The sequence below is a fragment of the Eumetopias jubatus genome, unplaced genomic scaffold (assembly GCF_037043125.1).
Source record: "Eumetopias jubatus isolate StellerSeaLion01/CBP00866 unplaced genomic scaffold, mEumJub1_p1.0 scaffold_14, whole genome shotgun sequence".
Taxonomy (NCBI): Eukaryota; Metazoa; Chordata; class Mammalia; order Carnivora; family Otariidae; genus Eumetopias; species Eumetopias jubatus.
Window position 1 is genome coordinate 94,424,435 of NW_028274820.1, and position 144,179 is coordinate 94,568,613.

Sequence of the window (144,179 nt, forward strand, 5' to 3'; positions counted from 1 at the left end):
AAAACATTACTACAAAACTAGTAAATACCATAGCCAACAACTGTCCCCTTTTCAAATTTCACAGATTTAGAACCCCTAAAACCAATACTACCCCCACATCGCCACCCTCTACACCCCCACCCCCCCAAAAAAAAAAAACCTGCTGAAGCACTGGCAAAGTTAGACATTTCACAGTAAATGTGAAAATTCATATTATATAATCTCTTAAAATGAACCTTTTCACCCTCTTTCCACAGCATGAAACTGTTATGGCTTAATTTATATTAAAAGTAGAAAAGTCTTTTCGGAAGGAAATACAGTCTGCAAAGATGCATATGTGTTTCCTGATCAGTGCTATTTCATACCTAACAACTGCATGACTTGCTTTTGCAGTCAGAAGCTGTTTTTTGAAAAAACTGAGGTTATAGCTTTTGATTCAGTCTAACCATAAATGTAAGGCCCTTAGTTTGGTTTAGGTTTCTTTTGCAAGATAAAATAACCTTGGGGTTCACTTAGCAAGTTACACCTCAGGTCCCTGACTATAATGTGGAAGTTTATATGTATGCTTTGTAAAAATAAAAGGTTACTTATGAATCTCAGAAGGAAGAAATGATTCTATGCAAGGAATCAACTCCTCATTATATAACACTCTTCATGCTGGTAACTGTTACCAACCAAAATCCACCAAAGAAATGTAAGAGTATGTCTGGATTACTTTATTCCTGCAAAATATTATATTTTCCAGCACTTATGATCATTGTTTTGGTGAAAGATCTTGGGGAAAAAGAGCTGACATTTAGAAAAGGAAATGGCCAAAATAAAACTGGGTGGAGGCAAGGTTTATCTTTATGATTAAGTTCCCTTTAGGACTGCTTTCTGAAATAAAGAAAAGTGAATTCAGAATGTCACAGGTCTTGCATAGGTAAACTACTTGGAGGTCAAGGGCTACGTGGTAGCCAGGGTTTATTAGTGAAATAGTGCAGAGCAGATAAACTTGGAAGAATCACTGAATACAGTTTCAAAAACGTTTTAACAAAAAATTTAATTTTGCACTTATTAAGACAAAGCTTTAGGACACCAGAAAGGGCACCAAGGGTGAGTGGGAGAGTCTAAGGGGTAGAATGCACGCAAGTGAGTATTATTTTCCCTACCCATCATAAAGGGAAAAAATACTATAAAAGAATAAAACCACAGTCATGATAAGCTAATTGCTTTGGAAATAGGCATTTGCTTAACGACCTTACTTTAAAATTTTTATGTAAGGGTATCAAATATTTGACTTACGGCATGACGTTCAGTGAAAGACAAAGGGTTTTTAGTAAGGCTACAGTATTAAAATTAAATTACGTTCATCAGCAATGTAGTAAGTATATTATTTGTCCCCCCTTCTTTCCACCTGACTTGTAGTAAGCGTGTGATCATCATCCACCACTGGATGAGCAGAGGATGCACAGTGTCACACAACAGAGGCTGAGGAAGCAAGGTACCTGAGGTCTAAGGGTTCACTGTGACCCCAGGTGAGTCACTGCCCTCCTGGCTTTGTCTCCTTTATTTACTGGCAACACTCTTTTCCTAAGCTCACGATCTGAAGCTCAACCTTCTCAAGACTGCTTTAGATAAAGGCCCAGGACATCTGAAAATGACTGATGATTTTTAGCTTCTCTTTTCAGAGGGAGCAATTAGCTTAATGGTTAATGGGGGAAAATGAGCTTTTGAAAAATTTTCAGATTTACATTATTCATTTCTTAATATGTAATTGCAAAATGCTTACATGCTGCAATAGTTACTTCAGGCAGTAGTCAAGTGGGCCGTACAATTACTCATCCCCTCTTTGGGGACTAGCCCCATGACTACAGAGAGCATCTCTTGAAAAGGGCAGAAAGAATCTTCTCCTTTGAAGATGTCCAGTCAGGTCTCCTTCCCAGCACTACAGTGCTTTCTCCCTCTACCCAACAAGCTGCTGCTAGCCAACCCTGAGCGGTCTTTGTTGGTTCTGAACACCTTTTATTTTTTTCCCTAGCTCCTTGGGTAGTTGCTACATCATCTTAATTCCATGACTTATTTGAGCAGAGACCCCAACTTTTATCGAGTGCCTGAAGAGTAGGCAGAATCTGTGGAGCAGTACTGTGCTAATTCCTCTTTGAGCAAAACCTAAAACCATTTTTGAATTCCTTTAAATCATCCTTATGATTACTTGGGGATAAATGTTCTCACTCTTATCCATAAACTATCTCACTTCTTTTTCTTTCACTTCAAAGCATGGATTCTGATTTTAATTCAACACCTTGTTAGCGATTCTTCAGAGGTTTTAGGTAGCATGCTCTGGGCACATATACACTTGATATGAAACAAATTTTATAAGTAATAGTTTTCACTTAAAAAAGCATATAAATGTGCATTGTCAGTTGTAACTTAAATAATGATAAATTATCTGCAAGTATAAAAAGTGTTAATAATTAAGGAATGCTTTTCTATGTTTTTCTTAACCACATTTTTATCCAAACTTACAAATGAGAAAACCAAGACTCAGAAAGAGTAAGTGACTTATTTACGGTCACACAGTTGATACATAAATGACAGAACTTGGACAAAAACCCAGGTTCGTGCTCCCTTCCATGCTATATACCACACCTCTCTATTACCAACATTAAACTATTAACTTTTGAAATGTTTCTTAAATTTTAAAAACTAAAAAAAAAAATTACTTCCACTTCTACAGTTGTACATTTCAGTTGAAACTAATGAAGTTATGCTATTTTTCTTAATACATGGGCCCTCTTTTGCTTAAAGTTTGCTGAGAAATGAAAATAATACTGCTTATTTCTTGGAGAAGATACCTTCAAGAGCAGAGATCCCAACTTCAGCTTTATATTCCCCCACAGTGCTAAGTCGTGTTGGGCACACAGACGTTGGATAAATACCTGCTGCCATCATACAGGTCAATACAGTAGAGTTCATTTAAAAGGCAATGATTAGGATTATTAAAAAACAGATCGGTATTCAAGCTAAGCATTTAAGTCGTGATAACGATGGTCTTGTTTTCTCTGAGTTTCTATGATGTCAGTCAGAATTTTTAATTCTGTATGCTTATGAAATTCAGTGTATTTCTAGGATGCTGCACTACTATAAACTGCCAGTCTTGTATTGTTGACTTCCTTAATCAGTCCTGGAAAGCATATTATGTGACATCATGAGTTACAGGACCAGGGATCCCAGGTTAACAGAAGTCACTTACTTGAATCAATACAGAAAAATCATTATCTACTACTGCCATTAAAATCGCATACATTAAGTCCAACTGTTTTATCTATTTATTTGCACCTAACTAGCTAAATGCCACCACTGTTGTCTCCTTGTCTAAGCTGCAGTGTCTGTGTGGTAGAAGGGTTTATAAACAAGACTGAGGAAAACATGAAAGGTTGTCTATCACAGCCGAATCCAGACCCTGGCTGCAGTCACCTCAAAGTCCAGCCACTTCCAAGAGATAAAGGGATGCATCAGAGCTAGTAAGTTTAGAACAAGTTTGACCAGGCAACTCACTGGGCCAGTAGGCTGAATTTTCACCAATTTGGAAAAAGATACATGAATTCTGTCTCAGTGCTTAGATTATCTTACGGCAAGTTTTTTTTAACTTAGCCAGTTCAAGGGCTAAACCCGCCAAAAATGAATCCACAGTACCTTCACTTAATACTTACACATACTGGCTACTTAAAATTAGATTTACTGGCCTAAGTACACAGAGCAGATATTGGTCACCATTTTAATTTATAAAAATAAATTGATTTTAATTTTTATAGCTAAAGAAAAGAAGTCAGGTAATTAGAAATACTTAGAGCTATGAAAAATGTAAAGAAAACAAAAGAACCCAAGATCATGACGTAGCTGGAAGAACGAATTATAATTCTGATTTCTTAAACCAAAACAAAATCATGTGAACTCTAACACTAAAACGGTGTCTACAGAAAACCAAAACATCACAATAATATATTGGGAGGTAGGAAAATCAGTCAAACCCCAACTTTTGACATCTTGAGATCACATGACCAAACAAATGACTGATTATATCCATCTCTTAACCAGTTTTGGCATAGTGTAGACAGAGTTTAAGTAGGCCCTTTACAGACACTTAGTGTTTCCATAAAAATTCCTTTTCCTGACACCCAGATAAGTCCCAGAATTTGGTCCAGTCACTTGGACCAAAAAGGTTAATCCATAAGCTATTTTGTATTTATTCCATGAGATACTGAAATGGAGACATAATAAGAAATATTTCTCTTTGAAAATACACATTTGAATGCAACCATGAAAGATGACAGCATCGATTTTTTTCTTAGAGCTTCAAGTGATACTTAATACAGAAGGGAAAGTCCTGCTACCTTGCTGAGTAAAAAAGAGACAAATCCATAATATGGCCATATTACTTCTCCATAAAAATAAATTTTATCCTATCTGCCTCTATTTTCTTTGTAGAAATTTGTAAAATGTTCTTTTGTCAGAATTGGGAATATCTTCACCCCAGCCCCAGAAATCACTTCTTTTTATGCCATGGGGAGGAAAAGGGAAAATATAAGCTATTGCAAGCAACTGAAAACTGGCATTTAGTAAGAACTGTGCATAAAGGAGAGAAATGATTCCTTAAAGCTCAACCAGATACTTAATCTCAATATGCACTGGTTAAGTTAGGACAGATGGAAGGAACTGCAAGAAGCACCCATTTTACTCCAAGTCTGTATCTTAAATAATTCTTTAGAAGGTTAAGAAATAAGAAACTAAACACACATACACCCAAAAGATCTACTCCAACATGCTTGCTTCTATACAACTTAATATAGTATAGTCCTATTATATTACGGATTATGCAGATTTGAATATACTAAGTCAAACCATATCTCATTATTTTCCAACAAGTTAGGTACACAGAATAAAAGCGTCATAAAATATAGCCTCTGGGGCAGGTGCTCGTTCTGCCCTCCAACACCAGCAGTATGAAGAAGGCCCTCTGTAGTTACAAATGTTTTTGAAAAACTATAAACATGACAATTTAACCAAACTTATAACCCTTTTCCCACAAGTAGGAAAACGATATTAAAGCTGTTCTCTTTGGGACCCAGATATCATCAGCAAAAATGAAAATGCAAGAAGCCTATTATTATAGAATTAGAAGAAAACTGCAATGTCAAACAAAAGAGAAATGTGGGATCTTTTATGTAATTTCTTACACGTTGGCTATGAAAGTGTTTCCCTGCAAAGAGAAGAGTCTTGTTGCGTCGTCACAAAATGATGGGGAGTGCAGAGGGAAGGTGGGATATAAGGTAATCGACCTGGATAACAGTATGCACCTTGGATGTTAGCAAAAGCGAAGCTAATAGCTTATAAAAAACACATGAAATATATAAAATAAAATGATTTTCATATACATCTTAATTTAAAATAATTAATGCATCAAATCCCTGTTTAAGACTTTAACCTGAATATCAAATTTAAGAGTCCAGACTAGTTACTGTTACCGTGGCTCTTCCCCACATGTAACATACACACTATCAAAAATAATTTAAAAACTTTCACATTCTTAAATCTAAATTAGTGAGATAGTTCTCCAGAAATCTTCCAAATAAATAGCTTTAAAAAAGAAAGAATTTAAAAGCTGTTAACTTTAAAAAAAAATCTGTTAAATAAATTATTGATAATTCTTTACCCTACCACTGAAAATAAATCAAGACACTACCAACAACAAAATGAAATTCAAGCCCTGACAAGAGACCTTTTCCAGTTCAAGGTCTCTTTTTAAGGTTCTACCCTCCTTCTTCCTCTCCCCCACCAGGTCCGAAACGGTTATTGCTGAGTGGGTGTGGCACAGTGAAAATGCAGCATCGGTTCATTTTGTTCTTCAGGCAGTGTTCTCTACTGTACATGCAAACTGCTTCAGGCGGGGGCATGGCGGGAGCGCCAGGCTCGCGCGCGCCTCCGAAACCAGTTTGTCTCCAAAGGGAAGAGTGGCCACAACAGCAGCTCGTCACACAAAGAAACGGGCATGGCCATTTCTGTTCAACTTAAGGATCTTCCCAAGACGTTGTTTGGCTGTTGCCATTCCTTTTTTTGGACGTTTACCTAGAAGACAGCAACAATAGCGTGGGTAATAGTGAAAATCATGCTTGACAGACAGAACCCGGGAGACTTCAAGGGAGAGCTATGCGGCGAGCAAGCCTTTTCGGTGTTCTGAAGGGGCAAAGTCACACTCCTGGAATTCTACTGTTTCGAACCTCCCATCTCATTACTTGAGAGATAAAGGACAACCTCCTTCACATGACTTACCAGGCCGACCCACAGTCTAATCCCTGCCTCTCTTGAGCAGGAGCCCTGACCGTATCTTGCCTCAAATTGTGCTTCAGCCACAAAATTGACTGCAGTTTCATACTGTTTCTCGTACTGTTTCTCACCTTGGTACCGGGGCCATACTATCTCCTTGACCTTCACTGCGGTCTACTCTGGCACTTCCCCAACCCAGCAGAGCTAACCCTTTACCATCCTTATCAGGATCTACCTCCTCCTCCAGGAAGCCACTCCCAATCCTCAGGACCAACCTAGGGAGCCTTCTTCTCTGTTCCCACAGTAACCTGTGCACGCCGCCCTCACTGCGCCATCCAGAGTGCATCAGGCTGGAAGCGGCTTGAGGGCAGGGACCACTACACATCTATCTGAACTGCCACTGTCACTGTCATACACGGTCAAAAATACACTCAGCCCATAGACGTGTCAAAGTTACCTTTTGTTGCCTGGTTGCTGATAGGTGGTGGATTTGATGCAGGTCTCTTGGTGGGGTGAAGGGGCACTGAATAGGAAGTTTCACCAACTGGCCTTTCTGGGCTTATGCTGCCATTATTTATCTGGCACACCCCCGAAATCAAGCTTGAATTCTGTGTATACTTCCCATTTGGAGGGCTTGAGCCACTGCTGTCCACAGAATTCCTACTTTGTACCTTCTGACTGATTTCTGATGAACCTTCCTTTTTGATGCATTTCTGGCCTCTACTTAAATCCTAAAAAAGGAAGGAAGTAAGGCTGGATTTTTAGAGTTCCTTTACGATAAGTGAGGTATTTAACCTCTCTATGCAATAGCAAGTCAAGGGAGAGAAGATATCGACTACTGAACTTTGGTTTTCTTAACATGTAGCAGCCACAGACGACCACCCCTTCAGGATGGTCATGTCATTCCAAAACCTCACAGCACGAAATGACTCAAGTATGGAAGTTTTACATCATAACTTAACTCCAGAAGAAAACATTTTTATTTATATATTATATATATATAAACTTTATACATATATATTTAAATGCGCATATTTATATATAAAATATAGAATATGTAACGTCTATTATTTATTATAATATGGCATTCTGCATGTGCCATGACATGCCACAGAAGGAATGTGTGGCAGGGACATGCGGGCCTACCAATTCCTCAGCACGTCACAGATCCCATCTCTCTCACGATGTAGTGCGCTATCTTTTTTAGAATCTAACTTCTGTTAAGGTTCATCTCCACGGTATTTAAATTGTTTCCTAAAAAAAGCACCTAGGTGCTGAGCCCCAAGCCTGGTTTTCCTCTAACAATTCTTCCCCCAGTCCCTTTAAGAGATCACTGAGTGAGCCATCAGGAAAAAACCAACAATGCTACTGACGGGTAGGTCTTAAAACCAATGGAAAGGGTCATGACCAGAATATAAAAAAGAAAGGAAAATATAAACGTGAAAAGAGCATACTTGCAGATGTGATGTTTCATGAAACTAGCTGTTTGTGTGTGTGTGATGTAAAATAAATTCCTAATTCTGTAATGGTCAAGTAAGTTTTAAAAACAGCATTACAGGCAAAAGAAATCTGATTTTCTCTAAGGTGATCTTGCTAATCATCTGTCCTCTCCTTCTTTATTTTCAAAGACAATTATAAAAACAACAGCTAGATTTAAATAATACCTTACTTTTTTAAAAAACTATTTTATTTTTAAGTAATCTCTACACCCAAGGTGGGGCTCAAACTTACACCCCTGCGATCAAGAGTTGCATGCTCTACCGACTGAGCCAGCCAGGCGCCCCAATAATGGCTTATTTTCAATACTGAATCCTATAATGCTAATAAGTTATAAATGTAATGACCAGTGAGACACTATAAATCATACACTGAATTAAATGAATTACTAATAGTTAGGGGATTCCTTCCTTGACCTTTGATTCTGGAGCACATTCTTCTATTTAAAGAACTTGTACTTACAAAACGTTGCCTTAAAAAATAACTTGGCTCTTTTTCTCATTGTAAAATGTTTAAGTATTTAGAAAATGTAGATAAGCTACATGAAGAAAATAAAAACCACCCTTGAGGGGCGCCTGAGTGGCTCAGTTGGTTAAGCGTCTGTCTCTTGATCATGGCTTGATCTCAGGGTCCTGAGTTTAAGCCCCGCATTGGAGCCTACATCCCAGCATGGAGCCCACTTAAACAAACACCTAAGATTCCACTACTCAGTGTATGATTGGGGTTGGAGAAGGTAGAGGACTCTACTCTGCAGCATGAGAATTTTGATTCTTTGGCTGTCATTTTCCAAAGTTTGTAGCAAAAGGTCATATTGCCTTTCTTGTTTGGTGCTACTGGTAAAGCTGTGGCTTTTCAAAAAGCTATTTGAGGTTCATTTTGTTTGGTATAAGCATTAATGTGCTGGCATCCCAAGACATCAAGTGTCCTCTCTTAGAGCAAGGGCTCTTAATCTGGAGTTAATGGATGGTCTGAGTTGGTAAGGGTGGGGCACAAACCATGAGAAAATGCTATGCAAAAATCAGTATTTATGATGAACACTTTCCTGATAAGAGAGTCAGTAACTGTCATCAAATTCTCAAAGAAATTTACCGTCTAAAAATGTTCAAGAAACAATGTCAGAGATTAAAAAGAGATCCTCAGGGTACTTTTTTTCCCCCTTTCCTTCTAGCCAGACATAACTTAGAAGTGTTGGCTGTCAGGAGTTTTTAACTTTCCTTGAATCAACTATTCTTTTCCCAATCGCAGTCTATCCGTGAGCCTTGCATTAGTTGTTACATCAGAGTTCCTAAAAACGGATAGCTGTTCAAATGCGCATTTAATCGTAAATTATTTTTTAGCTTTCCATATCTAATGGTTAATTACTGGTTGCAGTAAAAAAAATAGAAAGCAAAAACAGAGTTAATGACAATCCTAAATTTCCTTTTGATGTTTCAAGCCTTGCATATACCTGAAGATGAAATCTGGAAGTTGTATCAAATTGTTTCATCCAGGAAGAGCTCCTTAAGTCTTGTTCTTCGGTCTTGACATGGTACCCTAAACAGAAGTTTTAACTAAATTATCTCCACACAAACTTGATCATAACAAGCAAAATTAACCTAATGTTATAACAAAGTACATTTAGGTTGACGTTTTATTAAAAAATGAATATGTTAACTCTATTTACTCATACACTTTCCACCACACTGCTTTGCCTCTCAAAAAAACAAGAGAGTCACCAGCTCACAATCCAGCATGTTAATTCTTTAAATTCTCTCAAAGACTGCCTCTATATGACAGGTTTTGTGCCAGATGCTGGAAGCTCCAGAGTCAAATTCTATGGCCATCTGTTGTAGATGGAAAAGCCAAATGCAATATACTCTCTAAAACCGGTATATTTTTCCATACAGAATGAAGGCATATGCTTGCCTGAACTCTGCAGTACTTTCATAGAAGCCTTCTTTTCAAGTGAGGACCAAAGAAATGACAGGGAGACAGAATGGTGTGGACAGACAAGCCCAGACCTGAATTTGAGTTTTTCCTTTACCGATGCATCTTTAGGCAAGTTACCTAACCTCTCTAAACCTCAGTTTCCTCTTACACAATAAGCCGAGATTTTGAGATCAGACAGTCCTGGGTTCCAATTCCAACACCACTGGATAATAATAGCTATGTAAGTATGGGCAAGTTCAATTAACTTCACTAAGTCTTCTTGCCTCTACCTGTAAAAGGATTACATACACCAAAATGTGGTTTCAAGAATTAAGTGAAATGGATGTCAGGTTGCTGGTATACAATTCACACAACTAGGCGGGAATGAACACAATTTCTGCAACAGGCATTTGGTTTTTGTGTGGTACCATCTTCTCCCCCTTCCTCCTCAGACTTTCGGGCACAAAATTTCCCCCAAAGGCACAGAGAACAAAACACTACATGGCCATCACTGGTACTGTCACTGAGTCTTCTCTTTCCCAATACTTCTTTTTCAAGTAGGAGAATGTCCTCAACTAGAAACAGATCAAAACTTGTTTTCCCCCCCACATAAGGAAAGAGGATTGATGGTTCAAGCCTAGCAGACCATGTAAGACGTCTCAACACTCTTTCTACTCGGAACAGCTTATGAAAGGAAACAAGTACTAAGTGTCTCACAATAGCAGTGGTAGGATTATGCTGGTGAACATAATTCTCCAGCCATTAATTTACATTCTGAGTTCTTATAACTTGCATCTTATGTTTGTCAATATTATGTATTTTTTGGCCAATATGCTTAACATCATTTCCAACTATAGATGTGCAATTCTTATTCATAATGTCTAACCTCAACTAGGATTACAGAGCTATGAAGTTGGGGGGTCCTATGTTACTTTTCAGAGACCAATCATTTATGTTTCTTACCATATTCCACTGGTTTATCACAGCGATACACCTGTCTAGCCTCATGGTTACTGCTGTGGCAGCCGCCGGGATCCTGGAGAGAGTCTCTTTTGCCACTGCAGTCTGTGCTTTGAATCTGCCTCTGTAAACATGTGGAGTAGTGCAACCCTGCCATAGACAACATGCCCTGAATAGCTTCTTCCTCTGTGCTCGTCGAGGTAGGACATTCCCTAAAGAGAAGTTAAGCAAAAGGACAAGAGCTTATTTCTTCGTTTGGCATCTTCAGTAACATTTAGAATTAAAAAATGTTTTCATATACGCAGAGTTTCATGTAGTTTACATCACAATGTAATAAGACTACTAACCATCAGAAAGCCTACCTTTTAATTGGAATTTCACTTCTAGATGGCTTCTGGCCCTTCTGAAGGAAGTTCCTCATCACAATAGAGTCCTCCTTGAAGTTTGATGTTATTTCTTGTTTCTTTTCATCACCTGAACTTTCAGACTCTTCAGTGGTAAAATTTTTCTGAGATAATAAAAATAGTTAAATGGAAGCAAATCTATGTAAGAAATCTGATTAAGTCTCTACTAACTAAAAACACTGTATCAGTCTAGGCAAAGTTAGAATCTTAATTATCATGGAATTATTTCTGTATTTCCTATGACAGGGTTAAAATCTCTAGTAATTACAGTATAGAATTCCTTAGTAAAAACATACAGTACAGGTTTTCTTTAAAGTGAAATGAAATATAATCTATGAGAAATATGAGAAATATAAGAACAGTATCTCCATCCACCCTTTCTAAAACCAGACAAAAGCTATGTTTATCAAATGTAAACAGTCACATGACAGGGTGCGTGCGTGCGTGCGTGCGTGCGTGCGTGTGTGTGATTACCATTACAGGGAAGACCTTGTGCCACAAAGGTCATAGAGACAGGCTTTGGGAAAAGCTGTCATTTATTTTCCCCCACAGGTGAAGGAAAGGAGGTGTCATCTTTCCATCAAACAATGCACAAGTCACAGGGGTTTGGGCATACCAGTGCATTGCAATCGGGTCCAGAGTCTTCTGAATCAGAAATATCAGAATATTCTGATGATCGATTCCTGAGTTCTGATTTCACACTTGTAAAAAACCCTGAGAAGAGAAAGGAAGAGAGAAAAAGAGAAAGTCAGTGGAAGCTTACGAACAGGGTGGTACCTGAAGTCAGACCAGCTTCCACGTAGGTCCTGACTGCCCTGGTTCCATCCATTTCCACTGCTTTCATCTTCTTCATTCCTTTCTTCCCCCAAAGACTTTTCTCCCGAACTGACCAAGATACAGACTGCATTGTACTCTTAAAACGTTTGTGGCATTTACTGAACATGATGATACATTCCTCATTTGCGTGGAAATTTTCTATTTCTTTCCAGAAAAAAACCTCCGATGCTAAAATTGCCTACAAGATGCTTTTCACTTTCCCTCTTGCATTTTTTCTCTCAACAGAAAACAAAAAGATAACTCTCCTAAACCTCAAAAGCACTCAAGTAGACAGTGAATTCAACAAGCTTAAAAAGCAGGCTTTACCACTGCTCTTCTCTCCCACTGCTCTTCTCTCCCACGAGGCACTGCCAACTAACAACTGTTTGATAACTCCATTGATTAGCTGCCTTTCCCCTGGCATGTGACACATTCAGAGTCACCAACTACAGCAATACCAAATTTACTTAGAATTAGCTGGAACTGAGATATTCAACACAGATGAAATGTTAATTTTTCTTGTCAAGTTATCAAAGTATTTAATCACTTTTTAAAATAGAAGGAGGGTATAAGGAGGCCCTGAAAAATGCTAAGAAATTAAGACTTCACTCAAAGAAGAACGATCTCAAGAAGGAGGAGGCGTTACTATTTGTCACACTGATGATAACCAATTAGTAACCAAGTAGAGGTCTTCCTGTCAACAGGCCATCAAAGAGAACAATACATGGATTACTAATAGCTTCAGAGAGCTAATTATATATGTCTCCTAATTCTGAAAACCATATACATGTTAGCTAAAATTCTATATGACACTGTATTAAAAAATAAAAAATAAAGAAACTGTATTAAACTTCTGACTATTTTATTATTTCGAGTAGAGGCCCATAAGATGCAAAAGCTTTCATGTCACTCTTGTAAAAAATGTCACCTGACAAGGGTGTCACTGACCAGCACATACCCTCGTCACTAAAAACACCTTCCCTGGGCACGATACCTTGCTTGGCAGTCACATTCACATTTCCCTCATGGATACACCACTCAGAGACACTTCAGGTTTCTACGAAGAGTATTAGGGGCACGACAATTTTCAATACTACTACAAACTTAAGACCTTTAAGATTAGCACATGACTTTACATATTAGCACTAGGTAATAAGCAGACCTTCAAAAGGCCATGAAAAAAAACATACTGTTACGTGGTTTTTGAGACTCGTCATTCTCCACCCCTTCTATCCCTGGACTCTCTTCCATCTTCATTTTTGCCTTTTTTGTCCTTCTCTTGTCCTCCTCATTTTCACTATCTGCTGTATAGAGACTTGGATCTGCGAAGGGTTGTCTCTCATCCCTGCACACAGAGGGGAAAATAATCAAGTCACAAAACGGTGCGACACTGCAGCCAAATAGTATGCCCTCCCCCTTAATCTCCAGCTGGAGAGGAGAACTGAGACACGTTCCCTGTACGGGAGTCGGACGTGCACTGGTGGGGACCAGCGGTTAAACAGAGGGAATCCACGGCAAACTCATCTGTATGACATTTTGCTCTACTTTACGTACTTAATTATCCTTCCATTTGTCAGCAGTAACCGTAGATCATTATCTTTTGCCCTCCATTCAGGTACCGTGGAAGATGGCTGGAGATGCTTGTTAAATTTTCCATTCAGTTTAGAGCTCAAGATGTCCTTAAAGTATAAAAACAGAACTTAACTTACCATCTGCCCTCAGACGTGCCTGCCTGCCTAAAGGAACCCAGGACGGCACCGCCTCCCACCACGGCCCTGCAGCCCAAACTGTGCACGGTGCACCGCCCTGACGCTCAGTGGCTCCTGAAACCAAAGCAGGACTATGGTTCCCCTTTCTGTCCAGCCACTAACAATAAAACACATTTTATAAAGCAGAATGTAAAATTTACATCAAGTAAATTCAAAGACATTTCACTCTTGCAGAAAGCTGAAGAGCTAGAGAAGCAGCGCCTTAATGTGTTTGAATTCTCTTTCCCTCACTCCTTCCTGCTGAAGCACCAGCTGCTGGCTCCTTTCCGGTCCTCCTACCCTTGAACTAATAATCCCTCCTTCCCACGAGGCACTGTCAGCAACTCCTGGATCACCACCCTGCTACCACTGGGGACAAAGGCCACCGTGTGACATAAAAGCACAATAGCAGCTCGTTTTTAAAAAAGAGTATTTCCTTTTTGTGGACACTTCTTTCTTTAATAACAAATAGAACCTTTCATAATAAGCTAAGTCTTCTCCCAGAGGGCTAAGGGTTAGAGAGGTTCAGAACAACAAAGTTTAAAACAATATCAATACAATTATTTAAATGCAAAATCTTTAAGTTATAATTTCTATAGAATTTCTTCAAATATTTTAATTCAGAAATACTTCTATCTTACTCATTTTAAACTATTCCTGTCCTTTAAGATGTGCAATGATGGATATGTCTCATCACAAACTCACTACCATGTTTTACAAAGGCCCCGCCCCTCTCCCCTTTGTCCATTAAGCCAGCATTTCCCAAATTTAAATGGGTTTATTCTAATAGTCTCCCATTCCGATAGCTGCCCGTGCTGGTACTGCTGGGGGAGGAATAGGCTTTCTGCACTTGCTCTTCCCTTTGTTTCCGCAAAGCTTTGTATCCACTTGACTTCTTCCAATATTCATCAGCTCAAACGCCACCACCTGACAGGCTCTCTGACGGCCCCAGCTAACGTAGCCAGCTACAGCCCAGCCCCTTTACTCTCTCTCCCTCTACTGTTTCGGCTTCCTTCAGAGTACTTATTATCTGAAATTATATTATTTTAGTATATGTCTCATCTCCTATTCTTCCAACTTGAGCTGGAATGGAAGCTACACAATGGCAGAGACTTAAGTTTCACTCTGGTAACTTCCCCAGAGCCTAGAAGAGCATAGGTTATTTGGTAAACACTCAGTAAACATGTCCGCAAAGAAAATGAGATCTACTCAGCCTACTAGAAAGCTGAAGCATATTCCCGGTCATGGACATCAGTACTGTTGGCCCCTACAATGCTAAGCAAAGATTAGAAAACAAACATGGCCAGACTATTCTTTTTATTATCCCTTTAAAGAACTTTCAGGAACAACCAAATTTCTTTCTATAACCATGAAACATAATACTTGCCTCTTCCCATGGACACATCTCTAACCTTCTGAGGACCTCCCTTGTATGGAGCTCTAGGATGTCTAGGTTAGAAGGAGTTCGGACATTATGATCTCGAAGTTTCCTCATCTTTCGTCGGGAATGGTATGGGGAAGTTGCTTCATTTGAGGATCGTGAAACTGGACACACAGTAGGAATTCCCTGAGATTTAACTGGTTTGCCATTTTCCTCCTTTAAGAATTAAATTCAGAGTGTTTTTATGACAAGGACACATACATACCTGACTCAATAATCAGCCATAAAAATATTTTAAAAAACAAAAACCATTCATATAAATAGCAAAGACCAAATCGTAACACTCATAAGATTCAACATCAGCTTTGCTGAGATCTTTATTCTCTTCTCTCCCCCACATAATATACTATGAACATAATTCTTTGATTTTAAGTATCATTTTAAAAGCTGGGTAGTATTCCACCATATAATTTATTGATGTAATACTTACTGGTAGTTATTATAGGCTGCTTCCAGTTCTTTCCTATGATGAACACTCTTTCATATATATATACTTGCATTAAATCAGTAACTGCTTTTTAAACCAAGGTCACCAATCTCTGTAGTTTTAAAAATTAACTCTATAAATATATCATGAAAAGCAATGGTATACTCTTCCCCATCCCTGATTCCCATTCTCCAGAGGCAACCACTTGCAAGTCTCCTTTTATTGTAGTGACATATACATAATTTTGTAGCACATACGAGGTAATATATACATAACTTACCATTTTACCATTTTTAAGTGGACAGTTCAGTAGCCTTAAGGACATTTCACACTGTTATGCAACCACACATCACCATCCACCTCCAGAACTTTTTAATCTTCCCAAACTTACTCTGTGCCCCTTACACAGTAACTCCCATTCCTCCTTACCACCAGCCTCTGGCAACCTTCTACTTTCTCTATGAATTTGACGCTTCTAGGAACTTCATATAAGTGGAATCACACAATAGCTGTACCTTTGTGACTGGCTTATTTCGCTTAATGTAGTATCTTTTTTTTTTTTTAAGATTTTATTTGTTTATTTGACAGACAGAGAGAAAGCGAGAGCAAGAACACAAGCAGACTCCCCGCAGAGCAGGGAACCCAATGCAGGCCTCGATCCCAGGACCCTGGGATCATGACCTGAACCAAAGGCAGATGCTTAACAACTGAGCCACCCAGGTGCCACTCACTTAATGTAATATCTTAAAGGTCCATCCATGCTGTAGCATGGGTCAGAATTTCCTTCTTTTTGCAGGCTGAATAATATTCCATGGTGTGTATATTATGTATATGCCACTTTTTGTCCACTCATTCGTCCATCATGGACAATTAGGCTGCTTCCACCTTTGGGCTGCTGTAAATGCTGCCCCCCCCCGGAACACGTATGAAAGTCCTGCTTTCAACCCTTTGGGGTATATACCCAGCACCTGCAACTCTTACAGCTGTTTTTTGTTGGTCGTAGTGTTACTTGTTCAGTTATTTGCCTCCAAATTTCTAATATGTTTAAACTGTTATTTCTTGGTTTTTCAGCTTTATTATTTTTTTTAAGATTTCATCTTTAAGTAATCTCTATACCCATCGTGGGGCTCAAAACCACAACCCTGAGGTCAGGAGTCACACGCTCTACTGACTGAGCCAGACAGGTGCCCCTTTTAACTGGAGATGTTACTGAAATCCTACTAATCAAGATGAAGTCTCATCTCAATCCTTGCACACTTCTCCTAAATGTACACATACTCCCTGTTCCTTCAGTAAACTGGACTTGGTAAAAAATATCTGCAACCCAGTGCCACATAATATATTATTACATTTCTTTTTTTTTTTAACATCTTTGACTTTCCCTTGAGTTTATAATTGTCTCACTCTATAGCTGCTTTGTTTTCTATGTATTTATCACTAGTTGATCCCAAATTCTTCACTGGAAGAATGCAAACATTCAAACACATTAGGTAATCTATAAATTTTGTATTTTTCTTCGGAGACATCCCTCCTGGACAGGAATGCCAGCTAAAGTACAAGATGCCCAACTAAATTTGAATTTCAGATAAACAACAAATATGGAGCCCTTCATCCTCCTGATCCAACCCAGACTGGCTGCTCTCCCCGCCTACACAGGTCATCAAAAATCCCTCCTGCCCCGCTTGCACTCCACCACTTAAAACTGCAACCCCCACCACCATATCTGGCTGTCACTCCCTATCTTTTCCCCCTTCTATATTTTTCTTCATAGCATTTGTCAATTTCTGATACATTAAAATATTTATGGCTAGCCTCTTCCTACTCAGCTCCATGAAGGCAGAGCCTCTGTTTTCTTCCCGGCTCTCTGCCCATCTGGGTATTCCATATTTGTTGGAAGAATTCCAGAGCTCCTTTTTTGGCTTAGTTCCTCTCTTTTGGAACAGCACCCCCTCTAAGAGTTTCCTGAGAAGGGGTCCATGGGAGGTAAATTTTTTGAGATCTTGCCTCTTTGACATCTTTTAGATTTCATTTACTTATTTGAGAGAAAGCAAGAGAGCACAAGCGGGGGGGGGGGGGGGGGAGGCAGCAGGCAGAGGGAGAAGCAGGCTCCCTGCTGAGCAAGGAGCCTGATGTGCTGTGCAGCTTGATCCCTGATCCCAGGATATACTGTTACATGCATTCTAAAATGTAACCACTATGTGCCCTGGCATAGGTCTTTTTCTCACTCACTGTACTCGGGCATTCTGTAGGGAAGACGTGTCCCTGAATTCTTTTTTTTTTTTTTTTTTTAAGATTTTATTTATTTGACACAGAGAGGAAGAGAGTACAGACAGGGGAAGCAGCAGAGGGAGAGGGAGAAGCAGGCTCCCCAGTGAGCAGGGAGCCCAACTCGGAGCTTGATCCCGGGACTCCAGGATCATGACCTGAGCTGAAGGCAGATGCTTAACCAAATGAGCCACCCAGGCGCCCCTCCCTGAATTCTAAACATCATCTTTGACTATTCCTCTAATTATCTTCTCCTTGTTTTCTATATTCTATCTGAACTTACTATTATTTTGATGGTGACTATGTAAAATGACCTAATTTTTCTGTCCTATTTTAGTCTTTTTTTTTAACTTTGAGAGATTTTCCCAACTTTATCTTCCAATGATTTTACTAAATTTTAAGACAGAAAGGAGTTTTTTGGGTTTTTTTTTTAATTAAGATTTTATTTATTTATTTGTCAGAGAGAGAGAGAGCACAAGCTGGGGGGGATAGGAGCAGAGGTAGAGGGAGAGCAGGCTCCCCACTGAACAAGGGGCCAGATGTGGACTCGATCCCAGGACCCCGGGATCATGACCTGAGCCGAAGGCAGATGCTTAACTGACTGAACCACCCAGGCTTCCCTATATTTTGTTTCTATTATGTTTCTAATTTCCAAGAACCCCTTTTCTTTCTTTGAATGTTCCTTTGTTACAGCCACCTGTTCTTTTTTCATGGAAGCAATATTTATGTACTCTTTTCTCTCAAGGATATAAATTATTAATATTTGGGTTTTGGGCTAAAGAACTTATTTATTTCCTTCAAATACTTTCTTCTTTTTCTCCTTTATTTTTGGTCGTTGTCTTCAAAACTCTTCTTTGCACTCCATGCATATTAAAAGAGAAAGCAATGAAAGCTAATTGATTTCAAGAAATGGTGGTAAGAGAACTAGATAAACATACGGGAGGAAAATAATGCCTTAAATTTACCTTATGCTACACACAAAAATTCACGATTAGCTATTTACCCAATTGTAAAGGCTTCCAGGGGAAAAAAAAAAAGTATCTTCAACCCTTGGGGTGGGCAAAGATTTCTTAGAGAGGACACTAAAAAATACTAACTATAAATAAGAAAACGAATTTATAAATTGGTCTTCAAAAGTAAAAATTTCTGGGCGCCTGGGTGGCTCAGTCAGTTAAGCGACTGCCTTTGGCTCAGGTCATGATCCTGGAGTTCCAGGATCAAGTCCCACATTCGGCTCCATGCTCGGCAGGGAGTCTGTTTCTCCCTCTGACCCTCTTCCCTCTCGTGCTATCTCTCAATCTCTCTTTCTCAAATAAATAAATAAAATCTTTAAAAAAAATTAAAAATTTCTGCTTGGAAAAAGACACCATTAAGATAACGAAAAAAGGGACGCCTGGGTGGCTCAGTCGATTAAGCGTCTGCCTTCGGCTCAGGTCATGATCCCAGTGTCCTGGGATCGAGTCCTGCATCAGGCTCCTTGCTCAGCAGGGAGCCTGCTTCTCCCTCTGCCTGCAGCTCCCCCTGCTTGTACCCCTGCTCACTCTCTCTCTCGCCCACGCTCTCTCTAACAAATAAATAAAATCTTTAAGATAATGAAAAGATAAGCCACAGGCTGTGGGTAAATATTCACTGTATTCATCATCCATGAACGCATGCACGCCAAATGACAAAGAACTTGTGTCTAAAATATATAATGAACTCCTACAAATCAATAAAAACAACATAATTTCTTAAATGGTCAAAAACTTCAAAGTGGTACCTCATAAGAAAAGATATCAAAAACTAATGATGTAATGTATGGTGATTAACATAATAAAAAAAAAGATCCACAAATGACCAATGCACAAGATCAACATCATTAGTCTTTAGGAAAATGCAAATTAACACCACAATGAAAGACTATTTCAAACTCTCTAGAAAAGCAAAAATTAAAAGACAGAAAACACCAAACACTAGCAAGAATATAGAATGACAACTCCTACACATTGGTGGTGACAGTGGCACAACCATTTTGGAAAACTGTTTGGCAGATTCTTATAAAGTGGAAATTCACTTATGACTTGGTAACTCTACTCCCAGGTACTTACTTCCCGAAACATGAAAACATGTATTTGCCACAAAAAGACATACAAGGTTGTTTATAAGTTTTATTCATACTGGCCCCATCTGTATATGACCCAAATATCCATCAACAGAAGAAGGGAAAACAAATCACGGTTTATTCATTCAATGGAATACCACTCAGCAACAAAAAAAAAGTACTACCGGCAGATGCAACAACATGGATGAATCTCAAAAGCATTATGCTGAAAGAAGCCAGACACAAAAATAAGATATACTGTATGACTGCCTTTATTTGAAATTAAAAAACAGGCAAACTAATTTGCGATGAGAGCCACACAGGTTTGAATGATGGTAGCTTATGGTAGTCAGACTGACTAGAAGAGGGAGAAAAGACTTTCTGGGGTGACAAAAATGATTTATAGGTCTCAATGGCACTTTTCATTACACAAGTGTCTACTGAGTTTTCATCAAAACTCAAACTGTACTTTTATGATCTGTGCATTTCACTGCATGCAAAAAGAAAAAAGCTAACTGGGAGCCCTGTGTGAGTAGGGCTTTGTCAACTGGTGGGTTTCATTGTAGGAAGCTGCCTGGGTTGTTCCATCGGAAGGTTTCAAATCACTATCAGTGGATCTTCTTGGTCTGGGAGGTATAGGCCAGGGTGCTAGTGTTTGGAGAGTCAAGTGGAAAAAGAACCATTCACTATGTAGACTGTCACTTAATCCTCTTGTTTTCAGTATGGTACCCATGTCCCTCAGCTGGGTTCAGTGTCCCAAAGTCCAGTCTCAAGTTCAATCTCTCAAACAATTAAACCTCTAGAGTTTTCAGCATGTGTTAAGATAGGGATTTGAAGATCAATTCATTTCTTAAACGGACCTATAATCAATCCTGTTCTCAATCCCACCTCCACTCATATTCAGAGAGTCCTAGTATCCCTAATTCCTGGCTTTTTGTAGGTTCTCCTGTACAAGTAAGACTTGCCTCTGGGCTTTTCCCTCTGCCCACACAATTTTGGCTCTCTCTAGCCAGCTAAACCAGTGATCACTTGTATATTTGCTTTCCAGCTTCCAAATCTGTGCTGGAGTTCATCTCTATTATTCTCTTTGTCTTCAGGAATACCTTTTTTTTTTTAAGATTTTATTTATTTATTTGATACAGAGGGAGTGAGCAAGCACAAGCAGGGGGGTGGCGGGCAGAGGGAGAGAGGGAAGCAGACACCCCACTGAGCAGGGAGCCTGATGTGGGGCTCGATCCCAGGACCCTGGGACCATGACCTGAGCCGAAGGCAGACACTTAACAACTGAGCCACCCAGGTGCCCCAAGGAATATCTTTTTCATTCTTTTACTATCATTTTAGTTCAGGTATGGTTAATCTACCAAGTTTAATTAGAATCCTCTTATTTTATTAAAGGGAAAAGGCTCAATTAAGGGATATGCCATTTAGAAAGCACAAACTAATTTATCCTTCCTAACCAGCAGGACAAGAATATAGAATTTTATCTCTGCCCATTAGACCAATGATCATATGAAATCACAAATTATTTGGCATAATGTGGCTGAATGCTTTTTCACATACTGAGAACATTTTTCATATTTTTATTGGATTGGCATTTCTATTTCTTCTTTAGTGAAATACCTGTTTATTTTCTTTGCACATTTTTCTACAGCCATTTTGTTGCCTTCTGTACTCTCAACCCTCCAATTTTTAAGAAAAAGAAACACGTTGTTGGCTACTTTTGCCCAATTATTCTTGCAGGCATAACTCAGCATTTTAAATTTGTAATGTTAACTTAGTACTGACGTATTTTAGAAATGACATTTATTCAACTATCATTTCACTTCTCTTAGTAAAGATTTATAGTTTTCATATAGACCCACACCTTTCTTACTGAGTTTATCCTTAGTGTTGGTTATCATATATGAGATTTATATATTTATACATCTACATGTATATATTTAAGATTATATATGTGACTTTTGATTAAAAAATCTATTTATATGCAATTACTACCACTCTTTAAAAATAGAAAATATTTTTCTGCCATATCTGAACACCCTGAGAATTATATGAAATTTTCTATCCAAGGATATTAAATGCAGCACTTCATTATTTCTTAGATGTATACCTCTTCCATTCCCCAAACACAGCCCTAATCTAAGCTGTTAAATTACCAGGTAGCCTGCATTCCTCCACTTAATTTCCTTTCAGTTCAAGCTAGACACTAACAGAACCAGCTTCCTGAAGAGTTACTTTAATTAAAATCTCCTTTAATATCCAGAATAGTTCTTAATTAATAAGTTAAAACACGTAATCTCAGATTTTATGGACTTTTATCAAGAGGCATTTACATAACCAAGTTGTTCTAATACTTCAGTCAAGGGGGTCTCCTTGCCTCACACCACCAACAGCAGCCCAGTTTCCAAACCAGCTCACTTGGCTCTACTCACCCCACCTTACATTTTCTCTCTTCCTCTAATTACTTACCACGTATTCATCTCTGTAGAGCAGAAATGAATGGGATCTGAAATTTTGGGTATGCTGTATTTCTTATTCTTGGAGCATGCTGAAGAAACTAAAGTAACTGGTAACTGCTTCCTTCTTACCTCATTAGGATACAATACTCTAAATTTCTCTGTAGGACTTTGGAAGCCTGAAAACCTGAGAGTCCTTCCAAGATGCAGCTCATTCTATTTCATCTAAGAGTATAAGGGCTTTTGAAGTTTGTAATGTGATGGCAGATCCATTTGCTTCTCAAAGCAGACAGTAACCAAGCATTCAGATGACAGTTTCTACTCTTACCTCTATTGCTCGAATTACTTTTGAAAGTTCTTTAATAAGATGTCCAGGTCTGACATTGTCTGGGATCTCAAAGGCATGTTCAGATACAAGCTGTATTTGGATTAACAAAGATAAGACAACAAAAATTATTTACACTATAATAGACAAAAACTATTTACTAAACAAATTTTGGATTCTCTAGATTTTATAGACATAGCAAAATACTAGTAAGTCAGGTCTCAGAGTTCATGTAGTTGGTACAATAGTCTTTAAGGAGATCCTTATGAACTTACAAAATCCTCTTCGCTTGAGTTAAAGATGGACTGTCTCACAGTGAATTGAACCACAGTGAAATCCCTCAAAGCCGACTGTGATTCTAACTACTACTATAATTAGTAAAGTAACTAATTAAGTCCAGCATTTAATTCATAATACATTATGAATTAATGTATTGGGAATACAGGCGTGAAAAAAAATGATCCTATTTCCTATGGGAGGTCTGATTTTGAATAAATTTTTGTAAACGTTTTTTCTTTTACTAGGAAAACGATCCCATCAATAGGACAGAGGTATCGCTGAGTTACCATATCTATCCAAATGCAAACTACTGTCATTACTTCTTATGTCTATTTCTAAATATTAACCTTTGTATCTAAGAACATTTTAATTTTTTAGACGCATTCAATATGCTAGTCTTTACTTTTGCTTTACATCTTCTCCTTGGTTTTAGCATAATTTGTTAAAACAGACTAGTAATAACAGTAACAATAAGTGCTAACTATGTGCCAGTCAAGATTCTATACTGTTAAGCACTTTACGAGCATTAACTCATTAATCCTTTCAACAACACTATGACAGAGATACTACTATTATTCTCATTTTACAATTGAGGGAACTAAAGCACAGAGGTTTGCTAGTTTATTAGCAGCACAGCTGAGATATGAATCCAAACATCTGACTCCAGAGTCCATGCTCTCGAGCACTATGCTGAGCTGCCCTCTCCTGGTGGCATAAGGTGAACAGAGAGTTAAATGCAAACATCATGCTTTTAAAAGAGCACTTCAAATGTCATGAATTAACAGTATTTATTACTGATGTATTTTACCGCACATAAAAATCTCCTACAAAGTTTGTTAAAAAACAAAGGTTCGGATCCTACCACCAATCTACTAAATCAGTATCTCTCAGGGAGGATCCAGGGAGTTTATTTTTTAAAAGATTCTGACAAACACACAAGTTTGAGAACAACTTATCTAAAGCCTTCGGCAGGTAACAAATTATACAGTTTTTGCAACATATACTTTATTTTGTTATTACCTTGTTATATAGTTCTGTAATCTACATGATGACCCCTCTGACACTGAAAAGACCTGATTTACTTTCCGGGTTGCTTCCACAGTGCCTTGCTCTAGTGGGTACACAGTAGCAATGATAATAAAGTGAAAGGAGTAGAAAGTTATTGGGAGAGTAACCTAGTAATAACTGTCTCCCGTATCTCCTAAGAGTAGGATTTTTATTTCAAATGGACATTCAAAAAATTAGTATGGAAATATATTTTCATCAGCTCACGTATCTATCACTTGTTAAAGAGTGGCATGTAAAGTTCCAGGAGTGAAATAAAGAGGAGCAAGTCCCTGGTTTTCAAGAGCTCATTAACCTAGTGTAGGGGACAGGAATATATTACTTTACAGACATTACTTTTAAGTCCACTGGCACAAGAAATGTGCTACATAAGCAGAAGGGAAGGACACGGACATGCTGATTCCAAATGGGGACCTGGGATGACCTCTTGGAGGCAGAAGGATTCAAATGCAAACATCACATTTTAGTGAAAAATGAAAGCTCCTGCTTGAACCTTGACCTCCCTTTTCCTTCATTCTTATGAAAGTCTAGCAGATGGAAAGGAATATTGGCTTTGCCTTCACAGAGACCGAGCTTTAGTCCAAGGTCCACCCACAAAATCTTGGGCAAGTTACATAAAATTCTTTGAACCTCAGCTTCTCCATATGTAAAATGGGGATAACGACAGCAGAGGCGAGCTCAAAGTTATTTATTATTATCCTGTAACTACATGTTCATTTCTTAGTCAATATCCTAAGTACATTTGAATTACTTTCTTTTCCAGATTAAAGAAATACTTAGGTACTTTATTCTCATAAATATAAACATAAACCAACACATTTGTATACACGATACAATAAAATGGAGGTTGTACCAAAAGCGTGATTTCCATTCCCTCGACTGCCACCACTCACGTGGTGCCAAAGCAGCGTAAGGACTCTTGTTTTCGATCTTGCCATAGAAACAATAACAATTATGTCTCCAAAGAAAACGACTTACTTCTTTCTTCATCCATAACTTTAAAGCAGCATGCAGTGCTTTCACTCCCTGTACTAGGTAAGTCTGAGGCTGGAAACCATCTTCTCTCAGTTCTGTGGGGATGGAAGTGGGGTGGGGAAAGGAGTTAAAGTGCTCCAAAGGTAACAGGGTCAGCTTTAGATGCTGAACAACCACCAACTATCAAACTGTGTAACTTCTGAATTCCCAGAGAGGGAAAAAGGCGAAATAAAAAGCAAGAAAGAAAAAGAAACGGAATGACATTAAATGTGGTCATACCGAATGCTCCAAGTAAAAGGAAGCTCACAAACGGTGCTGAGTAAGAGACAAGTCACAGAACAATGTCGGCATGGATCTATTCACACGAACTCTAAAAATGGAAGCCATTAAACTACTGTATCATTTGTGACACAGGTGATAAAACTGAAGAAAAGGATTACCACAAAAGATAGGGGGTTCTCTTTAGAAGGTAGGGAGGAGGGTGCAATGGGAAAAAAATGACTGGATGTTTCAAAGGTACTGGCAAAGCTGAGCCAGTGGTACAGGTGACCCAGGTGAGCCTTATAATTAATATTTAAACTGTTAGAACTGTGTGTATGTATGTATGCAGTGTGCGGTCTATACAGTCAGCTACGGGCATGACATAGTTCACGAATACGAAGGTAAACACACACACACACACACACACACACCCCTTTTCTAGGTCTTTAAAATTATCTGAAACCCACAAAAAATATATTAGATATGGTCTAAAATTCAGGTAAGTTGAAGCAAAAGCAAAAGGTTTCACTTCTGTCCAACGGCTAATTTACTTACATAAGTCCAAAATTAGTTCACTGTTTTATTATTACTGACACTAAACACAGTTAAGTTTCATACAATCTCTCCTCATTTAACCCACCATATAAGCCTTGTAACAGTTTGACAGCTGGTAAATGACAGGCCACAGTGGTAAGTTAAAAGATCAGGGATGAAAGAACATAATGTGGCATAACAAGACCACCATCCCTGCTTCCAGGATGATTGCCTAGGATGATGGCAATTGGTACAATGGTCATTTTGCCCCAGCCTTAGTGGGACTGGATTGACTCACTAGTACTGCCAGGTATCCTATCCTGTACTGATCCAGTTGATGAAATAAAAATATGCTAAAACCTGATCTACCAATATCCTTTTACAGTAATCTCTTTTAAGTCGTTAATGTATAGGGTCATCTATTCAATCAGACCTCAACATTTCTGAACTCTCAATGGCCTAAAACAAAGGCTAAATCATTATTCTAAGACTAAGCAATTTGCCGTTTGTGGCTGCAAGAGGAACAGCAAGATTTTACCTTTCAGATAAATTCTTAATTTTGTTCTAAAAAGTTGACTGATGAACCCCCGCTTGAACATCAGGAGAAAGCATCACTTGAGGGGTGGGTGTATGTTAGTGAGGACAGAAAAGATGGAAAAAGACTCTGAACTTTCTGCGTACTGAAATGCCAATCTCTTATCTGGAGGGTTCAGTAACTGGGTTTTATTTCCAAAACACAAGGACATTTACAAATTATTTGTAATTATTTGTAAGTGTTCCTATTTTTCTAGGCTCCTACTTGGATAGGAGACTGAAAACTTTACTGCCGGCACAGTAGTACTCTACTGGAAACTACATGCGGCAACTCTACGTGTGGTCCCCTGTGAGATTCCTGCAGCCAAGACACCAGGACACACTGAAGATGAGCTGCCTCAGTCTCACCAATACCTGAAAACACTGATTAAGTCAGAGACTCAGGATACGGATGCATTTCTGGAGAGAGACTGGTCTTGTGGAGAAAGCAGCCAACCCTCTTCATCTCCTCCTTCCATCATACATATATACCCGCAGCACGTCAGGACACTGATCTCTATACTGCTGCAAGGTGTGGGATGGGGTCCTGCTGTTCCTTCCAAAGAGAGTGAGGTGGTTTTTTGGTTTTGTTTGCGGAGAAAATCTTAAGTGATTTTATCATTTAATTCTGTGCGTGCTACCCTGGGAAGTAAGTTATTGTTTCTTTTCATTTTACCTTTTCTTCTTGTGCAACTTTTAAATGGGAAAAAAAAAAACCCATATGTTTAGAACAGACTTTACTGTTTAATCTGTTTCTGTCCTTCTGAGAGTTCATTATAATAGTAGCACTATGTGCAAACTGATTAGAAAAGTCAGACAACACAAAAACCAGACAAACTGTATTCTCATGGGCAAAAGCGAAAGAACAGATAGCAGAAGACGTGACAATCAGTCTCCAACTTGACTGCTCAAAGATTATTAAACCAAAGTTAAAACACCAAAATCTGAAATTCTACATAAAAAAAGGTAGCTAAGTATAAATAAATGTCCCCTCCCAAAACCATTTTCTTCAACAGACTCGTAGCCTGACCTTCAGCTGGTTTGTGCTAAAAGGTGCCTTGGACCAGCCAGCATCGTAGTCATAATGGTAATGGCACAGGCACTCCCTGGTTCTCGCAGGACATGAAAAATTCCCTCGATTTTTTTTTTTAAAGATTTTATTTATTTATTTGACAGAGACACAGCGAGAGAGGGAACACAAGCAGGGGGAGTGGGAGAGAGAGAAGCAGGCTTCCTGCTGAGCAGGGAGCCCGATGCAGGGCTCGATCCCAGGACCCTGGGACCATGACCTGAGCCGAAGGCAGATGCTTAATGACTGAGCCACCCAGGTGCCCCTTCCCTCGATTTTTTAAAGCAAATGTGTGGGAACACACATGACAGTACCAGTCCTGTAGTTTGAACTGCACTTTTGCGAGGGCGGCACATGTGCACGTGTGACAGTGTGTGCGGCTGCTGGAGTCCAGGGTGAGGTGAACGTTTTTCAGTTTTACCTGTGCTGTTCTGATGCAGCTCTTCGCAGATCTGATTTTTAAGGCTACGGACTAGAGACTCTGACGTGCTAAAAAGGCTCCTGACAGGAAATCATGCATGTTTTAAAAAACAAAACAGGAGCAATAGCTACACCGTAATAAGGGGCCCCTCTTTCTACCAGTGGCTTTTCACGAATTTACAAACATCGTGCATCATAATGTACAGATTAATTACCTTTCAAGGTTTCCAGCAAATTTTTGGCTACAAACCAACATATGGCTTCAAAGAAAGGGAATTTGAAAAGATCTGGTGTTTTTAGCCTTTTTTCCATCTCATAACACCTAGAGAAAATTTGAAGAAATTTAGTATTAATACTAGCATTTCCAAGTTAAATGGAGGCAACCAACTTAAGGAAAATAAAACGAGCACACGTTTGAGTTAAGAATGAACTGTGATCTTATCCAGGTCTGACCTTAACAAATCCAACAGCATACTGAAGATTTACACTGGTCTTCCCCAAAGATCAGAACCTTGGGATATGCATCGTAGTCTTAGCAGAAGGAATTTTATAAGGGTTCCACCATAACAAATAAAACAGTATGTGTAGCAAACAGCGCCCTGCGTTAGCACCACAACACCCACTCTGGGAGTTTTCTTTAGGCTCTGCTAGGCATCCAGGCTCAAGGACACACTTGGCGCTGGTCGAGGTGAGAAGACAGGACCCACAGCTCGCCACAGTGTTATTCTTCTGTGGGAGTCCTGGCGGCAGTCCCTACAACCAGTAGTCCTCTTTCCCCCAGGGACACTCCAGGTAAAGAAACAAGATTCACATTTGGCGGTGTGGGAGGCGCCCTGGCTTCGAGCTTCCTGCCACTATTTCTCGAAACACCTCCACAGACACATAGCTTCCAGGGTTCCCCTTGGGCATGCCAAGTTACACGAGTCACCACATTCAGGAAAGCCCAAAGATACGGATTCTGACTAGGTATCTCTAGTTCTCCCAGTCCTGATGCGGTTAATCAGTCAGAAGTCATTTTACCTTAAACAGTGGAGCCTGGTAACATTCTACTCTCTTTAGGCTACCAGGGAACAGAGTTACCCAGAGGTCAATCTCAGACATAAGGGAAAACAGCCGTTAATCCTTTACCCGCAGCAAAACTAAAGCAGCAATCCTGACTTCGGATTACTTTCCGCCAGCACCATGCCTCACTGGATTTGGTTCATTTCCCTAACTGTAAAAACAGCCAAAGGACAGAGCCCACACATTTTTATAAAATTTTGAAATTCAGGGATATATTTAGTGTCAAACTGAATAAATGCCTCTTCTTGTTTTCCGGCTTGAAATGCACCAGGGAGCCTTCCTAACAAAATCTTATGAGAATCCGTTGGGTTTAAAGGTCTGATTCCTAGCGATTCCTCAGGTCCCACCTCCAGGAGAGCGCAACTAAAATATACTGCTGAATTTATTCGTTTGAAACTTTAAAAATAACAGAAAAAACAGAAGATCCTTTAGACACTGATGACCAACCTGAGCTGCATGCCAATGTTAAGGTTATGCAGAAAGTTCCCCCCGAAAGCCATACAGTCCTGAGACGTGAGCACAGCATGAATCCACCCTGAACGGTTGAAACATACGTCAGTGAGTTTCCAATAGTTAAACCCAACAAATGTGATACCTACCTGCGAAATGAGAAACTCAAAATACCGACATCAGTTCACTTCATACTCCACCAGAGCTGGAGAAGTTAATGCCTATTATAATCTGGAGACACATTCGTTCAAGTATTTATTAAATACCGATTATATGCCAGACTCTGTGCTGACTTTCAGAACAAATGTATTGATCCAATCAGACAAAATCATGGTACAAGATAGGTGATGGTTTTTGTGGTTGCTGCTGTTTTAGTTTTTTAGTTTAAAAACACAATCCACGTTTTCTAAAATAAATTCATTGCTATGCAATAAAAACACAATCCAATTTCACATTGAAAATGTTTCTCTAAGAGGAGTCAAATGCAGTAAGAATGAAGTGAGCACATTTCCATTAAATGAACATGGGACTGGCTGCACACTTCACTTCTTTAGTGTCATCCTGAAATGAGCAGTGCTCTGAGGGACCAAGCAAGGAGCAGAAGTGGAACTCAACTGGAGACCTGGCGCTAAGAAGAAAAAGGGAGATCACCCACATTTCGCTGTGGAGGGTTACGGGTCCTAAGATACAAATGTTGGCAATTAAGATGATGTCCTATTTTCTCATAAATATGTTTTCAAAGTAAGAATCATTTCTAAGAATCATTTCTATGATGCCTAACTTTTGAAAACAAAATCCATAGACTGAACATAAAGCCTTCGTATAAAAATAAATATGTACAAATATGTTTGCGAGTAAAAATTAGCTATTAAAATAAATCCCATTTTCTTTATATTTTTCATTTGTTGATCCCTCATTATGCTGTGACATGGAACAAATTCCATTAAAGACTGACTTTCAAGTGGTGCCAATTGCGTGCTCAAAGGCACAAAGCCTAGAGCTTCACCCTGAAATCACAAATGAAAAATTTTTGTCAGCTACAAATCCTACCGATCAGTGGTTCTCAAAAGAGGCAGCACTGCCTGTAGAGAATGTTTTGGAATGTTTGGAGGACTTTTTTTGATTGTCTCAATGATCAAGAGGCATTAGCGACATTACATGAGCGAGAGCCAGGGATGCAACAAGCAGGCCACTCCAGATAGTAAGAAACAGTCATGCATTACTCAGGACTCTTTGCTGGGCATTCACATAGGTACAAAATCTGTCATTAATGGTCTAAGTCTAGAAACTGTAAGTCCATTATATAAGTAAGCAAAGTATTTTTTGCATAGTTTTGGCACAATTTTCCAGGAATACAACTGCTCTGTAAATTGAAGGAAACTATAGTTTGTCTGGAAATTTATCAGTTGCCAGCTACCCTGGGAAAAAGCAACAGTCCCTAGGGCAGTGGTTGTCTAAGTGTGGTCCCCAGACCGGCAGCAACAGCCAGCAATTGGGAACCTTTAGAAATGCAATTCTCAAACTCCCCCCACCCCCCAGAGCTACTGAATCAGAACTGCTGGGGATGAGGCCCAGCAATCCATGTTTTAATAAGCCCTCCAGGTGATTCTAATGCTCAGTGACATTTGAGAACCATTAATCTACACCAATGCTATGGAATTCGAGTTGCCAGTCATACACCTGTATGAGCAGGCACATTCTGAAATAGTATTTTATTATAAATTGCTTTTTAGTTTCTTCTTTCTATTCTAGTTATATCATTACATCAATTTGGGGGCAAATAATTGGTATAGGACGTTATAGCATGAATGAATTTCAATTCAGGATTTTGAAGAGAGCACAGCGAAATATTTTTTGCAAAAGGGAGCCCTGGGAAGAGGAATTAAGGGAGGAGCTGAGCCCACACACAATAAAAATATTGATACTTATCTAGATTTTATAAATTCTGGCATGTATTCATTCATTTATTCAATACATATTTATTATTACATACACCAGAGGCAAGGCAAGAAAGCAAGGCCTGTGGCAACAGATCCCTGTGAACTCTGCAGTCATTAAGGTCACCCAAATCAGAAAAACGTACTTCTCAAAACCAGTGGCTGGGAGAGTCCACACCCCACATTCAGTCACATCTCAAAGTGACACTCCTAATACCTATACTTGAGGCTATAGCTAAGGCTGGTATTCAGTCCCTTTCCAGGGTCCCTCAAAATATACCCGCTGCCTCCAGTGTCCCAGGACAGCAGCCCAGATTCTTAGAGCAGGCTTGGCCTTAGATAGCAATGTAGAGCTGACCCGTTAAAATTGAAAGCATGTCATCAAAATTATAAAATTTTGTGCAAAGGACATTACAAAGAACATATAAAGAAAGTGAAATGATAAGCCCCAGAACAGGAGAGTTACTTGCAAATCATGTATCTGGACATATCTAGATCATATATCTAGTATGCAGAATATGTCAAGAACACTTACAACTCAACAATAAAAAGACAACCCAACTTAAAAATGGGCAAAGAATTTGAATAGACATTTCTCCAAAGATAGATATACAAACAGCCAATAAGTACAAGAAAAAAGTTCAGCATCATTACTCATTAAGGAAATGCAAATCAAAACCACAATAAGACACCATTACTTCACATCTACTGGAATGGTCAAAATAAAAAAGATAATTACAGTGTTGGTAAAGACGTGGAGAAATTGGAACATGTGTACAGTGCTGGTGGGAATGTAAAGTGGTGCAACCACATGGAAAAGAGTTTAGCAGTTCCTCAAAAAGTTAAACATCATAAACTCTATGGCCCCACAGTTTCATTACTAGGTATATATATATAACCAAGAGAAATGAAAACCATACCTCCACACAAAAACTCCTACACAAATGTTCAAAGCATCACTATTCATAACAGCCAAAAAATGGAAACAACCCAATGTTCATCAACTGATGAATGGATAAACAAAATGTGGTTTATCCATATAGTGGAATATCATTTGGCCATAAAAAGTAAGGAACCGCTGACATGTGATACCACATGGATGAGCCTAGTAAACATTAAGCTAACGCAAAGAAGCTAGATACAAAAGACCACGTATTCCACATATTAAACATGAAATATCCAGAGTAGGCAAATCCACAGAGATAGAAAAGTACAGTAAGTGGTTGCCAGGGGCACAGGGGAGGGGGAATGGGGAACACCTGCTAACTGGTAGGGTTTTCTTTCTGAGGTGATGAAACGTTCTGGAAGTGGTATGGGTGCACAACTTTGTTAATCCACCAAAAAACACTAACTTGTACACTTTGAAAGGATAAATATTATGGCATATGAATTTTATCTGAACAAAAATTAAAATGAAGGCAAATGACATAAAACACAATTCCAAAACAGATCCTAACTACAAGAGAAGCCCTCTAAGGGTCAAAGCAATGAAAAGTTCAAGATCAGAATTCTCTCTCAGGCTATGCAAAGCTCTTTCTCAACCATGTTAAAGCCAGAGGTTCTAATAAAAAGCCGACTCCATGTGACTGAGCATCAACTATGGGGAGAGGGGATGGGAGGAAAGCCTTACCTGTAGGAACAAATAAAGTATGTCCCTGCTTTACCACACATTTGTAGCATTTATCCACCTTATCTCCAAAGAACACCTCACTCTGGGTCACAGATGAACTCCAAGACTCATAAAGTGCCAAGTTTTCATCTGTTGGCTTTATCAAATAGAAAATCTTCTCACCCTAGAAGGAAGTAATCACACTATTTTTGAAAAAAAAAAAATGCCAATCTTAGGATGGCCTACACGGATCAATATTCCAATATAATGATCTAAATTAGATAATTATCAGATTTTTTAGGCTCAAGAGGACATCTTTCACAAACTGATCAATAACTATTGCCCTTATTAAGCATCTTCACAAAAGCTAAAGCTCCCCCTCCAAAATATGACCAGGAGTCAATAAAGTAGCATTGGAGAAACAACACAAACATCTTACTGATCTCATTTTCAAGGTAGGGAAATAAATACATGTTAACAGGCCCAGGTCACAGAGTCATCTCTGCAAACTTTGCCCTTGCCCCTAAGATCTATAATTATTTTTTAAAGACCTGTAAATAAACTTCCTTTAATCAACTAACCCTTTGCCTTCTCATAGAGAAGAAGAACAGGAGCTCAAGGACACAGCATCGAATACAGTCCAGAGCCCTGCTGAAGCACAGGCATTGTATACAGATGAAGATCTGGTTCTAGACCAGCACTGTCCGATAGAACTGTGTGTGATGATGGCAGTGTTTTGTATCTGTGCTATACAATACACTAGTCATAAGCCACGTGTGGCTACTGAGCACTTGAAATGTGACTAGTGCAAATAAGGAACTCAATTTTAAATTATATTTAATTATAATTATTTAAATTTAGCCACATGTGGCCAGTGGCTACTGTACTGAATAGTGCAGTTCTAGATAAAGCAAGGTCAATATAAGCTGCCAAGAAGAATTAGTATTTTCATGGGCATTTCTGACTTATTCAACTAGCTGTCCTGGCCTACCTTTAAAATCAGAAGCAAATATTACTGTAATTTTGCTGTAATCTGGTATTTGATTCAGGGATTATCAGTTGATAATTGACTAGGGCGAAGAGGAAACAAAGAGACAAAAGGCTACAAGAGACCAATTTATAAGATGGGGACAAAAAAAGGAAACTAAATATAAATTAAAAACTCATGGTGGCCCCTCCATTACTTAAGATTTAAAAAAACAAAAACATAATGCTTAAAGGTAAAATGCTGGATCCTACTTAAAAAGTACAAAAACTTCCCTCTTTATAAATGTCATTTACAGCAAATGAATGCATTCCTGGAAAAATAGGACTAAATGTTTCTGTCAATGAGAGAACAAAGAAATACCCCAATCTTACCCAGAGGACATGGTACCAAACTGAAGTTCCACCAAAGTCAATGTGGAAATCTGTGTAGCTGTCTTGAACTCCCATTAAGCAGTATTTCTGAACAAATGGCTTGGGAAAAACTGAATCATCTGGCCAATAATTTTCCACCCAGGAAAGTTTTCTGGCTATATCAGGGACCTCCACCAATTCAGACATCCTTTAAAAAAACAAACACACATATACACACATACCCACATCATGCAAATTAAAAGTTCTTAAAGTTTCATCTCCTATCTCAACCCAAACCAAGAAATTAAATAGAACTCTAGGTTAACAACAATACTTAAAAGTTTAAAATTCATCATATTTCTAAATATTCTCTGCGTGCCAAAGCAAAATGTACAACAGTGCTATTACTGGACCACTTTAGAAGTCATAATTAGGTTTCTTACTAAAATAAATTTATCATTTAACTACATTTAACTAACTGAGAAGACTAAACCAAAATGTCCAGAACTACTCACTTTGTATCTGAAAATTCAAGGCTGATCACATTTAACACTTTTGGTCTGTTAGGATTCGTGAAGTATTTAACATAATTGTGAAGGGTCATTTTGCTGTCTGCCTGCCTTGCCACATCAATGACATCTATCACTTTGTCACCACCTGCAGAGAAAAATTATAGTCTTAGTATTGGGCTTAAGAGTTACATCAATAGATGCCCTAAACAAAAATATTTTAAAAACTGTATTTACTTAAAGCCAACCATAAAACTATGTAGCCTAGACAAAGATTCTGCCTGTATCCTTACTTTTTAAGTCCAACTGGAACTTTTGGAAAAGGGGGATGCTTTTGAGGGAAAGAATGAAGCAATTAAGACAGTTACTAATTAACACAAGTGAGAAAACTTAAATGTTTACGAAGTTTTCTACACACTAATGACTTCTTGTGTGCAGCTCACACTGACAAAAATGCATTATATTGGTATGTGGGAACTGTGCTACATGCTCTGAGTTTCCACATCCTCATGCATAAAATGAGGAGACTGACTTCGTCCTTTCGCTTCTGTAACACCTAAGATTCTATCATTTAGAAAAACCAGTCAGTCACTGTGGAATTAGTGTACAATGTAACCATGACAATTTCTGCTTGCCAGGTAGTGTCTTCTCTTCTAACACTCTGTTTCAAGAAAAAAAAATCAGTGGTTAGGAAGCAAAAATCAGTTCATATTAATGCATGTGAAATGAGTTCTCAATTGGGATTTAGAATTTTCCTAGAAAACCATGAGGCATCTCTCGCACATCACTGTATTGTCACCCTAGAAAGCATACCCAGTTTTGCAATGTCCTACAGAACAGACAAATGGAATTCAAAATATGGCAATATTTAATCAATCTGAAAGAGAAATCAAATAAATGCCGTTTTCTTAACTTTAGTGTAATGTTGTATTAATGCACTGCCTAGTAGACTTTATTTTATACTTAAGAGGCAAACAGTTCAGTTAACTGAAGCATTCTGCAGTACTAAAAAGTAAACTATCTAGGCGTTGGACTATTTTTTCCTATACTTATATTACACTAGCCACTTATTTTACAGTGCTACTTATGCAAACAGGCTCGGGTTAAACCTCAGCCTCATCCCCTAGTTTATCAAATAATTCAGAAGTAGCTGAATGTGAATTCATGACATTAAGCTGGGTTTCCTCAGCGAAGCAGTTATCAATGAAAACTGTCACCCAATGGCTCAATAAAGGGGTCAAGTTCTCAGACATTTTACACTCAGGAGATAATGCACTGCAGTAAATGTACAGTTCTGAGTCAAGTTCGATTTGAGATCTAACCCTCAAAAAAAAAACTCTACCTACAGCTGACATGGAATGGGATCTACATATAGTCAGTTTTACCTATAGATACCAGGATTAGAATGAACAAAATGACTAAGAATGTCAGGAAGACTGCAACAGAGAAATGGTTTTCCCCCTTGTTTCTTATACCTTTCTGGGCCTCAAAATCGCACACTGAGTCCAGACACCATGAGGTGGCAATATCATCCAGTCATGAATATAGAAACGGCTTGAACATGGTCTCCTCTTTTTTCCAGCCTTTCTCTAGGTACCAGAGGTCAATGATCCCACTCCTGAATGCTACAGAGTCCTAGAACCAGTCCAATTTCCCAGTGTCTTCCTCCTGGTGCCTGTAGTTACGCCTCAGCAACTATTTCTCCTAAGCAAGTACCAGAAAATTTGATGATAACAAAAAAAAAAGTGGCAGGATGAGGTTGAATAAATAAAACAGATCAGGTGTTTCATTCTCTTTTTCTGACAATTGTAGGTTTGCTCAGAAGAAACAGTTTTCAACTTAGGTGATCCTGAACTTCACTTTTCCTGACCCAGAAAACTAAACTAACACCTCCGCACTCAACTTCTAATGTAGTTAGAACACTACTGCTACTACTTTTACCAGCACTTTCCCAAGTACTTAAAGGAATCAAGTGCGTACCTACATAGCGTTCCACATCCATGACAGAAAAAGCAGGTGGAGGGAGCCTGAGTCCCAGATCATCTAATTTGGGGACCATAATAGGAACTTCAAATCCATGTTTCTCCAGGTATCTTTGTGTCAGCTGGCTGCCATGCATCTTTACAATGATTTCATCAGCACTAAGGAAAACATAAGAGTAACATGTCATCTTTGTTGGAAAGTTCACTTTAAAAGAAAAATAGTCTGGTAACGGGTTAACTCATATACTATATTATTGTCTGTATCAGCAGTTCTCAACCTATCATACCTGATTCTCCTTTCTAGAACAAATGTTTTATTAAGTCCCTTTTACTATCCTAAAGTAAAAGTCATAGATAATTACTTCAATATATACAATTGGAAAAATATATATGTATTCTATTAAATGCCTTCACCAAAACGAGAAAATTAGCTTATAGCAAAATATATATTTCAATATGTAAATGTTTAGATAACTACACTAGAAGAGATAACATAATAATAGAATGATTACAACTTGTTGTAACGAGTGACTGAATTTAAGAGAACTAGATCAGAAGCCACTAACCACGAGCTGTGCAGGAAATCAGAAGAGCAAAAGGTAAGGGGGCACATTAGAATAAAAATTGGTGTCAGGATAAGTAAAACAGTTAAGATTCTATCTGGCTATAAAATTCTACACAAATATTTGTTAGACATTTCAAAGTCTCACGGACACAGAACAATCCACTGTTGTCCTGCACAACAGAGGACGACTAGCTTCCATGGTCCCCGTCCATTGAGACAAATGTGGAAAATGAACTCCCAATTTATCTGTTACAACCAGTATTTTGTAAGTTACAGCAAGTGGTCACCTTAAGCCAATAAAAAGGGATTCTCAACCCCAGCTGCCCACTCTCATGAGTAACACGTCATAAGCATCACACTTAAGTGTGGTTTGTCTCTTTCCACTGTCCTCTAACCATAAGTCAAAGATCTCTTTAAATGGGGATGTTCTAGATTTTATCTCCCAATTGCTCCCAGAATGCAGCTGTTATACATTCAAAAAAGAACACTTGCTTTACAGCTTAAAACACAACAGTTGCCATTTACACAATCAGACCTTAACTGTCTTGATGTCACCTGCAGCCTTGGCATCAAGAAGACAAGAGATACTGGTTCTCTGAATTATTGGGTTCTGATCTGTCCACCCTCTCCATAAGAAAAGGTCAGTTTGAAGCTCCCCAAAATGAGACAGACTTTTTCTGGATAGTCTTATATTTGAAGGGTTTAGATCTCCTTCATCTGACTCACTGAGTTCTGTACTGCCTTTTAGTTTCCCCACAATCATCTACCAGTTGTCCTCTTTCCCCAAACTCTGAGAATAAAACAATTCCCTCAACTCCAATCTGAGGGAGAATTTCGAATCACTTGTACTTCCTGATCTTTAATATTTGTGGTGTTTTACTTACCCTGTCGATCAAAAATATATAAATACAAGTGCTTAAAAATATAGGTACATTATTATTTGCAAGAGAAAAAAATTGGAGACAAACTAAACATACACCATCGAGGGATGGTTAAGTAAATTATGGTGAATATACACAACTGCATACTACACAGCAGTTGAGGGAGGTAAATTTTTGTATACACAGGGAAAGATACCGATGAAATAGAATAAAGCAAGCAAGCCGCACATCATATGCATAACATAACCCCATTTTATTTTTTAAAAATTAGATGCACATATATATACACACACACATCCACACATATACATAAAAAATATTTTTAATGTAATCATTTGTGTAGAAAAATGTCTCAAAAGGCTTACCCTAAGTTTTAAAATGAGGGGGAGGAGGTGAGATAACCTGTTCCCTTTATTTTATACACTTCTGTGTTAATCACATCAAGTATGTGTAATTTAATTAATTACTGTCACTCTATATGTGGTTTTAAATGATGGGAAGGTTTATGGAGTTAAACAAAATAAAACCAAAAACCTTTGATTAATGGTAATTAGAGTTTAGACATTTGTGACCATCCCTATAACCTGCTCTCCTCGGTTATTACTCTGGTACAGAGGCCACAGGCAGCACCAGGCCAGGGTTTTTAACACTGTTCTTTCAGGTCACAAGCCTATTTGAAAAAAATAAAAGCCACGGCTCCTCTTCCTGAAAAACGCACATTCACATGTTGACACTAAACACTTTATACAGGCTTAAGAAACTCACAAGCCTCTCTGAAGCCAGTTCATAGACCCAGGCTGAAAACTCTGGCCCTAGGCTCCAAACCAATCCAGGAAAACAAACATTCCTCCAACCACTTTGAAACTGATAAAAGAGAATATTTGAGACAAAGGCCTTTAATATCACAGAAGTCATGTGGAAACCACTGTGGAAAGCTCAGCAGACCTGAGAGAGCCAACATTATGTGCAGATCAATTATATGTTTCTGTTTAAGGATTAAGGGGGAGAGGGATAGACCGGAATGTTAAAGACTGTGAAGAAATAGCAAGGGTTTTATAGTTACAGGATCTGAAATAATTCCGTAATAGGCTGCATGTGATGTTGAGATTTAAATTTAAATTATGCTTCCCTTAACAAGCCTGGATATGATCTTGTGTAAAAGGCTATTAAGCATTATCACTTTAAATAGATGTCAGGCAGCGAGCAGGAAATGATCTAAATTAGCATGATTAAATGCTGTGTAATACTTTTGACTCTCTCTGAGCCACAGAGAAGTCAAACACTTCCCATTATCTTTTAAAAATCAAAAAGCCCAGTCCTGCTGCCACCAGAGAGACTGAGCAATGGGTATGGGTACCTCTGACAGACCCAGGGTAGAGAGAGAGATATGAAAACAACCCAAGAAAAAAACGGAGTTTGAAAATCCGAACAGGTGAGGTGACAGGGGAAGACAAGCAGCTGTTGCATATCACGGGGAGCCCAGTCCTGGGGATGACTACCTTACGTGAGTGTATCTCAAATTTTCTGGACGGAGATCCACAGTTAGTGTATTTTTACAAGGTGCGCGGGTACACATACGTATGACACGGCAGGTCCATGAGCCTGCGCCTATCCACTCCTGTTACTTACGACGCGCCACTAGTTTGTTTCTATTTCATGAAAAAAACAAGAGTAAAAAGCTGAGAACGGGTGGCAACCTGAAGTCTGAAAACATTGCTTTAGATTACGCCACTTTACTAGGTGACATTCTCAGGTTTTCTTCGGCAGGAACAAGCGTCCGTACCTCGGGAAGACTCGAGAGCGCAAGCCCCTGACGAAAGCCCTCGTCCCGGCCTGCACCGGCCTGCAGCCGTCATCGGCTTCCGTGTAGTCGTGCCGGTGCCAGTTCCTCCGCTTCTTCACTGCGTTTTTAGGAGATTAAAAAAGAAAACAGTTGTGATAACTGGTGATACCATGTACTTCCTAAAAAGTGTATTCTATATGATCAGAAAGAATAACAACTATAAGCGCAAAAAACCACTCCCTTTTTAATTCATTTCCAGGCTGAAGTGGTAAATTTTACTTTGTGTAAGGCCACAATTATAGGCGATTAACTGTGGATTTTTAAAAATCTACTCTTGTATGTTAACTAAGTAGAATTTAAATAAAGTTTTGAAAAGAAGAGAGCATTAAAAAATGTTTTTAAATCTCTTTTTATTTCAAAAAAATTTTAAATCAGCAAATTCAAATTAGCAGATGGAGCTCATTACAACAGCCACACTTACAGTATTATAAAATATCACGATTATTTTAAATCATGATTTTCACTAGACCATGAAGTCATAGTATGATTTTTAGGAATCATCCAAGTCACTGATCCCACATGAGAAATCTATTTTAACAGCACAGTTCCCTTCGCTTATGTCAAGATCTATCCCCAAAATAAGCAGGCTTACACTGCCACAAAAGAAGAGCAGGTGGCTTCCTCATAATTAAAGGAAGGAGGAATGACAGAACAAATAACTTTATGATTAGTTCTAATGCTCAGATCCTGTGACTCTACAGCTCTGGGCAGCTACAACCTTCAAGAGTCATGGCAATCAACATCAGGAGACACTTGGATTGGACTCCTAGTTCAGCCGTAACTCACTCTGCAACCTTGGGCAAGTCATGCGACACGTCTGGGTCCAGTTTCCTCAAATGGAAATGAAGGGAGGAGTGCTGTCTCCTTCCTTCCTTCCTTCCTTCCTTCTTTCCTTTCTTCCCCCCTCCCTCCCTCCTCCCTTTCTTTTTTTTTTTTTTTAAGGAGTGCTGTATTTCCAACCATGCTGAGGAACCCTTAATAAAGGGGAAGATGGGGAAGAGGCCACAAAAGGAACGCTGGATCTCATTCTGCTTTCCACCAGGGCAGCACCACCTACAGCCCTTTCGTGTGTTAGCAGTGTAAGATGTCAGTTTTATATCTTTTCTTAAGTTTGAAAATCACTCTTAAGGGACTCCTGGGTGGCTCAGAGGGCTAAGCGTCTGCCTTCGGCTCAGGTCATGATCCCGGGATCCTGGGACTGAGTTCCACATCAGGTTCCTTGCTCAGTGGGGAGCCTGCTTCTCCCTCTCCCTCTGCCCCTCCACCTGTTTGTGCTCTCTCTACTCTCTCTCTAACAAATAAATAAAATCTTAAAAAAAAAAAACCACTCTTAAGCCTAAAACCTTCATGATTCTGGGAAATGTACTAAAGTCTACAACTAGCTTAGAATGCATGAAAAAATAAGATGGATACATAAATAGACAGTGAGATAGTTACACAGACTGTGTGGTAAAGCAAATAATGTAAAATATTAAGAGTAGGGTCTACATGGTGAGTTTGGAGGTACTCCCTACAGAAGTCTTTCAACTTTTCCCATATGTTTGAACATTTTCTAGTAAAACATGGGGCAGGGGCAACTCTATGAGTCTAAGTTATTCCAAACCTTCACCCTAAAAGATCATAATAATAAAATTACACTGGATCCTCACATGGATAAGGAGAAGTCACACTAAATAACCAATAAGGGAGGAAATTGGGCTTAGTCATATCAGGGTTTAAAACAAGATTCTCAAAGTAATTCATGGCAGTCAAACCCTCAATATGGAAAAGAGTAAACCCCATTTTTTAGAAGTCTCATGAGAAAAACTGAGAATCATAAAGCAACCTTCCTAGAAAATGCCATTAAGGCATCCTTCATGTGTTATTTTTTCTCATTTAAAATCACTTGTAAAATTCAAGGGTGTTTCATTCCAGGCTTCTGTTCTACATATATATAGATACATAATCCCATTTTATTTTCAACTGGGATCATGATGTTCATCCTGCTTACCTTTCTTATTCTATCATGAGCATTTTTCTCCTTATTAAATATTCAAAAGCAATTTAAAAGCAGCCTAGAATTTTAAGACATAGATATAAATGCATCACTTTATAATCCTTTTTTTGAGTCTTAAGCACTTAGCTCATTCTGAATCTTTCTTCAAAGTTGAGATTAATATTCATATACATAAATCTGTTTCCTTCATTAATTCCTCAGGATAAATTCCTAAAAATGCTAGAAGACTCAATATTTTTAAGATACTTGCTACATATTGCAAAACTGCCTCCAAAAAAGTGGTAGGTAACTCACATTCTTACCAGTATATATAAGCAATCTATTTCGTAGCCCTGAGTCAACAGTGAGCATCATCATTAAAAAAAAAAAAAAAAGAGGGGCACCTGGGTGGCTTAGTCGGTTGAGCATCTGACTCGATTTCAGCTCAGGTAATGATCTGGGGGTCTTAGGATCGAGCCCCGCATCAGGCTCCCTGCTCAGCAGGGAGGTCTGCTTGTCTCCCTCTCCCTTAGCCCCTCCCCCTGCTTGCACATGTTCTCTCTCAAATAAATTCATAAATCTTTAAAAAATTAAGTTTAAATTAAAAAGAGAAAAAGAAAAGTTACCCATTTGATAAGTAAACTACGATAGTACATTGTTTGAATTTTCATTTTGGCAGAATATATTAGAATTAGAATAGATTTGGGATTGGACAGCTACGGGCTCAAACTCCAGCTCTGCCAAATAACTACATGAAAGAGCTAGTTAGATCATTTTTCTCACCTCAACGTGTTACAAATATCAAAGGAAATAACAGAGGTCAAGTACTTCTTGGCATAGTTTCTGGGGCATCCAATAAGCTGCCAATTACTTCTCTTTCCTTTTAAATGAGCAGATTTGCATAATGTTAACAGAAGGCTACAAGTGTCCTGGTAGGCCAACGTGCTTAACACATAAAATCAGCCACTGCAAGAAGCTGACTGAATTTCTTAAAGGAAGGAATATTCTAGTAGTGGTCATAGGGAGAGAAAATTTTGAGTTTGGATTCCATGTGCCTGAGGAACACTGAGGTATGTGTGTAAGTATAGGACTTTTTTGATACTTGTCCTTGAATAGAGTTCTTAACTCCCATTAAAAAGGTCAAATCTAAATTTACCAACCAAGTGAATATTATACTGCCTAAATAGTATCTACAATAAGGATTCCTGGGAACTCTGAGAGAACAGGAAGCTCTAGGTGGCAAGCAAGAGGGGCTTAATAGCAGAGGGAAAGGGGCCAAAAGCAATGACCCAAGTTGAGGGTGGAGGGTGAGAGGTAGGGAAGGTGAGCCTTAAATCAAGATAAAATAAATTACTGGATCTTGGACATTTTCCTGTGGGTATTTAGTGTTGGACTTTTGCCCAGAAAATAACCAATTCCTGATCTTATGTTATTCAAGCAAGAGAAGCATACGAAGGGCCACACAATAGTCAAGCTTCTCTTTGAAGCACCATTAATCAAAGTGCAGGTCGTGATCCATTATGGATTATGAAATCAATTTAGTGAGCATGACAAGCTTTTTAAAAAATTAAATCATATAGGAAAAACAGAAAACAGAATGCATTACGTATCAGACTGTTTTAAACACGACACTGTTCCATCTCACAGTAACCCACATATTTCATAGAAATGAAAATTCAAATTATTTCATTTGGGGATTACATAAATTCTAAACTAAAACTGCTATAAATTTTAGTTCTGTTTCCTTTCTTGAGGTAAAAACCCAGTATTATATATTTCCTCTAAGAATTACACTTGGTCAATAATTATTCCAAGTTATATACCACATATTTCACTGCTACACAAAAGAAGAAACTTTAAAACCATTTATGACAATAAACTGGCCAAGTATACTAACAACTCTACCAATCTGCTAACCTCAAATTTTATACTGTGTAACTAATAAAATGGATAACCTGTATTGTAACATATTATGAAATTTAATGTAATATTTTGATGTATTCTTATAGCTTGAATTTCTAAATCTCTTACAAAGAAATTAGGTAAATTACTAATATTTCTAACAGATCAGCAGTCAGTTGCTAGTAAGTCTCTTTTACAGAATTGCTTGCCCACAACCTCAGATAAAAATTTCTATTTAAAAAAAAAAAGTACTGGGGGGCTGGTAGGTGGCTCAGTCAGTTAAGAGTCTGATTCTATCTCAGCTCAGGTCTTAATCTCAGGGTTGTGAATTCAGGCCCCACGTTGGGTTCCACGCTGGGCATGGAGCCTACTTAAAAAAAAAAAAAAGTACTAGGAAAAAAGCTGCATTTAAAATAGTTTGTGGGGCGCCTTGGTGGCTCAGTCAGTTAAGCGTCCAAACTCTTGATTTCAGCTCACGTCATGATCTCAGGGTTATGAGATTGAGCCCCACGTCAGGCTCCGCGCTGGGCATGGAGCCTGCTTAAGACTCTCTCTCTTCCTCTCAAAAAAAAAAAAAAATTTTTTAATGATAATAAAAGAGGTTGTATAGGTCACCCACATCTCACCCAAATGTGTATCAAAGTATGTTCAGAAAAAGGTTCCTATGACTAAATCTATAGTTTTCCCCTTTAGTTTTAACGAACACAAAAATGCTAGCTTGCAGTCTAAATTTTTTTAAAAAAGAAAGTTACAACATCCTTCAAAGCTTTTTAAACATTATCTCTACTTTCTACCTGCACAATTAACACTCCAATCTATTCTTCTGAAGCATCTGTAAAAGGCTAGGGATAAATATCATTTTATGTAGGATACTGGTACACCCCAGAGGGCACATGAATTTCCCAGCCTGCACCCTGCCCCTCAGACAGAGGAGTGTAGGCAGACACTTGCTCTGGCCTCTGCCTTCCTCAGAATGGGACTGGGACAGGGTGTGGTTTCAAATTGGGCAGGACTCTAGGCCATACTCAAACTGATGACCAAATTCAGAAAACAGAATAACATTTCAGCATACTGATACCCGAATTTCCCCCTAAAAATATAATGCATGTGTGTGCATTAAAGTCTTATCCTGTACACTGTCCCAAATATTACTGAAAGTTTTTAATTTATAAAAAGATAAAAACATCTGAAATCAGCTTCCAGAATCAGAATATTTTACTTTTCCACACTTCTCAAATTGGAAAGCTTTGACTATATGTCCTTAAGTTTGGGGGCTTTGCACTGGCAATTAAAAATGATAGTATTTTGGGGGCACCTGGGTTAAGTGGTTAAACATCTAACTTTTGATTTCGGCTCAGGTCGTGATCTAGGGTCATGGGATCAAGCCCCATGTTGGGGGGGTCCATGTTCAGTGGGGAGTCTGCTTGAGATTCTCTTCCTCTCCCCCTCTCCTCTGTCCCCCACCACTCACACACACTCGCTTTTTCTCGCACTCTCTAAAATAGATAAATCTTTAAAGGGAAAAAAAACAGTATTTTTTTCATTTTATCTTGACTTATTAAATGTTATTCAATAATTCAGACAGAAACTGTATTCTCAGTATCTTCAGAAAAAAATTCCCTATAGTTCCTGGTGGATGTAACATAACTAGTCAAAGTTATTATTAAAATATTGTCATGTACACACTGAATTCTAAACTTCGGTATTTATTTGTTTCTAATACTTACTCAAGGAGGAACCATGTAGAACTGCACAGTTGGGACAGTGATAAAGGTCAATGTCAACAGCATGATGTTCCTCTACACCAACACAGCTACAATAAAGAAAAACAGAGTCAATTTGCAATTAAGCTGAAAATCTTTACTAAACTACAATAGATGGTTAGACTTTAGCTGGGAAGTGTACAACAACCTCACCAACAAATTCTGTAGATTACAGAAACATATGCAAAGATAAATTTTATTCTCTTCCCTATACACTTGCTAAATAATTATGGGGGAGAATATGCCCAAATACATGGAAAGTGATTCACTATTATCAACAGTAGAGACATCAGAAGTAATATAATTATAAGCCATAAGACCCTCAACCATTATGTAAATGCCAGCTAATATGTGGACTCATTGTTTGCATCCCCCCCAAATTCCCATGTTGAAGCTGTAACCCCATCAGTGTGGCTGTATTTGGAGATAGGACCGCTAAGGAAGTAATTAAGATTGAAAGAGGTCATAAAGGTGGGGCCTTGATACAATAGGATTAGTGTCCTTAGAATTCTGAGACACCAGGGGCACCTGGGTGGTGCAGTCAGTTAAGCATCCAGCTCTTGGTTTGGGCTCAGGTCAAGATCTCAGGGTCATGATCTTGGGGTCATGAGATCAAGCCCTGAGGAGAGTCCCACATCAAGCCTCCAGGCGAGCCCCACATTAGGCTCCACACTCAGCATGGAGTTGGCTTGAGATTCTCTCTGCCCCTCTCTCTCATGCTCTCTCTCCCTTCTCTGTCCCTCCTCCTTCCCACTCCTATTCCCTATCTTAGCATTCTATTAACCTAGCATTCAGTATTCAGTTAAAATATGTTTCAAGAAGGTAAGGGGAGAAGTATTTGTAGTCAACCAAAAACTGAGACTTCACATCCAGCTAACCCAGAGTAAAGGAAATGCAAAGGACATACTGCTGGCAAAAAGATTATCACAGGGCACCTGGGTGGCTCAGTTGTTAAGCGTCTGCCTTCGGCTCAGGTCATGATCCCAGGGTCCTGGGATCGAGCCCCACATCGGGCTCCCTGCTCCGCGGGAAGCCTGCTTCTCCCTCTCCCACTCCCCCTGCTTGTGTTCCTGCTCTCGCTGTCTCTCTCTCTGTCAAATAAATAAATAAAATCTTTAAAAAAAAAAAAAAAAAGATTATCACAGAGAGGTGTAATGCAAGAAAAAAGTGAAAAGCTTAAAAAAGTAGTAATAAATATATGGGTAAATTGACATGCATATTCCCCCTACAAGAAATAATGTCATGTGAGATTTAAAGATATATAAAACACTAAACTGAAGAGAACAAATGGAGTTACAGGGTCCTAATGCACTGATCCTGGAAGGAGAGGAAAGGTGATAATTTTTAAGATTTTTTTTTAAGATTTTACTTATTTATTTGACAGAGAGAGACACACCGAGAGAGGGAACACAAGCAGGAGGAGTGGGAGAGGGAGAAGCAGGCTTCCCGCCAAGAAGGGAGCCCGATGCAGGGCTCGATCCCAGGACCCTGGGATCACAACCTGAGCCGAAGGCAGATGCTTAATGACTGAGCCACCCAGGCGCCCAGGAAAGGTGATAATTAACACTGGGCTTCTGAAATAAGAATGCCTACTAGAATCTCTCAGGAGACAACTGAAAAAAGGGAAATAGAAAGTGTAATTTCCAGACTATTACCAGGGTGAGGACAAAGAATTTATCTTAAAAATCAATTCAAAAAAAAGAGGGGAAAAAAAGAAAAAGAAATGGAGAGACTAAAATAAAATGGAGGTATAAATTCAAATATATAAGTACTGTAATTATATCATATGCAAATTGACCAACCTGCTCCAGTTAAAAAACACAGATTACCTGGCTGGACTTAATAAACACTACAATTCACTGGTTATAAGAGACACACATAAAACAAGGACACAGAAAGATTGAAAGAAATAGGATGGGCAAATAGTAAAAAAAATTTTAAAAAGTACAGCTATATTAAGATTAAGCAACAGAAAATCTAAAGTAAAAAATATGAGATACACATATTCAGTTTAAAAATTTCAATTTCCCAGGAGGATACAACAGGAACAACTGTAGCAGGAGATTCTAACAACTCTCTCAGTATCTGACAGAATAAGCAGGTAAAACAAAAATCTATGAAATACACAGGATTAAAAAACATGGCCGAGGGGGCGCCTGGGTGGCTCAGTTGGTTAAGCGACTGCCTTCGGCTCAGGTCATGATCCTGGAGTCCCGGGATCGAGTCCCACATCGGGCTCCCTGCTCGGCGGGGAGTCTGCTTCTCCCTCTGACCCTCCCCCTCTCAAGTTCTCTCTCTCTCATTGCCTCTCAAATGGATAAATAAAATCTTTAAAAAAATTTAAAAAAAAAAACATGGCCTAGGGACACGTGGGTGGCTCAGTTAGTTGAGCGTCCAACTCTTGGTTTCAGAGCTTAGGTCATGATCTCATGGGTTATGGGATTGAGCCCCGCACTGGGGTCCAGCCCAGCACTGAGCTCCACACTCAGGGGAGAGTTGGCTTGAAGATTTTCTCCCTCTGCCCCTCCCCCAACTCATATGAACTCTCTCTCCCTCTCTCTCTCAAATAAATAAATCAATCTTAAAAAACTAAAAATAATAAAAAATAAAAAACATGGCCTAATGGACATTTATGGAATAATATACCCAACATCTACAGAACACATATTCTTTCCAGCATATATGGACCATTCATAACAAGCAACCATACACAGGGCCACAAATTTTGAAGGTCTGAAATCCAGAACTCTCTGGCCACAGTTCAATTAAGACAGAAATTAATGACAAAAAGTTAAATGAAAAATCTTCATGTATTTAGAAATTAAGAAATAAACTGCTAAATAACCCAGGAGTCAACAGATAAATCATAGAGAAACACTGAAAATTATCTTGAAATGAGCACTAATAAAAATGCTGCATAACAAAATTGTGGGATGCAGAACTTATAAACAGAAATGTACAGCTTTGAGTGAAATAAGTCAATCAGAGAAAGACATGTATCATATGACCTCACTGATATGAGGAATTCTTAATCTCAGGAAACAAACTGAGTGTTGCTGGAGTGGTGGGGGGTGGGAGGGAGGGGGTGGCTGGGTGATAGACAGTGGGGAGGGTATGTGCTATGGTGAGCACTGTGAATTGTGCAAGACTGTTGAATCACAGATCTGTACTTCTGAAACAAATAACGCAACATATGTTAAGAAAAAAGAAAAAGAAGATAGCAGGAGGGGAAGAATGAAGGGGAGTAAGTCGGAGGGGGAGACGAACCATGAGAGACGATGGACTCTGAAAAACAAACTGAGGGTTCTAGAGGGGAGGGGGGTGGCGGGATGGGTTAGCCTGGTGATGGGTATTAAAGAGGGCACGTTCTGCGTGGAGCACTGGGTGTTATGCACAAACAATGAATCATGGAACACTACATCAAAAACTAATGATGTAATGTATGGTGATTAACATAACAATAAAAAATTTTTAAAAATGTACAGCTTTAAAAAAAATGTACGGCTTTAAATGCATGTATTAGAAAAAAAGGCTGAAATCAGTAAGCTAATAAACATTTACCTGAAGAAGTTACAAAAAGAATAGCAAAATAAACCTTAAAAACATAGAACGAATAAAAAAAGCAGAACTGATGACATAGAAAACAAACCATGCAAGAGAGCACCAAAGCCAAAAATTCTTTGAAAACACAAAATTGGCAAACCTCTCTAGCGAACTGAAGAAAGAGATAAGACATGAATAACCAATACCAGGAATGAAAAGAAGTACAGAACTATAGATTCTATAGACATTAAAGGTAAAAGAGAGTATTATGAACAATTTTATGCTAAGAGACTAGAAAATATAGATAAATAGGCAAACCTGAATCACAAAGAAATAGAGTATCTGAATACTCCTGTAACTGTTACTTCATAATTTTTAAAATTGTCCCCCCAACACACACAAATATCCCAGTCCCACATATACTCAAGAAGTAATTCTAATACTATATAAAACTTGCACCAGAGAATAGAACAAAAAGACTTACTCCCTAACTCATTTTAGGATAGCATAGCCTGATACTAAAACTTGGAAAGGATGATACAAGAAAGGAAAATTACAAGCCACTCTCATTTATGAGCAAAGATGCAAATAGCAAGTTTGGTCTATCTCAAGAATGCAAGGTGGTAAACTCTAAAACGTTTAATCAGTGAAATATGCTACATCAACAGATTAAAAGAAAAGGTCTTATGACCATTTAAAAAGATACAGGTATTAAAGAGGGCACGTTCTGCGTGGAGTACTGGGTGTTATACACAAACAATGAATCATGGAACACTACACCAAAAACTAATGATGTAGGGCGCCTGGGTGGCTCAGTTGGTTAAGCGTCTGCCTTCAGCTCAGGTCCTGATCCTGGAGTCCCGGGATCAAGTCCCACATCGGGCTCCCTGCTCAGCAGGGAGTCTGCTTCTCCCTCTGACCCTCTTCCCTCTCGTGCTCTCTCTCTCTCATTCTCTCTCTCTCTCAAAAAAATAAATAAAATCTTTAAAAAAAAAAACTAATGATGTAATATATGGTGATTAACATAACAATAAAAATTTAAAGAAAAAAAGATACAGGACAAGTGCTTGACAAAATTCAACATTTACTTATGATTAAAAAGTAAACAAAACCTCTTAGAAAATTAAGACTAGAAGGACACTTTCATAATCTGTTAAAGGGTACTTCTAAAAAATCCTATGCAGGGTGCCTGGGTGGCTCAGTTGGTTAAACGACTGCCTTCGGCTCAGGTCATGATCCTGGAGTCCCGGGATCGAGTCCCACATCGGGCTCCCTGCTCGGTGGGGAGTCTGCTTCTCCCTCTGACCCTCTTCCCTCTCATGCTCACTCTCTCTCATTCTCTCTCTCTCAAATAAAATCTTTAAAAAATAAAATAAAAAATAAAAAATCCTATGCAAATGACATGAAATTGGTCTTTCTGAGATTAAGAACAAAAGAATGTCTAATGTTACCAGTTCTATTGAACACTAGCTAGTATAGTAAAATAAGAAAAAGAGGGACGCCTGGGTGGCTCAGTCGTTAAGCGTCTGCCTTCAGCTCGGGTCGTGATCCCAGGGTCCTAGGATCAAGCCCCACATCGGGCTCCCTGCTCAGCAGGAAGCCTGCTTCTCCCTCTCCCACTCCCCCCTGCTTGTGTTCCCTCTCTCGCTGTCTCTCTCTGTCAAATGAATAAATAAAATCTTTAAAAAAAAAAAAAAAGAAGAAGAATTAAAAGGTATAGGAATTAGAAAAGAAAAAAAGCTGTCATTTGCAAATACTATGCCTACATGTGCAGAAAACTTAAAAGAATCTCTAGATAAATGATAATCAAAAAAGGTTGCTACATATAGCATCAGCACATAAAAGGTAATCACATTTCCATATACAAACAATATAAATCTAAACAACGAAATAAAACACCATATACAACTGAATTAAAAATGTCAAGGGGCATCTGGGTGGCTAAATCAGTAAAGCATCCATCAGACTCTTGATTTCAGCTCAGGTCATGATCTCAGAGTCGTGAGAACAAGCTTTACGTCAAGTTCCACGTTCAATGTGGAGTCTGCTTGAGATTCTCCCTCTCCACCCTCCCCCCGCCAAATCTTCCCCAGACTAGTGCTCAATAAATAAAATTTTTCAAAAATGTCGAGTACACTGGAATTGAACAAAAACTATGCAAGACCTCTTTTTTTTTTTAAAGATTTTATTTATTTATTTGAGAGAGAGAGACACAGTGAGAGAGGAACACAAGCAGGAGGAGTGGGAGAGGGAGAAGCGAAGCAAGCTTCCCGCAGAGCAGGGAGCCCGATGTGGGGCTCGATCCCAAGACCCTGGGATCATGACCTGAGCCGAAGGCAGATGCTTAACGACTGAGCCACCCAGGCGCCCCGCAAGACCTCTTTAAGGAAACTCATAAAATGTTACTAAGTGACTTTAAAAAAGATGCAAATGAATGAAGATATACATCATGATCATGGATTTGAAGTTCAATAATGTAAAGATATTAATTCTCTGCACAGTGATTCACAGATTCAATTTAATCCCAATCAAAATCTATGGAACCTGGGGCGCCTGGGTGGCGCAGTCATTAAGCGTCTGCCTTCGGCTCAGGTCATGATCCCAGGGTCCTGGGATCGAGCCCCCCATCGGGCTCCCTGCTCAGCGGGGAGCCTGCTTCTCCCTCTCCCACCCCCCCTGCTTGTGTTCCCTCTCTCGCTGTCTCTGTCAAATAAATAATCTTAAAAAAAAAATTAAAAAAAAAAATCTATGGAACCTGATAAGCTGATTCTAAAATTGATATGGAAATATAAAGGGCCAAGAATATGTAAGGCATTCTTACATATACTCTACCAGGTATCAAGATTTATTTTAAAGTTATAGGAATTAAGGCACTATGGAAAAGATAGAGGAGCTCAAAAACAGACTCATGCACATGTGGACACTTATGTATCACATAGGCACTGCAGAGCACACAGCAAGGACAGATTTTTCAATTCATAAGGTTCTGAGACTTTTATATATCTATATGAAGAAAAAAATGAAATTAGGCACCTAATTCACAACATTAAAATTTATTGCAAAGTAGATTAGAAACCTAAACAACACATGAAAGTAAAACTATAAAGGTTGTAATAAGAATATGAAAATAGGGGCGCCTGGTTGGCTCAGTCAGCTCAGTGTCTGACTCTGTCTTAGCTCAGGTCTGGATCTCACAGTTAAGAGTTCAAACCCAGAGTTGGACTCTGAGCTGGGCGTGGAGCCTACTTAAAAAAAGAAAAAAGAAAAAAACAATAATATGAAAATATCTTTATGACTTTGTGCTGGGAAGGGTTATCTTAATCAAAATATAAAATGCCCTGTCCATAAGGGGGAAAAAAAACCCTGGTAATTTCAATCATACCAAAATAAATCTTGTTCATTAAACTATAAAGAATGAAAGGATAAACCAGAATGGAAGAAGACATTACAGTACAGATCACCACCAAAGGAACTATATCTAGAAGAGAATAAATTCTTACAAATAATAAGAAAAAAAAAAACCAACAGAAAAAAGGGCCAAAAGATTTGAAGTGGCACATCATAAAAGGAAATCCAAGTGGCTAATATACACATGGTGAGGTATGCAACCTCATTAACAACTGAGGGAAATACAAATTAAAACTGCAATATAATAACACAATACACCCACCAGATTGTCTAATACTAAAAAGTCTGATGACAAATGTTGAAGTGATGTGGAGCAGTGGAAACTTTCATATACTGCTGGCTGAAGTAAATCTAATATAGCCATTTTAGAAAACAAATTTGCAACAAAACTAAAGAACTGTATTCTATGACCAAGCAATTTCTCTCTGGGTAAATATATCTTAGAGAAATTCATGAACATGTGCACCAGGATACCTACCTAAACAGGAATGGTCATAGAATCATTATTTGTAATAGTCAACAGTAAAGTGAATGAAATATAGTAAATTCTCACAGTTATAGTACATACAGATACAAAATGAAAGAACTATGGCCCCATGCAATATATGAACAAATTCTATAAATGAGTGATCAGTGTGTTAAAAAAAAAAAAGAGAGACAGAGAATATATACAGTGTATTCTATTCATAAAATTCAAAATCAGGCAAAGCTGTACTACAGTGCTTAGGGATTAAACTAAAAAGGAAAGCAAGGAAGAGAGAAATCATAATTGTAGGATCATGGTTTCCTCTAGGGAGCTGTAATCTGGAAAGGTCTGTCTTGGGGTCCTGGGTGGTTGTTATATGTTTTTTAATTATTCATTAAACTGACGATTTATGTTTTAGACATGTTTTTGTGTTATTTCATAATTAAAATGCTTTTAAGGATAAAATTCTATTCTATTTTTACAATCATGTAAAAAAATTCAACAAACAAAAACTTTAAAATGTAGCAATCTAACAACTATAACAAAATATCAAAAAAAAAATCTTAGCTATATCTGCATATCCCAAAACAAGCCTTTCATGTGTGAACTACATCCAGTACATTTGCTACCATGCAGTCTTTGAGAATCTGAGTAGAGCTCACTGCAATCAAACCAAAAAAGTCAAAACCAGCTGTCAAAAATAACATGACATTGTCATTCAAATATTCAATCCGTGTAACTGAATCAAGTAAATGCAATTCACTTTTGAGTAGAACTGAAACTTGCTTTATTTTTATTTGTCCAATTTAAATTTATTTCATTTCCATAGAAAGCAAAAGGTGAATATACTGTTTAAAAAGCTTTTTTAAATAAATTTTGTAAAAGATTTTATTTATTTGAGACAGAGTGAACAAGAGAGAAAGAGCAGGGGGAGGGGCAGAGGAAGAGGGAGTGGAAGACTCCCCGCTGAGCAGGGAGCTCATGACCTGAGCTGAAGGCAGACGCTTAACCAACTGAGCCACCCAGGCACCCCAAAAAGCTTTTTTTTTTTTTAACTGAAAGACTATCAATTTCGAATCCAATAAAATAAACCCTAGGCAAAATTTTCTACACATTTATGTACCATGTCCTGGGCCCACAGTTTCTTATACCCAAAAAGGTTTCTACAACCCAAAGAAAAGGTTAAAAATCATTGGATAGGGGATCCAAACTTCCAAATTTCAAAGCTTACATACAAAACTACAGTAATCAAGACTGTGTGGTACTAGCAGAAGAAGAGACATACAGAATGCAACAGAATTGAGAACTCAGAAATAAACCCTCACATTTAGGATCAATTGATTTTCGACGACAATGCCAAGACCATTCAATGGGGAAAGAATAGTCTTTTCAACAAACAGCCCTGAGATAAACACATGTAAAAGACTTTGGACCCCCACCATACACATATACAAAAATTAACTCAAATGGATCATACACCTAAGAACTAAGTAAGAACAAAAACTATAAAACTCTTAAGGCAGAGGAGTAAATCTCTGTGGCCTTGAATTAGTTATCAACCCCAAACACACAGGAACAAAGGAAAAAATTGATAAACTGGACATCACACTATAGCCTGAAGGTTTCTGTTTTCTCAGCTTAGTCTGGTGTGAGAAAATTACCTGAGTATGGAAAGTGTGGGAAAAGAAAGGTGTGAGGTGTAAGGAGCTAGGAAATAAAGTATAAAATCATTGGTCTGAAGAACGAGAGACTAAGAAACACGGTAACATTGCCAGACAGGGTTGAGAGTCCATCTGAGGTCTGTGATCATAAATTCCAAGTGAAACTACTTCTGCACAGATGTGTGATATTTTTTCAGCAAAGTTCAACACAGGCCCAAAGGAAGAGGCTGGGTCTGTCCAGAGTTGGGGTTTTGTGGACAAAGACCAGAAAGAGAGCTGAGGATATTCACAGGGAAGATAATGACAGACCCTGTGATTCGAGCTGCTGGACGAAAAGGACATGAAGACTGAAGAAGGTAGTGAGAAAATGAAGAGATGCTGAGGGATCTCTATGCATTCCTAACACTAACTCAGTGGAGGCCTTGAACATGTGATCTGTAAGGGGCAGAGATTATGCTCAAATAGTGGAATGTTCACAATCTGAAATATCCAAGGTAGTATATTCCTTAACAGTGATAAGGTATAAGTGTAATAACAGCAGGCTAAGACGGAGCAAAGAGAGGGTCATGAGAAGAAAGTGAGATGTGTGAGAGCTCTCTCTGTATTCAGTGAGAGTTCCAAATCAAGCCTCTCTTTGAAAGTGAGGTTCATGAGGTGTCAGTAGTTAGGGCTGCACTTCAACCAGAAGAGAAACTCAAAGTCACAGAAGCCAACTTGACACTTCCAGAAACTCAGATTTGTCTCGTCATACCTTGACTATGGCCACATTCCTCATTCTTAAAAAGTGATGGCTACACCAAATTAAGTAAGAAAACAATGTTAGATGTGTCCTAGAAAATCTAAACCATCATAGAACATAAACTCATCTATCAATATTTAAGATATATTATTAAGGGTGACTTCCACAAGGCTTAGGGAAGAAGAGAGAGGATAGGAACATTCAAATTAATTTAGGACACTTTGGGCAAAACTTAGCTAATAATCCTCAAAAGTCCCTGGTTCTTCTCTCTAGCTCCTACTCTTCAGCCCCCATCCCCACGACAATATAATCTCTTATACTAAAATGTTAGTGATGTCTTCAGGTTTTGACAATTATAAACATTCTAACAACATTTATTTTAAAGTTTCAGAATTTAATAGTAAATTTCATACATTTACTAATTTTTATGACAACAGTAAATTGATAAATAAGTAAATATTAAAAACTCCTTGATCATATAAAATTTTTAAAAATCAAAGTAAACATGAAAATTAAATGTTCCTAAACCAAGAAGTTTATTTCAGATCTTTGAAGGGCACCAAATGGAACTACCACATACATCTCAGTTTCTCTCCCAGAGGGAGGGATAACTTCTCCCACCCCTCACCGTACATGAAAAGAATTCTACAATCACTACAGCTTTAACAGGCATGTTAAAAGCAAATATAGTAGGACACACAACATGTAGAATTCTGAAAGCAAAATTTGTAAGAATCACTTTCAACCCTTTAGTCTCTCTCACTCCATTTCTCTTATAAAACTTTCCTTCATATACAAATCGCCCTACTTTTTCTTTTTTTTTAAAGATTTATTTATTTATTTATTTTGAGAGACTGAGAATGAGAGAGAGAGAGAGAGCGTGCACATGAGAGGGGGGAGGGTCAGAGGGAGCAGGAGACTCCCCACCAAGCTGGGAGCCCAATGCGGGACTCGATCCCAGGACTCCAGGATCATGACCTGAGCCCAAGGCAGTCGCTTAACCGACTGAGCCACCCAGGCACCCGCCCTACTTTTTCCTAACAGCAAAATGTTCAATGTTTATTAGACCAGTGTGTGTAAATGTGTGTGTGTTGGGGGTGGTTTTCTATAGGGGTGACAATCTGACCTTTGTTGAATAGCTTCCATCTATAGAAGAACAGCCCAACTGCCAATTGGTGAGTGGGACAGTGACAACTTTAGCACTTTCTATTGTCTTAATCTTCTGAAACTGTTGCTTAGCTGGCTTTTTTTGGACACTTGACAAGAACAGAATTGAATTAATGACTAACCAGAATTCCGTAGGATCTGCCAAACATTCTCTTTTTTCCTCTTGGATAATGCTCCCATTTATATTCTCTACTCTTGTTGTTGGAAGGGTGGGTGGCCAAATTCTTTAAGGTCTTACTGTCCTGTGGACTTCATTAGATATTCCTCAGGCTTCAAATTCTCTCCCCATTCTTCACCAAGCAATCCACACTATATAGTCTTCAAAGCCCAACTCAAATTACAAATTCTTCACTGGATCACCCATAGAAAGTCCTATGACATTTTACCGATACACATTTCCACATACTGATATTGAGCTATTTTATATACTCTATTTCCTGAATTGAGCTCAAGACTTCTCTCATTACCAAGTACAGCCTGCCCACAACACCATGATCTCAGTAAATTTTTACTGATTATTAACTGTGCAGAAAACCTATTCGAAAACCAATACATTGTGGTAAAGCTACAAGCAACGTTTATTTTAAAAGTCCACTCAGCTTCAATTTTTTTTAAGAATTTGGTATAGGAACTAAAGGCAACAAATAGTTGGTAAAAAGGGAAAGATCTCTCAACCTAAGAATTAGTAGATTTCTCATCTGTCCTTGGATGATACAAGGCTGTGGTAATAAAATGCATTCATTTAAAGTTTTCCTTCCTTACAAAAGTTTTTACCTAGGTATCCAAAGTCCACCTTCTTACCCAAGGCACCAAACTACTGACTGCAACCTCCAAAGTCCCACACTAACACCATCAAAGAGGCTGTGGAGTGGCTTTTGAGGTGAACTACCTCCAGGAACATAGAGGATAGTTTAAAACCTGCTCTTCAGTGCTCGCTTCGGCAGCACATATACTAAAATTGGAACGATACAGAGAAGATTAGCATGGCCCCTGCGCAAGGATGACACGTAAAACCTGCTCTTCATATTTCCTTTTATATCCTAACTCTGGGGTCAGTTGGGCTCTTGGGACAGCTATAAGCCAGGCAAGACCTACCCAGCCTAGTTCCTTGCCACGAGATTAAACAAGTGCCAACTAGTTTCACTGAAATGCACAGATTCTGGAATTAGAAAGACTTGGTTTGATTTTTAGCTCTGGTAGTTTTGACTCTGAGCAAGTTTCTTCATCTCTCTGAGCAGGAGTCCCCCTAGGATTAAATAGAACAATGTGTGTAAATATGTAAGGCACAGGGCTTGGGAAATAGTAAGCAATGGCACAGTAAATATTTTAAGTAATAAATGGTAGCTACTAACATTATTACGTTTCTATTAGATAGCAGTCATAGCTCATAGAGCTCTGGGCTTATTTATGAGCTTTGAACCTAAGCAGGAAACTTGGCTTAGTATTTTTTCTTCAGGATGGCTCTTCAGAGCACACTTCAGATACTCAAATGGCCATTCTTAAAGCGGGGGGGGGGGGGGGGGGGGGAGAAAAAGATAATTTGTTTTCAATTTTTTGTTCATTTTGATGGTTGAGTTCTCTGGAGTCAAGTAGGCCTATGTTGGAACCCTGGCTACTCCACTTGTTAGTTGTGTGACTTTGGGTAACTTCGCCTGTTTTTGTCTTATTTGTAAAGATGGAGATAATGGTATTTGTCTCCCTCAAAGAGTTAATAATAAAATTAATATACATAAAATGCTTAGAATAAAATTGTAGAACAAGTTTTGCTGGTCCAGAAACCTTATTTTGCTAACCAGTATTGACTTAATAGACTGACGTTCCTACTAAAAGTACAAGGAAGCCAATAGGCATTTCCACTTTTAAATTATGTTCTGTGCAGTGTGTTAACCCTGTGATACTTTATTACCAGTTATCAGCTAAAGTGAATTTTTACTTTACTATAAATTTTTATAATTTGCACATATGAAAATCAAACTTGTAATTTATGATTAACTCTGTGGTTCTGAAAAAGCCCAACTTCTGTTATTTTCTTGCTGACATATAAAACTATTTTCATAAAATTCTGTTTTTCTTTTAAGGTGAACAGGGCATATTTCAACTTTTGTAAAGATATTATTTTTGACACATTAAAGCCATTTGCTGGCATATTATGTGCTTAACCATGTTTAATGAGGGTTTTGAATGAAATGCATACTCTGAACCAAATTCCTTCAGTTCATAATAATCTCAGAAAATTCGACACTTTTTCTGCCTCAGACAGCTGGCTGCCACTTCCAAATGCTCCAGGGCTTCCAAACTTCTTTCTGACCAGCTGACTAAGAACATCTATGTTACCAGGGAATTGAACAAAGAATATGAGAGAAAAATAAGCGGGTTGAAGAACGAACAGGTGTGCTCACTGGTACAAAAAGCACCCCACCACTTAAAACCCAAACTTTCTGTAACAATCTTCTAGCAAAACTTGTTCCAACGTAGATTTGTGAAATATACACACCAAATACATTTTAAATGTTGATACATTACACTGTTTGCTTCTTGAGTGCAGAAAACAAATTCCTTCTGCTTGTCACTGTGTGACATCTAAGTACAGAGTAGGCAATGCAAATGGTAAACAGATTAAATGGATTTTACAAATCAGTACAAATAAACTGTTCTCTCAGGAAGGTAATAATTTCTTTTTTTTTAAAGATTTTATTTATTTATTTGTCAGAGAGAGAAAGAGCACAAGCAGGGGGAGCAGAGGCAGAGGAAGAAGCAGGCTCCCCACCGAGCAGGGAGCCCAATGCAGGGCTCCATCCCAGGACCCCGGGATCATGACATGAGCCGAAGGCAAGTGCTTAACTGACTGAGCCACCCAGGCATCCCGAAGGTAATAATTTCTATTAGAATGTTCTAAAGAAAGGAAAGATGCTTTAAATTTCTGAAATACCCAAAGAGCTAAACATATTTATCTTTCACCATCCTGTGGTCATTCCACTAGCCATTCAACCTCTTAAGCTAATACTCGTACTTCTCTTTGGCAACCTACTTTCTGCCTGTCTGGCTATGTATGAGGTCCATCTGTAGAAACTAAGGAAAGCTATAATGTAAATGATGCCCAGTGGATATGCCATTTCATGGAGATAGACTATACTTCTATCTTTACCAGTGAAACAGCAAACAAATGCCATCCCCAAATGAGTATTATATGAAAATTTAAGGGGCGCCTGGGTGGCTCAGTTGGTTAAGCAACTGCCTTCGGCTCAGGTCATGATCCTGGAGTCCCAGGATCGAGTCCCACATCGGGCTCCCTGCTCGGCGGAGAGTCGGCTTCTCCCTCTGACCCTCCTCTCCCTCTCATGCTCTCTGTCTCGCATTCTCTCTCTCTCAAATAAATAAAATCTTGAAAAGAAAAGAAAATTTAAGAACCCTGTAAATTATCTTGGGGGAGAAAAACTTGCCATGTCGATAAAGGATAAACAGTAGCAATTTCATAAAGGTTTGCTTGGCAATGTTCTTTTTTTTTTTAATTTTATTTATTTGAGAGTGAGCGAGAGAGAGCACAAGAGGGGGTAGGGTCACAGGGAGAAGCAGACTCCCCGCTGAGCAGGGACACGGGGCTCGATCCCAGGACTCCAGGATCATGACCCAAGCCGAAGGCAGTCACTTAACCAACTAAGCCACCCAGGCGCCCTTGGCAATGTTAAGTTAATGAAGGAATTTAAAAGTAGGTTATCAGTATGCATATCAATATATATACTACTGCCTCTTCATGTATTTCTGACTGATTTTACCTAATGACCATAATAAGTAAGAAACATGTAAAAATTTATTCTAAAGCAACCTAAATCTAGAAGTACATGAAATGTTTGCTGAATCTAGTTCCTTGCTGTGGAATGCAAGACTTTAAAGTATTAATATTTCAAGAAAACTTTTCTAAACTCCTTTAACACGCAGACTATTTGTGGCTCCCGAACCTGGCTGTGCAACAGAATCCCCTGTAGAGCTTTTATAAGCTGCTAGGAGGCAGCCCTTCAAAAGAATGACGAAGCTCTGTAGGAAGAGATAGAGAAAGATCTTTAAGATATGCTGGAAAACAACAAAAGCCAGGTGCAGAACAGTCTGTATAATATACCCCCACCTCCCAACCAACCACACATGCATGTCTGTAAATGCATGCTGACTCTAAGTCTGCAACAATATGCAAAAAATTGGTGAAAGTGGCTGCCTCTGGGAAAGAAACTGGGAATGGATGCACAATGGAGAGGGAGAGTTGTTTTTTACCATATAACCTTCTACATCTCTTGTGCTGTGCATTGCTTATTTTTAAAAAGAAAAACACATTCTTGAGCCCCACCTTAGATCTACAGGGAAAAGTTAATGGGTGGGGCCCAATCTTTATTTTTAACAAGCTCCCCAGGTAGTTCTTTTGCAGCCAGCTTGGCAAAGAAATGGTATTTAAGCACAGAGGCTAGCACAATACTGTATTCACAGCTGCTTTAACTCGGTTACTCCAACTAGACTTTCAGTTCCTTAAAGACATGAGTAATATTTAATAATTCAGAATTTCCTATTCCCCACAGATCTACCTGAAGTTGATTACGTAGGGGATGCTCACAAAATATTTACTGATTGACACAAAGCAGGAATTCCAAGCACATCAGGGAGGCATTAGTTTGGGCTACTATCCTGAAGCCTGTTTAAATATGAATTTTGCAAATACACAGGAGTAGAAAATGGATGTGAGGGGGGAAATAAGTAACTGATGAATTTTTCTTTTGAGATCTCATTTTGAAATGTCCATTAGTTTATGTCAATGAAAAAGGATGCAGTATTCTTGACTATTTAGTTTCAGTCACAGGTATAATCCTGTTGTACAGAAAGGGTCCCTGTTTATTACAGATTTATATATTATGACCACTTATTTTGTTTCCCTTTCATGTAGCTCCTAAGTGTCCCTATCTTGATTTTCCAAGTAGGGTATCTATTGAAAGAACAGACAGATTAAGTAGATCATAAATAGAAATGGATTTTTAAAAGATGAACCAACAGCCATCAGAAACATTTCAACCCAGTTGACAGTCCTATTTCCCATTGTGAGTATGGGAAGGAAAGCTATATTCCTAGGGTCTAATGACACCTACAGAAGATTTAATATATTCAGGGCTAAGAGATCACACCCTGAGATAAAAGATCACAGCAAGTCATAAACTTTTACACTGAAGACACTTAGTGATGAGTCAGCTACAAAAGACAGAAGTCAACTCAAACGGATCTAGTTCCTTCGTAACCTTTCTCCTCCTGTAAAATCTTCAGTGCCCGCATCTATGGGCAGAGACCACACATTCTACGCTAAGCCATGAGAAAGGATTCCTATTAGAGAACTTCTTGTTAGGATCTAAAGTAGCATTCTGAGGAGGACCACTAACATCCTTAGCAGGCTTCTTCATTTTCAATGACAGATGAGCTGGAATAGGGCTTTGAACCAAGGAAAGCTTGACATAATCCAGAACAAATGACCCTACATGGAATTTCATGTATTACCCAGAAGATCTGAGAGAACTTCAATTCAATTAAAAATGAGAAGTATCCATCAAAAGTGAAATGCGGGTGCCTGGGTGGCTCAGTCAGTTGAGCATCTGACTCTTGATTTCGGCTCAGATCATGATCTCAAGTCCTGGGATAAAGCCCCATGTGGGGCTCCACACTCAGCAGGGAGTCGGCTTGAGGATTCTCTCTCTCCCTCTTCCTCTGCCCCTCCCGGCCCCACAGGCTCTCTCTCAAATAAAATAAATCTTAAAAAAAAAAAAAAAAAAGTGAAATGGGGAGCCCTGAGTTGTCCAGAAAAGCTCAAGAGCAAAGACTGGACCATCCTATTTTCAAACCTGTAAATAAGGGTAATTTAAAACATTATGCCATAAAATTTGCCTTGACTAAGTTTCTCAGGCTGTGTATTTAGAGTCTCTCAAATGGCGTCAGTGTTAACATTCCTTCCATCAGTTATTTATTATTCCATTTGTGCACAATTTAAATTGCACTTCCAGAAACATCACTTTTTGTTTCTGCTGGGCCCTTTCATCTTTTTTAGCACTTCCTCCTCTGATAACCCAGTTTTGCCATGTGTCATGTGGGTTTATCACTGGGCGACAAAGAAGTAGCACAACAACATGCTTTCCTGTCTGTGTATGAACTGAAGAACAGATGTGCACCTGCTATTTACACACAGATTCGCTGACCACATATGGAAGAGCTAGCAGCAAAGACTGTACTTTATGCACAGTTAATATATCACGGTAGCTAAAATTTGAATTATGTTACTGGGAAACTAGTGTTATTTAACTGAACCACAGAAGAAGAAATATGTATTTGGTCTTGATCCCTGGTTCCTGGCCCAGGAGTGCAGAAAACCCTTGTTAATTTCCCGATAAGAGTAATGCCTTTTGTTATTCCTAACAAGCTCCCTTCAATCAAATGGTGCCTGAGTTTATGCTAATGAGATGACTTTTGGTGGGCTCCTAGAGAGCTTCAAGATAGGGACTGGGTGCCAGAGGAACCAACCATGTGATCAGAGGGTTATAACTTTTAGTCCAACTCCCAACCTCCGAGGCTGGGATAAGGACTGGGGATTGAATTAATGACCAATAGCCAATGGCTTAATCAGTCATGCATATGTAATGGAACCTCCATAAAAACCCTAAATGAAGGGGTTTGGAGCCCTTTGGGGTTGGTGAATACATCCACATACCAGAAGAGTGGCACATCCCAAACCCCAACAGGACAGAATCTCCTGCATGTGGGACTCTTCTGGACCTCACCCTAAGTACCTCTTCATCTGGCTATTCATTTGCAACCTTTATAATATCCTTTATAATCAACTAGTAATACTAAATGTTTCCTTGGATTCTGTGAGCCATTATAGCAAATTATCAAACGTGAAAAGGAGGTCATGAGAACCCCATTAGTAGCCACATCGAACAGAAGTGTAGGTTACCGAGGAACTCACAATTTGTGACTGGTGTCTGAAGTAGGGGGACAGTCTTGTGGGACCAAGCCCTTAAGGACTAAACCTTAAGTGGGTTCTGCACTAACTCCAGATAGTTAGTGTCAGAATTGAATTAAATTATAAGACACCCACTTGGCATCTGCAGACAACCAGGGAATTGCTTAGTGTGGAAAATCTACACATTTGGTGTTAGAAGTGTAAGCAGAGAAACAATTTTCCTTTACATGGTAACTGAAATCTGTGCATATCAGAACCGTGCTAAGTGAGGACTGCCTATACAGCATTCTCCAAAAGAGCATTTTCTTAAACTGTCCCACAGGAGTTAAGGTTACTCACAGAATGATTCCAAAGTCAAATAAGACTCCATAAGAAGCAAGACACACCATATCACTAGCCCAGCCATCTGAGTGTCTTCTGGGTAAAATTACCTATGAGCCAGGACTACTCTTATTCACCAGGCAGAGCTTCTGTCCCAGGGTAATAAGAATTCAAAGCTACTCTCCAGTTTCACAAGCACTCTGACTAAAAATTCTAACCTTGCCTGCCAGACCTATTTAAATGGTATCTGCCAAATCCCTTTTGCGTAGCTTGACTCCATTCTTGGTGGGGCTCATCCTATCACAAATGTAACAGAATGACAGAGTGGGCAATTTAAGAAAACCTGTTGTCTGATTCCCCACTGAAATCTTAAGTTTCTCTCCAATTATAAAAACACAGAAAATCAGAAGCAGTATGTGAGAGAGAGCAGGAAAGTATAGCAAGGAAGGAGATGAAACACTACCAATAAGTACCTCTGGTCTGGGGCAATTTAGCACACACACATGGTCCCACACATACCAGCAGTCCATACAGCACAGCAAACCAAGGTCCATGACGCTTAGTCATCATAATTAAATAGTGCAATATTCTCTATGACAGCATAATATATCCACCCAAATCCTTCTACAAGTAATCGACATATGAGGAATATCTATCTCCTGAGCAACTTTTCTGAGGACATTCAACCACACTTCACAAAGAGAATCTTCAGTTAGAGGAAAATTTTATTCCAGCAGACCACATCATTCCTCAAAGATGGCAAAGTGGTGGCTAGTTTTTATATGCTGATTAATCTGTGAAAGGTTAATACTTCATTGCAATTGTACCCATGCTAAAGGTTACATATCACTACACAGAATGCTTCTAGCATTTGAAAAAGAAGGAATCTGGGCGCCTAGGTGGCTCAGTCAGTTAAGCGACTGCCTTCGGTTCAGGTCATGATCCTGGAGTCCCGGGATCGAGTCCCACATCGGGCTCCCTGCTCAGCAGGGAGTCTGCTTCTCCCTCTGACCCTCTTCCCTCTCGTGCTCTCTCTCATTCTCTCTCTCAAATAAATAAAATCTTTTAAAAAAATGAAAAAGAAGGAATCTGAAAAGAATAAAGAAAGGGAGACATAAATTAAAACAGGAGCAAACAGCTTCAAAGTAAAAACATATCACACATAAACTTCAGGGCAAGACATTTTTTTCCATGTAGCAGAACCAGGAAACTATTCAATGAGGTAAGTAAGCAGCTTCCAGATTCTACTTTGTAGGTCACATTCCCAGTACATCTGCACATAGATACAAGTAAATGAATGCACACTTATTACACAGTCATTAATACACAAATATGAACATTGTGTAAAAAATCTGTTATCTGCTATTTAATAGAGGGAATCTGAACTCTACTTTCAAACCCAGTCTCTCTCATTTATGACCCTTCTTCTCATTAATAATTTTCTACTGCTTTAGGCTGGAGTCTCCAAGAAGCAGATCCTGATACATAAATCTGAGTGCAGATGCTCACATGGCAGGTGATCCCCAGAAACACTAGGAGAGGCGTGTCAAAGTGAGACTGGAAGAAGCCACAATGCGTATGTACCCTAATGAGCATTTACCCCTTTGGGGACATCTGGAAGACTATGTATAAGGGGCCTGGTCTGACCCAAGGGAAGAGGAAGCAAGGTTATTTATCCAGTTTCGCAAAAGACGATGCTATCCTAGGGGCATTAACCTCCCAGCATTTCCTGCCTGCTTCAAATGCAAGGTGCGGAGCTCCTGCAGCTGGAGAAAGTCCTCAGGTCAAGACTAGTGCTTTCACCTAGAAGTCTTTAAGAGATAAAGACAGAGACAGAAATAGAGAGGGAAACAGAGAGCCAAGGGAAATAGGGTGGTGCTCCTAGAGAGCCTGCTACATATGTAAAATTCCAGTCTAGCCAAACTACTATGCATACCCACTTAACCTGTTCATTCTTTGTATACATACATATGTTCATCTTAAAACTCATTGTGGAAAAAAAAAATACTCATTGTGCTCTTCACCCTTCTCCATATTATTCCTTTACTGTCTCTGGGATAAACACTGAACATGTATATATAGAAAATACATATAATAAGGTTATCAGAGGTAAATAGGTATAGATTAAATAAATAATACTAACAAGTAATATTAATTAATAAGTAATACTTAATACTTATTTCCTGAACAAAAATTAAAGAAAACTTGTCCAACTTGATGAAGAAACCTGCAACTGATTTGTGCAGGAGGGGAAGAACCATCACTGGTCCTCAGCCACTCTCCAGAGGGAAAAATAATCATTCCTAGCAACATATCATATATCAGTTCCAGAGACATACATAAAATTGATGAATCTTCAAGACAAATTCTGTTCCGCCACTGAGGGCAGTCTCAGCACTGGGCTGAGCTACCATGAATCTCTTATGAGTCTGGGCCATCATGCAGAAGAACGGAACGTGGAGCAGATGGAAAGAGGGCAATCTTTTAGACAAAAGGGATTAAAATATCTTAGCTATCTTAAGCAAAGTTCCACAGAGAAAAGTAGCACTTCAGGAACTATTTTTAAATGAAGAAGAAATCATGGTGATGACTAGGGAATTTCCAGACTTATGCTTAAGAGGAAAGCGCTACACTAAATTACATTTATGTATCTCTCTCTCTCTCTCTCTCTCTCTGTGTGTGTGTGTGTGTGTGTGTAGCGAGGGGGACGAAGAGGGAACATAAAGATGGGGGTGTGGACAGGGGGATAGCTCTAAGAATGAGAAAAGAAAAGAGAAGAAGCTAGGATTGGGTAGAAAAGATTAGGTCACAGAGACCCCTAGAGGGCAATGTCCAACCCGGGAGGTGAGAGCAGGAAAAAGAAATATGAGCAGGTGGAGATGCAGACCGTTATACTGGTTTATCAGTTTAGCAGCCATAACATTGTATGGGGTAAAAGACACACTTAACACCATCTTCTTTCCTTCATCAAGGGATAAACTTCGTACTGTAAAACGAACCTAAAACGTCTTCTACGACTCAGCCATTCACTCGTTCAAAGCACTATCAGGACACCTGAAATATAATTCTGACAAAACCAAAAAATCAAATGTGCACACTCTCGAAGCTTACATGCTATTGGGGAGAGAGAGAAAAACGAACAAGTAGCCATACAATATACATCTGGTAACAACAAGTGTCATGGAGGAAAAAGTGTGCCGGGGGTAAGGGATTTTCTATTTCCTACTAGAGTAGTTGGGGAAGGCCCCACTGAGAAGATGACGATGAGAAAAAACCCTAGCAGAAGTGCGGGAACAGGCCCTGGGGTAGCTGAGGAAAGATGGTCCAAGCAGAAGGAGAAGCAAGGGCAAGCCCACGCAGGAGCCGGAGAGCAGGCTGGTGCGGCTGCAGCAGGCGAGCCAGGGAGCAGTGCGGGACAAGGCCGCAGGCTCTGCAGGGCCCAGGGAGGCTTTTACACGGGGTGACATGGGGTTCTTGGGAGGGTTTCCAACAGGAGAGTCACCAGACCTAACTTATATTTTAGAAGTGTCACTCTGGTTCCTGTGCTAGTGGAAGAAGGGGGACCAGTTAGAAAGCTACTGCAATAATCTCAATTTATATGAGGGGAGCCATGTGAAGGGGTGAGATTACGAAGGTAAGCCAACAAGATTTTGCTGAAGAATTTAATGCACATTAAAAGAGAAGAGATCAGGATGACGCCAAAGATTCTGCCCTGAACATCTTGAAGGAGCTGCCATTAACAGAGGCAGGGAAGACAGCAGGAGGAGGAGCACGGCTGCCTCAGAAGGGAGTTGTGGCTTCGAGGGCGGACACAGCAGAGGACGGGACGCGCTACTGCTCGTCTGAGGAGAGACCTGAGGTTGGCAGTTACATATTCAAGACTACAGCTCAGGGGAGAAGTCTCTGAAGGAGATAAAAATTTAGGAATCATCCACATACAGATGATAGCTGAAGTCAGGGTATCAGACGAATGCTAGAAAAAGAGAACTACTGAGGGCTAACCCCTGGGGTCCTCCAGTGTTAAAAGACCAGGGAGATAGGAAAGGATTGCAATGATGACTGAGAAGGAGAAGAAGGGAAGCTGGAGAAAAACCAGCATAGGGAGCCCCCAGAAGCCACATAATGGGAAGCTCACTGGTCATTCTGAGACTGCTACTACCGAGTAGTAAAGATCAAAGTCCGATCGAGTTCAGGGAGAATGGGGCCTTAATTAGAAAAAAAGAGATTAAAAAAAGAACAAAAACAGAACTGGAGACAGTAAACACGGACAAATCTTTTTGAGGAATTTTGTTATAAAGGGAGTAAAGAAATGGGGTTGCAGATGAAGGGAGAATGTCAGTACAAGGATGTTCTCTTCTTTTTTTTTAATGAAAGTTATATACTATTTGAGAAAAAAATGATATGGGGGCAGGGGTGCAATTACTGAAGCCATGTCCTTGAACGGACAAAAGGGGATGGGTTCTAACATACCTAAAGATAATTTCCAATGACTTGGCGGTTTCCTTTTCTTTCTGAGGCTACAATTCCAGAAACTTCATACATCTGAAAATAAATCTCTCCATACGACAGCAAACTTTGGCAAACTGTCTCACATATAAATGGCTGAATGCAAGATGTATAGCACTGACACTTCAAAAACAATGATAAGAACGAAAAGTACTAAAAAAAAATGTCATTTATTTCAAGAATCCATGCATTCTGACAAAATAGATATGCTACCTTTCCTCATTTAAGGATCCCTTCTTTCTACTGGGTGTGTACACATCTTCTAGTTACTTTCCACTGATCTAGCTCCAGGGCTCCCAAGGTGTAGAGTTATGCATACCTGGAGGAAGAAGAGTCAAGCAGGCTTAAAGCCTGCTAGGAAGATGGTACATCTGAGATGCTGATCTTCAAGTCACCCCATCTTGCTAGAAGTACTGAGGAACATGCTAAGGTTGAGAGGAGTTCCTCACACTTGCTGGGCAGGCAAGGTCACCCCTGAAACCAGGAGGCACCCCAAGAACCCCAGCACCAACATCCCTGTAAGGACAGCTGGACATGATGGGCTCCAGCCCCCAGATGGCACTGTACGGGCAACGGGACACGTTCATGAGAAATGAAGGCCAGGACAGTGTGTCCTGCTGCTGGGCCTCCTGCTGCATAAAGCCGTTCTCATTTGGTTAAGTTCTATCCCTTACTTCCCTTAAAGAAACGCGTATTCTTCCCCTGTGTTTGTTACTACCCTTTCACCAATCACCACCAACCTTCGGATAATCTCTCCTGTACACATTTTATATGATAAAGACTCTTTATCTCAATAAATGTGTCTTTTCTCACAAATATTAAAATATGTAGTGAGCATCGCAAACATGTGATTTAACAGATAACCTCTGTTTAGGACAAAATTAAATTGAAAAAGCCAAATCCTTTTAAAGTTGTTTTAAAGAAAAATGTTAAATAAACACTGCATTACAGAGATAGGTTAGAAACCATAATGGTGGTCAGGAAACAAAAAATCATTGATGTGGTGGAGAGGAAGAGCTAGAGAGAGTCAGCCATATCCTAACATCACTTGATCTTAAAGTCCTCAGAAGTCTGTGTCACAGTCTTCCTCTGCTCTGTCCAAAGAAACGGAAGAATTTCTCCGAGCACTGGAGCTGGTGAATGATCCGTGCAGCAGGCCTGGGGCCAGGAGTAAGGCTGAAAACCAGCACTCTGCAACTGACAGGAAGTAAGTGAGTAAGTTCCTGGGGGAGGGTAACACTTCCGAAGAGATGGCAGCCGCAACAAGGTGATTCCAAGAGAAAGGGGTATACAAAAGACTCTGGGTAATCAATTCTTTATTTTATTTTATTTATTTATTTGAGAGAGTAAGAAAGAGCAGAGCAGGATGGAGGGGCAGAGAGAGAAGCAGACTCCCCGCTGAGCAGGAAGCCTGATGCGGGGCTGATCCCAGGACTCTGGGATCATGACCTGAGCCAAAGGCAGATGCTTAACCGACTGAGCCACCTGGGCACCCATGGATAATCAATTCTAACAAGGGGTTCAAGGAATGAGGACACTGAGAAAAAAATTTCACATCAGGGGATCTGATCTCTCCTACCACAGGCTGGATGCCCACAGAGAGGCAAGAAGAAAATTAAGGAGCAGAGTCCAGCACTGAGTACTTGGCATTTGGATGGTTGGAAAAGCAGGTTTGGGGAAAGAATTTTCTGAATCAAACAATAAAGGACTCTGCTCTTCAGTAACCATGGGATCTGATCCTTTGATAGAAAATAAGGAAGGAAGGAAGGAAGGAAGGAAGGAAGGAAGGAAGGAAGGAAGGAAGGAAGGAAGGAAGGAGAAAAGAAAAGAAAGAAAAAGAAAAGAAAGGAAGGAAGGAAGAGAAGGAAAGAAAGAAAGGGAAAGAAAGAAAGAGAACAAAGAAAAGAATGAAAAAAATGATTCAAGGGACCAGGCACATAGAAAATTAGCTTTAAAAAAGTACTGAAATAGGAAGAATGTAAGAGAGAAATATGACTCAGACCCGTGACAAGTTAAATTAAGTAAGAAGACTCAAATTTGTCTAATCTGCAGATAAAACTATTTATACCCCAAGATTACTTCAAAAAGCAATAAAGTAAAAAGGACTGACCGCATATATACAGTGTCGTGTGTGTGATAGATGAGGCACAGTGGGAGTTCACAGAGAACAGGAAAACCCCATGACCCCACAAAGTAGGCTCTGGGGGAGAAAGCTCTAATGTGGTCACCACAGAAAGTTTCTGACATCACTGATGGGAACTGGCCAGAAAGCCTCTGCTTCCAGGGTGCCTTGTGTCCCATATTTTGTCACTCAGTAAATCGGTGAGGATGGTAGCCAAACTGATTCATTGTTCTGACTTTAGTTCATGTGTTGTTTCTTTTTAATAGTCTATAGAGCTCCTGAGCAGTGAGAATACTTCCTGGACCTCCAGGCAGATCCCCAGGACCATTTAATTTTCTTTTTTATATATATAAATACTAAAGTATCGGGGCACCTGGGTGGCTCAGATGGTTAAGCGTCTGCCTTCAGCTCGGGTCGTGATCCCGGGGTCCTGGGATTGAGTCCCACATCGGGCTCCCTGCTGGGCAGGGAGCCTGCTTCTCCCTCTGCCTCTCTCTCTCTCAATCTCTCTCTCTGACTCTCATGAATAAATAAATTTAAAAAAAGTTTAAAAAAATACTAAAGTATCCATAAGACACTATATAAATCAAAAGGACCACCGTGGACATCTTTCCAATTTCTTTGTCAAACAGTGACTGCTTATCTAAAAACAGCCTTTGCACATAAAAAACCACCGAATTACCGAATTATCTACGATGGTATCTCCCAGCTTGAACAATGTTGTAATTTACTGCACATGATGTCAGACTGTTATGATTACTAACTGATAAACAGGACTCAATATTAGATGTCTGAAATTCCTGTGTTTTGTGCTCAAGGAAAATTATACCTCTAAATTACAGAAGAAAAGTTCTGCACTTCTTCACAAAACGTTCTGAAAGTGTTTTATTCCCCCTCCCCATAATAAAATACAAATCAGATATGTCATTGTATGTTCCTTAATATTGATTTTTGATGTATTAGAATTAGCTGATGAATGCAACTTACTACCCTGATAAATTAGCATCTTAAATTTGCATAGTTAGTATGGTTAAGCTCACAAACTTATATTACAGTATCAGTGTTCCTTATGTCCCTTTAGAACATAAATTTTAAAATATGACTACAGGGCGCCTGGGTAGCTCCGTGTTAAGCATCCGCCTTCGGCTCAGATCTTGATCCTGGAGTCCCAGGATCAAGTCCCACATCGGGCTGCTGCTCAGCGGGGAGTCTGCTTCTCCCTCTGCCCTTCACCCCACTTGTGCTCTCTCTCTCTCAAATAAATAAAATCTTTTTAAAAATAAAATAAGACTACAGATAAAAAAAATTTTTCAAAATGTGTAACACTAGGAATGTACCTTAAGGATACCCAAATGCTTGTCAAGAGGAAAGATAACACACAAAAATATATACACTACAGCACTATTAACTCAAAACTGTTCATGGTGTTTACCACTGGAGAAAAGGACTGTAGGAAGGAGACAAAAGATTTTCACTTCTTTTTTTACTTTTCTTTAATGATTGAGTTTCTCACTAGCTCCTTTTTTTGGTTTTGTTGTTTTAAATTACCAGGTATGTGGTCAGAGACATGAACCCTTTTTCTATTCATCTTTTTACTTGTCTATGTTGCTTAAAGCTAATAAATATTATTAAAGCTTTTCTTTAATGAATAACCAACAAAGAATGTGAATTAGCCAATTAATTCCAAAACTAGTGATAAAAGGAAACATTTAATTCTGCCTCTCCTATACAAACTGTACCACTAGGTAACCAAATAAGTAAAGAAAAATCTTCTCTTTAGAGAAGTATTCTAGCTAGTAAATGAAAAAGAATTATGTAATTAAATTATCATCATTTTGGAACCACTCATGAATAAATGAATGGATACTGGCATTTGTCAATGGCAGTAAACATGACAAAAAGAGAAAACAACCAAACATTTTATGCCTCCTGATTAAAGACTATACCACCCACTTATAAAATATTCTTGAGGAAAAAACCTAAATCTGGTCAAGTTTCTCTAGATCCAACTACTAATTTATAGGAAAGAGAGGAATATGTTAAAAGCAGCAGAGATGTAATAAGCAAAATCCGGAAAGTGGAAAACTTTGAAGGACAAACAACCACTTTCTACCAAAAATAAATTGCAAAGGAAAAATGAGAAATATGAGGAAAACCTACAGCTCAGGGTCTTCCAACACAACTGACACAGTCCTTCCTCGTAGGGGCTGTGCTGGGCAGGATGTTTAGCAGCACCCCTGCCCTCTACCTACTAGATTCCAGTAGCAACAACCCCCACCCCAAAAATGTTTCTAGACATTGCCAAGCATCTTGTGGGGGAAGACAAAACCCATCCAGTTGAGAACTACTGCTACAGATTAAAAGACTTACAACAAGGCATATGAACTAATCACAATGTGTGGACTGTATTTAGATCTTGATTCAAACAGATAATATAAAAAGTTATGCCATTTTTGAGACAATTGGAAATCTGAACAATGAATATTTCATGATATTAAGGAATTGGCAATTATTTTTAGTTGTGATAATGGTATTTCTTCTAAAAGAGGCCTTATAGATATACGTGCTGAAATATGCACAAATATAATTATATTGTCACAAATTTGCTTCAAAATAACTAAAGGCGGGGGTGCCTGGCTGGCTCAGTGCAACTCTTGATCTCAGGGTTGTAAGTTCAAGCCCCATGTTGAGTGTAGCAATTTCTTAAAAAATTCAAATCTTAAAAAAAAAAAACTAAATGCAAGGGAAGGAGGAGGGTTAACTGAAACAAGACTGCTCATGAACTGATACTCACTGAAGCAGAGTGATGGTTAACATGGGAGTACATTATACTATTCTGTCTACTTTTGTGTGTTTGAAATTTTCTCTTTAAAAAAATTAAAATTAAAGTCAAAACCATCATCGTAGCTAGCAGCACTCAGCTGAATGACAAACCAATCCAGTAACTCAATCTTGATAACATTCAACTGATTTCCACTAACCATCCCATGAATGCTTGTTCATATATACACTCAGAGGCACTCAAGCTAATCCATTTAAAAAAAAAAATCCTTTTTATAAGACAAATTAAAAGAAATGAACTCCCAGGATACCTTAAACCCCTGGGGTTCACAAAACACAGATTAGAAAATACTGCGTTAGAGAAATTCCTGGATCATTAATGCTTTAGAGATTCCTATTATATATATTTATATATACATATATATAACTTGCTCAGTGCTTATTTGTTCCTCAATGTCAGTTCTATTTGTCAATTTTTATACTAAAAATAACCAAAAGCAGTGGTATTTTATTTATTTATTTAAGATTTTATTTATTTGAGAGAGAGAACATGAGTCAGGGGGTGCAAGGGAGGGAAGGGGCAGATGGAGAGAGAGAAGCAGACTCCCCCCTGACCCCAACACAGGGCTTGATCCTGGGATCACGACCTGAACTGATGGCAGACACCTAACACTTAATGGACTGAGTCACCCAGGCTCTCCAAGCAGTGGCATTGTAAAATCTAGATCAGAAGGGGCACCTCGGTGGCTCAGTCGTTGGGCGTCCGCCTTCGGCTCCAGTCATGATCCTGGAGCTCCAGGATCGAGCCCCGCATCGGGCTCCCTGCTCCGTGGGAAGCCTGCTTCTCCCTCTCCCACGCCCCCTGCTTGTGTTTCCTCTCTGTCAAATAAAGACATAAAATCTTTAAAAAAAAACAAATCTAGGGGCTCCTGGGTGTCTCAGTCGGTTAGGTGTCTGCCTTCTGCTCGGGTCATGATCTCGGGGTCCTGCGATCGAGCCCTGCGTCAGGCTTCCCTGCTCGGCAGGGATCCCACTTCTCCCTCTCCCTCCGCCTGCTGCTCCCCCTACTTGTGCTCTTTCTCTTTGTCAAATAAATAAATAAAATCTTTAAAAATAAATAAATAAAAGAAAAATTTTTAAAAATCTAGATACAGAATAACATTTTTAAACTTAGGTACAAAGCATCACCAGAATACAACTTAAGTATCCAATAGTGAAGCATGTAGTGAAAAATATTTTTACATGAGGCTGTCTTCACAGCAGCTAATGATCAAGTACACTTAAAAATATGTTATACGTATATTAACAAATGTAAGGGGGAGAAGCATATGGCTCTCTTCATAGGTGCTGAAGAAGTCTTTTGACAAATTCAACATCCATTCATGATAAAAACACTAAAAAATTTAAAAGAGACTTTCTTAGTATGATTAATTATGCCTAAAGCTAGTACCCAATTTAAGAAGAAAATAGAGGCATTTCTACGAAAATCAAGAACAAAGAAAGATATCCACAATCTCCACCACTATTTAACACTGCAAGGGATATAAGCCTGTGCAATTAGGTAAGAAAATTCATTTAGAGGCAGAATAGGTAAAGAAGCAGAAAAACTCTCTATTTGCATATGATAGGAACCTCTAGTGAACTGATGATACAACGAACTCTTAACAGTTCTTTTGGTAAATTAGAAGGAAATAAAAAGTAACATTCAAAAGTCAAATCTTGGGGCACCTGGGTGGCTCAGAGTTGGTTAAGCATCTGCCTTTGACTCAGGTCATGATCCCAGAGTCCTGGGATCCAGGCCCAGGACGGGCTCCCTGCTCAGCCGAGAGTCTGCTTCTCCCTCTCCCTCTGCCCCTCCCCCTGCTCATGTTCTCTCTCACTCTCTTTCTCTCTCTCAAATAAATAAATAAAATCTTTAAAAAAAAGTCAAATCTTCATATATGCAACCAATAACCAATGAGCAAGCAAATGGTAGAGAAAAGCTCATTTATAATAGTAACAAAGAAAACAATATATAGAAATAATTTAACATATGTGCAAAATCTATAGAAAAAAATTTAAACATATCTGAAAGTCACATAAGTAGACTTAAATAAAGAGACATCCCTGTTCCTGGACAGAAGAATCAACATCACAAAAAAATCAATTCTCCCTAAGTTAACTTAGAAATTCAATGTAATACCAATAAAATACCAAGAAGCTTTTTTAAAAAGTTATTTTAATTCCAGTGAGTTAACATACAGTGTTGTATTTGTTTCGGGTGTACAAGGTAGTAATTCAACGCTTCCACACATCACCATGTGCTCACCGGGACAAGTGCCCTTCTTAATCACAATCACCTATTTCATCCATCCCACCAACCCCCTCCCCTCTGGTAACCATCAGATTGTTCTCTGTAATTAAGAATCTGTTTCTTGCTTTGAAACATCAACAAGCTTTTTAAAAAAAAAAGATTTTAATTTATTTACTTATTTGAGAGTGTGTGTGCAAGCATGAGAGTGGGGGGAGGGGCAGAGGGTAATGGAGAGGAAGAGAATCTCAAGCCGACTCCATGCTGAGCTCAGAGCTGCTCCCAGGGCTCAATCCCACAACCCTGAGATCATGACCTGAGCCAAAACCAAGAGTCCAACGCTCAATCAACGGAGCCACCCAGGCACCCCAAAATATCAACAAGCTTTTAATGAAATTAGACAAGTTGCTACTAAAGTTCACATGGAAAAATAAACCTGCAAGAATAGCCAGAAAACACTGTAAATAACTAACTACAAGGTTGGGACTAGTCTTACCAGACTTAAAAACATACAATAAAAGCCTCCATAATTAAAAGTGTGGTAGTGGTACAAGAGTAGATAAACAGATCAGTGGAAAAGAACAGAAAGTGCAGAAACTGATCCAAGTATATAGAGAATTTCAGCATATGACAAAGGTGGCATGTCAAATTACTGGAGCAAAGATGAGCTTTTTTATTTTTTTTTTTTTAAGATTTATTTATTTAGGGACGCCTGGGTGGCTCAGTCAGTTAGGCGGCTGCCTTCGGCTCAGGTCATGATCCCAGGGTCCTGGGACTGAGCCCCACATGGGGTTCCCTGCTCAGCGGGGAGCCTGCTTCTCCTGCATACTTGCTCTCTCTGTCAAATAAATAAATAAAATCCTAAAAAAAAAAGAGAGAGAAGATTTATTTATTTATTTATTTGAGTAAGAGAGAGAGAGCAGGCACACATGAGCAGGGGGAGGGCAAGAGGGAGAGAGAATCCCAAACAGACTTTGCCCTGAGCGTGGAGCTGGAGGCCAGGCTCAACCCTAGGACCCTGAGATCATGACCTGAGCCAAAACCAAGAGTTGGATGCTTAACCGACTGAACCACCCAGGTGCCCCTAAATATAAGCTTTTTAATAAAGACCTGGGAAAATTTATTTATTTATTTAAAGATTTTATTTATTTGACAGAGAGAAACAGCAAGAGAGGGAACACAAGCAGGGGGGAGGGTGGGGAGAAGCAGGGAGCCTGACGTGGGACTTGATCCCAGGACGCTGGCATCATGACCTGAGCCGAAGGCAGACAGACACTTCACAGACTGAGCCACCCAGGTGCCCCAGGAAAATTTATTTAGAAGAAAATAAAATTACATCCCTATTTTTTACCATATACAAGAATAAATTCCAAATGGATTAGGGATCTAAATGTAAAAAAAAAAACAGAACCATACAAGTTCTAAAAGAAAACAGAGGTAAAAGTCCTCTTTAACCTTGGGGTAGAGAAAAAAGCTTGCTAATCATGACTCAAACCCAGAGCCAATAAAAAATTGATAAATAAGACTACATAAATTTTTTTTAATTTGCATGACAAAAAAAAATCACCACAGACAAAATGAAAAAAACAACTACAAACTTGGAGAGTATTTACATATGTCACAAAGGCCTAATAGCCCTAATGTAAAGAGCTCCAACAGAGTCGCAGCGCCTGGGTGGCTCAGTCGTTAAGTGTCTGCCTTCGGCTCAGGTCGTGGTCCCAGGGTCCTGGGATCGAGTCCCGCATCAGGCTCCCCGCTCAGTGGGGAGTCTGCTTCTCCCTCTCCCACTCCCCCCGCTTGGGTTCCCTCTCTCGCTGTCTCTCTCTCTCTCTGTCAAAATAAATAAATAAAGATAATTTTCAAAAAGAAAATGGCTTTCAAATATATGAACTGTTGTTCAAACTCATTTGTAATTAGAGAAATGCAGATTAAAACACAGATACCATTTTTCACCTATTGGATTGGCAGAGATTAAAAAATACGAAAACATAGTCTGATAACCAGAATGTGGGGAATGATGCACGTTCATACCCTGTTGGTCAGAATGCAAGCTGGTCCCACCATTCTAGAGGGAAATCCTAACAAAACATAGGCACTTACCTTTCGACCAAGTAATCCTGCTTCTAGTAATCTAACCTGAATATGCCTCCAACAATATGAAAATACATACACAGTTATACATTTTTTGTAACTAGCTGTAATTGCAAGATATTATAAACAACCGAAATGCCTATACACAAGAGAGTGACTAAAACAGGGAACATCCACATGAAGGAGTACCATAGAGCTATTACAAAGAATAAGAGCTCTGTGGACTGACACAGAATGGTTCCCGGTATATATTATTAAGCGGGGGAAAAGCAGAGTATTTATCATAAGCTACCCCTTTGTGTAAAGGAAGTAGATATAAGAAAATACACATTCATCTGCCCATTTGTGGGAAAAGAAACAAAAACTCCACAGCAGATAAATCAGAGGTGGGTGGGAAAGGGATGGAAAGGCACTGGAGAGATGAAGGGGTATGACACTTCTGAGTATACCTCTTCCTATAACTCAAACTTTTAGAACCCTGGTATTATTTTACAAAATATAAACCAATAATTAAAACCAACCAGGATGTGGGAGAAATAAAAAACGTAACACAAACAGTAACAAACCCAACTGTATTACAAATAAATGACATAACACGCTAAACTGGGGGAGAAAACACTGAAGCTAAGTGTGAAAAACAGGGGCTGACTAGATGTTATAGATAACTGGAAATTATAGGCTAAATATTATAGATATATATTAGATATATGTAAGGCCAAAGATATTATAAAGCTAAGAACAAAAAAACCGATAAACAAATACTGTAATTTAGTCAATAAATTTATTACAAGGGTATGGGTTAGCAATTCTAGAACTACTTTATGTAAACACAAAGAAGGAACAAAACATAACTATATTGTGGATAAAGAGAGCTGGATTTCTCAGTGCTGGACAAAAAAGTTACAAGTAAGGAAAGGGGAAAGGCTAAAATGAACCCGTTGGTATTGGGTTAGAATCAAAGTTATCACTTATTGAATGGAGCACTGGGTGTTATACACAAACAATGAATCATGGAACACTACCTCAAAAACTAATGATGTAATGTATGGTGATTAACACAATAAATTAAAAAAAAAGAATCAAAGTTATCATTATAAAAACTCATAGGTTTGTTTTTTTTTTTAAGATTTTATTTGACAGAGAGAGACACAGCAAGAGAGGGAACACAAGCAGGGGGAATGGGAGAGGGAGAGAAGCAGGCTTCCCACTGAGCAGGGAGCCCAATGCGGGGTTCGATCCCAGGACCCTGGGACCATGACCTGAGCCGAAGGCAGACGCTTAATGACCGAGCCACCCAGGCGACCCGAAAACTCATAGGTTTTAAAACATACCCATAGACAGAACAGAAACAAAGATGTGTGTGCATAGTAAATTTCCTAGCTCTGTCCCCTGAGAAGGCCTACGGCAATGAACACCCTAATGCCAGGCCTTGGTTTCTAAAAACCATTCTTCAGTAAAAGAACCAGAGCTCTCAGAAACACATACTAAAATCATCCAGGTTACCAGTAAATCACACTGTAATTCATGGGAAAAATCAGTGTTCATATTAATGGAAAAGTAAGTAAACGAGCACTATATTATTACAATGTCACTTCCAAAAAGAATCAAACTTGGTAGCAGCTGCAAGATCAATACTGTCCAACCGTTCAAAAGCTGTGCACATTATCGTGGAGTCTGAATTGCTCAAACCAACCAAAGTTTGCTTTATAATCAAATTCCTCTACACCTGTTCCATTATTCTTGAGCCCCCACTTCAGATCAAATATAAAGGCATTCTTCCCCTTGGATATTCAGTAAATTCAATTTCATACCTAAGAACACAGGATATGAGAGCATACCAAGCAGAAACCTGCCCCAAAGTTAGAGTTTAAAAAAAAAAAAAGCTTGATGAGAGAACTATATGTCACTGCCTCCAAGCAGCTTGAGATGAGACTCCCACATCAAAACAGATTTTGTTCAAATAGCAAGATCGAATACATATATTCACTTTTATAAGTGAAACACATGAAAAGAATGCTCATATATTTTCTTATGATTAACTGTCATTAAAAAAAGATATTGAGAAGTTCTCTGTTTGTTCTCTTATAGGAAGGTATATGTTCACCTAGTAAGTTTACATCATAACACTAAAAGCAATTTCATCATTACAGGAAAATGTATATAAAATCAATTTTAAAAATAATTTTTATCCCTAATTTAAAAAATAAAAATACACTCCAACAAGAAATCCATTATAACAAAGATGAAAACAGAGTTAAATTATAAAACTTCTCAAATATTTTATAAACTGTTACCAAAGCAGTTATGATCATTTTTAACATGTTCACACTAAAGACAATAATTTAAAAAGAACAGAAACAAAGGCACAATGGCTCTAGATGTATCTCTCTAGAACCCTGTGGTATCTGTTCGACCTATGCCCCCTCACACCTCAGGATAAAGACAGACAAGGAGGGAGAAACTCAGTACCATCTACTTACTGGTCAAGAGAGTGAGCTCAGGAGTCAACCCACCTGAATTCAGATCAGTTAGCTTTATGCCCTTTTAGCTTTGTGACCCTGGGCGAGTTACCGACCTCTCTAACCCTCAGATCCCACCGTAAAATAAGAATAATAATAGCACTTATCCAGCAAGGTTAAGAAACAGAAGTTGAGAAATAGATGAGCTAATTAATACATCTAACACAATCAAAACAGAGCCTCACACGTGGTAGAAAGCATTCAATAAGCGTTTGCGTGAATTCCCGGACTCAGAGTGAGGACCTGAGAAATTGCTATCCAAAAGCACTACTCTAGATAAAAATTTTCTCTTCTCATAAAAAAGCTCTTCACTCATTCAAGCTTCAGGAATAAAAATTAGTATGACATTTGAAAAATTATCAAAACTGACTCCAACTTTTAAAATCATCTCTCACCTGGATGACTGCAATAGCCTTCTTCCTGGTCAGCCTGTCATCTTTGCCTCCCTCCAGTCTATTCTCCAAGTAGCAGCCAGAGTGAACCTTGTAAAGGTTAAGTCAAATTCTTTACTCTTCTACTCAAAACAGACCATTTGCTCTGAGTAAAACCCAGAATATCTTGTGTTCAAATGTCTCCTTCTCAAGGCCTTCCATAATCTCGCCATATAAAAGTGGCCTTATACTATCCCCAGGCCTTTCTTTTCTCCTAACTCAATTTCCTTTTCTTCTGTCATGTATACTTATCTATCTTCCCCCCACTAGAATAGAAGTTACAAGAGAGCAAGGACTGTTTTGTTCACTGCTATATTCCTAGCACCAAGAACAGCGCCACGCACATTGCAACTCTGGGCCGCAGCCAAGATCATACTTAACAATAAAACACAAGAGGCAATCCCATTAAAGACAGGGACAAGAAACAAAATCACAAAATACCACATGTCAGCTACCCAACTGGTAAATTATTAATTTTTTAAACTTTGAAGTACACTTCAGCCATTACAATACTTTTTAAAAATCTCCAGTGCACATCCATCTCTGAAATTTTACATCTGTGTACATAATGTAACCACCACCCAAGATCAAGATATAAAACATTTCCTGAACTTCAGAAGCTCCCGTGACTGGGGCTCCTCTCGGTAAATACCCCCAGCAGAGGTAAGCACCAGTCTGACTTCTGGCACCCAATTAAGGCCTGTACTTGAACTTCATATAAATAGACTCAAATAGTATTCACTGTCGTGCCTGGCTTCTTTTATTCAACCTTGTATGTTTTTTTTTTAAAGGTTTTATTTATTTGAGAGAGAGAGAGAGAGAGAGCAAGAGAGGGAATACAAGCAGGGGGAGTGGGAGAGGGAGAAGCAGACTCCCTGCCAGCAGGGAGCTGCCCATGTTGCTGCATGTATCTATCAGTCACGCATTCTTTTTTTAATGAATATACCACAATTTATCCAATCTACTGCTGGTAACATTTAGGTTGTTCCGGTTTGGGGATGATATGAATAGAACTGCTGTGAAGAATCTTGGGTATGTCTTTTGGTGGAAATATTCATTATCTGCAGACTGGCCAAGTGTTTGATTGGTTTTTGGGGGTAGAGTTTAATAATAACTTAGACTGGGGATGATGCAGGGAACTAGAAGTGGGCACTGCTGGTGAGAGTATCAAGTAGAATGACCTTTCTGGAGGACAATCTGGCAATAGGCACCAGAAGCTTGAAAATATCTGTGCCCTGAGACCAATAATTCTACTTCAAGGAAATTTCTTATTGAGTACCTACAAGTGCCAGATCTTCTAAGTGTTTTACATGTATTAATTCATGTGATTTATTCTAAGGAAATACTAGAGATGCTCACAATGGTTTAGAAGGATGTCAACCATCCATCATTAGGAATTATAAGAAGTAATGGTAAAGAAGGTAAAAAACTAACAAAAGGTGAATGATTTTTATACTGTATTGTACTTCTGTGAAATTAAGCATATGCAGCCAATGAAAATGTTTTCAAAGAACATTAAAGACACAGGAAAAAGTATAGGTTAATGAAGTTAGGTTAACAGTGGAATGCACAAAATGAATTCCAGTTTTTTTAAATATATGCATATACCTTCAATGTTAAAATAGTGGTAATACCTGGAAGACATGGGTACTTTCATATTCTTAATACTTTTCTGTACTTCCCATTTTTTCTATATTAATTTTGTCAAAGAGAATATGTGACTAAAAAGACTAGTAAACAAAGGTTTTTACATTCAAATGAGGAGACAGAAGACATTATAACACAATTTAATTTGGGCAGTGATACAGTTTTGTAGAGGATGATATTAAGAGTACTAAGGAAAGACCTCTAGCCTAGAGATTAGGGGGTGGGGTATTATCAGGAAAGATCTCCATTGTCTTACTTCCACCAAGGGCCCAGAGAGGAACTCCACGTCTAGGTTGGAAGGGACATTCCCAGGAAAATCCTGTTAATTCCTCAGCTCACTGTCCTTAGGATATCAATTACACATTGTACCTTGGCAAGTGTTCTTCTCCCCTCCCACTTAGAAAAAAGCCTTAGGCAGACTGAGGAATGGAATTCCTGAACACCAAAGATGCAGTACTTCAACAGCCTCAAACCTGGAGGAAGCTGGTCCCATTCACTCTGCTGGCTGGCTAAAAAACATCAAGGAAGAGCCCCTCCTTCCCTGTCAGGCTAAATGAGGGCAAAAACTTTTCAGATTTCCAGATGTCAGAAACTCCAGAGAGACTAAACTCAAATTTATACCAAAATTCACTGACTCAAGTTTAAAAAATTCTTCTACTTGAAGTAATAAAATCATCAAGAAATTATCATGGTAATGTTAATTCTCTGTAACAGCCTCCTATTCTCCCCTCCCTCCTCTGCAGATGGACCACCCTGGAAACCAAAGGAAAGTGTAGCATTGAGATTAAAACTATACCTTAGTACTTTAGGGACCAATTCTCACTTAAGCAAATGATATTTGTTTAATAATTAATACATGAGGACCATTTTGATGTGTTCAATTTGTTAAGCAATCATTCCCTTCATGGTACAATAAACACTATTTTCTCTAACGTTACCCAGATTACTCATACTTCATTAAGAAAATTGCTAAGAAGGGGCGCCTGGGTGGCTCAGTTGGTTAAGCGACTGCCTTCGGCTCGGATCATGATCCTGGAGTTACGGGATGGAGTCCAGCATCCAGCTCCCTGCTCAGCGGGGAGTCTGCTTCTCCCTCTGACCCTCTCTTCCCTCTCATGCTCTCTATCTCTCATTCTCTCTCTCTCAAATAAATAAATAAAATAAAATAAAGAAAACTGCTAAGAAAATAACTGCTAAAAAGATAACTGCTTTTGCATGACAGGGCATTATTACTAAATTTTCTAACTTTTGACATCTGAACCACATTAAATTCTCAAGGACTGCTGGTCAAAAAAACACATATTTCAGAGTCACTTGCACAGATATGAAGTCACATAAATTTTTGTGATAAAGTAGAGCAGACTTGCTTTGGCCTCACTCTCCTTCAAACACGCCCTCTTTATTTGCCCTTCAAACTTCTGTTTTCAAATTTATACTTAAACGCATTACAAAATTTTCCATAAATTACCTGTGGTTTTTCATGGTTATAGTGTTAAATTAGCTAAGTTAAGGTAAATAAAATTCTAGTCTAAAATTTATGAACGCATCTACAATGCACAAAAGAAAAAGTTTCTTATCCAGCTAAAACAGTTCCTTGAAAAAAGTAAGTATTTACATAATCACCAGGGATTCTGGTTTTATTCTACATGTAACCTAGATTTTTGGATAATCTACTCTGGTTGCCTAGGGTATATTATGGGAACAGAGGATATAGAAATAGAACTGGCAAGATTTGGTATGTTCAAATTTCAGTTTTACATGTAATCAAAATACAGAAAAAAGCTATTTCGAGTAATAAAAAAGAACTTTAATTTATTCTTAATTACGTGTGGCAAAGTTCTAATAATATTCCCCAAGCATAGACCAGACTGTGAACCATTACCCATATACAAAATTAGGACGCTGTCTCTCTTTTACAGTGGCAATTTTAGGGTTTTCTTTTTCGCTGTTGTCGCTGTCAGAATTGTGCAAGCTGATTAAATAAAACTACTTGAAGATTAAGTAAAACTAAATGTACCTAGCACTGAACGCTGAAAAGAACGCTGTAACGTAAGTGGCCAGTAGAGGGAGACTAAGACATCTGGCCTGGTCGTGTAGTGTTTCTGTAAAATTGGGGAGGGGGGAGCGGAGGCTGTATTTAAATGTCCTGCTGTCAATCAAAGGACACTTCCTACAATCACAGTCACCATATCTGCTATTAACCGTGAGCGTACTCTCGTCAAGATACAACACCAAACGGTGCTCGTGTAACCTGCTTCACCTAAAGGTGACCGCAGGCTTTGCCACAACACCCAAATAAGGACTTTGGGAGCCCAACCCCAACTAGTTTCTTTGTTTAAATGCCTGCGAATCCCTCCCACGCCGGAGTCAAGAGGCTGTGGCGCCGCCCTTTATTAGCCTCACACTTTGATTACAAAACACACGAGTCGACGGCTTGGCGGCGGAGGCGGCCCGAGCTCTCACAAACGTCAAACCCGAAACGCAGGCGGCTGCGGAGGCAGAGGGCGACGCTCGCCGCCCCCGCCTCCCGACCCAAAGTGCCCACTGGCCGGCCAAAGTTCGCCCGCACCAGGGCCCCGGCTGCGAGCCCCGCGGCCGTGCGGGTGTCGCCGGACCCTCGGGCGACGGGAAATTTCACTCTTTGTAAAGTTTGAGCTGCGGTGCGGGGGCGACGCGGGGGGTTTGAGACCGGAGGCTGTCCCCCCGGGCCCCGCTGCCCACGCCACCCACTCCACCCCCGCCAGGACAGGGTGTGCTAGGGTGGTTGGCTGGGGGGGCACGGTCCGAGCCGACCTGCCGGCCTGCCCGGGACCCCCGGCCCCAAACTTCCGACTGGCATCTTTTAAGTCCCCGAGAGTGCCTCATCTGTTGCTCTGTTTACTCCTCGCAGCCCCGCCGGGCTGGCGCTGCCGACGCCCCCGTCCCAGTGCCCCGCGGCCGAGGAAGTTTGATAAAGACCGGGGAAGGGGGCGCGACGGGGACCGCGGGGGGAGGGGAGGAGGGCAATTTCTGGAGACCCGGAGCTGGGGCGAGCCGGTCGCCGCCCGGAAGGAAGGCGCTGCGGCCGGCCGGGCAGGGCGGCCGGCCGGGCGGCGACTCCGGGCTGGAGCCCCGGGCGGGCGGGGCGGCGGCCGGGCTGCGGGCGCGGCGAGGGGCGGCGGGCCCGGCCGGCGCTCCGCCCGCCGCCTCCGCCGGCGCCTGCCCCGGCCGCGTCCCCTCGCCCCGGTCTCCCCCTGCCAACTTCTCGGCCGGCCCCCTTTGTTCCCGTTTGTTGTGGCGACTCTTCTCCCGGCCGGGCGATCCCACCAGCCCCCCTCTGCCCGCCCGGCGCCCGGCGAGCCCGGGGCCCCGCGCGCCCCGCTGGCCGGGCCGGGGCCGGCGCTCAGCGCCTGGCGCGGCGCAGCGGCCGGGCGGAGGGGGGCGCGGGCGGCCGGCGCGGCGGCGGCGGCGGTTGGCCCGTGGCCGCCGGCGGCGGTGGCGGGGCTGGAGGGGATTTATTTACCTGCCGTGGAACCAGTCCTTGCAGATATCGCACTCGATCATGAAGCGGTTCACGTCGTACGGCTGCCGGCACACACAGTACACCGGCGGGGGCGGCGGGGGCGCCGAGGCCCGGCCTGGAGCCGCCACCGACACGGCTGCCGCGGCGGCTCCAGCTGCTGCTCCCGCGGCCACCGCCGCCGCCGCTCCGGCCATCTTTAAAAAACACACACACGCTCGCTCGCTGCTCCGCTCGCCGACTGGAGCGAGCGCAGCCGCCAGCCAGCGCCGCCTCCTGCAGCAGCCGGAGCAGCAGCCGCTGCGGCGGCGGCGGCGGCGGCGGCGGCGGCGCCTCAATGCGCGCGCGCGAGGTCGCGGCCGGGGCCGGGGGGCGGGCGGCGGCGCGCACACGACGCGCGAGGCTCCTGCCCGGCTCCTTCCGGCGCTCCGCGCGGGGCCGTGCGTCTCGCGCACGTCGTCCCGCCGCCGGCGCGCGCGCCTCGCTCCCCTCGCGTCGGCCGGGCGGAGGGACCGGCTGAAGGGCACGCGGGGCGGGGGAGGCGGAGGGAGGCAGAGGCTCCCTGAGGACACGCGCGGCGGCGCAGGGAACGCGGCCCCAGGAGGAGGACGGCGGGAGCGTGCGAAGAGCCGACTTCGGCGTTTCTGAGTGAAAGCTGAGGCCGGGGAAGTTCCTGCGCAGTGAAGAGCGGCACACGCTGCGTCTGTGCCCTGAGAGGGGAAACGGAGAAGTTAGATCCCTGCGAGGGCCACCTCCCGACGAGGGGAGACTCCTTAGACAATTAGCAGCCGCCCCGCGACCTCCGTGGGCCGGAGCCGAGGGTTAACAGCACGCCGAGCCGGCTGCGCCCTGCCGAGGTGCAGGAGTGTTCTGGGGAGTCACTGAGACTTCGGAAAACGTCCCACCTCAATTGCCACCGACTGGCTAGGAGACTTAGTGTTGATGGAGCCGCTGATCGGTGAAGGAGGTGGTTCCCAAGAGGAATTCATTAACGTCTGTGAGCCGAGAAGGACCAGAGTGAAGTGTGGCTGGTGGAGAAAGGACTGGAGAGGTCCCTGGCGTGTCATAAATAACACGACTTAGATGCGAATGCTTTCGAGTCCCAAGTTTGGAAGATAGGGACAAAATTCTAAATGGCAGTGACACCTCGGAAAAGGAATACTACAGAAACCGGATAATACGGTAGTTGGCGCATAATAGGCCATTAATAAATATTTTTGAATGAAGGGTAAGATTGATAAGAATAAAAACAGCTAACAAATACTGAGTAGAGAAAGAATGCCTTGGAATCATAACTACGCGAGTTGGAAGGCATGTTAAGGATTATTGAATGAGATGTTTGTAGCTGAATTGCGCAGGCATTTCTAACATCGGGGAAAGCCGTACAGCTCCCATCTCACGCAGCCCCAGGCAGAGAATTGCTGATCCAACCTTTTTTTTATAATTGAGGAAAGCGAGTAACTTGCCTGAAGACTCAGATCTAAGCTGGAGCTAAACTTTCAGTTTGATTATGCACCCAATCCTTTTTCTACCTGGCACATATTTTGCAGGAAGAAACACCTGGAAATCAGAGTAGACCACGAAGTGAATACGTTTGAAACATATTTCTACTGGAGAAAAAGGAAAAGTTACTGTAATATTGGCATATGTTTAGAGGCATCATAGATTAGTGGAGTGGAAAGAGCCCACCGTTCAGACCTTCCTTTTTATAAGCTGTACAACTTGGGCAAGTCACTCCATTTCTCTTGAACTAGATCCTTGGAGAGCTGCTCAATGATAATAGCTTCCTTAACTCCCTCACAGAAGTCTTGTAACAAGCAAAAGAGATAACGTATTTTTAAAAGTACGTTGTAGAGACGGGGCACCTGGGTGGCTCAGTCGTTAAGCATCTGCCTTCAGCTCAGGTCGTGATCCCAGAGTCCTGGGATCGAGCCCCGTATCAGGCTCCCTGCTTGCCAGGAAGCCTGCTTCTCCCTCTCCCACTCCTCCTGCTTGTGTTCCCTCTCTTGCTGTCTCTCTCTGTCAAATAAATAAAATCTTAAAAAAAAAAAATACATTGTAGAGGATGTGTGTAGGGGGACAGCACAGCAGTGTGTAAGGGAAGGGGAGGCAGCCAAAGCTGTCATGTTGGACTTGGGGTGAGAAGGGCATCCACACAGGTAAGTGGCCTGGTATAGAGTGCTCTCCTCACCTTGCTGGAGGGACCATCTGGCCTTGGGAAGTCAGCATGGGGAGGTGAAAAGGGCAGCCAAGCAGAGGAGGGGGCAGTATCAGTGTGAGAGATCGGTTATGTACAAGGGTATTGATCCAATAAGTAAGGGAAATGGGAATCAAATTTCTTACTGTTGAAAAAGAGAGTTACAATGGAAAAAAAACTAGAATGAACCTTTAGGTAGTGGACTGATAATGGAGGCATCAATATTTATATAGGTGTGTAAATACATATATACTCTGTATACTGAGAGAGTGTGGGAGTAGTGACAAAACAAAACAAAACAATGAGTATATCTAGCCCAGATCTTGGCTTCTCAATACCATTCTCATTTTTCCTTTTTGGCAAAATGGCTGATTTCAGGGCTGGAGAAGAGAAGTACAGGATGAGCCTGGAGCCTCTAGTGCCAGAAAATAAGGACATGCTCAAAGAATGATGGGGCATGTCAAAAGGACACAGGCCAACTTGTGTCCCACTGGCCAAATCTTTGACAAATTGAGCTTCCAAATAAAAAATGATAATGTAACCCACTCAATAGCACAGGAAACCATACAGATGTAAATAAACATAAACTGAAAATTTGAAAAAGACTGGAATATTTACATACTTTCAAATTAACTCCCCATAAAGTTCTTATTCATCACAAAGGGAATTAGAGTAATTTTACAGCGGAGAGATGGCAGTCACCATCTTGATCAAGTGGTCAAGTGCCATCAGTAATGGGACAAATCAAAATCATGCAACAGCTGATAGGATCCAATGAGAAGCACACTAGCATCACTTCTGTGTATTTCTTCCTGGTCTACTTAGATGAGTCTCTAGTTTGGAAATGCAACGGTTTGTTTTTGTTTTTAGATTTTATTTATTTATTTGACAGAGAAAGAGAGACACAAGCAAGGGGAGAGGGAGAAGCAGGCTTCCCGCTGAGCAGGGAGCCTAATATGGGGCAGATCCCAGAACCCCGGGATCATGACCTGAGCTGAATGTCCACGCTTAATGACTGAGCCACCCAGGTGCCCCTGGAAATGCAACATTTTAAAGGTACATCAAGAAATCAGCAAGAATGAAAACACGATAAGGCATACAAATTTGTAAGGAAAGGTTAAAGAAATTGTAAACACAAAGATTTGACCTTAAGAAGAAAACGATGAAGGCTTGAAGTCTGAATAATGCCAAAGCTCCATGCATAGTAATTAAGAGCATATGCTTGGATTCCACAATCTACTATCTCTGTGACAACTTACTATTGGGTTTTAGTTTTCTCATTTTAATGGGGATGATAAGAATAACTACCTCACAAGGGTGGGTTCATTAAGGAAGATAACAAAATGCTGGCCACAATTCTTAGTACATAATAACCCATATAGCTGTTTGCTAAAATTATGAATACTTATTTTACTTGTTTTTATTAACAATAATAGGACTGAAGAGCATCTAGAGAATTAGAAAGAGAAGGCTAGGAAAGTATTAACTCAAAAACAAGGGGGAGAGAATTTCAGGAAGAAATTCTCCAAGCCAGCATTGGTTGGCAATGACTGTGGGGCTCCCTCTGCCTTTCCCCTTTGCAAGTACTCTAGTACCCGCAGTAGATCTTTAATTTTCATATCAAATCTAAGCTGCTCTGTTGGTTGTTATTAACACTACTCTTGTCCTTAAGCCCTCATTTCTCTGAAAAGAAAGGTATTCTCCAACCTAACAACTCTGCTTCCTACTGCTACCAATACTCGCCTATCTCCATGACTATGTCTGCTATTCTCTTCCTTTTTCTTCAAAACGCTGTTCAAAGCCCACCCCCAGGCCTCTGACTATACTGTGTACCTTTATATATATATATATATATATATAATTTAATTTGCATATTACTTGTGTGTTACTCAGATTTTCAGTCAGTGCCTATACTTTTTTTCCCCTAGGGAATAATTAATTTCCTTCTAACAAATTCAGGAACTGAAAGAGCCTGTTTCCAAAAAGCTTTACATACTTACAGGAAACACATGAAAAATTAGAAAAAAATTTTAACAAAAGAAGGGATATTAGTAGAACATTTAGCAGTAGCTCTGGGTGCTTCTGTGGTGATGAAGGTTAGAAACCATTTGTCCTATGCAATTTATTTGAGGATCCTGAAAGAAATTACCTATCCCAAGTGGTTTTCTTCATCAGCTTGCCAGGGTGCATAAAAGTCCCACGTACAGAGTCATCCCTTAAAGGTAGATGTAGGTAGGGTCTTCTATCCTCAAGGCTCCTGAGCAAACACAGATATAAGGTGTGAGAGGTATCCCATTGATGGTGATTCCTGTGGAACAGTAACACTAAGAAAGATTCTAAGGACTGTGGATTTCCATAGTCAAGTAAGTTTAGACAAGCCTACATACTGTGCCTTTCTGCAGTTAAACAAATAAGCAAACCCAAAACCTGTGTAACTTTGGCTCAGCATCTCCCAAAGTCATTTGACCTCTTAAGTTGTTGGGGTTCCTTGTTTTGTTTTGCCTAATAGCCATTAACATCCCATAGAAGAAACCCATTTGGGGAACGCTACATTGAACTATTGACATGTGTTAAATGATAACGATTTGCTCTTGTTTTTTTTTTTAAAGATTTTATTTATTCATTCATGAGAGACAGAGGGATAGAGAGAGAGAGAAGCAGAGGGAGAAGCAGGCTCCCAAGGAGCAGGGAGCCCGATGCGGGACTCGATCCCAGGACCCTGGGATCATGACCTGAGCCGAAGGCAGACGCTTAACCATCTGAGCCACCCAGGCGCCCACAATTTGCTCTTGTATAGCACTTTGTACTACCTGATTTTCACAATTTCCTGTTCATCAGATTAACTAGAGTAAGAAAGGAACAACCTGCCTAAAGTTATAGTGAGAAGACAGAAATTTTAATTTTACAGGGCAGAAGGGGAAAGGAGGTATCTACATAGAAAACATCACTCAGGGAAAGCTGATCTTGAAGATGTAGTGCATCGCTGGTGCTGGAAGGGAGAGCATAGTTCCAGGAGAGAAGACAAGGCCCAACAGATGAAACTCAGCAGCTTTATCATAGTCAGCCTGATTTTTCTTTGCTTCTGCCCCAGGAGCTGGGGAAAATTCTAAACTGACAGCCCAAGATGGGGGTATTATTAAAGGAGGACTCATCGTGTTGAACATATTTGATCAAAATGCGTATCTGAGAATAAAACGGTGATGAGAAAGTAGTATAAATGAAGACAAACGAGATAAGTGACATTAGTAAAGAAAGTGAATAAAAAATGTAGCCTGAGGGATATAGTATAAAGTACACAGCATCACTTATGAAGTATTCTTGCTAAAAGTATTTAACTTGAATGTAATTTAGCCTTTAGACTTAACTTCCAGCTTACAGGACATTCGGGAGATAGAGCAACAAGTTGCATGATGCCATAGGGGAATTCAAACCTATCCAAAATGTGAAACACTCTACAAGACAACTGGCTCAGTTTCTTTAAAAAGTTGTGAAAGAAAGAAAAGAAAAGAAAAGACAGGAGAGAGTGAAGGAGCACTGTTACAGATAAAAGTCTTAAGAAAATAACCAAGGGGCACCTGGGTAGCTTAGTTGGTTGAGTGTCCGACTCTTGGTTTCATCTCAGGTCATGATCTCAGGGTCCTGGGATCAAGCCCTGAGCTGGGCTCCACGTTCAGTGGGGAGTCCGCTTGAGATTCTCTCTCCCACTCCCTCTGCCCCTCCTTTCTCTCTCTCAAACAAATAAATAAAATCTTTTAAAAAAGAAAAGAACCAAATACAATTCATGAAACTTGATCAGAGTCAAAAAAATAGCTATGAAAGATAGTTTGGGGGATAACTGGGGACATTTTAACATAACCTGGGTATTAGATGATGATAAGGAAACTCATTTTCTTTGGTGTGATATTATAGTGTGGTTTTATAGAAGAATGTCCTCATTTTCAGGAGATGCATGCTTAGATTTTAGAAGTGAAGCATTTTGGGGGCACCTGGGTGGCTCAGTGGATAAGCATCTGCCTTCGGCTCAGGTCATGATCCCAGGGTCCTGGGATCAAGCCCCATGTGGGGCTCCCCACTCAGCGGGAAGCCTGCTTCTCCCTCTCCCACTCCCCCTGCTTGTGTTCTCTCTCTCGCTGTCTCTCTCCGTCTAGTAAATAAAAAAAAATCTTTAAAAATAAATAGGGGCGCCTGGGTGGCTCAGTCGTTAAGCGTCTGCCTTCGGCTCAGGTCACGATCCCAGGGTCCTGGGATCGAGCCCCGCATCGGGCTCCCTGCTCGGCGGGGAGCCTGCTTCTCCCTCTCCCACTCCCCCTGCTTGTGTTCCCTCTCTCACTGTGTCTCTCTCTGTCAAATAAATAAATAAAATCTTTAAAAAAATAAATAAATAAATAAATAAATAATAAAAAAATAAAAGTGAAGCATTTTTTTGCAATGAATATTGGTATGCAAGTATCTGTTCGAACTCAAGAAACAACAGATGTTGGCGGGGATGTGGAGAAAGGGGAGTCCTCTTACACTGTTGGTGGGAATGCAAACTGGTGCAGCCTCTCTGGAAAACAGTACAGAGGTTCCTCAAAAAGTTAAAAACAGAGCTACTTTATGACCCAGCAGTGCACTACTAGGTGCTTATCCAAAGGATACAAATAATGATTCGAAGGGGTACATGCACCCCAATGTTTATAGCAGCAACATCCACAATTGCCAAAATACACGCACACACGCAGGAGTATTACTCAGCCATCAAAAAGAATGAAATCTTACCATTTGCAATGATGTGGATGGAACTAGAGGGTATGATGCAAAGCAAAATAAGTCAGTCACAGAAAGACAAATACCATAAGATTTCACTCATATGTGGAATTTAAGAAACAAAACAGATGAACATGGGGGAAGAGAAGGAAAAATAAAGATGAAAACAGAGAGGGATGGGGCGCATGGGCGGCTCAGTCGTTGGGCGTCTGCCTTCGGCTTGGGTCATGATCCCAGGGTCCTGGGATCAAGCCCCGCACCGGGCTCCCTGCTCTGCGGGGGCCTGCTTCTCCCTCTCCCACTCCCCCTGCTTGTGTTCCCTCTCTCTCTGTCTCTCTCTCTCTGTCAAAAAATAAATAAAAATCTTAAAAAAAAAAAAAACAGAGAGGGAGGCAAACCATAAGAGACTCTTAACTACAGGGAACAAACTGAGCACTGCTGGAGTGGAGGTGGCTGGGGGAATGGGGTAACTGGGCGATGGGCATTAAGGAGGGCAATTGATGTAACGAGCACTGGGTATTTTATACAACTGATGAATCACTGAATTCTACCTCTGAAACTAATACTACAGTGTATGTTAATTAAATTGAATTTAAATACAAAATTTAAAAATAAAAAAATGAAAAAAAGGTGAAGCATTTTTTTTAAAGATTTTATTTATTTGAGAGAGAGAGAGAGTGAGAGCTTGAGCAGGGAGAAGAGGGAGAAGCAGGCTCCCTGCGAGCAGGGAGCCCGACATGGGACTCGATCCTAGGACATTGAGATCATGACCTGAGCCAAAAGTAGACACCTAACTGACTGCGCCACCCAGGCACCCCAAAAGTGAAGCAATATTTTAAAAAATAAATAAATAAGGGCGCCTGGGTGGCTCACTTGGTTGAGTGTACAACTCTCGGTTTCACCTGAGGTCACGATCTGGTCTTTGTGGAATCGAGCCCCAGGTCAGGCTCCTCACTCAGCCAGGAGTCTACTTCTCTCTCTCCCTCTGCCCCTCCCCTCTGTTTGCATGCTTGCTAGCTCTCTCCAGATAAATAAATAAATAAATTTTTAAAAAGTGAGGTGTTATAATGTCAGTACTTGCTTTGAAAGATTTAGGAAAGGGCACCTGGGTGGCTCAGTCAGTTAAGGTCTGACTCTTGATTTCAGCTCAGGTCATGATCTCGGAGTCCTGAGATCAAGCCCCACATCAGGCTCAACACTAGGCATGGAGCCTGCCTGAGATTCTTTCTCTCCTTCTCTCCCTCTGCCCTTCCTCCCCCAACCCAAGCTCACACTCTCTCTCTAAAAAAAAAAAAAAAGGAGAAAGATGGAGGTGAATGAAGACAATACAAGTACATTAACAATTCGTCAAATCCAGATAATGGTGTGTACACAAGTATTCACTGTACTCATCTTTCAACTTTTCTGTATTTTTGTAATTTTTCATAAGTTTAAAAATACAGTCTCTTTTGGGGTGCCTGGGTGGCTCAGTCGTTAAGCATCTGCCTTCGGCTTGGGTCACGATCCCAGGGTCCTGGAATCAAGCCCCGCATCGGGCTCCCTGCTCCGTGGGAAGCCTGCTTCTCCCTCTCCCACTCCCCCTGCTTGTGTTCCCTCTCTTATTGTGTCTCTTTCTGTCAAATAAATAAATAAAAGCTTAAAAAAAAATACAGCCTCTTTCTTAAGTCTGTTCAGAAATTAAATGTTACTTACGTAATCAATGATTTCCTATTCTGAATATCTCTACAATTTATTATAATTTCTAGAGTTACACCTGTCTTCCAGAGATGAAAGTACTATGGGATCATTATTTTGTTAAGTTCTAAAAGTCAAATATGGTCCTTTCTAAACAGGAACAGGGAGGGACACATTTTTAGACTATCTATATATGTATCCAGAAAGTTTCCTAAGTGCTCCTAACACTGTGCCTCCACCCCTGCATCTGTCATAAATGGGAGAGATTACTCATGGGCGTGTGCCACACATATGCCCAACGTAGAAGCAGAAAAAAGTTGATAACCACCATGTTAGATTATGTCTCCTTACAAAAAACTCCGCCTGTGCCCCAGTCTAATCATGAGAAAAACATCAAACAAATTCCTATGGAGGGACATTCTACAAAGTTCCTGACCGGTATACCCAAAATGGCCAAGATCATGAAAACAAGGACAGCCTGAGAAACTGACAGCCAAGAGGATCCAAGGAGACATGATAATTAAATATAATGTGGTACCCTAGATTGGATCCTGGGTGGAGGAACAAACACATTAGGTTAAAACTAAAGAAATCTGGGGGCACTTGGGTGGCTCAGTCAGTTGGGCTTCCAACTCTTGGTTTCGGCTCAGGTCATGATCTCGGCTCAGGTCATGATCTCAGGATCGTGGGATCAAGCCCCTCATGGGGCTCTGCACTCAGCTAGGAGTCTGCTTGGGATTTTCTCTCTCCCTCTCCCTCTGCTCCTCCCCCCACCGATAGTGCTCTCACTCTCTCTCTCTCTCTGTCTCTCTAATAAATAAATACATAAACATCTTAAAAAAAAAACTAAAGAAATTTGTATAAGCCATGGGCTTTAGTTAAAGATAATGTACCAGTATCAGTTCATTAAATATAACAAATGTATCAGATAAATGTAGGATGTTGGGCGCCTGGGTGGCTCAGTCGTTAAGCGTCTGCCTTCGGCTCAGGTCATGATCCCAGGGTCCTGGGATCGAGTCCCACATCGGGCTCCCTGCTCTGCGGGAAGCCTGCTTCTCCCTCTCCCATTCCCCCTGCTTCTGTTTCTGCTCTCGCTATGTCTCTCTCTGTCAAATAAATAAAATCTTTTAAAAAATAAATAAATAAATAAAAATAAATGTAGGATGTTAATAATAGGTAAGACTTGGTACTGGCATATGGGAACTCTGTATTACTCAATTTCTCTGTAAAGTTAAAACTGTTCTAAAAAATAAAGTTTATTCAAAATTAAACAAAAAATTTTTATCTTTCAGGGGCCTAGAGCTTACAGCTAACCTATAATTACAAATGCTTTGAATTTGTATATCACTTTGGTCTACCAAAACACTGTTGTGTACATTACCTACAAAGTCTCCATGTTTCTAATACCAACCCAGCTGCTTAAAAATAGTTGTGCAAGGGGCAGAAGATATGAACAGATTTTCTGCAAAGAAGACATACAAATGGCCAACAGACACATGAAAAAATGCTCAACATCACTCGGCATCAGGGAAATACAAATCAAAACCTCAATGAGATACCACCTCACACCAGTCAGAATGGCTAAAATTAACAAGTCAGGAAATGACAGATGTTGGTGAGGATGCAGAGAAAGGGGAACCCTCCTACACTGTTGGTGGGAATGCAAGCTGGTGAAGCCACTCTGGAAAACAGTATGGAGGTTCCTCAAAAAGTTGAAAATAGAGCTACCCTACAACCCAGCAATTGCACTACCAGGTATTTACCCCAAAGATAAAAATGTAGGGATCCGAAGGGGTATGTACACCTCAACGTTTATAGCAGCAATCTCCACAATAGCACAGTAGCCAAACTATGGAAAGAGCCTAGATGTCCATCAACAAATGAATGGATAAAGAAGATGTGGTAGATATATACAATGGAATATTATGCAGCCATCAAAAAACGAAATCTTGCCATTTGCAATGACATGGATAGAACTAGAGGGTATTATGCTAAGCGAAATAAGTCAATCAGAGAAAGACAAGTATCATATGATCTCACTGATATGAGGAATTTGAGAAACAAGACAAAGGATCATAGGGGAAGGGAGAAATAAATTAAACAAGATGAAACCAGAGAGGGAGACAAACCATAAGAGACTCTTAATCTCAGGAAACAAACTGAGGGTTGCTGGAGGGGAGGGGGGTGGGAGGGATGGGGTGGCTGGGTGATGGACATTGGGGAGGGTATGTACTATGGTGAGCGCTGTGGATTGTGTAAGACTGATGAATCACAGACCTGTACCTCTGAAATAAATAACACATTATATGTTTAAAATAAATAAATAAATATAGTAGGAAGGGAAAAATGAAGGTGGGGAAATCAGAGGGGAGACGAACCATGAGAGACTATGGACTCTGAGAAACAAACTGAGGGTTCTAGAGGGGAGGGGGGTGGGGGGATGGGTTAGCCTGGTGTTGGGTATTAAAGAGGGCATGTACTCCATGGAGCACTGGGTGTTACACACAAACAATGAATCATGGAACACTACATCAAAAACTAATGATGTACTATATGGTGACTAACAAATAAAATTTAAAAAAATAGTTGTGCGGGGCACTAGATCATGGTTTCCCATTCTGAATTCTGGGGTACTTTGATGCAGTTTAAGAAGGTATACCTGGTGGGATGAGCAACCTATTATTAATGATTAAATCTGGAAAATTATGGAGGCCTATGTCTGTATGTGCAGCATTACTCACCTGAGGGACTGGCTCAATTTAAAAGTAAAGTAACTTATTTATCCGTCCATTTATTTGTCATTATTGAGTGGCTACTACATACATCTGGTAGTTGCTAAGAATACAGGATAAAAGACACATCTTCTATCCTCAATGGGATCTCACTGTAAAAGAGATAAACAAGTAAGTATAAAACCGTAACACACTATGGTAAGTGCTGTGGTGGAGAAAAACACAGAGTTGTAGCTGCACGTAGGAGAGACAGCTAATCCAGCCTGGAGTAGATCAGGGCATGTGTAGTTCTAAAGGGCGGACAAACATTGAAAGTTCTATGTCCTTCACCATCCCGACTTCCAAAATATTAAAAATCTTACTTTCTGAGGGTATAAGGAAGTTTTACTCTCCCCTCAAGTAGGTATATACATATATACAGATACATATATATATTTACATAGATATTATACATAGGTATCAAGTATAAGTATACTTTACTAGTATATACACACATGTATGGTGTGTGTCTATGTATGTTATATATATATATATATCTCAGGTGTGTATACACACACACACACACATATATGTAGGTTTTTGAGTTTTCAGGTTATGAGAAGCAAACCAAATAATCAGGGTAGTGCTTACTAGTAAACGAGCTGGGGTGTGTATCTTTAAAGGAGACGAAATGAGGGGCACCTGGATGGCTCAGTGCATTAAGTGTCTGCCTTCGGCTTAGGTCATGATCCTGGGGTCCTGGGACTGAGCCCAGCAATGTCATCCTCGGGCTCTCTGCTCAGCGGGCAGTCTGCTTTTCCCTCTGCCTCTGCCTCTCCCCACTGCTCCTGCTCTCTCTCACTCTCTATCTCAAATAAATAAATAAAACATTTTTAAAATTTTAAATAAAAAATAAATAAAGAGGACTGAATGAGAGACAGTGGCAAAATCACTGGTGTATCCACAGCCACAAACACTTAAGCACTCAAGGCAGTATGTTTAGCAAAACTGCAGAGAATAAATATTGTAATAGAAAATTATGGACAAAGTCTTAATAAATTTTGTTTCCATTCTTAGTTTAGGGGTGATTAATCCTCATTTCTGATTGATAACAATCAGTAGTCACTCCTCATAACCTATAAATATTTCCAAAATGTGAAGAATCTTTTTCAAATTGAACCCAAATGACAAGTAATTCATTTGTGACCTGCAAACCACAGCATTAAATATATATGTAATAAGTTCAGATATTGTTCATTGTCTTTAAATTCCTCATATGTTACCTATGGCCTATGCATAACTAACTTACAACCTATTAAGTCTGTAAAATTGTAGTTAAATTGTGACTCCAGCCTCTCAAGTTTATTATCCAACAGATTTATTCCTCTCTAGGTCCTAACTGAGAAATTATCATTAAAACCAAAATTGAAGTTTTAGTTTTGTTTTCTAATTGCTCAAAAGTTGTAAAATACCACTGAATATCTTTCTTCATAATACAGGAGACAGAGTTCAGAATTCCCAGCTCTCTTTTGCCTAAGTGCAGAAAAATAGTAATTAATGTATAGTCAGCCTTAATATTTAGGGCCAGTTATGGGAAAGAAGTTTGCATTTCCATATGTTTGAGAAAGAATGGCTTCAAAGATTTTTTTTTTAAGATTTTATTTATTTATTTGACAGAGAGAGACAGCGAGAGAGGGAACACAAGCAGGGGGAGTAGGAAAGGGAGAAGCAGGCTTCCCGCTGAGCAGGGAGTCCGAAGCGGAGCTCGATCCCAGGACCCCAGGATCATGACCCGAGCTGAAGGCAGACGCCAAACGACTGAGCCGCCCAGGCGCCCTTTTAAAGATGTTTTTAACAAAGGCACTAAGAATTACCTTAGTGTATAATAACAAAAATAAGTTGGGTTAATAAGATTATACTGAGGTCTGCTTCATGGAGAGGTACTATGCTTGATGTCATGGGGAAAAATGAAAGAAATTTACAAATGGCTCCTGCTTTTAAGTAACTTATAATTTACAAGAGTAAAAATAGTGGGCAAAGGGCTAATCGTATGGTACACAAGGAGCCCTGTAAAGCCAAGATTTTCAGAGAACTTGGACCAAGGGCCATTCAGTCAAGAACAAACGCAGAATGGGCAGCACAGACTCGTATAAAAGGCGTGAGGAAGACTAAAGCATAGGATGAGCTGGGCCTTGCCAAAATAAGTTAAGGACAACGAAAAGGTCTCTTTAATCTATATTTAGAGTGAGAAAAAGAACAAGGTAGGTGGGGAGCCTGGGTGGCTCAGTGGTGAAGCATCTGCCTTTGGCTCAGGTCATGACCTCAGGGTCCTGGGATCGAGCCCCACACTGGGCTCCCTGCTTTACAGGAAGCCTGCTTCATCCTCTCCCACTCCCCCTGCTTGTGTTCCACTCTCTTGCTGTCTCTCTCTCTGTCAAATAAATAAATAAGATCTTAAAAAAAAAAAAAAGAACAAGGTAGGTGTAGGCATGATGCTTGGGGCTGATGGTGTAATATTGACAGATGATGAAGCAAAACTGTTCAATATCTATTTCGTTTTCATCCCTCTTATCAGAAGACATCTTTGAGCTAGAAAATACTCTTTGCCAAGGAAGATGGCACGTGGGATTAAGTACTGATTTGACCCACTAATTTGTAGCAGGATTGGGAAGACAAGACAGGTTCTCTATTTAAAACTCGACTTAGCGGGCGCCTGGGTGGCTCAGTTGGTTGAGCGACTGCCTTCGGCTCAGGTCATGATCCTGGAGTCCCGGGATCGAGTCCCACATCGGGCTCCCTGCTCGGCGGGGAGTCTGCTTCTCCCTCTGACCCTCTTCCCTCTCGTGCTCTCTATTTCTCATTCTCTCTCTCTCAAATAAATAAATAAAATCTTTAAAAAATAAATAAATAAATAAAACTCGACTTAGCTTCTTGAGTGGGCCAAAGGGAAGTATCAGAGCATGAGAGAGGCAGAGGCAGGTAGTGCCAGAGACAGACCCAGGGACAGATGCACGGAGGGTCAGTTTGTCCAAAGGAAGCAGTAAGGCCAGGTGAAAATGCAAAGAAAGCTGCTTATGGTGGGATCAGAGGCAAGGTCATAAGGAATGGAGAGTAGAGCTAGTATTTCTGTACGGGAACTATCCTAGATGCCTACTATATATCCTCTCATTTAATCTCCTCGAAACTCTTAAATGGAGTAGTGTGATCCCTGGACTTTTCTAATGTGGAAAATAAGACTTAACTGGCAAGTTAAGGTTAGGCAGCAAGCGAGAGGAGCAGGTGAGGTTTTACCCCAGGTCCTTATGACTTTGTAGTCTCTTCCTCTATATGCTCAAGATGGCCAAAGAATGTAGCATTTAAGGAATAACAAACTCCAGAATCAGAGGTGCCCAATGGCATCAAGGAAGTCCGTGAAGGCTATGAGAGCCCCCTTCTTGGGCCTGGAGTTTGGGGGAAGGGGGCCTACCCTGGGCAAGGAGACTGGTAAGAACAAAGTGAGGTACTAGGCCTACATTGTCTTCGATATATCAAAAGAGTGACCTAATCACAGGGACGAGGCCAGAAGGCCAGGAATTTCACGCACAATTCAAGGAAGGATGACTTGATGCTGACCTGCTTAAGTACTTCCTGCTAAGATTCCTACAATGTGGGGGAATAGTTGAGGGAAACCCCAGGACCGCAGCTGAGCAGAAGCCGGAGGAGCAACCTGTCAGACATGGAGTCCGACAGAGAGCTTCAAGACGAAGATCTCCAAGGATTAAAAACAATGAAACTGACAGATTGCTGGAAGTGGCCTTTTAACCAAACAAACAAAATACAACCAATGAGGGCGCCTGGGTGGCTCAGTTGGTTGAGCGACTGCCTTCGGCTCAGGTCATGATCCTGGAGTCCCGGGATCGAGTCCCACATCGGGCTCCTTGCTCGGCGGGGAGTCTGCTTCTCCCTCTGACCCTCTTCCCTCTCGTGCCTCTCTATCTCTCATTCTCTCTCTCTCAAATAAATAAATAAAAATCTTTAATAAAAAAATACAACTTATGAGAGTGTGGCAAACATATTGGAGCATTTGGGGGGGTATTAATAAATAAGCCCTTAGAAAAATAAGCAAATTCAAAAATAAGTTGATTTTAACTTTAGGATAAACTCAAATTGTAGGAGAAAAACAGAGTACATTATGGGGTTCTGTAGTAATCTTATTTAAACTCTGGCTATTGATTTTTTTTTCTTTTTTTAACTATTGATTTTTTTAAAAATAGCAATATAAGTGTATTTAGAAGATAGGCGGAGGAGAAGAAAGGGTGGACAGGGTGAAAGAGTTAAAATGCTCAATAACAGTAACAGGAAATCAATACATAATGTCCAAAGTCGATAACTTGAGAAATCGCCATATAAGTATGTTATTTAGAAATACGGAGTGAAATAACAGCAAAGTGGCTGAAAGAGCTGGAAGCGGCCGCCAACAGAGAATGGGTCTGGGTGGTGGGGGGCGGGGGGTGTAGCGATGTCGGCGGAAGACCGCTTTTTTCACCGCAAGTCATTTTGTAGTATTTGATTTATTACTTACATCATTTATGACATAAAGGCGAATTTTTTTTTAAAAAGCAGATGGGATCTGACTGAAAAAGAGAAAGGAAACCACACCAAAAGTAATTGTGAGTCACCAGTCAATGCATTTTTAAAAGAGAAGTAGTGAGCCAAGGCACAATCAGCAGAGTAACTCATTGAAGACGTTGGGAACCCGCGGGGGCAGGTGTACAACCCTCTCCTCTCCTCCTCCGAAACAGAGTGGCTCGCAGCGGCGGCGTCACCCTAGGCCAACAGGTGGCAAACTATGGGGCTTGTTTGGGGGCTTGCTAAAACCTAGATGGCTGAGCCCCACCCCACCCCCACCCCCACCCCCACCCCCGAGGTTCCGTACGTCTAGGGTGGGGCTCAGCAAAGCATGCACATTTTGAACAAGTTTCCAGGTGATGCTGCTGCTGGTCTGGGACCCCACCGAGAAGCAGGGATCCAGGCTGAAGCTACAAGGGCTCTCTAACGAAAACAGGCAGCGTGCCTAAGGAGGGCTCTTAATAAGGGGGCCGAGGGCTGGGCTGGGAACGCAGCAGAGCTCCCACTAACTCCAGGCCTCCACAACAGCTGCTAGGAAAAAGAAGGAAGAGAGGGAGGAGCAAACGACGAGGGCAGAAACACACCAGAGTGCCATTTTCACAGAATAAGGCCTTTCTTACTCCGATAATTGGAGCGGTCCCCAGCCTGCGGGCCTGCTGCCCACATCCCTGACCAGGAGAAGGCCTGTAAGCACTCCTCACCCACTGACCTGAAAGGCACAGTCTGGGCTCCCATGCGGGCAAGAACCCTGTCAATAAACCGCGGAAAAAGCCCAAAACAGCCACACACTAACAAACAGGAACATATATTACAAATGTGAAGGGATAAAAAGGCATGTGAGGAAAATCAACAACATACAAGAGCAGGATTAGCATGAAAGACACACGCAAAAACAACTCACCCTAAAAGAAGCATAATTCAGGAACACTAGGGAAATATTTCTTTTTTCTTAATTCTAGCCTCAGAGATAAACTTGAGAGAAAATTTCAAGCAACAAGAGCAAACTGCTATGAAAAAGGAGCCTAGCTCCTCATAGATTTAGAGGAACCCCAAAAATGTAACTACTAAAGTTAAAAAAAAAAAAAGTGAATGAGCAGAATAACGAACGAACAAAGCTAAAGGCCAAATTAGTGATCTAGAAGATAAACCTAAGGACATCCCCCTGAACATGATACAAAAGGCAGAGAAATACAAGATACCTGAGGAAAAATGAGACAGAAGATGAAGGAAGTCCTAGTCATCAAACGGAAGCTCCTCAAGGAAAGAAAACAGAGAACGGGGGAAAAAATCAGAGAAACAACAAGGAAAAAAATTCCCTAAGTTGAAGAATGAACAATTTCAGAGTGAAGGGGCCCACAGAATGCCAAACCAGAGCAGTGTAATAAGATCCAGAACTAGGTGCATGTCGGCGAAAACCCTGAATAAAAGTCAGATTAAATTATCTATCTGTATGTATGTGGGAAGTTTCCAAAAAGAGAAAGCACTTTGCCTATTAAGGAGGAAGAATTAGTCTGACTTCAGACTTAACAACACTGCTAGATGCTTGAATGTCTTCTAAACAAGGCCATCTTCATAACTTGCAGGGCTCAGTGACAATGAAAACGTGGGACTTCACGATAAAAAATTAAGAATTTCAAGATGGCAACCATAGAGTCTTAAACCAAATGGGGGCTGGGGGAGGGGGTGCTTCTAGGCACAGGGCCCTTCTAAGCACTTCCTTTACTTCCTGATCCTTCCTAGCGACCAAGGCCTGTAGTACTTCATGCTCTTTTCTTTCATGGAGAGCACAGGTCCCATGCCAATGGAGGCAGCCTTGTTTCCAACTTTGGAGAAGCAAAGATTTTGAACCTAACATTCTCTATTCAGCCAAACTGTCAACTAAGTAGAAGGGCAAAAAGAGATGTTTTTGGACTTGTGAGAATTTAGAAAATTTACTTGACGCCTACCCTACATGAAAAAGGTGTTTGAGTTACTTTCAAAAAAACTTAGAGCTTCCAGAAAAATAAAATCAGGACTCCAAGAAATAAAGTGACTTAAAATACCAGACACAGTGGTAGCTAGGGATGACCTAGACGTAAAGGGAGATGAAAAGAAAACAGGGGAATACATTAGGTATTGAGGCTTAAGTGATTTTTCTTTAAGCTTCAAAGGTTTAGTGACATTGGATTATGTTCCTTCTCTATAGAGCCAATCATTGTTGGTGCGGTGGTAAATATTATTTAAATTATAATATTGTCAGGGCTTTTTCAATGATTTTTATTCTTAGAATCAATCTATAGTCAAAACGCATAAAAAACCATCATTATGATTACAGAACAGAATGTAAATATTATAAACCTTGGCAATGTAACATAAGAAGTTATAAAAAGAAATAAGAGAGAGATAAGAAAAGCAGAGAGTCAAGAGGATCTGCTTGAATTTGATAGATCCAGAAATAAAGGTTTTAGTATTTTATTTGAAGTTGTAAAATATCCCATAGAAAAACTAAAGAACTAAAAATAATATGTCTAATAAAAACTGGTCAGGGAAAGTAGGTGGCATTATAAGATGTATTAGATTCTTCATTTTCATTTTCATAGCAAGGAATCAGTAGACCCTTTCTACATTGATAAACCAAGAAACAAAGGTATAAGCAAATTATTTCAGGTTCTATAATAACCACCATAAATATTTAAACAGGAAATCTTGACGATGGGGGCTTCTGAGGAGTGAGACTGAGGGAGCAGTTTGGGGAAGAAATATAATGTCTATTTTTCATTTTATACTTTCATTCTATACTTTTCTGTATCATTCTAATTTTGCCATGTGCATGCATTATTTCTATAATTAAAAATCAGTTCAGGCGCCTGGGTGGCTCAGTCGTTAAGCATCTGCCTTTGGCTCAGGTCATGATCCCAGGGTCCTGGGATTGAGCCCTGCCCTGGGCCCCCAGCTCAGCCGGGAGCCTGCTTCTCCCTCACCCACTCCCCCTGCTTGTGTTCCCTCTCTCGCTGTGTTTCTCTCTGTCAAATAAATAAATAAAATCTTAAAAAAAAAAAAAATCAGTTCAGCAAGAGAGGAAATGGGAGCAATACTAATCAGTAGGAGCTAGTATGGCTCAATGAACTTGACTTTCTTCCTGGTTACTAGCCTGCTAGATCAAGAGAACTCATTATTACCATGTTTCAGACCCTCTTCTAGGAGTTGGGGATACAGTAAGTGAACCTTAAAGAGAAAAATGAAACAAAAAATTGTCCTCATGGAACTTACATCCAAGTGTAGGAGGTTGACATCCTAGGTAATAAGGTCTCAAGAAACTTCAATTAGGGAAAGGCCAAGGGATGCCTGGGTGTGTGGCAGTTTTGGATTGGGTGACTAGGGAAGGCCTCACTGCAAAAGTGATTAAATAACTAAAGACATGTAAGTGATAAGGGAGTGGTCAAGTGGATACCTGAGGGGAAGTAGTCCAGATAGAATAGCCAGTGCAAAGGCCCTGGGGCAGGAATATACCCTGTAAGCTCCAGAAACACAAGTGGCTGGGGTGGCAAAAGCAAAAGGGAGTGTTGTAGATGATATGAGAGAGGTAAGGGAGTAGGGGCAGGTCACACAGGCCTCATCTGCTCTTTGACTGACTTTGGTTTTTCTTGTGAACAAGATGGCAAGAGCCCTGTGATAATGCAGGCCAGAGCATTCTAAATGCCCCATATATTTAACAAGCACTTGTATCACCTGAGGGGCATGTGAGAATGCAGATTCTGATTCAGTAGGCTTGAGGTGGGCATTGAGATTCTCCAGTTCTTACAAAAGCTCTCCAGTTGGGGCGTCTGGGTGGCTCAGTCATTGGGCGTCTGCCTTCGGCTCAGGTCATGATACCAGGGTCCTGGGATTGAGCCCCACATCGGGCTCCCTGCTCAGCAGGGAGCCTGCTTCTCCCTCTCCCACTCCCCCTGTTTGTGTTCCCTCTCTCGTGTTCTCTCTCTCTGTCAAATAAATAAAATAAATCTTACCAAAAAAAAAAAAAAAAGCTCTCTGGTTATACAGCACTGTTGGCCTGAGAACTAGCAAGAGTAGCTCACCCAAGCAGAAATAAGCCTCATTAGACAGCTTTCAACAGAGGGGGACATGCTACTTTAACATCTCTGAGCACTAGAGACTTTATTCATATGGCTGGATAGAGTTATTTGCCCCAGGTAAATAATACCTAAAGAATGAACAGGTTCTTTCATTTGACTCCAGTCAAAACCCAGTGAGGAACTGAGGTCTTCGGTTCAACAACCTATGATGAACTGTATCCTGCCAACTACCACTTGAGTGAGCTTGAAACAAAATTGAGCCCCCATCAAGCCAACTACAGCCCTATCGAATACCTCAATTGCAGCCTGTGACAGACGCTGAGCCAGAAGACCCAGCTAAGCCACATCTAGATTCAGGACCCACAGAACACTGTGAAATAATAAAAGTGTGTGTTTTAAACCACTAAATTTCAGAGTAATTTGTTACACAGCCACAGAGAACTAACACAACATCAAAATTTTCTTTTAAATATATGGGGCATTTAGAATGCTCTGGCCTGCATTATCAAGCATGTTCTCGATAGATTTTAATGAGGCTTTGATGAGAACCCAATCATTTGTGTAAAACGTACATACCTAAAGATAGAAAGAATTTTCCACTGACTGGCCTCTGGCTCCATACATTTAAAAAAACTAGTTTCTTCTCCCTTATTCACATATTTATATCAAATTACTAACTCTAGACCTGAACCTCATGTCGTAAAACAGGGTGAATCAACACAGTGGGTGGTAGGAGAGCTCCTACCATCAGCGGTGTGATGGAGCTGGCTCCTTCTGGCTCACAAGAACTGTTAGCTTTTCAGGAATTTGGGGAGACCGTTGTTAATCACAGCCATTATTAAAAATTAAATAATATAAACTTAAAATTAAATCAGTAATCCTAAAAACAAAGATCGTACATTCTCAAAACTCATTTCCTACTTATACACTTTACAATGACTATGTCCTTGAAGTTATCTACATCTATTGTATTCCAGTGGTGTCAATACAATATAATGGTGTCTACTCTTTCCAACCCTGCATACAGAGATGACACACCAACAGCTTGAAATAGGTGGGAGTATTTATACCACAGAAATTAGCAAATATTACCAATCTGGTTCTCAACATTTACTGGTGTACCACAGCCTGCTAACCATTCCTACTCCAGGATGGCTAGCCATAGCATAACCAGACACAGAGCTGACTACAACCCATATAAGTATGTCCCACAAACCCAAACAAAAGGAAACCCCAACTCAAATTTCCTCTAGCTGGGCGCCACTCCTACCCAACTCAACAGGAGGATACGGTGTGATGGAGAGGAAACTGGAGTGGAAGGAGGTGTCAGTTTTCACCAATTACAATTAAAATATCTTTTTGCAAATCTGTTCAAAACAAGAATACCTTGCTAGGGCCCCACCTAAGGCACTGGAAGGAGCTCCAGCAAGTTGGAGGCCCTGAAGCTAAAGCTTCATTATGGGCCTCATGGTAAATCCACCTCTGCTCCAGAACTTTATGGATGCTTCCATCGCCCCTCAGTGGCTCCCATCATGCTTGACTCTGGGTTGGGGATCATGGGATGGGGGGCATTGAGAGCACTAACACCTGACACATTTCTGTATGCTCTGCTCAGGTGCTCACTGGGGTGGGCTCTCAACACACACACACACACACACACACACACACACACACACACACACACACACACTGGAAACACTTCCCCTGCAATCTTCCCGTCTGAAAGCAACTGCCCTGGGGGCCTGTCTTTCTCATTCTTTGTTGCCAAAGAGCCATTAGCTTTCTGAGGCTGCCACAACAAAATACCATAGACTGGAAGCCTTAAACAATAGAAATGAATTTTCTTACACTTCTGGAGGCTCCAAGTCTAAGAGCAAGATGTTGGTAGGTTTGTTTTCTTCTGAGGCCTCTTGTTGGCTTAAAGACAGCCACCCTCTTGCTGCGCTTTCGCATGGTTGTCCCTCTGGGCTCTCATGCCCCTGGTGTCTCTCTGTGTCCAAATTCCCTCTTCTTCGAAGGACACCAGTTGGATTGGATTAGAACCTACTCTACAGACCTCATTTCAACTTAATCATCTCTTTAAAGACCTTGTCTCCAAAGACAGTCACATTCTGAGGTACTGGGGTTGGGACTTCAACATAGGAATTGGGGATGAGGTGGGGGACGACACAATTCATTCCATAACACTATCCTTCCCAGAGATGCTAAGCTCAGCCTCTTGGCCTAGCATTAATAGTAACAAGACTGCTGGAAAAAGATCTCATTTATCAAAAAGGAAAATATAGCAGGAGGGCCTGGGTGGCTCAGTCGGTGAAGTGTCCGCCTTCAGCTCAGGTCATGATCTCAGGGTCCTGGGATAGAGCCCCACATCAGGCTCCCTGCTCAGCAGGGAGTCTGCTTCTCCCTCTCCTGCTGCCCCTCCCCCACTCCCCTGCCCATGCTTGCTCCTCTCTCTCTCTCTCTAAAATAAATAAAATCTTTTTATAAAAAAATAAAAGGAAAATGTAGCAGTATTTCAAAAACTATCATTCTGTTACAGAATTATTCAAGAGATTCATAGAGAATAGGGATGAGAAGGAGGACCCCATGTTTGGAAGCTACAGGGAGACAGGGTATGACCGTGTGAAAGTGCCATGCCGAAGTGGTAGTGGCTGGTACCCAAAGAGCCCTCTGTCACCCGATGCATCAGAGTGAGCGGTGCCCAAGCAGACGCTAGAAAACCAGTGGGAGGGTATTCATGCACTAGGTAAGGTTTTAAATTAGATGACCTTCCAGACTCGACTACCCCCACGTTCTCCAGTTTTTTCACGATCAACATGGCCACCACGCCACTAGATTTAGTAAATCTTTTATTTTTAAAAAACGTGGAATATTATAATTCAAAGTATACTTCATAACCTAGAGTGATTGCTACGGAGCTTTCCTTTAAATTTCTATCTGGAAAAGATCTGAAATGACTGAAAGGCAAAATAAAAACAAAAATTCCCCAAGCTCCAAGATGTGAAATTCAAGAAAAATGTTCCAGATCTCAGCATGAAATGATCCAAAATAGGCAATATAATTTTCACATCTCTTGGAAAAATACTGAGTCATATTGCCCACCCACATCTTACAAAAATAACAGAAATCCAGTGATTCAAGCAAGATACACTCTGCCATTGTCTGAAGCAAACATTTGAGTCATTCAGGAAAATGAGGAGCAAAGTCCCCTCGGTGAAAAACATTTAAATTCCATGTCCCCAGGGAAGTTTTGTAATGAGGCATTCTTTCCATCACCCACATTCCTTTTTCTCACGTCCTGGGATACCTTCTGGCCAGAAATCGGGGACTTGGTGAGAACCACAAACAGCCTTGAACAGGCAGAGTATAGTCAGGTGCTCAGTGAACAGTGATTAGCACTCGACCCACAGTCGCCTGGGACAAAGCTGGGAAAGGCTCCCGGGAGACCCACAGGGCAGAAGGAGGCCACACCCCCTCGTCCACCCTCTGGGTTCCCGTCACCTCCCAGCCCATGTGTCATTCTCTACACTCAGCAGCAAGCCAGCAGGCTAGCCCTCCACCCGTCACCCATCCCCCCCGGCTCTCCCTCTTCTTGCCAACCCTGCTCTGTCTGTGCCTTCTCCCCTTCCTTGTGTATCCTTCCTTCCCTGCTCCCCATTAGCAACGCCCCCTCTCTTCCTGCCAGTCCAGCGTTCCCTGTCACTGCCTGGGGGAGAGTCTGATGGCAGTAACTGCTCAAGAAAGGTCTGACCAGGGACAATGACAACGCGAACAGAAGGAATTCCAAATAAGCGGCTCCTGAGCTTGTCACTCGTAAAGGAACCGGCCCGGCCGTCCCCCTCCTGACCCATCCCCCTCCAATCCCTGATATTGTGGTTGGCACCGCCAGGGAATTACCGAAAGGGCTCCCGGAATGGCACCAAGGACCCACTGATGCCAAACGAGGGCCCTTTGCCCGTCCTCAATCTGCTCGGTCTCTGCAACACCGGGCAGCGAGGATGACTCACTCTCTAAAAGAGGCGTCCTTCCTGTCTGCTACAGCAGCCCTGGTTTTCCTCCCAATTCAACCAAGCAACGTCTGCTCGACCCTTCGGCTGCATCACCTTCTCTTTGGCCTGGCCTTCTTTGCCAACTCCTCTTTCTTTCCACTTTCTGCACACCTCACACCTCCTCTCCCTTCAGAGAGCTCCCCTTTGGACCCTTGGAGGCAGCCTCCGTGCCCAACTCTGCGCAAACATGGCCGCCTCACTTCCTTGTTCCTGCGCATCCCCTGTCTTCCGGTCGTGCCATTTCGACCCTTGCCTTCCGCGATTTTCATCAAGCCTCGCCACCCCACCTTCGACACCCTCATCCCAACCACGTGAATAAGAAATAGTCTTCACCAGGCCCCTGAGTTCTTTATTTAAAATTGTCTTTCTCACAGACCCCTGCCTCCCTCCCATCTTTTTCCTTCTTTCCTACCGCATGCCCGGATTCTCCCGAGTTTCAGCCTCTCCTTCCTCCAGCTCAGCTTGAGACATCTTTCTGAGGCACCTCACTGATCCACACTGCTCTCCTGTAAAACTTCAGCGGGTCCCCATCATCCCCTCAATATGTAAATATATTTAATATACTATATATATATTAAATATATAATACACACACACACACACATACAGAGAGAGAGAGATGGGGAGGGAGATTTATTCTAAGAATTTGGCTCATATGATTGTAGATCATGGAGGCTGACAAATAAAAAATCTGGGTAGGCTGACAGGCTGGAGACTCAGGGAAGAGTTAATGTGGCAACTCAAGTTTGAAGCCTGTCTGTTGGCAGAACTCCCTCTTCCTCTGGAGAGGTTAGTCTTTTCCTTAAGATCTTCAACTGATTGGGTCAGGCCCATCCACATTATAGAGGTGATCTGCTTTCTCAAAGACTGATTTATATGTTAATCCCGTCCCAAAAATACTGAGTTAACCAACTTGTGCTGCTATGACAAACACCATGGCTGAGGAGCTTCAGTGACAAACACTCACTTCTCACAGTTCTGGAGGCTAGGAGGTCCAAGATCAAGGTTCCAGCCAGTTCTGTTCCTGGTGAGAGCCCACTTTCTAGTTTACAGATGGATGTCTTATTGCTATGTCCTCACATGGCAGAGAGAGAGAAATTATCTCTCTCATGCTGTTCTTATAAGGGCACTAACCCCATCATGAGAGCTCCACCCTTATGACTTAATTATCTTCCAAAGGCCCCACCTCCAAATACCATCACCCTGGGATTAGGGCTTCAACGTACGATTTTTAGGAGAACACAAAATTTTAGTTCATACCAAATGCCTTCACAGAAATAACTAGAATGGTGTTTGACCAAATATCTGTGTACTGTGGCCTACCCAAGTTGACACATAAAATTAACTATCACAGTCTTTCCAAACTCTGACGTTGGCTTCCTCAACTCAAGACACCACTAGGCTCCGTTTGGATTCAATTCCTTACCCAGCAGGTAAGAACTCTCTCCAGATCGTCATCTGTGAGAATTTAATGGTTTCTTTCCGGCATCACGATTTTGCATTGCCCGTTGTACAATGTCTGAAAACTGTTCTCTTGTATATTTTGTCCGCTTTTTAAATCGTTTCAGGTGGGAGGGTAAATCCAGTCCCCATGGCAGAAGTTTATTTCTACGTCATGCTATGAAGAGTGCTTTGTTCGGGGGCGCCTGGGGGGCTCGGCGGGTTCAGCATCTGACTCTTGATTTTGGCTCAGGTCGTGATCTCGAAGTCTTGAGATCAAGCCTCACACTGGGCTCCGTGATCAGCACAGAATCTGCTTCAGAGTCTTTCTCCCTCCCTCTCCGCTTCTCCCCCTGCTCGTCCTCTCTCTCTCTTTCAAATAAATAAATAAATAAAACCTTAAAAAAAGAGTGCTTTGTTCACCTAGGCTCATGCTCATAAAATAGCATTTTTAACTTAAAAATTAATTTGTTTGGGTACCTGGGTGACCCGGTCGGTTAAGCATCTGCCTTCAGCTCAGGTCATGGTCCCAGGGTCCTGGGATCGAGCCCCGCATCGGGCTCCCTGCTCAGTGGAGAGTCTTCTTCTCCCTCTGCCCCGTCCCCCAGCTCGTGCACTCACTCATTCTCAAAAGTAAATAAATAAAATCTTAAAAAAAAAAAGACTCCCTCTCCCTCTGCCCCACCACCTTGCATGCTCTCTCTCTCTCTCCTTAAAAAAAATAAACAATCTGTTTATCATAGAAAATATTTTAACTACAGAAAAATACAAAAGAAAAAATAGTTTACACATAACCTCCCACCTTTGGCTGCATAATCTTCCTCTCTTTATGAATATATTATTCTCTTTGTGAATACATTTATGACTATTTTATTATCTCAATAAACACTTCTGAACGAATGTGTGTGAATTGGTGCTAAGATAGGGATCACACAAGCGCAAGTTCTCAGAGAACCCCATGTCCTCCCAAGTGGGAAGCAAATCACTACTAGGCAGGCAGATGCAGCTGCTTGACAAGGAATCTCCTTCTGTGGGAGGTTACTTAAGGAGTTTGGACAACCAGAGTCGGAACAGAGAGCCCAAACCTGAGCAGCTTCCGAGGTGTGAGTTGTTCTCAGTTGGCAGGCCCCAAAACCTTTCTTTCCAGAACAAAAACTACTCCCCCTCCAGAAAAGGAAAACAAGGCGTCCGGTTGTGTGCTGAGGCAGTCTAGCCTGAAATGGCTCACTGGAAGGAGGGGAGAATAGACCTGAGAGGTCAAAGGCGCTCAGTCCTGCCGAGGCGATGTCCCACCACACCCCAGGGAGACAGGGACATCTTGAGTTTCCTGACCTCGCGGATATAATGCCCTTCACTCCCTCCACTGTGTGTCTTGCTCATCGAAGGCCAACCACGATTATTGGTTGGAATAGTGAATGGAATATATAATTAAAGAAACAGAACGTCTCTGAGAAGCCAAATCTTTTTCTGGAAAGCTTTGTCTCTCCCTGGGGGTTCCACTTTAGCAAAGTGTTTGGTAGCATGGGATCCTGCCAACACGGGATCTGAGGTGTCTTACGCTCATTGAGCAGGGACAGAGGTCCGGTACTTAATAGGTTCGCAGATGCACAAGTTTTCATAACACTTCCAGTTTGCAATTGTCTGACCCTCAACCATCGTTTAGGGGACCAGCCCCGTGTCCTTTGACTCCTGACAATGACCTATGACCTCTCAATTGTCTTTGGTGACTCTCTGGGGAAGATGAGTGGTGGAAGTTAGTTCAAGTGTCTACCAAGCAGAAGTAGATGAAATTCTCCTTTGATCAAAAAAATCCAATAAAAAGCCTTAAAATATATAGCAAGAGAATACAGTGGGAGTGAAAGAGAGAGAGAGAGAGAAAGAATCAGATTCTTTTTTTCTGCATTGAACACCAGTGACCCTGAGGTTGGAGACAGCCAAGCAGCCTCAGATCAAATAAGCTCAGCTGAACCCAGGAGAACACCTTACATGGTAATAATATCTCAGTTCTCAGGGCGCCTGGGTGGCTCAGTCGGTTAAGCGTCTGCCTTCAGCTCATGTCATGACCTCGGGGTCCTGGGATCCAGCCCGTCATCAGTCGGGCTCCCTGCTCCGTGAGGAGCCTGCTTCTCCCTCCCCTCTCCCCCTGCTTATATGTGCTCTCTCTCAAATATATAAATAAATAAAATCTTTTTTTTTTTATCTCAGTTCTCATTGACAGAGAGCTTGAGAGAGTCCCCATTTTCCCTCTTTCGCATCTCAGTCACAGAAGGTAGGCAGGGTATTAGGGTAGCGGAGGGCATAGGCTCATAAAGTTACACACCAGAGTTTGCAAGCTGGCCCCACCACCTAACACCATTGTGACCTTGGGCAAGACCCTCATGAGCAAGGGGGAGCTGAATTTAGTAGCACCTACCTCATGAGGTTGCTATGAACCCAGGGAGGTAAGGCGTTTAGAACGGCCCTGCTACTTGGTAAATCTCAGGAAATCCGAGCTGCTAGTCTTTTATTTTCCAGATCTTTCTCCTTGTATGTTCCTTTAATTACCTGGTTTCATTTAAAGAAATTATGAGGGTAGCATTGTAGTTTGTTATGAAAGATTGAAGACGCAGTGACACAAATATTTCTGGGGGAAAAAGGGGAACAGGGAAACTGGGGGGAAAGAGAAATATATGAAATGGGAAAGATACAAAAATGCCCTTTAAAAAATTAAAATCACTTTGATGTTTGGGAACATAGCATGCCCTATGCATAGCTTGCTCTTAGAATGCTTTATACAACAACTGTAAAGCATAGCTGATCTCAGCATTAACTATAAATCTATCAGTTGACTTAATTATTATATGTCTTGAATTCTTGTTGTGAATGGGGCTACAAGACTTTGAAGGAATCTGAGTTGTCAGTTTGTGCCTATTTGTGAGAATCAGACAGAATCTAAGAACCGGGGGAGAAAGTCAGCCTTACAGTAAAACAAAGAAAGCCATTATGTTCTCTGCACTCAGTGTCTTCCACTGTTTCAAAAAAGATACAGAAAGCCCTGGTTTCCAGAAAAGGAGCTGAGAATAAAATGAACCCAGATTCACACAGAACATCTTCCCCCCCCGACAACAGCTCTAATTAGTCTTGTTTTGTGTGCTGTCACTAACATAAATGTCTGCCTTTTCATTTCTCTTTTATCACCTTCAAGGATTTTGGAAGAATGAAGTTTTGTCCCAACTAAAATTAATCACCCTATCTTTCCCATGCTAGATTATTTCTAGAACAAATACATGGAAATTTGTTCGTTGTCTCCATAAATATTGATTAAGTCCCTCCCGCGTGGCAGGCACGAGGCGGGGGGCCTAAGGACACACATAGCCCCTGACCCTGAGTTGCTCATGGGCTGTGAGGGAGAGAGGTTTGTGGAGAAGTCAGTGTACTGGAGAGTTATGGGAGCAGTGCCTGGTGCTTCCAGGGGGGCACTCGGGGACAGTGCCCAGCCAGAGGGACAAGAGGCTAAGTCTGCCCGTCGGTGTGAGTGTTAGGAATGTTTTCAAGGGACACATTTGATGACTCCTTTTCAGATATGCTTTCCAAATAGACCTCCTTCTTTCCTATTCTGTAGGACTTGGGGGCCTCTGAAGTCATCAGGGACCACTACTTTGCAAAGGCCTCGTAGAAATGTGGGAATATTGGGCGCGCCTGGGTGGCTCAGTCGTTTGGGCGTCTGCCTTGGGCTCAGGTCATGATCCCAGGGTCCTGAGATCGAGCCCCACATCGGGCTCCCTGCTCAGTGGGGAGTCTGCTTCTCCCTCTACCCTTCCCCCCTGCTTGTGATCTCTCTCTCTCTCTCTCTCACTCAAATAAATAAATAAAATCTTTTTTAAAAATGTGGGAATATTTTTACAGTCTCAAAATTAGTTGAGATCATCAGCGTTACTGGTTAAGAAATGGTGGACAGAGATGCTCAGCCCAGCCCCTCCTTCCTCACTTAGTCAGTATTTGATTCCCTGCTGAGCACCCCTGCAACTAGGTATCCTCATTTCCTTCAGGGAGCTCCCCAGGGTGAACCCAGAAGTCGTTCTTCTCAAGGACAATGATCTTCCTTATATGTAGAAGTCTTTTGGGTACCTCGCATTTAACATTAAAGCATGCCTTGCTTTTTATAAACACGCGCAGCAACTTATAGGGGACCCTCACCAAGATTCCCTACAGAGTTCCGGTGTTGGGGTCTTTCCCAGACATTCTTTTCTTTGTATTTCTTCTTGAAGATGGCAGCCACCTGAGTGGCTTTTATGGGGATGACCCAAGGTCACGGCTGAGGAAGGGGGTGAAGAGAACAGGAGTCCAGGTGGAAGGGGGTGAGCAGACAGGTTAGGTCATGGCTAGACAAGCTATGGAACCTCAGTGGCCTCCAAGGTTCCAGGAGCAAGGAGCCAGTACAGAGCGGGGTGGGCCAAGGCGGTCAGACTCGGCCACAACCGCCCCTTTCCTCCTCCCTGCAAACACCAGGTGCTGAGCACAGTGCCCTCCTCTAACTTCTAGAAGCATTTACCATCTGTACTAGCTCCCCGGATTTAGGGACAAACAGGTTTAGAAATCAGGTTCCCAGGCAGTGAGACTCGGAGATGGACAGGAAGCTGACAGGGAACACCCTCGGGTTCCATCGGTGACGGGGAGTGAGGCCAACAGGACCCAGCTAGGGAGGCGTTGAGCTGTGATACGGTCACAACAAAGGCCTCCACTCCCCCGTGGGGAGCTCTGCAGCTGGGAGGGCCCCTCAGTGTCTAGAATTGGGGCAAGGGAGCCATACGCCAGCACTGACCAGTCCGTGGATGTGGGCTGCCCCGGGAGAAGGAGGTGACCTTGAGCAAGGACGGCAATTTCTGGAAAGGGACTCAACTCAGAGCCATGAGCCAGCTAATCCCAGCAGCTGGGGGACTGAGCACGAGCACACCCGACTGCGGAGGGGGATGATTACATAGTAAACAGTCCATCGTTACCTGAACTTCTCATTTTGTTCCTACGTTGGATGATAAACACACTGCTCTAAGTGTCCCCCACCATGCCCTGCCTCTTGAAGGCTCCCTGGACGGGATTACCAACTGGGCCTATGACTACCAACGTCCTTTATGCTACAGGGATGCCAACCGCGATAAACGGGCATGCAGAGGACTGTCCTCCTGGCTTGCAATGCCTCATCTTCCTAGAATCCTGAAAATCTGAACCTCAAACCCTGCTGAGCTAGAAACTCCTACAGCGGGTCTCAGAGTGGGCTCCCGGACCAGCAGCCTCAGCATCACCTAGGAACTTGATAGAAATGGAAACTCTCGGGCCCCTGCCCAGACCTACTGAATCAGAAACTCCAGGGGTGGGGTCCCATGATGTGTGTTCTAACAAGCCCTCTCTGTGACTCAGGCTCACTAGTTTGAGAAGCACGGCGTTAATAACGCGGCACACTATGTGTGGGAGGCAAGAGATCCTGTGAATCAAGGGAGCCTATGAATCATGCCTCGGCAAGGGCTCACACCTGGCCAGGGAAGAAGAGAAAGACGAGAGCGGGAACGACAGAGAGTATCAAGGGTCACTGGGTCCATCCAAGAACACAGTGTGTCTTCTCTGGCCCAAGGGACAGGGGAAGAAGCCAGGCAGGCCCCGCCACGCAGCCCACACCTGATGCCACCTGAGCTGAGGCATGACAAATGTGGAAGGGTGTCTTTGTTGGCATCCTGACTCTCACTGTGTTCTAAAGGTCTCAGGGCTCATTGTGGTTTTCCTTATTGCAGTTGAAGGGAGGCGCGCTGGGTGCTACTTCCTTGGCAGAGAAAAAACAACCTTCGGCCCAAGCCTCTCCCCTCTGTGGGAAGGAGAAGTGAAACGGGCTGTGGGCTGGGGAGGAAGGGGGGCTGACTGGGGTTTCTGGAGAGGCCGAGACTTTCTGGTTTAGTCTGACAGCACCACCTCAGCCATGCTAGGAAAACAGAAGTGGCTCCCTGCATAGTCTGCTCGGTTCCTGCAGCTGCTCATGTAGCCAGGATTTACGGAAACCCGTACGCGTTTGCCCTCACACTCTCTGATGGGTGCACGGAGCCTAGCTAGAGAGAGTGGGGTCGCTCACCTGCCAGAGCGACACATGGACCCAGCCTGTATAACTAGGAGCTAAAGGATGCGATGGGCATCTAAGTGGGATCTGTCGGGAAGCAGCGTGCCCTGAAGACTGCAGAAGACCCCAAGGAGGAAGCTTGAAGGAAGGACAGGCCCAGGAAGCCGGGAGAAAAGGAGAGGAAAAGGCATGGGGGCCCCCCTGTAAGTGCAGGAGCAGAAGCAGGGAGGCAGGGAGGCCAGGGAGGAAGCAAGTCCCACTGGACCGGAGGGTCCTGCCAAACGAGCCAGCTGATGGGTCAAGGCCAGCCTAGGGAGCCTCCTCAACAGCACAGCCAGCTAAAACACAGGGCACCTCGTTCAACTTAAATTTCAGATAAACAATCATTTTTAGTATAAGCATGTCCCCAATATTGCAAGACTTTTTGTTCTAAAATATCATCCACTGTTTATCTGAAATTCAAATTGAATTGAGCAGCCTGTATTTTTATGTGCTACCTCGGGCAACCCTACTCCTCAAGTACTTATATTCTATAGTTCTTCACTTGCTCCTCAGTAGTACCTTACGAGGTGGTTCTATTGTTGCCATCATCCCCATTTTACAAATGCGACAACGAAGTCGTGGCCGCACGACTAGCAAGTCCATTGCCCCAACTTGTGCTCCTAACGTCTAAGCTACCATACAGAGTTTGGAATCCCTCAGACCTTAATTCAAAATCCGGCTCTGCCACTTACTACTAATGACCCAGTGACAGTGACCTTTGGCAAGTCCTTTAGCCTCTTTGAGCCTCCGTTCCTGCCCCGTTGCGTTTTGTGAGAAGTGCTCAGGAAGTGGTACTTGGATACCGATGATCATAGTGGTGATGGTGGTGGTGGCGGTGCCGAGGAGCCTGGAAACCCAAGCAGAGGAGTCACTGATGCTGCTACAGAAAATGAGGAGCCATGGGCAGGCTCTGAGCTGGCAGCAGAGGGGGACGTGACTTCTCCCTTCTCCTGCCTGCCTCCTCCTTAGTACCTGGTCTGCTCCGTCCTCTAACTTGCCTCCCTGCCCTCCACCCTTAAGCCCGGAACCAGCCCCTCCCACGTGTGTCAGAGGCATCCTGCCTGGAGCTCGCCTCCGAGTCCAGAGTCCCTTGTTGCTGGTGGTCAGGGTTCACTTCCAGCTCACGTTCCTGACTGTAAGCAGTCCAGGCCTTTCCACTCGTCTGTCAGCTCCTCAGATCACTGCCCAGATGTGCCCACATCCCAGGTCTTGCTGCCATCAGGGAAAAAAAATCCAACAGATGGAGCATTTTGCACCCATCTCAACAAACGGGTTCTCCTTCCTCTTACATAACTCAGTCCAATTCAGACTGCTGGCACGCATGCTCTGAATGCCTTTAATCGACAGATCTACTGAGTAAAATCAAGACAGAAAATATCTGGTGATTAGGTTCAGTGTTAGTCATTTCCTGCCTTCTCGGGTCAAGTCAGGTAGAAGTTTGTTCCTGGCCCCTCAGTTGCCCACTGAAGCCCCTCACTGCCCTGGGTCCGCTTACAGCAGGCCATCCAAGACAAGCTACCTCACCGTCTCCACCTGGGTTAGGTGTCCAAGGTGCTGGGGAGCCAGCCCGTAGCAAAGATGTCTAGTACCGGAACTGTTTACCTGTTTCTTCCTTATGATTTTTTACCACTAGTAGTCCCTGGAGGCATTAATCCTAGTAAATAAACTAAACAATGTATGGCCAGTTCTCTCCTTAGAACTGTCTCTTCTCCAGGGCTGAAAGAATCACCATCACCTTGACCTTCAAGTTGCCTTCCCGATTCTGGCTCTCAGTCTGACCTGTGCGACTCTCCTGTTCCAGGTCATGACCAGATTCCTGCGCTTATGAGGCAAATAATACTTTTTTAAAGATTTTTATTTTTATTTATTTGACAGAGAGAGAGCACAAGCAGGGGGAGTGATAGGCCGAGGGAGAGGGAGAAGCAGGCTCCCCGTGGAGCAAGGACCCCGATGCGGGGCTCAATCCCAGGAGACTGGGATCATGACCTGAGCCGAAGGCAGACGCCCAACCAACTGAGCCACCCAGGCATCTCAAGGCAAATAATATTTTTGACCCAGATTCCAACCATGTGGTCACTCCTGGTCTCTATTTAGCTCCCTCTCTTGACTTTTAGAACCAATGGCCCCTAGCTCCAACTTGCTCACCGGGCTCTGGGGCCATGCTTCCCTAACTGCCAATGCTGACGTACATCTCTTGTCTCATTTGTTCCCCAGCTCCCCTCCCCTGTGTGCTTCATGTGAGTTTCCAGCCCTCTTCAGACTCTCCCAGCCCTCGTGCTGAGCCCCACCCCCAGGACCCTCAGCCACCCACCCTGCAACACGGACAACACCCAGAGTCCAGCCATCTGTCCCTCATCGAGTGTCCCTGGCCCCATGCCGAGGAGCACCGCATTGGCCCTTGGTTCCCTAGGAAACTGTAGGCTGAACTGGCTGCCAAGTCAATGGAGGGTTTCAGCCATGTGGTTGGCCACCTGGGCAGAACCCTTGCTGATTGCTTTCTTACCTATCACTTCCCCTTTGTGAGCTCTGAAGCCCAACCCTATCTGAGTCACCCGGGCCTTGGAAACCTGTTCCTCTGGAGTCATTTGCTACTTGGAAACCCAGTCCTTCTGGGTCACGGGCACCTTGGACATCGGATGAGTGTCCTGCGTTAATTAAGTCTTTTTGTACTCTGAAATATTTCATCTTGTTCCTGGTGTTCCTCCAGGATGTCCTAGGCCTGTGAGAGCTGGACTCCAAGAGCTGGCCACCCTGTCCCTAGAACCCAAGTCTCTGAGTCACCAGAATCTTGGTGACTTTCCCTAGATCAACAAAGCCCTGTAGCTGTGCCAGAGTCCTGCCTTCATTCACCCTGCCCCCCACCCCATTCACCCACTTATCCATTCGCAAGTGTTTAGAAAGCATGTGTTTAGAGCCAGATAATGTGTTAGCTCAGGTTCCAAATAAGGAATGGGCAAGACATGGTTTCTAGACATAATTCTCCTTTCCCCTTAGATACTTCTATTGGTTTTTCTTTAAAAGGGCATTTTCTTACACCATAACAATGGTCAAACTCAGAAAAACACTGATATAGTGCTATTGCCTAACCTATAAACTTTATTTTATATGGTTTCTGGAGCTCCTCATAGCACAGTAAGAAGCATCAAAGTAGATCTAATTCATTTCAACCATGTAAACAGTGTCACAGTAGGGTTGGGGCAAGTTCAAGGTAACAGGGAGCACCTGGGAAGGGCATAACTCCTGCCCCAGGATGCAGGGAATGTCTCCCGAAGTGAGTCTAAGCTGAATGGCCAATGAGTCCAAGTGGGAGGTGGCGCTCCAGATCTCAGCTGTGAAACCTCAAGGAGAGAGAGCAACTCAACTGGGAAAAGAAAAATCATCATTTTTGGAGGGGTAGGCAGGACCTGACCATTCAGAAGGAGTTGGTTGGTATCCTGAGGGCGATGAGGAGGCGCTGAGGGATTCTAAGTAGCACCCACCTCACCCACTCTATTCTTCATGCTCAGATCCGCACTTTGGGACGCTCGCTCCACCATCATGATGGAGAATAAATTAGAGGGAAGGCGAGGTTCTGGACAGGAAGAGGTGACTGTGGCAGGATTCCAAGGCTGTGATGATAATGGCCTGAACCAAGGAAGTAGTAAAATGTACTGGGAGCCTAAGATCAATGGGATTGTGCACCAAGTGTGAGGGCAAGAGAGGAGTCTAGAATGATGCCCAGGAGCCCAGGATGGGAGCACGGTGATGTCACGGACTGTCGTCAGGGGACAGAGGAGCAAGGGGTCAGGGGAACGGGAAGCAGGAAGAGCAGGGCTGAGGCACATCTTGTGAGGGAGCTGTGTCTTCAGGAGCTGTCTTGGCCAGAGACAGACATCTGCGACATAGCAGCAAGAGAGGAGGAACAGAAGCCAGGAGCACGGCTGAATGGGAAGAGCATAGACTGATGATGGAGCCGAGGAAAGATCAGCATTTAGAGACAGACAGAAATCCACATAGTCCAAAGTATCTCCCATACGGGATACTTAGCAATTGTGATGGAAAAAAAGTAACTTTACAATGGAGAAACCTGGCAGACACCACTTTAACCAAATGATCAACACTACCATTGCCAGGAATGGGACAAATAGCCATCACATGCCTCCGAATATGATGCACAGAGAAGGACACAACATCACTTCTGTAATATTCCTGCCCGAAGTGCAGAATCTGAGTCTAATCATCTGGGAACATCAGACAAACCCTTACTGAAGGACATTCTACAAAATAACTATCCCATGCTCTTCAAAGATGCCAAGATTATGAAAGAGAAAGAAAGAGGGGCACCTGGCTGGCTTGGTTGGAAGAGCGTGTGACTCTTGATCTTGGGGTCATGAGTGCCCAAGTCCCACGTTGGGTGTAGAGATTACTTAAAAAAAATTTTTTTAGGGGCGCCTGGGTGACTCAGTCGTTAAGTGTCTGCCTTCGGCTCAGGTCATGATCCCAGGGTCCTGGGATCGAGCCCCACATCAGGCTCCTTGCTCAGTGAAGAGCCTGCTTCTCCCTCTCCCTCTGCTGCTCCCCCTGCTTGTGCTCTCTCTCTCTCTCTGACAAATAAATAAATAAAAATCTTTAAAAAAAAATTTTTTTTTAAAGAAAAGAAAGGCTGAGAAACTGTTCTGGATTAAAGGATACTAAGGAACTAACAAACTAAAGAATTCAATGTATAATCCTGGTTTAAATCCCAGACCAGAAGAAAAAAGTCTTTTAAAAAGTTTATTACTAATGTTACTTTGTGACAATTAGCAACATCTGAAATAAAGTTTACAGATTAGACAATAGCACTGTGTCAGTGTTTTCCTGAGTTTGACCATTGTTATGGTGTAAGAAAATGCCCTTTTAAAGAAAAACCAGTAGAAGTATCTAGGGGTAAAGGAGAATCATGTTGGCAATTCATTATGGTTCAGGAAAAAAGGTAATACAGATGGATAGATGGATAATGATAAAGCAAATGTGATAAAATGTTAACCTTTGCAGAAGCTGCATACAAGTGGACTGGAATTCACTGTGGCCTTCTTTTCAACTTTTCTGTAAATCTGAAACTAATTTGAGGTTATATTAAGTGCTAAATACTTTTTAAATGGAGTTATAAACTGACTTGTTTCTCTAAGAACTTCAACTTCCATCTCTACCCCTTTTCTCCCCTTTGCAATGTAACTATCCCTTCAAACAGCATTCGTTTTGGGGCGCCTGGGTGGCTCAGTCGGTTGGGCGTCTGCCTTCGGCTCAGGTCGGGATCCCAGGGTCCTGGGATCGAGCCCCGCATCAGGCTCCCTGCTCAGCGGAGAGCCTGCTTCTCCCTCTCCCTCTGCCTCTGCCTGCCACTCTGCCTTCTTGTGCTCTCTATCTCTCTGTCAAATAAATAAATAAAATCTTTAAAAAAAAAAAAAAAAACAGCATTCGTTTTTAAAATTGTGCTTCTAGGGGCGCCTGGGTGGCTCAGTTGGTTAAGGAGCTGCCTTGAGCTCAGGTCATGATCCCAGGGTCCTGGGATCGAGCCCCGCATCGAGCCCCGCATCGAGCCCCGCATCGAGCCCCGCATCGAGCCCCGCATTGGGCTCCCTGCTCAGCAGGAAGCCTGCTTCTCCCTCTCCCTCTGCCTGCCTCTCTGCCTACTTGTGCTCTCTATCTCTCTGGCAAAAAAGTAAAATCTTTAAAAAAAAATTGTGCTTCTAATGTATATAACATTAAACTTGCCATCTTAACCATTTTTAAGGGTACAGTTCAGTAGCGTTAAGTATATTTACACTGTTGTGCAACAGATCTCTGTAAGTCTGAAATTACATATTTTTTTAAAGATTTTATTTGTAAGTAATCTCACACCCAACGTGGGGGCTCGAACTCACAACCTTGAGATCAAGAGTCGCATATTCTACTGACTGAGCCAGACAGGTTCCCCAGTCTGAAATTATTTTAAAAGAAAAGTTAAGAAAAGAAAAAGGCAGAAAAGGCACCCAAAGAGGAGACAGAAAGAAGGCGCGGATGGAGGCAGAGGAGAAACAACGGACCGTGGGGTGTTAACAGCCCAGGGAGGAGAGTGTGGAGGGGATGTTTGTGGTCTGAGGGGTCAATGCCGCGGAAAGGCCACATAAATGTAAGGGGGAGACAAGACAAACAAACCTCAACCCTGCAAGTTTTGCTCTAGAAAAGCTCTCCATTCTTCATCCGCGGGTGCTACTGGTAGGGAGGGAAGCCTAGAATATTCTTTGACACCACTGGTTCCATGAAAGAGAAGATGGCTTCGGAGTTTCTGCCGGTGTTCCATGTGGCTGAAGGTGGAGATCAAGGGGTAGCGTGCATTTTGGTTTGGAAGGTGTCTCGTGGGCCCACGGCTCCCTCCCCCCCCCCCAGTAACCCCTCTCACCGCCCTCACCTGAGAAGGAGAGCTGAATCCAAAGGGAACTGAAGTTACCCTGTGTAGAGCTGGGTTAAGTGTTATTTCATGGGCTCCCGGTGCCCCAGTGACCCCAGAGACGCAACCTTGGGATGGACGTTGGCATTATGGGAAACGGAATGAATGTGGGAGGAAATTCTATGTAGGGAGCAAGAAGGCTCCAGCAACAGAGCAGGAGACCGGCCAAGAAGAGAGGCTGCTGGAAAGAGGTTCCACTGGGCCGCTGGCCGGCAGACGTCAGGAACGTGGGTTCACACCTGGTGTTCTCCACGCTCCCCATGCCATCATTCCCAGGATTTAATAATAGTCTCTTCCACCCACTGCTGCTGGCCGAGTGGTGTCCTTGGACATGAAGACAAGGGGTGTGTTCATATCTGGGAATGACTCGAATCAGAGAGTGAGGCTTGAGACAGCCACAGGAACAGGACAGGAATACTTCAGAGAGAAAACTGCAAGAGTTTAAAAACATATGCAAACCATATGCCTTCAGAAATATTGGGGATCATGCCCCACTTATACATGTTACACCCACATGCTGAATCTTCCTTTGTTAAAGTAAAGAGTAACCTCAGGCAGTCAAAGGAACTAGGGACATTCAGGCCACAGAACCGAAACTGGTTATTGGGGATGTCCATGGCCTTGGCAAGAGCAGATTCAGCATAGAGCTTTGGCAAAAACCCACTCACAGAGAGCCAGAAGAGCGCAGGTGGGGAGAAAGGAAAGGCAGCCTATGTACAACTCATTCAAGGTTTATGGCTGTGAAAAGGAGGAAGACATTGCTAGGAAGAGTCATCTGCCTAGAAACAGAATTTTGTTTCAAGATGAGAAAGACTTCGAGTGAGGGGGAAAGCCAGTAAGGAGGGAAAGACTGAAGATTTAGGGGAGAAAGTAAACAACAGCAGTGGGATTTGGTTGGTTCTAGGGCATTGCTCATTGGAATGAACGCCAAAGCCCTACAGGATAGGGGCTCAGCTCAGAAACCGTCAGGGTGATGCTCCAGAGATCAGCATCATCATTTTTATCTTGAGCCTTAGGAACTGACTGGCTAAATCACTAAGACCAAGCCGTTCTACTCTACCTTTTCCGTTTGATGGTGTGAGACCCTCTGCTCAACAGGTGACACTAGACTAAGGCTTCCTCATGGCCAACCTTCATATACTTGATTACAGTTAATTCTCACAGCAGCCCCCAAGTAGGCATTATTACCCCCATTTTATAGATGAGCACGTTGCGGCTCAGAGAGATTGAAGAACAAGCAGCAAATAGCAGAGGGGGAAGACAAGCCTGGACCTTATCTCAAAGTTCATTGTTTCTTCACTCCAGCTCTCGGGAAACAGATTCTAACGCCCCCGAGTTAAGAAAATTATGTCCGATTACCTACAAAATCAATAGTATTACCAAGCTTTTTAGCTGACACCTCCCTGGGTTTTCCAAATTACAGAAATGGGTGCTTCTATCTCTAGAACCACAGAAACCTGAGCCCACACAACCTGTTCAAGTTGCTTCTCTCAAAACCCAGAAACTTTTCACCATTGCTCCTGAAATTTCTCCCCCAGGCCATGGAGCTTTAGAACTGCTGAGAAAGCGGATAAAAGAAGAGCAGGTCTTGGCGTGTGCCTCCCGGGGCTCCAGCAACAGAGCAGGAGACTAGCCAAGAGGTCACGGTTCTAGGTGCTCCTGTTGGCCTCTGAGGCATCTCCAAGAAACCCCAGGACTTCATAGAACACCGTTTAACAGCCACGGCTATTGGTCAGAAAGTCTAGCTTTTTTCCTTTTTTAGTGAAGACACTGAAGCCCAAAGAAGTAAAGTGATCTGCCTAGGGCCGGTGACCGGAGAGTTAAGTGCATTACAAATCCCAATAACCTGTTTATTTCACAGCTACGAAATCCAGCTTTCTCTGCTAGATGCCTGCCCAACCCAACAGCAATGCTGTTTCTCCCCCTTGGTAACAGAACCCCAAGTTTATTCAGAGTAGCATTACACCCTGCTGATGGACTAATTTTCCCACCTCCCTTCAGCTGGATCCAGCCGTTAAGTTCTAGCCAGTGAATTGCAAGCAAAAAGTATAGTATGGTTCTTCCAGAAAAGTCTCTTTAAAAGAAGGTATAGGCCCTTCTCCCTTTCCTCTCTCCTGCTGCTTGGAAGTCAGGTGTGACGTGTTACTGTGATATGTTGAAACAAAGTGGCCACCCTGCAGGTCCCACCTCTTAACCACGGGCACCTTCCTATGATACCTCAATTCCCATGCTTGCCTTCCTCTGCTCCCGTCCCATCTCCCTCTGTCCTTCCCCAAACACACACCACGAAATGGCACTCTTGCTCCCCCAACAGCAATCCAGTCACGGCATTGCCCCACTGTGTCCTCTGGGCTGATTCCTCTCACCGATCCCTGCTCAGCCAGTAGACCCTGAGCCATTGCTCCTTCCCTGTGATTCAGCCAACTACTTTTCAAAAGTTTCTCCTCAGATGGCTCCAGACCGGGAAGTCCCGAACGTCCCCCAGGACAAGAGCTTGTAAACTGGATCTCAGCAAAAAAGAGCAGAACACTTCCATCCCCCACGTGTCTGAATGACACGGCCATGAGCATGAGCCCTGGCTGGGCCACTTAGCAACTGGGTGATGCTGGGCCACTTAACCTTCCTTTGGCTGCTTCCTTAGCTGGAAACTGGGAATAATAACATGTAACCTACCTCATAGGGCGAAATGATGAGAAGCAGGTGAAGCCCCTAGCACGGTGCGTACAGCATGATAGGTATTCAAGAAATACCATTTGTTATTATTTTTCAACCATGTGTTACTCTTTTATACCTTCCGCCCCACCAGCCTCTGATTAAAGAGAGGCCTCATCGGGGCTCCACGGTGCCTCGGTTATCAGTGTTTCTGTGGCTCCTGCCCGCTCCCCGTCCTGTCCTTCAAAAAGCCAAGCAACGGGGCAGCTCGCCTGTCCTCCTGGGTCTCCCAGGGCACATCCAGGCCCAGGTCAGCATCCACCGCAGCGCCTCACTCAGATGATTCTTAGCCATTCTCTCAACTTAGAGAGGCCTTCAGAAGGATCTCTCCACTTCCAAAGCATTTTTAAAACACTTTTTTGTAAAACAAAAAACGAAACCAAAAAACAAAAAAGTAAACAATTCGGTGAATAATGTTGATTTTCTTTGTGAAATTTTAGGACAAAGCTAAGTTACCTTATCCATGTCATTAAAATACACACACACACACAAACACACACACACACACATTCCATCCCATTCTAAACTCATAGGCATCAAAGCACCCAGCTGAGGTCTGAATAGCATGTTTTTGCTAATGGTCTCCAGTTGGGAAGGAAGGACGGATCAGGTCTGGGAGCAAATCTCTGTGGGAAAACTACAGTACAGTTTGTCTTGGAGCAACTTGCTCCGGAGTCGAAATCCCAGTACCATTTAGAGATAGCTCTAACCAAGGAAAAACAAAACCCTGAACATTTCTGAAAGAATGCATCAAGGTCTACTGCCTACAATCACTGCCAAACTTGCTATCATGATATAACTTTTATGCTTATTATTTGTAATGATAACAGCGATCCAAAAAAATCGGTAACTTTTCACCGTGCGGTTACTGTGTGCCCGGCACTGTGGTGCTTCGTGGGATTTGATTCATTTGACTCACGCAATTAACTTTTAGTGGAAGAGGTGCTCAATAAGAAAGGCTCTCAGGTCACCTGGGTGGCTCAGTTGGTTGAGTGACTGACTCTCGGTTTGGGCTTGGGTCGTGAACTCGTGGGTCAGGGGATCAAGCCCCATGTCGGGCTCCATGCACAGTGCAGAGTCTGCTTGTCCCTCTCCCTCTGCTCTTTCCCCTGCTCACTCTCTCTCACTCTCTCAAACAAATAAATACAATCTTTAAAAACAAAGGAAGGAAGGAAGGCTCTCAGTGGGACAGCTGTATGACCCCAGGCCTTCAATTCCCCATCTATAAAGTGGGGGATAATACCAGCCAGGGACATTGGTTGTGAGGATTAGATGAAATCATGTAGACCGAGCAGGTGAGCCCAAGGTTTTCCACTGTCATTTCAGAGGCATTGGGATTTGAATGATACGTTTGAAAAATAGGTACTATATTAATTTTTTAAAACACAGCAGGAAATGGGAAAATTTAAGATTCTACAGTATTTCAGTCTGCCCTTCAAGATGTCCGTCCTGCTGGAGGTGAACTTGGGAGTGGTGTTTGATCTCTTGGTCGAACTTGGGAGTGGTGTTTGATCTCTTGGTCCCGGGAGCCAGTCTCTGCTAGCGTCATTTCACATCAAAGGAGACAAGGAGTAGTCGGAGGAACCGAAATGCTGCCCACACTTCAAAGGGAGTCCGCTTCCGGAAGTTGCTAGGGCCTCCCAAGGAGGGTAAACAAGAGTACCGCTCCGGGGACTCCCCGCGAAGGTACAGCGACCTCCAAGACATCCCACTGGCTTCCACGCTGGGACTTGGCACTTTCCGGGGTCCAAACAGCACAGCGGGGAACGAAGGGGCCGCTCTGTATAGAGAATGTTGGCCCCGATGCCTTCCTCCTCCAGCAGGACATTAACGGGCCGCCAGCAGGCTCCATCTCAGAGTGGACCGTCCGTGAAGTCTCGGCCTCTGAAGGCGGAGGCCCCTCTCTTGCCTTCTGTACACCGTCAAGTCCACTCGGACAGCTCTGATGCCTGTGCTTCCACTGGGTGCCTGACGCATGGGATGGCTAGGTTTCAAAATCACAACCAGAAATAAAACACTCCCTATTTTTGGGCGGAGACGGCAGGGATTGAGAGGGGGGGATGGAGGGGTGAAGAAGGTGCCTAAAATGATCTGCTTTCTCCTGCACAGGTGCTCTGAGCCCAGCATGTGAAATCCCCCTCCCCGGATCCCTGCCCTCCTGCCGTGGGCCCTCGGCTAAGCTGGCAGGGGGCAGACCGGTCCCCACCCGTGTGTGGCCCACTTTTTCGTGACAGAGAGGAAGAGAGCCAGGCTGAGACGGCTTGGGGAATTTCCTGGCGCTTCCCTAATCGGTTAGGGAGATGGCCAAGCGTCGGCTGACCCTCTCGTGGGCCCCGGGGTAGTCCCTTGGCGCGCTCGGACTCCCCCGCCCCACTGCCTGCCCGCGCCCCCCCAAGACCCTCAAGCATCCCCCTTGCCCGCCCCCGCCCCCGTCCCGCGCGTTCACAGCCTCTCAACACCCTACTCACCCCCGGCCCACTCGCCCCTCCCAGACCCCCGAGCACATTCCCGACCCCCCGCGCGGTCCCATCTCCAACCCCCACCCCGGCGGGCGCCCCCCGGGTTGTCTCCGGACCCACCCCCCCGCACCCCCAGCCGAGCCGGCTCGGGGCGGGGGCCCGGATGCGGGGACGTGCCGCACGTGCGCCGCGCGGGGATTGGCAGCGCCGGCCCCGCCTGCGCCCCCGCGCCCCCGCCGAGCTCCCGGGCCCGGCTCGCCCAGGGATGCCCCGTGCCGCCGCGCCCGCGGCTGGTCGGGAGCGCGGGGGCTGCGGGGGCGCGCCGGCCGGGCTGCGGGGTTCGCCGCCCCCAGCGGCGGGGGAACAATGACAGCCCGATGGGAAGTGGGAGGGCGGTTGGAGCGGCCTCCAGAAAGCGCCCCTGACTGCACCGGTGTTCTCTTGCTCGGCGGTGCTAAAACAAGCTTGCTCTGAGAAGCTGTAGATGCTGTTTCTGCCGGGTGAAAATAGTTTCTGTAAGTGATGAAAAAATTTTCCACTTTATTCGGTTGTTTGGCTGGGGCCCAGTGCATTTAAGTCCCAGCGTTCTTCGGGAAGGAGCCAGGAGGTTTACTGCATCCTTCGACCTGTAAATTTCCCGGGGAGAACAGTTAAGAAAGAGCCTGAGCATTTTACCGCAGCTAGCGGGGCTTGAGAAAGTGACAAAAGGCACTGCTCGTGTGCGTGGCTTGGGGACTGATTCCCCCTCTCTGTGCAGGGAACCAGAAATGTGTCCATTAAGGGACTGGTGACGGCTGGGCTTAGCCCCGGAAGGTTCCCCAAAGGAGGTGATTTGAGCGGAGGTTGTAGGTGCCCGGCCCAGGACTGGGCAGGACTGGAAGAGCAGCCTGGGATGGACTGGTGGAGGGGGAGGAGGAGAGGGAGAGGGAGAGGGAGGGGGGGGAGGGGGAGGAGGAGGGGGAGGAGGAGAGAGCTCCCACGGGCTACTTGGGGACAGGAGGCAGCAAAGGCGCCCGCAGCCCTCAGTGATTCTCGGCTGTGAACCGCACAGGGCCTGTCGCTCCTCGTCCCAGCTGCAGCCAGCCAATGAAAGATAGACGCAGGGGACACCCCCCCCCCCCCCCGCCCCGAGCCAATGGAAACCTCCCAGCCTGCGGAGGACTTGCCACTGGAAACATTTAGGGACACCTGGCCAAGAGGCTTCTCTTGGAGGTTGCCTTTTCAGAAGCCCAGGACAGGTGTGTATCAAGGGCCAAAATCCCAGGAGCGTGTTCAAGTACTCATTCTTTAGGATCAGAGCCCCTGCTGCTTGTAAAGACATACAAACGCCATTATAAAGGGCGAGGGGGCAAAGAAGAAAGGGGGGAGGGCAGAGAGGAAGAAGCGTGCTTGCTGACCTGACCATCTTAGAAGCTGGTGAAGGGTTTCTCCCACTGTCCGAGGCCCTCTGTCATTTTCCCTGCGATAAAGTTTAGCATCTTGCATTTGTGTCATGCTTTACAGTTTCCAAACGGCTTTCAGAGGCGTGATTTATCTGGTAATCACGCTAACCTATAAGGCAGGCACTATTACTCATATGTAACCAGTGGAGGAAGTGACACTCAGATTTGTTCAACCATACGCCCAAAGAGATGCAGCTACTAGTGGTAATGGTGGGACTAGAGCTCAGGTGTCCTGACTGCAAACCCAGGGCTCTTTAAATCCATCCAAGGAAGGAAACCAGGCCTACTTTACAATTTCTGGTGCCCAGGGCACACCCAACAATTAAAAGGAAATCCAGAAGGATGAAGTTAATTTTTTTTCTTAGTCATCGCTCTTTCAAACTGTCCCCTTGAAACACAGGTCGGCTCTGCTACTATACACCCATGTGTGAGGAAGAGATGTGACGGACTCACTGCTAGGAAAGCCAGCGCTGGAGGTAAGAACAGACTGGGGGGGCGGGGGAAGTCGGTGAAGATGGCTCACCAGCTGTGGCTTTCTTCCTTAGCCATACCTCTCATTAGGCCAACTCAAGATCTGTGGCCCTCTGTCTTCTCTCATATTGGTTGTCCACTGGAGAGGTTTTTTCCTGTCCCGGGCTCTGCCTGCACAAAACAGTCTACGTCCAAGGGGCCCTCTGAAGCCTCCACCTCGGCCACTGCCACAGTCCCACCCCTGAAGAAACAAAGACACGCCCCCCTCCCATGGCCATGACAACGTTGTTAAAATGAGTTTTGCTCCTAGAGGACGGTCACTTCAGCACTCACTGCGTCTCTGCCACAGTCCCAGATGAAGACTCTGGCGTGTTCAGCAAAGTGGGTAATCCTCAGTGGTCCCCAAGGCTGAATGGCCTTCACAGTCAAGCTTTTTAAAAATGCACATCACTGAACACGTCTCTGGGTTGGGATTCAGGAGGCCCTGGATGTGGGCTATTTGTTCTGTTTTGTTTTATTTTATTTATTTATTTGCTAGAGATAGAGAGCATGGGCGCAAGAGAGTGAGCCAGAGCACAAGCAGGGGGAGCTGCAGGCAGAGGGAGAAGCAGGCTCCCCGCTGAGCAAGGAGCCCGATGCAGAGCTCCATCCCAGAACCCTGGGATCATGACCTGAGCCAAAGGCAGACGCTTAACCCACTGAGCCACCCAGTCGTCCCTCTTTGTTTTGTTTTAAATACCCTGAAGTGATTTAGGTGATCGGCCAGGTTTGGAACTACTTTCATCTGAATTGGTGGATTATTGGTCAAGCGAGGAGCCTGTCATTGAGATGTTCGAATTGCCTAACAAATGGGCAGAATGACAACTCCATTCATAGGAGAGCCCAAAAGGGAACTAAAACTGCTCACGGTAGGAAAATTCTGTGGTGAGTGTACAACCTTAGAGGAATATAGGGCTAGGGAACTGAGAATGGGTGGGGACTTATTTTCACTAAAATGAAATTAAAGAGTCAGAACTCTAAATAGAGATAAGGTCAGTGGCTTATATTTACATGACTTCTGATCAATGGGCCGTGTTTGCTTCATTTCCTTACTCTCTAGATGTGCACTCTTCCTATAGTAGCCACTAGCCACATGTGGATGCTGAGCACTGGAAATGGGGCTAGTCCAAATTGAAATTGCTGTCCATGTAAACTGCACACTGGATTTCAAAGACTTTGGAAAAGTAACAGCTAATGGACACCTTTAACATTGATTATGTGTTAAAAGAATATTTTGGATCCCCTGAGTTAGAGACATAATTAAAATTCATTTCACCTGTTTCTTTTTATGTGTTTTTTACTGTGGCTCCTAGAAAATTTTAAATTGCATATATGGCCTGTGGGGGCTGAAAGCATTCTTGATCTGGGTGATGGAGATACACATGTATGTATGTACGCACTGAAATTCATCAAACTGTGCCCTGAAGCCTTGGGTACTGCACTGTTGCATATAAATAAAAATCAAGTTTAAAAAATTTAAAAAACAGGAATGCCTGGGTGGCTCAGTCGGTTAAGTGTCTGCCTTCAGCTCAGGTCATGATCCTGGGGTCCTGGGATCCAGTCCCGCATCAAGCTCCCTGCTCAGCACGGAGCCTGCTTCTCCCTCTCCCACTCCCCCTGCTTGTGCTCTCTCTCTCTCTCTCTTTCTCTCTGACAAATAAATAAATAAAATCTTTAAAAAAATAAAATTAAAAATTAAAAAAAACAAACTAACAATGGCTTCCTGTTGCATTTAGAACAAAAGCTAAGCTCCTCTCCATGGCCACCCAAGACCTGGCCTACTCCTCTCCCTCACCAGATACCAGTCTCCCCATGGCTCATTGACCTTGCCGCTTTTCAGATGTGCCTTGCCCATACCCATCTTGGGGTATTTGCATTTTCCTCCGCTTGGAAGGTTTTTCTTCCAGATCCTCTTTGCTCCCATTTATGTTTCAGCTCAAACATCACCTTCTTCTTCCCTGACCATCTATATCGGTTAGGATGTTTCTGGTCAAAAGAAACAAGAAACCCAAATTGGCTTAAACATTGAAGGGAATTTAGTGGCTGTTAAACTATGAAGTCCAGAAGCAAATCAGGCTCCAGCCAGGGTATAGTCAGGGCCTTGGATCCTTTTTACTATGATTCTCTGGCGTCTCCCCTCAATAGGTCACCTTAATCCTCATGCTAACCACCTATATGTTAGCAAAATGGCTTCAGTGATCTCTAGCTTCATATCCATATCTCACCTCATCCAGAAGGAGAGACTTTCATGTCCTCCAACACTCAAAGGAAAGTCCTGGACTTTACCTAACCAATCCCTTAGCCCAGGAGAATCCCACACACTCACTGGTGTAACCCTGAACCAGTCACTGCTCCTAGGACCCTAATTAGGCTTAGGCCATGAAAGCCCCATGCCACCCAAATCTCAAGGCTACCATGTATTTGAGCGATTCAGATGGGTGCTGGGGAGGCAGCTGATGTGTCCACTAGACCACCCTACCACCTTGAGTCACTGTCTAGACCAGTGCTTGGCAAACTTTTTCTGTCAAGAAAAATAGTAGATAATTAGCGTTTGTGAGCCTCCTAAGGGTTTGTTTGTTTTATAATCCTTTAAAATACATAAATCATTCTTAGCTCATGGGCCTCACTAAAATAGGCCAAGGGCCGGATTTGACCCAAGGGCCACGGTTTGCCAACCCTGATCTAGACCACTGTGATGCTTGGGATGCCTAAATTGACTTTGTTAATTTGTTTCCCCTGACTACAGTGTAAGCTCCGTGAGAGCAGGAATCGTGCGTCTCATTCACCACTCTCTTCTCAACACTTAAAATGGTGCTGCGCACGGAGATGCTCAATAAATACTCACTGGATGAACGACGATAAAAACTTTATGGCAGGGGCGCTTGAATGGCTCAGTCGGTTAAGCGTCTGCCTTTGACTCAGGTCATGATCCCAGGGTCCTAGGATGGAGCCCTGTGTCAGGCTCCCTGCTCAGTGGGGAATCTGCTGCTTTCTCTGCCCCTCCCTCCTGCTCTGCTCTCTCTCTCTCTCTCTCTCTCAAATAAAGAAATAAAATCTTAAAAAAAAAAACCTCCCTCTAATTCTAAAACAACAACAACAACAAAACAAAACAAAGCAGAAAAAAAACAAACCTTTATGGCAGAGTAGCAGGACCCAGTGCTCACTTTGGCCTGGCTTTTTCTGCCCTCCCCATCTAGAGGACACCGCTGTCCCCTTTGGGCAGGAATGCTGCTGGTCCATGAGATGTCTTTATGCAAACCAGGAAAAGGTGACCCCTCTGGCTGGTGCAGCCCAGCCCCCAGGACTGTGGTGAGGGGGTGAGCACTGGATCGTGTACAGCGGCTCTGGGGTGGAGTTCTGAGTCTAGAGTTCTAAGATCTCACCTTCTGATATTATTCCCACACCTCTATGGCAAAATCTTATGTGTGTGCTCTGCTTGCTGCTTTGATTCTCTGTTCTTTCACCAACTCCCAACACCCTCTTGTTCCAGTTTTCAACAAAATGACTGCCATTTGCATGTACTGAAGTGAAATTCTCATTCGGTACTTGGAACTGCAACCAAGTGTAACAGAATGTGGCACAGGGTCAGTGTGTGGTTGGGGAGGGATTTCTGTCTCGTGTGCTTACTACACCTCAAGAAAGACCGTGGGAAACTGGAAAAGGGGCCAGCCAAAGTTGTCAAGGAAATAGGGAAGCTACCATAAAAACACAGAGTGATATGTTGAGGGTTCTTCCATCTGGGGAGACAAAGGCTACGAAGGAGTAACATCTGTTGGATCGTGAATGTTATGGTTAGGGTGGTCATGAACTCATTCACCAAATCCTGAACTAGACCAGGGTGCTCTACTTAAAGCTTGAGAGAACTGCGTGTAGGAAGAATAGAAGAAAATCTGACTTCACTCGGTGGGTGGTAAGCTCATGGAACTCATTACCCCAAGCAGGAGTCAGGCGGGAAATAAAAATGCCCAGTAACTCTGTGGAAGGCAGCTGTTGACAGATTTTAAGGACTTAACTAGAGGAAGGAGGAATGCCTTGGCATATCAGGATGGGCTCCTAGAAGCGGCCGACAGGGGGCGTAACTTGCTGTTCACAGGGCTTCCCTTCATCTCCCCGGCAGGGACAGAGTTCCAAGCAGGACGAGACCAGGAGGCAAGGCTGCCCGCTACCCCACGGCCTGGCCAGTCTGGAAGATCGTCTTGCTCGGGGGTAGGGGGCCTCACGGACCAAAGAGTGACTTTTCCAACTTGGGTTTCTCTAGGCCAGCCGCAGTCTATTGCTGGGAATCTGGAGGTCACTGAGACAGTGGAATGATGTTTGTGGAAACTTCACGTAAATGTCTCCTCAGTGGAAACTCACCTGTTGTCATTACAACAGCTAACATATATCATGTACTGTGTGAGGTTATAAGTACTTACTCATTTAATCCTCATAACGACCCCGTAACATGGGTACTGTTATTTCCTCATCCTATTTGACAGATGGGAAAACCGAGGCACAAATAAATAACTTTTTCAAGGTCCCACAGCTAGTAAGGGATCCGGGATTCAAACTCAGGCTGACTGACTCTGGAGTATATCATTTCCCCATGAAACTGGGGTTAAGGCCACTCCTACAGCTCTGCTGAGGAAGACACTGCTCAGCTCCAGTCGGGTGTTGCCATGAAGGAAGGCGAGCCCATTGGGACCATGTGCATTTTTTCAAGAAAAGTCCTGAGAGTCAGCACTTGGTTCTGGATTGAACAAACCGGGCTAAATCCAGCCTAAAGTCATCTGGCTCCTGACTTCTGCTCTACCCATACCGCCCCCCTCCATCGACATGTCTTACAGACAGGATGCTGTTGTCCATGTCCGGGGGCAACCAAGTTACTAGGCGTGCACTCTGGGCAGAGCAGGGGAGACTGGTGGGGACAGACTCGTGGGGCTGGGATGCTTCTGTGGCCGGGGCTCTGTCCCTAATGGAACAGACTTGGTGCCCCGTCACTAAGCAATGACTGGTAATCTCTCTGCTCCCTTGCAGTTCCAGGACCCAGTGAATCCATGAGTGCCATCACAGAAAGCAGCATCTAAGGCTCTAACACAGAGAGAAAGGCTGGATGTGTGGGAAGATTGGCTCTGTGGCATATAGGTTGATAGTCTATAATACACACATAAATGTGCAAAACCCTGGGCTACACCTTAGATCTGGCATGTACTGAGAAAATGCGTGAGGCAGAGACAGGCCGAGGAGCCTGTGGCATCAAGTGGAGCCTTCATTCAAGGTCGCCCCATAGGGTTGGGCAGGTTGTGCACTGCACCTCAAGTGCACAGGGAAGACTGGGGGCCTTTTTCTAGTTTGCACAAAGGCACTCTCTGTTTGCTAACTGAGCACTCCTGAGGCTGTGTCTGCCCAGAGGAAGGACCTTTTCTAATTCATATCAAGTCTCCACAGGTATCATGGGGACCCTGAAGAAATTTGGGGCGCTGTTCTACAGCAAAGAGCCTGATGCACCACCTCAGGACAGGGCTCTGAGCTCAATGACAGGACCAAGCTCAGAACACAAGGATCCAGAGCCCTCACTCCCCTGTGCCCTGCACAGTCTCAACCAGCCAGTGCTCCTGGGGGGAAGAAGAGGGAGGGCAAGGAGGCCAGCCTGCAAGAGGACCTGGTTCAGCTTCCTCATCCCATCCCCCCATGAGGAGAGCAAGGTCTACCCAGCCCCTGGGAGCAGGAAGTGGGAGAAAAGGCCACACCTGGGCACACGACCCTTTATTGCACAAGAGCCCCACCCCTCATAAACGTGGCGGAAACTGTCCTGGATCCTGACCTCACAGACTACAGCAGCGACCTGGAGGGAAGCCAGCAGAGAAGAGGGGCGGAGACTTTCTCTCCCCTAAGGAACAGGGAACACGGTCTCATTCAGTCCTCACAATTTCCCTTTTCACTTGTCAGGACCCCAAAAACCATGCTCAAGGATAAGGAAGTAGGTCAAGGTCAGATAACTAGTAAGTTGCAGAAGTGGGCTTTGAACCTGAAGCAGATGCTATGGCCCCTGCCCAAGCTCCCCTTCAGGGCTGATGACCCCTCACAGCCAGTCCCTCCCCAGGAACAGCCCTGCCTGAAGGCAGCCACCCCATCCCACACTGGCCCCTTCCTGGGGGCAACCCCAGTCCAACTCAGCCGTGCTGGGGAGGGGGAGGGGTGCAAAACTCTAGTCCTTGCTCCAGTTTGGGACAATTCTGAAGGGCCATCCTGGCGTCTGAGCTTCTGTTGCAACTGTTGCATGTCCACATCTCCCTCTGCCCAATCCTGCTCCCCTCACTCTTAGAGCTGCTGCTGGGGGGCACGCTCTCCGATAAACTCTCTGCATGCAAATCTCCCTCTTAGAATTGGCTTTTGGCGCATCCCACCTAAGACCCCTGCACTTCCCACCTTTATGAAATGCTGCCTCCCACCCCATGCTTGCCAGGATGGAAGAATCCAGAATCCAAGTAGAGAGGGTGAGGCAAACCAGAGATGAGCAACAGCAGAAAGCCACCGCCACCCCTAGGCTGGACGGACAGAAGGGCGGGGGCAGTGTTACCTGAGCCTGGGGATCGCCCAGCAGAAGCAAGAACCACAGTGGGTCACGTCAGGTCCGTCCGGGAGGAGAAAACCTCTACTGGAGACACACAGCCCTAGCTGGGAGTGGGTGGGTGAGACCCTGGCTCCTCCCTTCCTTCCTCCTTCAATTTTAGGATTATAGACTACTTATAAGCACACAGAGTGTATACCCAGGTTTAAATTTGCACATATTTAGGTAATATTTAAAACTAAAAATTTGGCGCCTGAGTGGCTCAGTTGGTTAAGCGTCTGCCTTCGGCTCAGGTCATGATCCCAGGGTCCTGGGATCGAGTCCCACATCGGCTCCCCCTGCTCAGCAGGGAGCCTACTTCTCCCTCTCCCTCTGCCTGCCACTCCCCCTGCTTGTGCTCTCTCTCTGTCAAATAAATAAGTAAAATCTTAAAAAAAAAAAAAAAACACTAAAAATTTTAAGTCAGTCCAGGTCCCTTTTGAAAGGGAAACATCGCTGTAGAATGATATGCTGCAGGAGGGCCCCAAAGCACCACCAGCTGCAGCCCCAGCCCTGCACACCCTTAATGTCCAGACTTTCTATTGCTTTGATCCCCTCTGGATTGGGGGCGGAGAGTCCAAAATTGCCCAGGGAGCCAGAGGATTTTTACAGCCAGAGGGTCCATCCTATGGAGGGGCCCCATAACTTTAGGCGACCATCACTCTGGGGGATTAAAGTCACCTCCTGGCTTTTTAATCTCAGCCTAGAAGGGGACATGTGGGCGCACAGTCTCCACCTCTGTGGTTCGTAGGAGAATGACTGTGCATATCTTTTTTAAAATGGAGAGGAGTCGGGACACCTGGGTGGCTCAGTCATTAAGCGTCTGCTTTTGGCTCAGGTCATGATCCCGGGGTCCTGAGCTCGAGCCCCGTGTCGGGCTCCCTGCTCGGCGGGAAGCCTGCTTCTCCCTCTCCCACTCCCCCTGCTTGTGTTCCCTCTGTCGTTGTGTCTCTCTCTGTCAAATAAATAAATAAAATCTTAAAAAAAAAAAAAGACTTTCTCTTCCTCTGCCCTTTCTCCCCATGCTCGCACATGCGTGCTCGCTCTCTAAAATAAATAAATATTAAAAAACAAAATAAAATGGAGAGGAGTCATTGGCACTGATAATAGATAGAATGTGAATATATGTGGTTTGTATCGTGTGGAGGGAAAGAGCCCCTGGCCTGTCTCCGGGGGAGGAAAACAAGGTCCAGTGGAGAGATGAGGACTGAGGAGCCCAAGCCAGCTCCTGGCTCCAAGGAGGCCGGGTCCTGCCCCGGAGACCAGCTGCCATCCGTTTGTTTTTCAGTGGGCTGGGGACCGGGCTGAAGGCACATCTGCTTCTGTTTATTCTTTCTCCTTATCTTAACAGGCCCCCACCTACCACTCCCTGTTACCCCTCACCACCCCTGAAGCGCACAGGTGCCTCTTGCTGTCCCACACAAAGACTCTCGGGGCTGGGAAGGGGCGGGGGGACAAGCTGGAGACTTGGTGTCCCGGGTGAAGTCTCCTCACTAAGCACCACCCCAGGCTCAAGGCGACGCTAAGGTCGGAGTGGCAAAAGGCGAGAGGAATAAAAGGCTGAAGACTCTCCTCCCGAGAAGGAAAGCAGGAAACTGGCAGGTTGCTAGGGACAGCCCTAGCTCCTAGCTCTAAGAGAAATGTAATTACATTTAAATTTCAGGTTACACCTAGGCTAATAACTACAACTGGAAATTCCTGTGGGGAGGAGGAAGTGTTCTCTCATCAAGAGACCACAGAGGGTCACTCTCCCTTGAACCCAGAACAGTCAGTCTCGTACAGGAAGAACTTCACTCAGATAGGGCCCCTGCTGGCCACTAAGGCAACTTTGTGCAGTTTAGAAAAAGGGGCCCCTTCCTCCAGGCCGTCCCCCGTCCTGCTTCCCAGCACCCTAGGACAGGAGAAGCAGGACACATTATGTAATCCTAGCGGCTCTCCCTCCCTCCCTCCCCTCACCGCCCCCCTCCATTAACCTGGCCAGCCTAAGCTCTGGGTAGACCACCCCAGAAGCAGAGAAAACCGCCAGTAGGTGTGAGAAAAGCTTGAAAGGCTTTTAACACTGACTTGGTCCAGAGCCCCTGCTCCATTTCATTCCATGAAAAGGCTTCTAGGGGAGTTATAAGAAAGCTTTCTCATCACATTCCAGGCCTGACCTGGATTATCCTAAACTGTGATTACTGGCAATTTAGAATACATGAGAAAGGTACCAGATTTCTCCAGGATTTCCTTCTTTAAATTTTCCCTCATGCCTGTCATCTTCAAGCATGGTTTTTGTTTCTGTTTTTAATTGTAGATATCATGAAGTTCCGTTCTTTTTAAGTAGGGTTTTGTTTTGGTTTTGGTTTTGGTAGCAAAATTGGCAATATGGCATGGTGGTTCCAAGCTTGGATTCTGGGGTCAGAATGATCTAAGTTCCAATTTTAACTCCCCTACTTGCTCGCTGAGTGGCCCTGTGCAGTTTACTTCTCCACACCCCAGTTTGTTCATCTGTAAAATGGGGATAAGTAAAAGTGTTTACCATAAAGAATTGGCCCATGGATTAAATTAGGCGATGCACGGAAAACCCTTGGGGCTGGGCACACAGCACCTAAGAACCATTAGCTACTGCGAAGCTTATTTTAAATGGGTAAGGAAACAACACCTTACTTCAGGGTAATCGAGAAGGATGACCATGTTTTCTGTCCCTTGGAGAAATGTCTGATTCTCTGTCTGGGGCCGAGAAAGTGAAAGTGGGGCATCAGATTGTGCCAAAAGACTGGGAAGTGTTCAAAAAACATAGGAGATACAGAAGAGATTCTTACTGGCCACATTTGGGACAGTTTGAGCATCAGGATGAATAATGACTACAATTGGTAACACACTGAATAAAACAAAATCCATGTGTCCATAGTGATATTCCACACAAGGGGGAAAGGAAGGGAAAGAGCTAATAAAAATGGAAGGAATAATAGAATCGGAAATCACTATTTTGCAGCCCCCAATAAAAGAAGTGATTTACACAAAGATTATCAACGGAGCCACTGGATAAAAGATGTTCACATTGCCTCAGATGACTTATGTGTTCTGTTCCTAAGGGGGATAATTTCCCTTCACAATAGGGAGGTCTGGGGGTCGCCATCTTAACTGAGCAATCAAACTGAGCATCACCAATGGTGCAACAATTATGCGCCTTCTGATGTAACAGAATGTGAAAAACACAATGTCACCTGTGAATTATTCCTGCCAACGTAACTAACATGAATCTAACCAAGCCTCAGGACTACATTCCAGGGTACAGGAAAGATGGACACAGGGAAACAAGTTATACCAGGAGGAATCAAGAATATACCACCTCACGTGTGTTTCACTGTGACAAAGTCTCTCTCCTCAGCCAGACTTTTGTCCAGCTCCTCTGCACATCTTTTGATTAGGCCTTGACCTTGGTCCTCACTCTGTCCTGGGCCTGCCCAGCCAGTCTTAGCAAAGAATCTTGCTAAATCATCCCCGACCGTTGACATCTGGTCCCCCTTGACTTCTGATCAAGGTCCTCATCCCCCAGCTTTGATGTCTAAGCTCTAAGCTTTTACTTATCCCCATGACATCTGCCCTTAGTACTTGTCCATCCACTGACCCCCTTGTCCTGCCCGTCAACTAGAAATCCCCACCTGTCCTTGTTTCAGAGTTGGGCCTGATCTTCCTCCCTTATTACAATAATCTTGAATAAAGTCTTTCCCTTCGTTTGAGAATAATTTTTTCCTTAACACTTCAAAAAGTTAATGTCATTTTTTTAAAAATGACATTACTTCAGAATAAAAGAAGTTAAAAAGACATAACAATCAAATGAATATAAGAAAGATACCGTGATTGGATTCTGGCCAAAAAAAAAAAAAAAGGAAAAGAAAATCTACAAAAGATCTTTGTAGGACAATTGGATCCTTCTGATTATGGACTGGATATTACAAAATTCTAAAATTGTTAGTTTTTGTATATGTGATAATGGCAGGGCTGTGCTCTGTCTGAAGGTTCTTGGGGAAGACCCTGCCTTGCTTCTTCCTAGCTTTTGGCGGTTGCTGGCAATCCTAGCTGTTCCTTGGCTTAGGACAGCATTAACCCCTATCTCTGTCTCCACAGTCACATGTCCTCTTCTGTGTGTCTCTCTGTGACTTTAAATCTCTTCTCTTTATAAGGACACCAGTTATTGGAGGGGCCCACCCTACTCCAGGACGCTTTCATCTTAACTTGATTACACCTGCAAAAGCGCTACTTATAAATAGGTCACCTTCACTGGCGCCAGGGTTTAGGACTTGAGCCTGTCTTTTGGGGGAACATAATTCAACCCACAACAAGGGTGAATATATCAGCATGTCTGAAATTTACTTTCAGCTCTTTCAGGAAAAAAGAAAATTATTGCTACAGAAAGAGCGAGAAAGGAAAAATAATTAATGTAGTGAATGTGATCATCGTGAAATCTGAGTGGAAGATATAGGGGTGAGCATTGTAGTCTTTCAACTTTTCTATATGTTTGAAAATTTTTAAAATAAAAAGTTGAAAGAAAAACAGACTGCTGACAATTCTGCCCTCCACAACCCTATTGTTTCATATATCTGGGGCAGAGGCCAGGAATATGTATTTTTAACAAGCATTCCCTCTTTTTTTTTTTAGAGAGAGGGAGAGAGAGAAGGGGCAGAGGGAGAGGGAGACTCTTAGGCAGACTCCCTGTTGAGCATGGAGCCCAACTTGGGGCTCGATCCCAGGACCCTGAGATCATAACCTGAACTGAAGTCAGGAATTGGATGCTTAACCGACTGAGTCACCCAGGCGCCCCAAGAACTCCCATTTTTAATAAACATTTGAAGGTGATCCTAACGCAACAGTAGGGTTGAAAAATACCATAAATATTAATACTATACTACACTATTCTATTAAAAACACTACTAACATTAAATACTAAATATATCATAAATATATATAAACACTAAAACACTAAATATATTTTAGGAAATATAAATACTAACTACCATAAACACTAAACACTATTTTTATATTTATAATACCAGATACTATAAATATCATAAATACTAAATATATTATGAACTCACATGGATGTATTTAAATCCCCTGCCCCTTCTTTCTACCAACATACTCGAAGATGTATTCTTTTTAGAGCATAAATTTATGTAAAATTGTATCAACATGCACACACACTCACTACAAACATGGTGCGTATTTCAGTGAACACTGGCCAATGTAACAATGTCTAACAATTTATTATTACATACATACTTCACAGTAGGGAGATATAGCCAAAGTAAGTTTATTTCTCTTGAGCATCAATAGGCTTCAGCTAGGATTTTTTTCCTTCCCCTCTCTGGTCTTCTCTCTCTTATGGGTATATGCTTTTTTTTTTTTTTTTAACTCTCTTTACTCACATTTTAGTGGGGTTTGGGGAGGAGGCTGAGGCTTATGCACATGTTCAATCTGCTATGTTTAATGGGAAGTCCTCAGAACCCAAAGTTTTCAACTCTAATTTTATTGAAATAGGCTTCCTCGTGTAAACTGACTCCCAATTTCAAAATGGAAGTCAAGGAGAAACGGGACTTGGCTCACATAGTTTGAAGACCACTTTCCAAAAATGCGTGGGCCTGTGTGGCTAAGTCTGAACGATCAACCCAAGTATAATTGTCTGACCATCATGTGTGGACTGTGTATACACAGCTCAAACCCAAAGCCCCAGCCTCGTCCCTTCTGATGAAACACCAGTGCCCACAAACAGAAAGTTCCCCTTTTCTTGCCCTGGAATAAACAGGAAGGTCTCTTGGGGCTGTGGTCTTAGGGCTCTAGCTCTGCCCCTAATTTCTTCAGACCCTTTGCTAAGAACTGAGTCATTGCAACATCACACCCAGCCAGCTGTCTCAGCACAAGAAAAGCTTTGCTGTGGTATGAGGTTTTGTGGGCTGCAAACTACATCTAGGTCAGCAAATTAAACTCCACGGTGTGGTTCCAGAGTCCAGCTCCATCTAACTAAAGGGCTGTCTGACTTCAGCCTCTGGGCACTGGCTCTTTTGGTGTTTGGGAGACCAGGCCCCTCGGAGGGTGTTTAAGGTACAACCCTTCAAGCCTAAACCACTAGATGACATATGCCTACACTCAGAATCTTGTTTTCTCCACCAGGGCTCTAGGGTATGTGAGGGTAACAATACTCCTCCCCTGCAGACATTGAGATTTGTGTGTGTGTATTGGGACAAAGGGGTAAGATGGAGATGTGCTTCTTTGTTCCTTAGTTTCGCCTACTACGTGTGTTTCTTTGCTGCCACGTTGACACAAACATGAGCTTTTTTTTTTTTTTTTTTTCCCCAGTTCCCTTTCATGGAAGTTTTTAAGAATAATTTCACAACAGGTGACCAACTGGTATACCTAGATAGGGTTTTACAAAAAGCAGTATCTCAATGGAGTGGAGTCACCCTGGTTTAGGAACTGAGTCTCAGATTTATAGTGGATAAGCCCTCAGAAACTAAATTATGTTAAAAATTCAAAACAAACAAACAAAAATTCAAAACAACTCAGCAAATACTTATTTGAGGGTCTGCTGCTATCCAGGGTTCAGGAATACAGATGTGAAGACCAGAGTTGCCTCTCAGGAACTCTTTGATGTTGGGGGAAGACCAACA

General features: G+C 42.3%; 1 protein-coding gene, 2 long non-coding RNA genes and 1 pseudogene across 4 annotated transcripts; 2 read left to right on the plus strand and 2 right to left on the minus strand.

Annotated features, from left to right (window-relative positions):
- Positions 1–995: 995 nt before the first annotated feature.
- KDM7A (lysine demethylase 7A) lies at positions 996–86,064 on the minus strand. The gene is made up of 20 exons (XM_028106397.2): positions 85,778–86,064; positions 45,569–45,654; positions 39,905–40,022; positions 36,674–36,834; positions 34,700–34,841; positions 34,206–34,392; positions 32,868–33,030; positions 29,298–29,385; positions 28,004–28,110; positions 24,935–25,026; positions 22,616–22,705; positions 15,006–15,215; positions 13,425–13,549; positions 13,061–13,215; positions 11,671–11,768; positions 11,013–11,158; positions 10,654–10,862; positions 9,230–9,315; positions 6,743–7,016; positions 996–6,087 (listed from the first exon to the last, which is right to left on the minus strand). The coding sequence occupies exons 1-20, from the start codon at positions 85,969–85,971 to the stop codon at positions 5,993–5,995; spliced, it is 2,826 nt and encodes a 941-aa protein (XP_027962198.1). The 5' UTR covers positions 85,972–86,064; the 3' UTR covers positions 996–5,992.
- On the plus strand, positions 57,517–57,617 carry LOC114211798 (U6 spliceosomal RNA; annotated as a pseudogene).
- A 43,017-nt stretch (positions 86,065–129,081) lies between the features above and the next one.
- Positions 129,082–137,684, minus strand: LOC114211752 (uncharacterized). The gene is made up of 3 exons (XR_003609819.2): positions 137,503–137,684; positions 130,389–130,542; positions 129,082–129,617 (listed from the first exon to the last, which is right to left on the minus strand). It is a non-coding gene; the product is annotated as an uncharacterized LOC114211752 (long non-coding RNA).
- LOC114211751 (uncharacterized) lies at positions 129,291–132,440 on the plus strand. Of its 2 annotated transcripts, XR_015766722.1 has the most exons (4): positions 129,291–129,506; positions 130,834–130,909; positions 130,979–131,812; positions 132,004–132,440. It is a non-coding gene; the product is annotated as an uncharacterized LOC114211751 (long non-coding RNA). The 2 variants fall into 2 exon arrangements; XR_015766721.1 differs by having other exon boundaries at positions 130,979–132,440.
- Positions 137,685–144,179: the final 6,495 nt, after the last annotated feature.

Bases quoted from the DNA above. Each gene is read 5' to 3' on its own strand.
- KDM7A (XM_028106397.2), bottom strand. From the start codon at position 85,971: ATGGCCGGAGCGGCGGCGGCGGTGGCCGCGGGAGCAGCAGCTGGAGCC. The intron at 36,835-39,904 runs GTACGGACGCTT...TGTTTTCCTTAG, and splicing joins CGCTCTCGAGTCTTCCCGAG to TGCTGATGAAATCATTGTAA. The intron at 33,031-34,205 runs GTAAGATTGGGG...ACTTCCTTCTAG, and splicing joins TTTGGTACCATGTCCTCTGG to GGTGAGAAGATTTTCTATTT.